Below are 120,363 nucleotides of genomic sequence, written 5' to 3'. Positions count from 1 at the left end.
CTTGTAATGAAACATGCTGGTCGGTATTCTCTTCGTCCGCATGGTTACTTGTTGCTTTCTGTTCCATTTGCCCGAACTGAACTTGGTAAAAGAGCTTTTGTCCATTTAGCACCCTCGGCCTGGAACAAACTGCAGAAGGAATGGAAAATGACTGAATTCATTTCATTAAGTGATTTTAAATCTAAACTACGAATCCTTGAGGCCAAGTCCATAACATGCAACTGTTTCAATTAGATTGATTGTCATTTTAACTGACTTTTTATTTTATTTGAATTTTATTGAATTTTATTTTTATTTTATTTGTATTCTTTCACTTATTGTTGCATGTGTGTTGTTGCTGCCTGTGTTTGAGTAATTTCTGTAACTGTGAGACATCTGCTGCTGCCTATCTTGGCCAGGTCTCCCTTGAAAAAGAGGTTTTTAATCTCAATGGGATCTTCCTGGTTAAATAAAGGTTAATAAATAAATAAATAAATTTTGAAACTGTTTTGGTTTTGTTTGGGTTTTTTTGGGGGGGGGGGGAGCATGTAGACCACAAAGGCCGGGTCCTCAGGAGGATGCAGCCTACGAATTTGGAAAAGCGGCGCTGCAGAGGAGCTAAACCACTTCTTTGAGGTGAAGGGACCAGAGGTATGGCACACACAAAACACCAGCCCCTCTCGCTCAGTTTTTGCATTTGCGCTCGCTCGCAATGTGTCGCTCGCGCTCTCAACATTTCTGCCCGTGCGTGCTCAACTCTTTCTCTACACCGTTATATTTGTGCCACAAAACCAGCCAATCACAGACTTGGAGGAAAAAAAATCTGATTGGCTGTTTTGGTCTCCAATCAGCTCGAAATGACGAAATGCAATATCCCAGAATGCATTTGGTCCAAAATTCAAAGGAGGCAGTGGTGGAGGAGCACAGAGTGGCAGAGTTTGAAATATTACTCTTTCTGGGTCACAAAATAAACTTTTAAGATATTTTCATGCGAGAATGTTTCTGTGTGAACTTCAAATATCTGCTCGATTTATCAAGACATCACATAAGTGCTCTGACGTTTTCGGAGATGCCTGTTACCCACCAGCTGACCGCATAGCTGGACTGGCCATTGGGCATACCAGACATTTGCCCGGTGGGCCGATGATGATTTTTCATTTTTATGTTTGTTTGTTTTTGTAACGGTATAAACAATGAAAGGTGGTGGATTAGCCAATTGGTCATGATCAACTCTGGGCTGGACCAATTACAACACATCCATATTGAAGGGAAAAGGAACGCGATAAGTCCCGTACTTTAGCTAGAATGAAAAAAGACACAAAGCTGGAGTTATTCTGTCTTTGATGCACAGCTGCCTCTTCTCTCATCCTCTCACCCTCTCTCTCCTGTTGCTACTTCAATCATGAAACTGATCAATGATCAGCTGATCGTCTCTCTTGTTTGTTTATCTCCCACTTTGCGCCAGAAACAGGAAACCAGCAGATGTTGCGCTAAACAACAACAGCAGCACGTTCAAGCTTGATCAGCTGTTGTTATAATTTATTTAATATTACTTTCTAGTATCAGCTGATGTTTGCTGGAGCCACAGCTGTAAAAGCTGCTGGTCATGATATCGGTTTGGAAACACGAAGGTGATACAAATCATACATATATACCAACAAGACACAGTGTGCATCACTGTCACAGCAGCGTTTGTTTTAGTTCAAAGGCTTTATGGTTTTTCCTGTAATACCTGGTGGTGTAGTCGGTGATTTTTTTGTCACTTCAGCCTTATATATTATGTTTAACCCGAGTGACCACCCGGTCAGCTGGTGGGTAACAGGCATCTCCGAAAACGTCAGAGCAGTTATGCAAATATGTGATGTCTTGATGAATCAAGCAGATATTTGAAGTTTACACAGCACCATTCTCGCATGAAAATATCTTAAAAGTTTATTTTGTGACCCAGAAAGAGTAATATTTCAAACTCTGCCACTCTGTGTTCCTCCGCCACTGCCTCGTTTGAGTTTTGGACGAAATGGATTCTGGGATATTGCATTTTGTCATTTCGAGCTGATTGGAGACCAGAGCAGCCAATCAGAATTTTTTTCCTCCAAGTCTGTGATTGGCTGGTTTTGTGGCACGAATATAACGGTGTAGAGCATAGGTGTCAAACTCTGGCCCACGGGGCAAATTTGGCCCGCAGCCTAATTACATTTGGCCCGCGAAGACATACCAAATTACTTTTAGAGCTGGCCTACTGGTATTATACAGCTAATATATATATTGTTTAGTATCAAGCTTTGCTTGTTCCATATTCAGTTTTTCAGCAAAACTTGTTTGAGTCCATAAGAAAAGATTCATTCTTATATCTGGAGGAAGTTTTTTTTCAATAAATATTAATGTTAGCCCGCGACCTTGTTCCAGTTTTGAATTTTGGCCCACCGTGTATTTGAGTTTGACACGCACGGGCAGAAATGTTGAGAGCGCAAGCAACACATTGCGAGCGAGCGCAAATGCAAAAACTGAGCGAGAGGGGCTGCTGTTGTGTGTGTGGATAATAGCAAACACTGAAATACATTTTTTGCACGCAGGAATGAATTTTGTTCACTCAAATTCAGCTTTTCTTCGCTCAAAATAAATTTCTCCTCAAAATGCAACACTTGCACCTGCAAACTTTTTTTACGTGCGCTCAATTTTTTTTTACGTGCACTCAGAATAGTGGCACAAAAATAACGCCATACAGAGGCAGCAGCAGCTAAAACATTGGACAGCAGCAGCAACCCAAGCCTCATGGTGCAGGAGTATGAGGTGATGAGGTGAGATGCACACTGAGGACAGTGAACCCCAGAAAGGCCACCAGTCCAGATTGGGTGACCAGAAGGGCCCTAAAAGAATGTGCAGACCAGTTGGCTGGGGTCTTCACTAAGATCTTCAATTCTTCACTGTCCCAGTCCTGCATCCCGCCGTGCCTAAAGTTGGCCACAATTGTCCCACTGCCAAAGCGCACCAACATTAGCGGCCTCAACAACTACCCACCAGTTGCTCTAACACCTGTTATAATGAACAGTGTGGGCAAGTAAGTAATTATAGTTACTAGTTACTTCTTCAAAAAAGTAACTGAGTTAGTAACTGAGTTACAAGATTCTAAAAGTAATTAATTACTTGAAAAGTAACTATTGCATTACTTTAAAAAAAATGTTTAACCCTCTGGGGTCCATGGTATAACGGGCCATTTTTAACTACTTTTGATTTTCAGGGCTCAATCCTTGGCCCTCTTCTTTTTTCATTATACCTGCTCCCTTTGGGGTCTATTTTTAGAAAACACAAAATATCCTTTCACTGCTACGCAGACGACTGCCAAATTTATTTGCTTTTAGCACCAAATGGCCCAGGCTCCATCCAAATCCTTTTGAACTGCCTTGATATCAAAGCTTGGATGGCTCTGAACTTTTTGAGTTTCAATGAGAGTAAAACGGAGGTGATTGTATTTAGACCTAATAATATTTCATGTAGCCTGCTCGTAAATTGTGGTTGGCTAGGGTCTTATATCAAGCAGCATGTGACAAACTTGGGAGTCATTATGGACTCAGATTTTACTTGGACAAACATATTAGTTCGGTGTTGCAAAAAAGCTTTTTCCAGCTGGGGCAAATAGCTAAGCTGAAGACAGTTTTGTCAAGAGGTGACATGGAGAAGGTAATAATAATAATAATAATAATGGATTGGATTTATATAGCGCTATGCCTTTATTTCAACACGGCTTGACTATTGTAATGCACTGTTTTTTGGAGTCAGACAACGATCTCTTGCTCGTCTTCAGCTCATTCAAAATGCTGCTGCCCGCCTCTTAACTGGTACCCACAGCTATGAACATGTAACACCTATCCTGTCTTCTCTTCATTGGCTTCCTGTTCATCACAGAATCAATTTCAAAGTCCTAACACTGGTTTATAAATGCCTTAATGGTCTTGCTCCCCCATAACTTTCCGAGTTACTTCAGCCTTATATTCCTTCATGGACCCTCAGATCAGCTGACCAGCTGCTGTTGGTTGTCCCAAAATCAAGGCTTAAACGTAGAGGAGAACGAGCCTTTTCAGTTATGGCCCCAAAACTTTGGAATACGCTGCCTTTAGATATTAGACAGGCATCTTCGTTTCCTGTTTTTAAAATGCTCTTGAAAACACACCTTTTTTCGATAGTGTTCAGACTGGCTTGAGTTTATGTGGTTTTTATGTGTTTTATTATGTTTTATGTGAGCGTCAGTGGTTGTATCTTGTGTTTTATCCTGTGATTCTGTTCAGCACTTTGGGCAAACGTTTTGTTTTTAAATGTGCTATATAAATAAACTGGATTTGGATTTTCCCTCCACATTTCACCTTTAAAAACTATTTACTTTTCCTTGTTTAGTATCATCCTTTTCAGCACAACCTCACACGTCTGAATTTACAGTTATGTTTTCATTTTTTACATACTGTATTAGCACAATTGATCTAAAATCAGACAAAAACATAAAATCCGAGTAGAAAATTTTATATTTTTTACTGTAACAACCACAAACATGTTTAATGAATCATATTTCATAACTTTAAATGCAAATATAAATTGTCAATTTTAAAATCATATGCACAAGTTTTGCAAACATAGTTATTTGCAGCCATTTACCTTTTACCCTTTTTATAACCTTTTCAGACTATTTACAGAACAATCAGCTGTTCTTCATTCAGTAAGATGCCACACAAATTATTTGTGCCACTCCAATAATTTCTGTCCACTATAAAGGAGAACATCACAGCCTGATACCTGCAGGTCTGACAGCAGCAGGTGTATCACTCCTGTTTCTACCTGGAGACAGCAGTCGCTTCATTGTTCTGACACACAACACAAAACTATCCACAACACTACACACTAACTACACAAGACAACACATTAACTACACAAGACAACACATTAACTACACTCTCCAAACATGCTAAAAGTCACAAATCTCTCACATCTCAAAACTCGCTCTCGCTCTCTCTTTTTCTGCTCTCTCTCTCGCTGTCACTCCTAAATCTTCCGCCTCTTCCTAAACAACCAAATGTCATGTCGCCATATCATTTTTTGATTGGTCGACATGGTGCATTTTTCCACCAACACCAACATGTTTTTTGTTTGGTCATAAGCAGAGTGCTTGCTAGCGCTGTCCTTAGACAGTAAACGTGATGAAACTATTCAGGAACAAACGCCGTGTATATATTGTTTATCATGACTCTGGTTTTACGTGGCCTGTCAACACAATTTAAAAACTGTTATATATCACCTTGTTGCTTTGTCATCTTGAAGTGGTCATGTAATTGGCTTACCCCGACCACTTTATTCTTCTTCAATCAAACAGCAGCACTCATGCGATTGTTTTGCTCACTAGCTCCAGGTGTTGTGCCAGAAAGTGGTCGTCGGGCAGAAAGTGATTGCTGTCCGCGGGAGTGCCCGCAAATGCTTAAAGCTGTAGCGCCTCGATTACTTACAGCTACTTCTGTGTAACTAATATAATGTGCAGTAAGCTGAACACAGCTTCAACCGTCTGTTGAAAAATAGTAACGGACCGTATTTTGTTGTTAGTAATGGTAACGGCGTTGTAACGATAGGAACAGTAATTACTCATATTACTCGTTACCAGTGTTGGTCAAGTTACTTGAAAAAAGTAATCAGTAACTAATTACTGATTACTTCCCCAAAAAAGTAATCCCGTTACTTTACTGATTACTTATTTTCAAAAGTAATTAATTACTTAGTTACTTTTTAAAAACACGATTTACAACCTGAATAGTTGATAAAGCGATAGATCTTTCAGCCCAATTCTACTTTTTCTACATAATCCATCATACAAAATGTAATCAAATGGAAAAGTCTCTTTTTAAAACTTGTTTTATTAGTTTTAATCTTTTAACTTTATGCATCAAGCAAAAATGTAATTATATGCAACATTCTCTGACTGGAAGAAATTAGTTTAACATTTAAACCTATTTTCTGCACATTCCAGCACATAAAATAAAATATTTTGTGTGTTTACACTCACTCTTTCAAATAGATGCAAGTAAAACACTGCAGAAAATAAATAAAGTCAAAGACTAGCGGAGGTAGGGTAGGCAGAGGTTTGTCCTGGTGCAGGTGTGCCGCAGCGGTCAGTGGAAGAATCCACGAGTTTCTCTGTGAATTTCCCATCACGTCATAGCTACTCGGTGCTTGTTGGAGGTTTAGGGGTTTTTTTGCTGTAAAAAGAAGTTTTCTTCCCACGCACAGCGGACACTAATGTTTTTGTCACTTTTTATGGAATTAAACTCAAAGTAAGGTCAGTACTTCCACGCTTTAAACGCTGCACGCTCATACTCTCTTCCGCACTCGATAATGATCCATTGTTGATCTGCACACAGCTGTTGTCACTCGCTTACGTCACTGTCATGAGACATTCTCGCAAAAAAATCACGGTTTTAGTAACACAGTAACGCAGTGTTCCTACGGGAAAGTAACGGTAATCTAATTACCGTTTTTGCAATAGTAATCCCTTACTTTACTCGTTACTTGAAAAAAGTAATCGGATTACAGTAACGCGTTACAAGTATCTCTGCTTGTTACTGAAAAAAGTAGCACCGTTAGTAACGTTGTTACTTGTAACGCCGTTATTCCCACCACAGATAATGAAGTGCTTCGAGAAACTGGTCCGACGTCACATCATGTCCTGCCTGCCACCCACACTCGACCCGCTCCAGTTCGCATACAGAGCTAACAGATCAACTGAAGACGCCATTGTTGCAATGCACCACATCACCATCTCTCACCTGGAACATCAGAGGCGATTCACCAGGCTGCTCTTTGTTGACTTTCGCTCTGCTTTTAATACGATACTCCCCAACAGACTAATAGTTAAACTGCTGGATATCGGACTTCCTTCTACTACCTGCTGCTGGATCAGAGACTTCCTGTCAGACCGTGTATAGAGGGTTAGAGTGGGGCCTCATCTTTCCTCAGCCCTCAGCCTTAACACCAGCTCTCCACAAGGCTGTGTACTAACACCCCTACTGTACACTCTGTACACACATGACTGTGTTAGTTCCCACCCAGTCAATGCAGACATGATATAGAGCTGAGGTCCAGAGCATGTCGGATTTGTGTGCAGACAACAACCTGGACTTCAATACCACCAAGACAAAAGAGCTCGTAGTCAACTTCAGAAGGAGGAAATCTGAGCTGCAGCATCAACAGGGAGTGCATGGAAAGGGTGTCCAGTTTCAAGTTCCTGGGTGTGCATATAGAAACAGACCTCCAATGGAGCTCAAACACCTCGGCGGTTTTAAAGAAGCCCCAACAGCATCTTCATTTTCTGAGAATCCTCAGAAAAATGGAGCTGAAGAAGGTGCTGCTGATCGTCTTTTACCGCTGCTCCATTGAAAGTGTGCTGACAAACTGCATCTGTGTGCTGTTCTCCAGCTGCACCACAGCATTTCAGAGGGTTATTAATATGGTCCAAAAAATCATTGGACATCCTCTTCCCTCCGTTAAGGACCTGTACAGCACTCGCTGTCTCCAGAGGGCACGCAGCAATAGTAATGTGCAATAAACATACTCATTCTTTTATTTATTACGTCATTCATTTGCTCATACCATTCATGCACTTAAAAAAATCCACTTTAATTTAAGTTACTGTGCTGTTTTGTTGTGCTATTGTACTAGGTATGACTGTGCAATGACAATAAAGAGTTGTCTTTATTTGCTGTTTTATCAGTTTGCTAGTTGTTGAATAGTTTTGTGAGCTTTGACCTGAGATTCTGGCGTTTCTGGCAAAATACATTGATATTTAAAAATCAATTCAGAATTTATTGAATCAAAATCACTTTATTCAAGCTAAAATCGTTTTGAGTCAGAAAAATCGATTATTGAAACCCACCGCTATTTATAATTTAGTCTGGTAACCACCGGTTTCGCTAACTAACCAGACCCCACTAACTGTGGACTGTGGGAGAGAACCCACGCACAAAAAGGCCCCGCCCTCATTGTGGAGTTGAACCACTACTGGCCGTGATGTCAAAATATCCATTTTTCCCTTTGAAAGACTAAAGGTTAAATATCAGCTGTACTTCCTCCGGCCAGTCAAGAGGGGGCGGTAGGCTTTCATGACGTCACTATCCTCAGGTTAATGTGTTTGTTAATTGCTGGCTGTCATGGTAACAGTGTGGCGGCCTGTGCCGGGAGGCAGTTGCAGACAAACGTTTGGCTCTGTGTGAAGTGATCTATCCGCTTCTGATCGATCACATGACTGTTGTGGAGCTGCTTCCGATCGGTCTGATCTGTCATCGATCGCTTTTTCTTTGTGTCCGATGGAGGTTCGTTTCTTGTCTACGCCAATGTACTCCGGTCTCCGCGCGCAGTGGGCGGGGATTGACCTCCGGGGTTCCACGTCACACCGCGATGGTTGTCCACCCTGCGCCCGCGCGGGCGGGTCTATTTTATCCGCGCAAGTCATCAGTCACGTGACGCCCTCGGCTGTCCTAGTGGCTGATGAGGGTCACGTGAGCTGTGGACACGTTGTCATAGAGACTGACTCCCCCCTCACTATCGTCAACCCGCCCCGGTAGAGAAAAGAAGCGCTCCCTGACAACTGGCGGGGGGCTGGGCTCACAGACCTGAGTGGATTGTGATTGGTCGAGCGTCCCAGCAGCGGGCTGAGCTGTGATTAGTTAGAAGTACAGAGCTTCGCTGTCAGTCAGAGAGAAGCCCCGCCCCCTCCGCTCAGACCGCGGACGCTCCGGGACGAGAACCGCACTTCTTTGATCAGAGACCGGAGCAATCAGCTGGATCAATCGGAGATCGGCAGGTGATCGACCATCGGCTGATCAGGGATCGGTTGATCAGGGGAATGTCCCGGCTGCTGGAGAGTAGGAGGCAGGACAGGATGAAGGAAATTAACCTGAAGGTGAGTTCACCGGAAAAAAGAAAGAAATGCTCTCCGGGCGCGTGCACACCGCTCCTCGCGGATGGATCGGGGCAGACGGCTGCGCGCGTCCGATCAGGAGTTATTGATGAGTGATCGTTGAGGGAGCGGCGGGAGGCGGCTGTTCCGCTTTGTTTCCGCTTAGACTGTTCCGTTACTATAGAGTATCGATCACAGCATCGATACCTGCTGATCAGACACTGATCGGCTACTGATCGGTCGTACACGCTGATCACCGATCGATCGATGATCAGCGTGTACAGGAGGCTGTGTTTGAACACGTGAGGAAAGTTTGAGGAGAAACGGAAACGGGACTTTTTTTTCCGTTCAGACTGAAAACTGCTCAGAGCGCGCGCGCGTGTGTGTTCAGCGTCCGTGTGCGTTCGTGGCGCGTGTGCGTTCGGCCTGTGTGCGTGTGTTCACACTGAGTTTTGGTGTGTATTAGTTTGTGTGTCCGTTAGCTGCAGCGTGGCCGCTTTGTCCTGCAGGAGGAAACGAGAAGGGGGAGGGGAGGCTGTGTGTGTGTGTGTGTGTGTGTGTGTGTGTGTGTGTGTGTGTGTCAGACAGGAAGCAGGGAGGAGGAGTGAATATTTGACTGTGAATATTTGACCTCTGACCTCTGAGCCGTAAATAAAGACGGAAACTGAGACAGGTGACACACTAATAAAGTTTAGTAGAAGATAAACCCTTTAAATGCTTAAAAAAACACACACACACACCGTCTCTCTCTCTCACACACACTCCGTAAAACTTTATTTGAAGTCCTTCATTGATCTGCCATCAGTGAAACTGATCAGTTTTAGTTCATTGATCAACGCTGATCGATACCCTCTGTCTGCACCAAGTATTGCTACAGACCGACCAATCAGCTGCTTCAGATGATGATGAGAACATGATGGGAGGTGTGAGGCCCAGAGCAAATGTCACGTTGATCAGTGAGCTGACATTACCTGAGCTCAGGTGAGGAGGCTTCACTCAGTCAGAATAACCTCACATGAACACCAGATCATGTGATTACCGCCCCGTCACATGATCTCTCTCTAACGCTACACAATGAGGGCAGAGCTGCACTTTGACCTATGCTCAGGCAGATGCTTCACTCTGATGTCAGAGAAGGAAGCGAATGTTTCCCTCGTGCCAGCACGCGACCACGTTTCCATGATGACCTGACGGTGCGCTGCTATGAATTATGGGATCGCATAATCTCCCAAAGGGCGCCGCAGTGTCCCCTGGCATGGAGGAAGCTGTAAAACTCCTTTCAGCTCTGACTGAGGAACACTGATCTCACCATTAGCTGTGCGGTCATGTGACTGCGCTGCAGTGCATTGTGGGATGGAAGTAGAGCCGGTGTGTACTTTGCTGAAGAAGGAGTCCTGTTTCTATGGTTACCCACATGTTAAAAATTGACATTTTCAAACTGTGAGTGTATTTCAGCAGCCAACCACAGGAGGAAGAAGCCACAATCAATAACCTTTGACCCTGATCAGGTGACTGTGCGTGTGCAGAAACAGGTTATTAAAAACGAGTTTAATCAGAAACGCAGTTTGAACAGTTAATGAGAAATAAAGTCAACACTGCAGCTGTCACACACACACAGACACACACATACACACTGTCTCTCTCACACACACACTCTCACACACACACACACACACACACACTCTCTCTCTCGCACTGCATGCTGGGAGTTTGATGGTGGTGAGTTTGGTGTGTCTGAGTGAGAGTGTGAGGTGTGACCCTTATTAGCTGAGGTGATCAAGCAGAAGACACTAGATATAGCCTTTCTCCAAGAAACACATACTGACGGTACAAATGAAATAGACTGGGGTCTGTGGTGGGGAGGGCAGCAGCTTCGTAGCCATGGGACAAATTTTAGTGCAGGAGTTGCTATTTTATTTTCTCCTTCTCTTAATGCAAATATTACTTTCAGCATGGAGATGGTAAAGGGGAGAGTCCTTATGGTGAAAGCTGAAATAGGTTTTATTTTTACTTTTGTTGTTGTCTATGCACCAACCTTAGGGTCAAGGGGACTGTGTTGTGTTGGGTGGGGACTGTAATTGTTGTCTTGACTTTACTTTGGATAGGACAGGGGCAGAGCCGCATCTTTATCAGATGTCCTACGGAAAATTAACTTGGTTGAGGCATGGAGGATGAAGCATCCTTCCCCAGGCAGTATACCTGGGTGAAAGTCAATGATGGCAGAGTTAGTACAGCCAGATTACACGAGTTTTATTTGTCTGTTTCACTTACTGCTCGAATTGTTAACTGTCAGTGTTTTCATGTTGTTTTTTCAGATCATCACTAATTTCTTTTTTTTTTTTGTTGCCTGTCCCATTTGGATCTTTAGCCATCAGAATTGTTGTCTGAAGGCCAAGAAAGATGCCAAGCGGCTTTACTTTACCAATTGGATCATCATGGCCTTGCCATATTGGTCCATTTGATTGACCTTTATTATAATTATGTATTTATTTGATTTGATTTTCGGTTGTTACAGATGGGACAGACATGACTGGGGGATAGGACAGGGAGAAAGAATGAAAGAACGAGAGGGAGAGAAAGAAAGAAAAAAACAGAGGGGAGAAGAGACGGTGAGAAGGGGGGGAAGAAAAAAAAGAAAAACAAACAAAACACCTGGATCACCTGTATGGAGAAAAAAAACAGAAGAGAAAGCAAACAACAAAGAGCAACATAATAAAAAAACAGCACCATCACAATAAACTAGCTAGCAGTAGATAACAGTAGATGCTAAATATTACATGTTATTGTGCAGTACGTAAGATCAGCAGCGCACAATGTGCTTTGAGGTAGTTTGTGTAGTGTGAACACCCGTGTGCATACCTGTGTGGATCAGTACGTTTGTATTCCAAAGGTTTCTCCATGTAACGATCTGCTAGGGAGTGTGGGGAGCCATAGCCCTGTCCACCAGGACATGAAGCAGGTATGGAAGAGATCCAGGCCCCAGACATCCAGAGGCCCCAGAATACGAGGACCCGAGGAGGACCACCAGGGGGGCAACCGTGTCACCCTCCTGGGAAGAGCTGAGGAGAGCCCCAAAGGAGAGGTCACCCAGCAGCCACGGAGCAGAGACCAGAGGGGGTAGCCGATAAGTGCCCACGGGCTCTGCCGGCAGCCAGCTGTGCCAGAGAGGACCAGGCCTCAGGCTGTACCCCACCCCCCGGAAGGGGCCCAGCCGGGCCACAGGCGCCAGGCCCCGCCAATCAGCCACCAGGAGTGAGCCGGTACATGCATGAGCGCCCAGACCCAGACACCAAGAACCACCAACACACCAACATCTGAAGGCATCAGCGACTGGCAGGGAGTGTGGTGAGCGGAGATAGGCCTCCATACCTCGGAGAGCTTGAGATGTTCCCAGAGAGGTGAAGTCTAAGACCCAAGCTGACATATAGACACAGATGAACAGGCACACGCAGACATAAAACGTGCATTCCCACCCCCATATACAGAAAAAACAAATACTCGGCACTGCCCAAACATACTCTATATCCCAGGTCCGGGTACCCCTGTCCCCAGAGGGGCAAACCGTAGAGAGTTAGAGAGCCCTGCAGTTGGGCCGATGCACCAGAGGTCCCCATGCACCCACCCGCCCACCGACTCGGCAACACAACAACCAGGACAAAGGCCTGGCCAGAGCCCCGGCCCGGGGGCGGAGCACCCCCAGACCCCTAAGCCTCCACGCCCATCCCGGATCCACTCAGGGGCAGCCAGGCTACCAGGCCAGTAACCAACTTCCGCCAGCATAGACCCTCCCCCATCTCCGCTGTACGTAGCCACAAGGAAAACACCATCTAAGAGCCACCAGAGCCCCTAACCAGGTCATGGCCACAACCCCTGCGTTAGGCCTTCCAGGGAAAACGTCCCTAGGGAATCCCTAAACGCCCTAAGACCGTCCCTACCCCCATATCAACCACAATAGCAAAGGTAGGACTAAACCATAACCCCCACCCCCCCACCCCCCCCACCCCCCCCACTAGGTGATGAAGCCTATCAGAGGGATTGATCAAATGTGATGGCAGAGGCTGTATCAAGACTAATGTGCTCTATTAGATGGTTTTTATATTGGTTAGAATTAAGATTATTTTTATTTTCCAGTTAGTGAGGACCATAGGGCCGTAAAAACAATGTGGGCTGTGTTTATTTCTGTAACGACCTCATCCAAGTTGCCTAGCAAGCACACTAAAGGGGAGGCTGGAATGTTACATTTCAGACACTTTGATAAGTCTTCACATATCTCGCGCCAAAACTTCTGAACTGGTGGACAGAACCAAAGAGTGTGGACATAATTGTCCGGTGTATTTGCTTGACAGTGTGAGCAGTTATTGGAAGACGTATAGCTCATCTTGAACATCCTATGACCAGTATAGTGCACTCTGTGTAATATTTTGTATTGTATTAATTGCCAACTGGGATTTCTGATCCATTGAAAGGTTTTTAAGCAAATCTGAGACCAAAGGTTTTGGTCTAAGCTGATTGATAAATCCACTTCCCATTTTGCAATAGGAAGGGATATTGATTCATCTATTTTAGAAAGTGTTCTGTATATTTTACAGAATAATTTGGGGGATTTTAGATTAAAAAATTGTACCACACTTGGTGGTGTTTGTAATTCAGCTTCACTGGGATTAAATTTCTTTTTTACTATGGACTTAATTTGTTGATATTCCAAAAATCTTTTCTTGTTAATGCCATATTGTATAACTAGTCTGTCAAACGAAATAAAGTCTGTTCCTTCCAATGTATGTTCCAAGTATTTAATTCCTTTACCACTCCAATCTGGCAAGTTGATCATATCATTGTTTTGTAATACCGGTATGTCCGGATTGTTCCAGATAGGTGTACGTTTACATGGGATTAATGAAGACTCTGTCATTTTTAGAAACTCCCACCATGCTGTTAGAGAAGAGCTAATATTGATGCTTTTAAAGCATTCATGTCGTTTGTTGTTTGAGCTGATAAATGGTAGGTCTGAAATTTCTAGGTTATTACATAGTGCCTGTTCTACATCTATCCAAGGTTCATCTAAGAAGGTGTGTTTCAACCATCTAGAGATGAACTTGAAGCCTGTTGGCTAAAAAGTAGTGATTGAAGTTAGGCAGATCTAGTCCTCCTTTATCCTTGGTCCTTTGTAATGTTTTTAAGGTGATACGTGGGGGTTTATCTTTCCAAAGGAATTTAGAAATATACAAGTCCCTAGGGAATCTCTAAACGCCCTAAGACCGTCCCTACCCCCATATCAACCACAATAGCAAAGGTAGGACTAAACCATAACCCCCCCCACTAGGTGATGAAGCCTATCAGAGGGATTGATCAAATGTGATGGCAGAGGCTGTATCAAGACTTGTGATGGTTTGTTCGGGTAGACATTTCCATCTAGTCAGATCGCCTTCTACTGTCTTTAAAAGTGGGATGTGGTTTCATGTAGTTAGATCTGCAAGCTTGGGAGAAACATTAATACCTAAATATTTAATATTTCCAGATTGCAGTCGGGTAGATGAAGAATTATGGAAGGAGCAATTAATCGGAAGAACTGTAGATTTTTACCAGTTAATTGAATAATCTTGGACTTTTGAGAAAGAGTTTATCAATGCAGTCACCCCAGAGATATTGGTTTGTGAGTTTTGGCGAAAAAGTAACACATCATCTGCATAAAGGCTGATTTTATGTTCTACATCCATACATTTTAGGCCCTTAATTGTTGTAGCCTATCTAATTGCTGCTGCTAGTGATTCAATAAAAATTGGAAACAGTGAAGGGGAGAGTGGGCATCCCTGCCTGGTGCCCCTCAGGAGACAGAAGCTGGAGGATGTTTGGTCATTTGTTTATGAAAGAATTTCCGAAACCAAATTTGTGTAAAGTTGCAAATAAAAATTTCCAGTTAACTCTGTCAAACGCCTTTTCTGCATCAAGAGAGAATATTATGGTTTCAATATTTTTACTACATGAGTAGTCTATTAAATTAAGTAGTCTACGTGTATTTGTTGATGAGTGCCTACCTTTTATGAAACCAGTTTCGTCAGGATGAATTAAAAGGGGGGTTATTTTCTCTAATCTCTTTGAGAGAGCTTTGCAGATTATTTTAAGGTCTACATTTATAAGGGATATTGGACGATAGCTTGAAGGAAATACAGGGTTTTCACCTGGTTTTAGTAAGAGACTAATATTTGCAGAGTTCATATTTGGTGGAAGTCTGCCATTTTCTTTGATTTCCTGCAACATCCTGTGAAAAATTGGTGCCAGAATTGTCCAGAATTCTTTGTAGAATTCTGCTGGAAAGCCGTCTGGACCTGGAGTCTTATTAGTGGGCATACTTACCAGCGCTTACTGGAGTTCACCTGGCGTCAGTGGCGAATCCAGTGCCACTGCTTGGGTATCTAATAATTTTGGGAGAGTTACATTATCGAGAAATTGATCAATTTCGTTTTTAAATGGGTTCATTTGTGGTGTATATAAAGTTTCATATGTCTATCGATTGACTCCAGGATGTCCACAATGTCTTTGCCGGCAGGTGATGTTGTGCCGGGGGAGTCTGCCGGGCGACATCTTTTAGATGGCGGCGTCTCAACTTTGGCCAGGGAAGATGCACTCTGGGCCTTCTTCATTACTAGGTCATGGAAGCACCGGTTGATGAAATCTTGGAGCGCGTCTAAACTCTCCTCGTTGTCCTCCAGGGTGTTGGAGATAGTTGGACAAATGTGGTTAGTTAAATGACAAGTGATTAGTGTATTTGGAATACTTGAAGTTTAAAAGCATTTTTTAATTTCTATGCTACCCTTTGCTTTTTCCCGCCAAATCTCCAGCGTCTGACGTCCCCTACAGCATAATTCGCTTACCCGTCTCCCTTCCGTCCCTTACCGTCTCCCTTCTGTCACTTAGTTTTAATGGAGCTGTTTCTATCTACCACCAGTAAATCCAAACCTTTTTGGCGGTTCAATGTAAAATTATTGCATGGTCAGATTTTCTGTGAAAATTTTAGGTGTTTTGGGATTACTGGAGATCAAGGAAGGATGATTTTAATTCCTTCGTTCAATGGTGGGAGGTAGGAAATTTGTGTGTTTTGTCAGCAAAATGGTTTTAATTTGATAGTCAATATCATGACAACTGTGCAGGAGCTAGAAAAAGAGATAACACATATGGAGAATGTCTCATCAGGCTCCAGGACATGGACGCTCCAACTACATTTTCCTTTAATTTGGGGAAATCTGTGGTTCACAGAAAGCAAATGGTGTGTCTTCATCTTTCGGATGGAAAGGTGACCACAGATCTGGCTGAGATGAGAAGGCATGCAGTGGCCTTTTACACGGACTTGTTTAGTGCGGATAGCTGTGATGTGGACTCTGCTTCGGACCTTCTGCAGGGGCTTCCTCAGCTGAGTCCAGGGGATCAGGATGTTTTAAACAGGGATATAACCTTGGATGAGCTGTTTGTGGCGGTGTCTCAGATGGCTTCAGGCAAAGCTCCAGGAATAGATGGTTTACCATCAGAGTTTCTTGAGCACTTCTGGAGTCTTCTGGGTCGGGACAGCTCTATAGCATTGCTATTGAGCCTTTTCTCTGTAGACTGAGGAGCAAGTTGAGGGGCTTCTCTTTGCCAGATCTCGCTCAGAGCCCTGCTGTTGTTGTGTCAGCATGTGCTGATGATGTTAATGTTTTTATTAAGGATCAAAGGGATGTGGAGGAATTAAAGGAATGTCTGGTTTTGTATGAAAACGCTTCTTCAGCCAGGGTTAATTGGGGTAAGAGTGAGGCCTGTTTGGTGGGGCATTTGGCGAGTATTCCCAAACTTCCTGGGAACCTTCACTGGGGTCAAAGGGGCATTGAAACTCTTGGGGTTTACTTGGGGAGTGATGACTTTGTGAAGCAGAACTGGGAGGGAGTGCGGGAACAGGTGGAGGCTGAGTTGTCTAAATGGAACCGGTTACTCCCCTACCTGTCCTACAGGGGTAGAGTTGTAATAGCTAATAATCTAGTTGCCTTGTCTTTATGGCACAGGTTACTTGTTTTAGTGTCACCACCCGGTCTTCTGGAAGAGGTGCAGCGGCTTCTGGTGAAGTTTGTCTGGTCGGGTCAGCATTGGCTTCGTGCGGTGGGCCTGTATCTTCCTGTGGCGGAGGGGGGACAAGGCCTAATAGATGTTTTGTCCAGAACTCCAACCTTTAGACAACAGACGGCACAGAGGCTGCTGTATGGCTGTGGTCACAGCTGGATGACTTCTGCTCAATTGTTGCTTAGGAGAGCGGGCCGGCTTGGATTGGACCAACAACTCTTTCTTCTGAAATTGGATTAAGTGGACCTGTCTGGGCTTGTACCATTTTACAGCTCGGTGGTTAATGCCTGGCGGGCACTGAAGGTTGCACGTACTCCTAACCCCAGACCTGGGATGTGGCTTTTTAAGGAGCCACTGTTTTTTAATGACTTCCTGGCACTATGTTCTTGTTTGTGGAGGCTGGCATTATCAAACTCTGTCATCTTACAAGGATGTCAATGGGTGCACTTGGTGGTGCCACAGGCATTAAGTCCTCCAGAATCCTGGGGAGAATTATGGAGGAAATTTGGCAATCTCTGTCGCCATCACTGAGAGACTTTGCTGGAGACTGGGTCCTCGCTGATCAATGGGCTGATGACAGCGAATATGTTTTTCCTTCATTGATGGTCAGTCCTTCCTTTGAGGAGCAGCCTGAGGGGAGTGGCATGCTTCTCTCCCTGGGAACACCAGTGCGGATAGTTTCAGCTCTTGTGTGAAGAAGCAGCTTTATTTATGCTGTGTTAAGGTGCTGAATTTCCGCTCTCTGGTTGGAATCAGGGAGTCAAAATGAACTGAGTTTTTTAGCATTTTTGTGTTACTTTTTGGTGTTGTTTGTTTTTTCTTTTTAATGTGGTGTAAATAAAGTTGTGTGAAAAGTCTCTCACACTCTCTCTCGCTCTCTCACACACACACACACACAGTCTCTCTCTCTCTCACACACACACACACACACACACACACACACACTGTCTCTCTCTCTCTCACACACACACACACACACACACACACACACACACACACACTGTCTCTCACTCACACACACACACACACTGTCTCTCTCTCTCTCACACACACACACACACACACAGTCTCTCTCTCACACACACACACACACACACACAGTCTCTCTCTCACACACACACACACACACACACACACACACACACACACACAGTCTCTCTCTCACACACACACACACACACACACACACACACACACACACACACACAGTCTCTCTCTCACACACACACACACACACACACACACACACAGTCTCTCTCACACACACACACACACACACACACACACACACACGTACACACACAGTCTCTCTCTCTCTCACACACACACACAGTTTCTGTAATTCTCTAATTTTTCACTGAGCGTGCTCAGAGTGGTGCTTTTTACTTCTAAGGTAGTTAGAGTAGTGAAACTGGATCCATTTAAACACGAAAGCTTCTCACAGCCTGATGATGAAAATCGTTTCAACTTGTTGCAGATCAAAGTGGAAAGAACAGCTGATCTTGGTGTTTGTTCTGTGTTGCCAGCAGATTAGAATCAAGTAGAACCAAATGTAGACATTTTCTAAATCACCAGATTAATTCATGCAGATTCACATGACTAGAGCAGTTTGTGCTTCACACAGTGGTTTTAAAACGTATTCCCCCTGCAAAGAATCTACTGTAATAAAATAATCAGTGAAAACCCTTCTAGCTAATTTTAAACCAAAACTTTGGTAACCTGCTGCTTTCGTTTTTATTCTGTCAGCTGCAGACTCGTTGAAGGGTTTCAGAGCAAAGACGTTAGTGTAGTGTAGGAGTTCTCTTGTAGGATCAATTAATGTGCTTAGAACAACACTGCTGTAAAAGTGTTTGTCAAGAAATAAAGTTGCATAAAAAAAATCTTTATTTGGTATTTATTACTGATGCTCATCAGGGAAACACAAACACAGACCTAAGGAGCTTGGAAAGAAAAGCATCTGGACTTCTTTGAGTTGCTTGAAGATGTTTCACCTCTCATCCGAGAAGCTTCTTCAGTTCTAAGGTCAAATGGTGGAGAGTCCCAGATTTAAACCCAGTGGGAGTTTACTCCCAAAGAGGGACAAAAGGACCCCCTGATGATCCTCTACCTAATCACGTGAGCCAAGGTGTGAAAGCGGGTGTGGGTCACAATCAGCCAAGGTTTCGGGTGAGCTCATTGTGAAACCTGGCCCCACCCTATCATGTGATTTCCTGAGGTCAGATGGCCCAGGATGTGAATGTGTAAATCTCCCCACCATTTGACCTTAGAACTGAAGAAGCTTCTCGGATGAGAGGTGAAACATCTTCAAGCAACTCAAAGAAGTCCAGACGCTTTCTTTCCAAGCTCTATGGAGCTTGGAAAGAAAGCTCTAAGGAGCTTTCCGGATGACTGAGAACCTTCACAAACACAGACCGTTCACACGTCGAAGTCTGAGGGATCTTCTAGCAATTGTGATCCTATTTTCTGGAGATGTGATTGGTCAGTAGGTGGTTATTTCATATCTGACGATGTCTAGTTACCATGTCGATTTACCCCAGAAAGAAGTGATTGACCTTGGTGTCCAAAACCCAATTTTCAAGCTACATTCACAAAACCTCTGACTCTTCTTGCAAAAACGTTCACCCCAAAACAATTCAAACTGTGCTCAAACCTGAACTATGCCATCAAATCATGCCTCAAGTCAATCTAAATTAAATACTACTGAGTAGTCACTAAACACTACATAGGAAAAAGGAAAACACAATGCTCAGGACATGAAGCATTAAGTCAGGCCAGCACAGACTGCGTTTCACCAGCGTGTTATCAGCTCTGCGGCTGGTATGCGGTGAGGTCACATGGGTCAGACTCCAGTGAAGCATTACCTGTTTCTCTTCTGTCCTCACTGAGTCTGCTGTCTCTCCCGTCTCTCCTCTAACCTCAGCTTACTTGCCCGCCGTCACATGACACCCCCCCCCCACTCCACAGCACAGAGCTCGCTTTCTTCGTCTTCATCACTGAGCTCTTTATTTATTGATCAGCTGATCAGTGACTGTCACCAGTTTCTCTGTAACTATGATGCTTTTCTTGTCAATGCTGAGACGGTTTTCACATCACAGCTGCTGCAGTTTGTTTACCTTAAAACTTTAACTTTACAGACAGTTTAAAACAGGAGCTCTGTCATTGGCTGGCTGCTAGTCACATGATTTCTTTCCTTTAATTTATATCTGACCAGAAGAAGTTCAGAGTCAGAAACAGGAAGTAGTTATTATTTTCAGGCATGAGCTCAAATAGAAACACTGATCACATGCAGAGAAAACTCAAGCAGGAAGAACTAACCGTGTTTCTATAATCATCACCATCATTAGTTAAATCTGTGATTATTTCCACTGACAGTGTTGCTGTTTGTGACGGACACGAAGTGGGGCAGTGGAAGGATGGATATCTTGATGCTGTGCAAACGTCTCGTTCTTTATGCTTTGCTCATAAGCAGCCAGACTCGAGCAGGAGTTCTCCAGTAAAGTTATTTTGGACACTGGCTGCTTTTTCAGTCTGGTCCATGTACCTGACCACTGTGTTTGTTTAGCCTCGTAGCTCTGACCTTTGAATCATTCAAACATAAAAAGGATAATAAATCAACGATGAACCAATGTTGTATCCACACATAAGACACCTCAGTGTCTTTAGGCTCTTTCTTACCAGTGTCCTGCTCACATTTCTTTACTGAACCTATGAAAAATGTTAAAGATAACACAGTTGGAAATAAAAAATTTTTTTAGTATTTTTGCACCAAAACAGTGAATTCCAAAGAGCTGGTATCTGAAAACTCAGCATATTTCAGCAGTGTGACCCTAGTAGCTGAACAGTATCACGTCCGTAACAGGAGTAAAAAAACCCAATAAAGACACGAGAGAGGACCTGGGAGATGATCCAGACCTCCAACTGATCGTCTGCTGCTCACGCATTACCACCCATGTGTGGCCCAGATCTGGTTTGCCAGGGGTGGCCCACACATGGGCCAGCACAAGGCCAGTTGCAAACACACAGTTTCAGCCGTGGCCCCAGATGTCAGCCTAATGTGTACCTTAATCAAGCCATGTAATAACAACATGTGCATAATAGTGCAAAAGTAACATGACAAAACTCTGTTCAGACAGTGAATCGACTGATCTTATATAACACTTTTCACTATTCCGGATTACTGAAAGTGCTCTATACAGCATGCCACATTCACCCACTTTCTCTAAACTGAGTGCTTCCTAACTACATTCATACACATTCACACTCTTGACATGCAGACTGGAGAAGCCAGGGATCGAACCACTAACCTTCCAATCAGCAGGCTGCTCTACCTCCTGAGCTACAGCCACTCAGTGGTAAACATGAGTAAACCCTCACTATGTTTTGGATAAAGAGCACGGTTTGACACAAACCTGTGAAACCTGTATTTGAAACGTTGGCTACCATAATAGTATAGTATTGCAACATGGCATTTGGGTCTTCTAACTAAAATAGGAAAATAGGAACATAAACAGTGCCATCATTGCCAGACCTGGCCCACATCTGGTTTACATACACTCTGCCATGACACCGGTCAGTCAGAAGTGCCAGCTTGATGCTGGATCCAAGGAAGACCTGCTTTCTATGAGCCTGGGCCACATAAACCAAACCACAATCGAGCCAGATATGGCATGACATAACATAGACAGTGCCATCTACGCCAGCCCTGGCCCACATCTGGATGACTTCATTCCAGAAGTCAGTCAGCAGTGCCGGCTTGATCCCAGATCCAGGCCAGACCTGGGGCCTGTTCGTCGTACCTCGCTAAGTAAGTTAGCTGGATTAGATTGTTGACGATTTCGCGTGATCCTGGATCGTTCGGTTCCCCGAAGCTCATCCGGGACTTGCTGTCATAGCAACAGAGCCGTAAGCGTAAACCTGCTGGGGAGCAGGTTTACTTTATGTAAACAGGATTAGATCGCGGCCACGCAGGTATGTCCGCTTCATTTATACGAAAGCAACAGCGATATTCCACCACTGTTTCACCATAAATAAATAACATCAATAAAGATAATGCAGCACTTGATCCTTTTATTGATTTCACACAGATACATACAGGTCATTTCCTAAAAAAGGGAAATGAACTATTAACATTCTATTACATGTATGTGATTATTACAGATGTAATTCATATTTCAGAGTAGTAATTGTAAATTACTTCGTGTAATCAAGATGAGAGACCACGGCTATAAAAGCGAAGGTGGATTTGGGAAGTCTGTCGCAGCCATGTCCTGTCCGTTTACGCGAGCCACCCATTGTGGAAGGTGCAAGATTGATAAGGAGAGTCCTCAGAATTCAGCGTATATTGCGGGACAGACAGGATCCTTTAGCTCAGCGCGACAGTGTGCTCATAGAGAGATATCGATATTCCCGTGAGGGTATTATTTACTTAACCAACTTGTTGACGAGGGGGTGCAGGACCACCACCTGTCTTTTTTTCCTCTGCCCTTTTCTTGGTTGCTGTTATGAACAAACTAACAGAGTATTACAGGCCAGTATTACCTTGCCAAGAGACGAAAAGCAATCTAAGAGATAAATATTACCATTCTGTAGAATACTCCTGTATTCCACTTTTACTTGTTCCCATGTTCTTGTGGGTCCTGTTGTGGCTCTAATGTGAAAGGGGATATAATATAACATATTATAATATAATATAATGCCATATGATATTGGACAATGTAGTGTCATATGATAGATCTACCCTACCGCCTACTGGTGTTGGCCAGAGGGGCCGATGGCGCAATATGGCAGCCTGGCTACAACCGTAGCTGCCTCCACCAGTGTGTGAATGTGGGAGTGAATGAATAGTGGTATCGTAAAGCGCTTTGGGTGCCTTGGAAAGTGCTATATAAACCCAATCCATTATTATTATTATTATTAAATTACCTACGAGTTTGATTTGTCAGCAACTTTCTGCCAGCCCTCTCTCCTTGCTTTTGCAGCCTTTGCAGTGTTCTCTTGCGTTTTAATTAAACTCTGAAACTCCTGAAATCCCTCAATCATGAGTTCTTGCTCTGCTGCCGGAAAATACCGAGCACGCCCCTTCGACATTTTCGCCGACCAATCAGCGGGTTGCCGATCAATGTTTCTACTATCGATGCGTAGCCCCTTTTACGACACCCAGTGATGTCACATTACTGCGTCCAGCTGTACTAATCGTCAACAGCAGGTGTGTTCGGGGAACCGGATTAGCGAGCTCACGGTTAGCGCGATGTTTCATCCCAAAATCAAATCAAATCACTTTTATTGTCACATCACATGTGCAGGTACACTGGTACAGTACATGCGAGTGAAATTCTTGTGTGCGAGCTTCACAAGCAACAGAGGTGTGTAAAAATACAATAACATAAAACAAACAAAATATAAGAATGGCTAAATCTGAGACTAATAAATATATGTACAATATATAATAGTGTATGCATTACTGGATGTGTATACTAAATATGTTTTTCTACGTGTGTGTGTGTGTGTGTGTGTGTGTGTGTGTGTGTGTATAGACATTTTACAAATTAAATAGAGTAAACAATAAATAAAATATATAAAAATATACAGAGTTGAGACATGTGCAAAACAGTGGTATTACTGTACAGTATGGAGTGCATAATGTTGAAGTTCCAGTAGTGAAGCTGAGGTCTCTATGACGTGTTCAGCAGTCTGATGGCCTGGTGGAAGAAGCTGTCTCTCAGTCTGCTGGTACGGGACCGGATGCTGCAGAACCTCCTTCCTGATGGAAGCAGTCTGAACAGTTTATGGCTGGGGTGACTGGAGTCCTTGATGATCCTCCCCGCTTTCCTCAGGCACCGCTTCCTGTAGATGTCTTGGAGGGAGGGAAGCTCACCTCCAATTATCCGTTCAGAGCACCGCACGACTCTCTGGAGAGCTTTGCAGTTGTAGGCGGTGCTGTTGCCATACCAGGTGGTGATGCATCCAGTGAGGATGCTCTCAATGGCACAGTGATAGAAGGTCCTGAGGATGCGGGGGCTCATGCCGAATCTTTTCAGTCTCCTGAGAAAGACGAGGCGCTGTTGCGCCTTCTTCACTGTTTTGTTTATGTGTACTGACCACGTAAGATCCTCAGCCAGATGTACACCAAGGAACCGGAAGCTGCTCACTCTCTCCACAGCAGCGCCGTTGATGGTGATGGGGGTGTGTACTTCTCTGCACCTCCGGAAGTCCACTATCAACTCCTTTGTCTTTGCGACGTTGAGGGTGAGATGGTTGTCTTGACACCAGTGGGTCAGGGCGCTGACCTCCTCCCTGTAAGCCGTCTCATCACCGTTGGTGATAAGACCCACCACTGTAGTGTCGTCCGCAAACTTCACAATGATGTTGGAGTTGCTAGTGGCCGTGCAGTCATGGGTGTAGAGTGAGTACAGGAGAGGGCTCAGTACACACCCCTGTGGAGCACCAGTGTTCAGTGTGATGGGGGATGAGGTGATGCTGCCCAGTCTGACCACTTGGCGTCTGTCAGACAGGAAGCTAAGGATCCAGCTGCAGAGGGAGCTGCTCAGTCCTAGATCCTGCAGTTTCCTGTCCAGCTTCGAGGGAACGATGGTATTGAATGCTGAGCTGTAATCTACAAACAGCATTCTCACATACGTGTCTCTCTTCTCCAGGTGTGACAGGGCAGTGTGTAGTGTCAGGGCTATGGCATCATCAGTGGACCTGTTGTGGCGGTATGCAAACTGTAGAGGGTCCAGTGAGTCGGGTAGTGCAGAGCAGATGAAGTCCCTGACCAGCTTCTCGAAGCATTTTCTCACGATGGGGGTCAGGGCTACAGGTCGCCAGTCGTTCAATGAGGAGATGCTGGAGGATTTGGGTGCAGGGACGATGGTGGCCACTTTGAAGCAGGCTGGGACTACAGACGGAGAGAGGGAAAGGTTGAAGATGTGTGTGAACACTCCAGCCAGCTGATCCGCGCATGACTTGAGGACGCGGCCGGGAATCCCGTCCGGACCAGTAGCTTTGCGTGCGTTCACCTTCCTGGTGAACTTCCGCACATCCTCCTCAGACACAGTGTGCGCGCTGACCAGGGGCGGATCTAGAAGGGTGGCATGGGGTGGCAAGTGCCACCCTAAAATGATCCCTTGCCACCCCAAGTGCCACCCTAGTTTTGCATATGACAGTGTTGTTTATTAAAATAAGATAGCATTAACAGTTTGAGCGTAGTTACAGTCAGCAGTGAATATAAATGCTAAAACTGAATATGTTGCATAGTGTTCCCCCCCTCCACCAACAAATGGTTCAGCCCAAAGCAGGACCGGCTTTTTTCTTGTTTTCAGTAGCAAGCGATGCTCATGATTGTGCCAGAGCACATTTTGAACAACACCATGGGAATTTCGCTTTTCACACAGGTGGGTGGATGTTACACTCTGGAAATGGAAGGAAGGTGAGTGTTATTAACCCTCTGAGGTCCACGGACACGCTGCACCTCCAGATCACATGACTGATGTGAGCACACATCTGTGAGTGACACAGCAACAAGCTGCAGCCACGCTGAGTAAACACTGTCACTAAGTAGAAAACCAGTGGAGTGATACACCTGCTGTTGTCAGGCCTGCAGGTTTGTCCCTGTGCTTTCTGTCTTTTGGTGGACAAACTTGTTTTTTACTGACACACATCATTTGTGGGGCATCTTATTGCAACACCTGATTGTTCTCTCATTTTAGTTTTAGTAATATTTTTAAATGGTTGTACAAAATGAAAAAAAAATGGCAGGTGTATGGGGTGCATTTTTAGATAAATGGTTGTTTATGTTTACAAAATGTACATTTTATATTTGCATTTCAAGTTATAAAAATGTACTCAACATGTCTGTGTTTTTTTACAGTAAAAAAATTCTACTAGGATTTTAAGTTCTTTGTGTGATTTCAGATCAGTAACACTAATTCAGCATGTCGGTGAAAAAACAACTAAATTCAGTTGAGCTGAAAAGAAATCAAACAAGGCAATGGGGAAAAAACCAAAATGAAACAATTTCAGGGTGAAATACAAACATAAACTCAAAAGGAGTCAAAAATGGCCGGTTGTATTGTAGACCTCAGAGGGTTAATCCAACAAAACATGAAAAATTCGGTTTACATTTTTGTTCATGACGGTGCAGATTTCTGACATTTTGTGTAATTTAAGCTGTAACAATGTGACTGTTTTTAACAAAAACAGTGAAACTTAAGTTAGACTTGTGTTTGTAAATGAAGCGCCCCATGTTGTGTAGCTTTCTGGATTTTATATTTATTGGGCTACATATTTATTTATTCTACAGGCTATACAGTACATAAGATCAAAACTCATATGTAACTAGTGTGTAATTATGTGGGCTACAGACAATAATTAAGTTATAGACTATATTTATATGAAAAACTTGCATACTTACTGCATTTGAATCATTTAACCATATGTAACCACCTGCATGAGTGTTTGAAAAAAAAAAGGCTTTGATTTTGCCACCCCATTTGATTTCTTTGCCACCTTAAGAAAATTTCTCTAGATCCGCCCCTGGCGCTGACGTCATCCGCGGTGCGCACACTGTCCGGTCTCGTGGTGTTCGCTGTGTCAAATCTAGCGTAGAATACGTTTAGATCCTCACACAGAGAGGCCGTGGTCTGCGGTGTGCTGGTTTCCCTCTAAAGTCTGTGATCGTGTTTAGTCCCTGCCACATACTCCGAGGGTTGTCAAACTGTTGCTCCACCCTGTCCCTGTACTCACGTTTGGCTGCTTTGATCGTCTTCCGGAGTTGGTAATGTGCGTGTTTGTAGTCCGATGTGTTCGCGGAGGCATAGGCAGTGCTCCGTGCCGCGCGAACATCTCCGTTAATCCAGGGTTTTTGATTTGGGAAGGATTTAACTGTTCTGGATGAGACGACATCTTCCACGCATTTCCTGATAAATCCACAGACTGAGTCTGTGTTCTCGTCGATGTCTTTAGCAGCCACGTGAAACATTTCCCAGTCCGCGTGATCAAAACAGTCCCGCAGCGCAGACTCCGATTGGTCCGACTAACTGTGCACCGCCCTTATGGTTGGAGCTTCCTGTTTCAGCTTCTGCCTGTAGACGGGCAGGAGCAGGATGGAGCGGTGATCTGATTGGCCGAATGGGGCGTGGGGGAGGGCTTTGTACGCATCCCGGGAAAGAGGTGCAGCAGTGGTGAAGTAGCCGGTCTCCACGAGTGTTGAAGTGGATGTGTTGGTGGCGTTTTGGTGAAACTTTCTTCAGGTTTCCTTTGTTAAAGTCCCCGTCTGTGATAAACGCCGCCTCTGGGTGTGCGGTTTCCTCGCTGCTGATCACGCTGTACAGTTCCCTGAGTGCTCGGTCAGTGTCGGCTTGTGGGGGAATGTAAACAGCCGTAATAATCACTGCTGTAAATTCCCTCGGTAGCCAGAATGGCCGGCACTTAATCATCAGGTACTCCAGGTCCGGTGAGCAGAAGGATTTGACCGGGTGCACGTTCGCATAATCACACCAGCTGTTGTTGATCATGAAACACACACCACCGCCTCTGCTTTTCCCAGTAAGATCCTGTGACCTGTCCGCGCGGTGCACAGAGAACCCCGGTAGTTGTATTGCGGAGTCCGGTACCTTGTCCGATAGCCAGGTTTCTGTGAGGCAGATCACGCAGCAGTCCTGCATCTCTCGCTGGAATGAGATCCGTGCCCGAAGCTCGCACAGCTTGTTCTCCAGAGACTGCACATTAGCCAGTAATAAACTGGGTAACGGTGGTCTGTTAGTGCGCCGTCTCAGTCGAACCAGAACGCCAGGTCTTCTCCCTCTGCGTCGGCGTTTGCGGCCTTCAGGGACAGAGAACAAAGGCGTCTCAGGTGAGATGAATGGGGGGTCTGCAAACGGAGCGTCCGTGTTGCAAAACTTGAACTCCGGAAAGTGATGAGAAAGTCCGTCTTTTATGTCCAGTAAGGTTTGTCGGTCGTACACAAGGAGACACGTGCTAGTCGTGAAAAAATAAAGGAAAAGTAAAATTAAACACAAAAAACAGCTGTTGCTTGGGGGAGCTCGCGACGAGGCTGCAGCAAAACACCCTGCAGCTGTTTCACATTTTCTTGCAAAAGCTCGAGAGGTGGTTGTGTTTTGTGACGTGTCGGGTTTCAACCTGCAGCATCCAATAATCTAGACTCAATAATGATGTTCAGCTGCAGCTGTGTGAAGAGGAAAAGCAGAAGTGTTTCGTTGTTGGTGGATTTCACACCCATGTGTACTTCTGTGTTTGTGATGACATCATCCCCCCACCCCCCACGGTCCTCACACACTTCCCCTTCCTGCCCCTCCCAGGGCAGAAAGCAGAAAGCAGAAGTTCAGCTTTTGGGAACATGAAACATGTTTCTGATGAATCGTCACTTTTAGTGTTTTCAGTTTAAACTCTGCTCCCTCTGCTGTTACCGATGGATCGACTGATCAGGTCTGAGTCTGTGACTTTGGAGCAGTTTAGTGAAGATGTCTCTGAAACTTGACGGTGGTTTCGGTTACAGATGTGACTCATTTAAGCCTCACGCTGCCTTCACGTCTGTATTGATAGCTGATTAATCACTCTGGCTGACAACCGCGTGTGATTCCCACGCGTGGTGGGCCTCCAAGTATTTGATTGACTCATTTCAGAGTGGAGCCACTGATACTCAGCCCTGCACTCTGATTGGCTGGTGAAACAGTCTGTCTGCAGCCAATCAGAAGTCGTGGGTTTGAATCCGCTGGCTGTTCTCAGCAGGTGCTCCGGTCCCCTCATACAGCTCTGTCTCATCTGTTTCTCAGAATAAGGAGAAGGAGCGCCTGAAAGAGAGGGAGAAGGAAGCGAGAGAGAGGGAGGTGCGCTCCAGTAATGGCCACCTGTTTACCTCACTGACAGTGTCCTCCACCACCCTCTGCTCCTCCTGCAACAGGAGCATCACGGCCAAAGAGGCGCTCAGCTGCCCAGGTAAGCACACCTAGGGATGGGTATTGATAATATTTTCACGATTCGATTCCATTTTCGATTCTGTTTATCGATTCTTTTTAAAAAGGAGAACACTAAGGTCGATTAGCTCAGAACTTTGTTTTATATCTTCTCTTTGAACAAGATAGAAATTTAGGAGTAACATGGCCTTACAAACCCAGCAGTGAGATCTTAAGAGATCCAGCCTGCGGCTCTTCAATGGGGTGTCACAGGGTCCCCAGGAAAAAAACTGTAAATGTAAAATAATAAAATAAATATTCTTCTGTAGCAATAACAAAGTATAACATAAATTATTCTGCAGCAATTACACAAGAATATCCAGTAATGTCCCTGCCTACAATTAAACACATTCACTTACTGAAAATCATCTGCTGTGGCAAACGGGTGCAAGCCTTTGACCACAAACTGAGTCTCTGCTCGGTGACATTCGTCTATCCTGCCTGAAAGGAGACGCTACCGGTAGACTGCAGCGAGAACTGCCAGCATCTGAGCCAGACTCTGTCTGTCTCATCATGGTCACTAAATGCACAGTAATGGCAGGTTTGTAATAAGGCAGATCGCGCTAACATAATATGTTAGTTGATTATTTACCTGCCGCATTAACGGGAGAGGACGTGCAAACGTTACCGCTGCTGCTGGGCTGAGATTCACGAGTCCGGAGCGGAATTAAAAACACGACGTTCATTTAAGGTCATCGCGTGTTTTGTGAGCAAATGCTTTTGCATATTTGTAGTGTTTCCTCCCTTAAATGAAATCTCTACTTTGCAAGTATTGCAAGTTGCCCTGTTGTCATCCGTTCTCGTAAAGTGTAACCAAACTTTTGAGCGTTTGAGCCGCCGTGTTTCCTGCCAGGTAAATGATGCTCCGCAACGTGGTGACGTCATTCGGGGCGACTGGAATCGATAAGGGAATCGTTTGCAAAAATGGTAAACGATTCCAAGGAACTGAAACAGTGGGAACCGGTTCTCAACAAGAACCGGGTTTTGATACCCATCCCTAAGCACAACTGTACAGAGGGAGGGTTTACAGTTCATTTACACACAGGAAACTTTATTTATACAGTCGATTTACAGATTGATCAAACTTGTGTGTGTGTGTGTGGGGGGGGGCTTGTCTGCTGTGTGTATGACAGACGGTGTGTTAATCCTCCTCACAATGAACAGATGTACCTCCGGATTAACACACACAGAGTCAGCTGAGATCAGTGTAACACAGTAAAATCTCCTTGTTGAACACAACAGATTGGTCATGTGACCACATGTAGACCTCAGGAGCGGGTGAAAGAAGACTCACCCCTCTTCCCGCCCCATCCCCCCAAGCCCCTCACCCAGTGTGTATGTGTGTGTGTGTCAGCCTACACACCTTGTTGTCCTGCACTCTGATTGGCTGCTGCAGATGCACCCTGAGAAGTGGGTCAAGGGGACTATGTCTACGTGTGTGTGTGTGTGTGTGTGTGTGTGTGTGTACACAGACTTCAAGTCAAGTGGCTTTATTGTCATTCCAACCATGTACAGTGGTACAGTACACAGTGAAAGGAGAAAGCGTTCCTCCAAGACCACAGTGCTACAAATGACAGCCAATCAACACGAGACAACATAAAGTGAAATATGTCAAAACTGCAAAAAAACAAAACAACGACAGCGCAACACCAGACAGAACAGAACGATACAGACAGACAAATCTTTGGGTAGAGCAGGGGTGTCCAACTCCAGGCCTCGAGGGCCGATGTCCTGCAGATTTGGCTAAATTACCTCCTCAACACGTTTTAAAGTTCTCCAGAGGACTGGTAATGAACTGATCGTTTGATTCAGGTGTGTTGACCCAGGGGGAGATCTAAAACCTGCAGGACACTGGCCCTCGAGGCCTGGAGTTGGACACCCCTGGTGTAGAGCAACTCGAAGACTGAAGAAAGTTTATAAAAAGAAACTTACACACCCAGAACACAGAGTATTTTTAACTGTGTGTGTGTTGTGGTTTACTGGCGACATCTTCTGTGGAAAAAGTGAGGTCAGCACAGTGAACAAATGTGTGTCTTTAGCATGTAAGTGGTCTCTTTCTTGCCTGGTTTCTGCAGGTTCCAGTACCACTGTGGTAGTTGGGTTTCTCTCTCTCGCTTCTCTTTTTTATTTATACAGCATCAAATCACAACAACAGTTGCCTGAGGTGCTTTATATTGTAAGGTAAACCCTACTATAATACAGAGAAAACCCAACAATCATATGACCCCCTGTAAGCAAGCGCTTGGGTGACAGTGGGAAGGAAAAAATTCCTTTTAACAGGAAAAAACCTCCAGCAGAACCAGGCTCAGGGAGGGGCGGGGCATCTGAATCTTAAAAAAGTTGTAGAGTTTCTGTTGGACTTCACAGAGTCCGGCAGCACAACAGATTCTGTTCTGTAAACTTCAGACTGTAAGAAGCTCGTTTACAGACTGTTTCCTGCTGGATTAATTGAAGGCTTTGCAGGGAGTTCCTGATAATAGTGCTGATAATAATAATCCAGCCTAGAAGTAATAAATGCATGAACTAGTTTTTCAGCGTCTGTTCATTGTTTCAAATTTCAGAGATATACATTTTCATTGTATACCAAAGAAAATGTATGCTGTGTCTTCTAATGATGCTGCCTAAGGGAAGCATGTATAGTGTAAACAGAATTGGTCCTAGCACTGAACCCTGTGGAACTCCATAATTAACCTCAGTGTGTGAAGAGGACTCTCCATTTACATGCACAAACTGGAGTCTATTAGATAGATATGATACAAACCACTGCAGCACAGTACCTGTAATACCTACAGCATGTTCTAATCGCTCTAATAGGATATTATGGTCGACAGTATCGAACGCTGCACTGAGGTCTAGCAGGACAAGCACAGAGATGAGTCCACTGTCAGAGGCCATAAGAAGATCATTTGTAACCTTCACTAAAGCTGTTTCTGTGCTGTGATGAGCTCTGAAACCTGACTGAAACTCTTCAAATAAACCTCTGCAGATGATCTGTTAGCTGTTTGACAACTACTCTTTCAAGGATGTTTGATATAAAGGAAGGTTGGAGATTGGCCTATAATTAGCTAAGACAGCTGGGTCACCCCATTTACACCCGTGTCTCTCTTTACCTGTGTGTCTCATAGCATGTAATGTCACCATCCACAATCGCTGCAGAGACAGTCTGGCGAGCTGTGCTAAGATGAAGCAGAAGGTAAGAGCAGTCTCTCTCTCTTCTTACCTGTCTGTCTGCACACACCTGTCCCAGTCCTGGTAGGCTACAGTCACACTGGGGAAAACAATGGTTCGCTCTTGGTTTACATCTTACATCAGAAAGCTTTGCTATCAGGGTCTCTCTAAAAAAAAGGTTACATTAACTTCAATTCAATTCAATGTTATTTACACAGCGCCAAACCACAATAGTCACCTCAAGGTGCTTTATATTGTAACGTAGACCCCACAATAATACATACAGAGAAAAGCCCAACAATCATATGACCCCCTATGAGCAGCACTTTGGCGACAGTGGGAAGGAAAAACTCCCTTTTAACAGGAAGAAATCTCTGGCAGAACCAGGCTCAGGGAGGGGCGGGGCCATCTGCTGCGACCGGTTTGGGTGAGAGAAGGAAGACAGGATAAAGACATGCTGTGGGAGAGAGACAGAGATCAACACATACATGTTAATCTCTGCGGCTTTGCAGCGGATGGTGCAGCCGCTGTGATAGGTGTCACACCACTGAGTGAAAAAAATCAGCCCTAACCTGACCGTCATTCAGTGCACCGTTCACAGTTAGAACAATGATGTGGTAAAACATATTACTTTCACATATTTATTAACTCTGAAAATCTGAAAGTCTACTGTTGAATTCAGTGAATGGAGCAAGATGCCTCCGTTCTTGCACAGAGGAAAGATGTGTGGGGAAAAAAGGGAATTGATGCACTGCAGTAAAAATAAATGGCATCAAAGCATACTTTTTTCTTTGGGACATCCTGTAGTGGAATATTTACTAATTCTTTCTTTAAGCTGACAGCATTTTGTGCTGTTGCATATAATGAAGTTGTGTGACAGCTGGTGAAAAATAGCACAGATGAGGCATTCACCTGCACTGAGGATAGTAAAAGAAAGAAAATGAATGATGCTCTGTGTGCACACTACTGAGAAATGTTGTGTAATTTTTATTGTGCACTGATCTTTGTGTAGAAGTTTGACTAAAACACTGAACTGATCGCTGGAAAAAGGAAAACAGGATATTTCCATGTGTGCGTCCTGTCTCAGGATTCTCCTTGCTCAGTTCAAGTCGTCTCTTTGAGTAAGCTTGCAATATTATTGTGGAGCAGGAATATGTGGGGCTCGACTCTGAGCGCGCCAGGAGTGAGTAAAGATCAACAGAGCCAAAGGCTCAGGGCTCCGCCCCCTCATTCTAACTGTTAAGCAGCTAATCAAGTTAGCTTGGAGAAGCTGAGGGAGCTCAAAGTAGTTTCTCACAGGAAGAAAGCAAGAATGAGTCAGCAGGGGTTGGTCGGCCGTGTTAGAACGAGGGGGTGGAGCCCTGAGCACGGCTCGCCAGGTCTGTCATGGACAGACATGGTGTCATTGGAGATTCTGTAGTTGGTCACACCAAGGCGATTCCCATAGTGAAACACAGAGCGAAGTTATAAAAAGAACTGCCACAAACGTCGGTGACTCGGGTTTTTGGAGCAGCTGTGTTGCTCATGAACGCAGGCTTTCTCTCTCTTTTTGGTCGCTCCAAGGTTGACCTGTGTTTCTCTCTGACAGCAACAGAAGCTGGCGTTAGCGAGAAATAGTTCAGCTCTGCAGAACGTCGCCATGAGAAGCAAAAGTGAGTCCTGTCACCTAAAAACATCTCCTTTTCCTCTTCTTTTGCTGTTGTTTGTCACAATGATGACTTTTTCTTCTTCTCTGCTTCAGCGCCTATGATGAAGGAGCGACCGAGCTCAGCCATCTATCCTTCTGACAGCCTTCGTCAGTCGCTGCTCGGCTCCAGACGCGTTCGATCTGGCCTCTCGCTCGCCAAAAGTGTCTCCACAAATAACATCGCAGGGTGAGGCTGAGCACGGAGCTAATTGGCTGCTGGCTGTTGTGGTTGAGCAGGAGCATCAGAAACAGGAAAAGCAAATGTACAGACTAAATTGATTATGGGTGTTCCTAATAAACTGACCACTTTGTGTGGAAAGACTGGAAATCGGAAACATTCAGCTGAGCTAAAATATAAACCTCCAGGTCACAGACGAGGCTCCGGTTTGCTCGGCTCCGACATCGCCATCTTGTGGTTCTTGTGGTTGCAGGAAGCAGCTGCTGGGAGGGTTAGAGATATGGCCGCAGAGCGAAAGAAGTAAAATTCATTATATGCAAGAATAAATTCACGCAGAGTTCATTAAGAATAAAACATAAAAAAATTAATCCAGATGCTGACATCATCAAACCGCCACCCATCACAAAGTGAGGTCTTGATGCGTGCTCAGTCATCCAGGTGAGTAAATCCCATAAAGTCGATTCTGTTCATCTGGATGTTTTCAGTGGGAGAAACGTTTCGTCACTCATCCAGGTGACTTCTTCAGTCTCAGCTGACTGCAGGTTTCCAGCCTCATAAACAGGACATTTGCTCAGTGACTGAAACCAGCCCACAGAAACGTTTCTCCCGCTGAAAACGTCCAGATGAACAGAATCAATTTGTGGGGAAGGTGAAGCAAGCTTTTAAATCGCATCCAGTGAAACTAGTTCAGTGTTCTGTGGGGCAAAAGTAAAACACTGAAGCTCTCTATCTTTAAACTAATGTACTCTACTGTACTCGATTACTGTAATCGAGTATTGCAGCTTCAGTGACTTGAAAAAGTTTTCGATATGACGAGCTTCAACACACTCAGACATTCAGACATTTATTAATTGCCATGGCAGTCAACAGCTGACATGCTCACCTGCTTCTCTGCATCTTCACACCATCAGAGCATCATAAGTCACCTTTCTGTCTGTCCTCAGTGTGACCGAGGACTCTGCAGGTCTCAAGAGGATCCTGTCTCAGTCCACAGAGTCTCTGAACTTCAGGAGCAGGACTCTGTCCATGGAGTCTCTTACTGATGACGGTCTGTTAGTCACTTTTATTGATTACTATCAGATCTTAATTCTGTGAGCAGGTGGCGCTGTAACCTGATGGGATTCATTCTTTCTGTGTGCAGCTGAGTGGAGCCCTCTGCTGGACGAGCTGCAGAAGGAGGGCAGCTGCGTGCAGGTCGACAGCTGGAGCCTCGCTGTGGAGCCCAACTTCCTGCAAACACTTCACAAAGACCTGATCAAGCAGCAGGACGTCATCTACGGTACAGCAACAGTCACCAAACACACACACACAACATGTGGACTCGTTACACCTGCGGGAGATTTAAACTTGGAGCTCATACAGCTTCCAGATGTGTGGGAATTTTTGCCCATTTGTTCAGGAGAGCTTTTGTCAGGTCTGGCACTTGGCGTCTCTGTTTTAGTTCCTCCCAAAGGTGTTTGACGTGTCAGTGCTCTGTGTGGGCGGGGTCGGGTTTTCCTACAGTCCCAACGAAGTAGCCAATTCTAAAACCTTAACTAAAGCGTGGTCTACAGCTGTGCGTGTGCTCGCCACAGCTGGAGAAGAAACGTGACCGAGCTCTCTCTTTGCCTCAGAGCTGATCCAGACCGAGTTTCACCACGTCCGCACGTTGAGGATCATGGAGGGCGTGTACCGGCGGGGGATGCTGGAGGAGGTGATGCTGGAGGCGGGGGTGGTCCACACCATCTTCCCGTGTCTGGACCAACTGCTGGAGCTTCACTCCCACTTCCTGTCAGAGCTGTTGAACAGGAGGAAGGCGGGTCTGGTGGAGGGCAGCTCCACCAACTTCACGGTGCGCAAGCTGGGAGACCTGCTGGTCCGACAGGTACGACGACTCCACCTCTTGCACCCGCACCTTGCTGCTAACAGGGCTTCTAAGGCTACGTTCCCACTGCAGGCGAAAGCGCATCAAATCCACCATATCCGATCATGGTATGGCAGTTTGAACAGCACAAATCCGACATTTTCAAATGCGACCTTTTGTATGTGGTACTGAATCCGATACATATCTGATGTTTTAGAAAGTGACTGCTGTTTGATGGTCATGTCGCATTAAATTAGTCTTTTACGTCACTGACAAAAGACAGATCCCAATTATCAGCGCTGGAGAAGACAAACGACTCCGTGTCCATATATACATCTGCACGGAGGTAGCAGCCACTGCTCCAAACAAGGCCATTGTTAAAGCACGGGCTCTCTGTTTTCTCAGTGTCCTTCTTTCTCTAATTAATTTGTCAAAATTCTGTCAGTTACAACTGTGCAGAAATTGGTAGACTGCTGCAACAACACCTACCGTGAACAGAGCGCATTGTGTGTGACGTCTTCTTTTGCACATGCAGGCCGCTTTGAGACGTTCACACTAGAGCACGTTTGCTGTCACATTTTATTTGTAGTGTGAACAAAAAACAGACAAAAAAATGGATGGATTTATTTAATAAAACCCGAGGCTTGTTTGCCCGGAACTGAACGTCACGTTTGTCAACATAAACCAACCACTTGGCACTGATTTTAAAATGGCATTCACCAGACGGTCGCTACAAAGACACGCCAAAGACCTGAGTTTATCCACCGAACCTACACGTGTGTGTGTGTGTGTGTGTGCAGTTCTCAGGGCAGACTGCTGATGACTGGAAGAAAGTTTATTCAGAGTTCTGCAGTCGACATCCGAAAGCTGTGAAACTCTACAAGGAAGTTTTGGCTCGCGACCGGAGACTGCAGCAGTTCATCAGGGTGAGGCGCTCACCTGTGGCTTCAGGCTGATCCTGGAACCGTCATGGTCATTGTGTTTTGATTTACGCTGCTGCAAGCTGGTTCGGCCCGGGGCCGGCTGGTGTTTCTGATGCTGACTTCCTGTCTCCATCCTTTCCCACAATGCTCAGCGTGTGACTCGCGGTCCTCTGCTGCGGCGTCACGGCGTCCAGGAGTGCATCCTGTTGGTGACGCAGCGGATCACAAAGTACCCCGTCCTCATCCAGCGAATCCTGGACAACACTAAAGGTAATCTGTGACTTTTGACCTTTAGGATTCTCTGATGACCTTTGACTTATGACTGTGATGAATCCATAACCTCCTGCAGGCTGCGAAGAGGAGGCACAGGCTCTGAGCCGCGCACTGGGCCTCCTGAAGGAGCTGATCAGCTCTGTGGACAAAGAGGTCCTGGAGCTTGACCGGAGCAGGAGGCTGCAGGAGATCCATGCCCGCCTGGACCCGCGTGCCCAGGCAGAGGTCCGGGGAGGAGGTGTGTTCAGAGGTGGAGAGCTGCTGAGGAGGAGGCTCCTGCACGAGGGGACACTCCTCTGCAAGGTCCAGGGTACCAGGATGAAAGGTAGTGGGCTTTATCACCTGCTGTGGTGCAACATGCGTGTGGGCAGAGCTTGCAAGTCACGACTGTGTTTGTCTCCAGATGTGCAGGTGCTGCTGATGTCAGACATCTTGGTTTTCCTCCAGGAGAAAGACCAGAAGTTCACCTTTGTTGTGTCACTGGTGAGTCATGCCTGATAACATTCGAAAGCCCCCTGACCTTCTTCAGCTCTGTTCAAGGTTTCCTGTTTGCTCACCTGTCTGCTCACCTGCGTTTCAGGACAAGTCTCCAGTGGTCTCATTGACTAATCTGATTGTCAGAGACATAGCCAATCAGGAGAGAGGGATGTACCTGATCAGTGACTCCACCCCCCCGGAGATGTATGAGCTGCACGTCTCATCGAAAGAAGACAGGAAGACTTGGATGAGCCGCATCCAGCAGGCCGCCACCAGGTGAGCAAGACACACGTGTGTGTCCTGAGGAAACGAAGTGCTCTGGCTGTGCGTCATTTCCTACCCCGATGACGACAGTTATCACAATACAGAGCGCCTGTAAATTCAGTGAATATAATACAGTCATATTCCTGCAGTCGAGTGTCTCGACCAGTGCACGGCATCGTGTATTTGTGGGAGTTTTGATGTCCGGTTTTCTCTTTAGTATATGACGTGCTGCAGGAATCAGAATCACAACTATCAAATGAAATGATGTATTTAAGAGCAACAGGCTGAACCAGTTAAATAATACAAACATAAGAAATCGCTCTAATACTCACAAACGGCTCAATTATAAATATCCATAATATTACAGAGGCCAAATATATATAATTGATATTTAACCTGTGAAACTGGTATTTGTATTTGTTACCTTCTGCGCCTCTACTTAGTTTTGGTGACCTTAGTTACTGTGGTAACTACTGCAAACTGTAGTTACTGTAGTTACTGTGTACTTTAGTTACTGATGAATTCTTTTCTGCAGCTGTCCGTGCAGAGACGACTTTCCTCTCATTGAGACAGAAGACAAAGCGTTGCTGCGCAGACTCAGAGCTGACATCCAGCAGAAGGACAGGGAGGTGCTGGAGCTCTTACAGGAGCGTGTCACTCTGTTTTCTGATCTGGTGGAGGCGTCTGGAAGAGGAAAGGCAGAAGAAGAAGGAGACATGGAGGTCAGGATCTCCTCCTCCTGCAGGAACCTTTTTAGAGCTGACACTCCTCAGGCACCTCAGGCCGAGCCACTCCTCCTCGCTGCCATCGGTGAAGGTGAGGAGGTGCTAATGCTTCTTAGGTCCAGAACGATGGACTAAGACTTTAACAGATCATGTGACCTTTGGTGGAGATTAGGGTGTAACGCGGTAAAGGACCAGGGCGCCTAACTGCAGCTTCATAGATAATGAGCTAATCAGGCTACGGAGCCTGAGTGTGTGAATAAAACACAGGAAACAGAAATAGAGCCCAAAAGTATACAGAAAATAAATATATGCATATATATCACGAACAGAAATAATGGTAATAACACAAAACAGCTTATTAGGTCCCAAAAGGAGGTGGGACGAGGTTTAGTCCAGTGTGAGATCAGTTTTGTTCCATTGACCTGTGATAGGACAGCACGGTGGCACGGTGGTCAGCACTGTTGCTGCACAGCAAGAAGGTCCTGAGTTCAATTCCCCCATCAGGCCGGTTCCTTCTGTGTTGAGTTTGCATGTTCTCCCCGTGTTTGCGTGGGTTCCCTCCGGGTACTCCGGCTTCCGTCCAAACGTGCAGTTAGTGGGGATAGGTCAATTGGTTAATCTAAATTGCCCATAGGCATCAATGATGTTGAGTTGCATTTTTCCTCATCCTGAAAAATGCCACAACCATGACCCCTACTAAATCTATTTCTAAACTATACAAAGCTCTCTCTAGTGCCAGCAAGGATAACACTTTATACACTAAGGATAAATGGGAAAGGGAATCAGGAATTGGTATTTCTGTGGGGGAGTGGGAAAATGTTTGGTACTGCCAGTGGTCCACGTCCAGTTCTATGAGCTGGAAGGAGCATGGCTGGAAGAATATTATTAGGTGCTTCAAGACTCCATATCAGGAGAGATACAAAGGGGCTCGACTGTTGCTAACCATTTTCATGTTTTTTGGGACTGTCCCAAGTTAAAAAACTGTTGGATAGGTGTTCAGGTCTCCTTAAGTGCAGTCTTTAACGTTCAAATACCTTTAGATTTCAAGGTTTTATACATGAGTTTGGTCCCCTTTCTGGAACGTAGGAGTGAGATTAAGTTGGTGCAATTACTCTTGGTGGCGAGTAAAAAAACAATTACTAGAAGATGGTTCAGCCCAGCCCAGCCTACCCTGGATGACTGGTTTGGGATCATTTTAGAGATATTTAGGATGGAAAAACTTACATATCTGTTAAGAAAGCAAAAAGCCAAATTCTACCACATTTGGAGCAATTGGATCCAATTCATCACCCCCACGAGGGCTGACTTCACTTGATCTCACTATTACTTGGTTGGTTTTTGTTTTATTTATTTATTTATTTATTACATTTACTTCTATTACTATTGCTTGTTTATTTACTTATTTGTTCACCATGATTGCAGCATGGGCACCCCCCCAGTTTGTGTTTATAGTTCCATGTAATGTGTTCTATATATCTCCTTCGGGAGAGCATGCGAGCAACTCTCCTAGTAATAGCTAGTTAACCTCCACCGGTTAATATGCACCCGCTGATCACTTCATCATTTGCTCTCCTGGACTTAATCTAAAACCTGGAAGGACTTTGTTCCCATGTTATTCATATACTGCTGTGCAGACGGTTTTTCTTCTCCAATCCAAATCCAAATATAATTAAAAAATAAATTGCCCATAGGTCTGAATGTGGGAGTGAATGTGAGAGCAAATGGTTGTCTGTCCCTGTGTGTCGGCCCTGCGACAGACTGGCGACCTGTCCAGGGTCTACCCCGCCTCTCGCCCTAAAACAGCTGGGATAGGCTCCAGTGCCCCCCTCGACCCTGTAAAGGATAAACGGAAGCGAATGGATGGATGGATGACCTGTGTGTATCAACAGTTCAATTTAGTCCATAGGAGCAGGGGACATGCAGCTGATTGACCCGGAACTTATACAGGGTTCATTCCCGCCACAATAAAGGGATTTGCGGAAGTGGGGTCAGATGTTGCCGTGGTTACATGGATGTAGCTCACCTGGTTCGATGTTTAAAATTGATATTTATGGGATGAAGCCATCACACCTCAGGTCTTTGTGCCACACATAAACATCTGGGAACAAAGAAGAACTGAGCATTAAAGGAAACGTTCTCCGAGACAGCCTCCACCCCGAGCAGCTTCCAGCGCTAACAGAGACTCGGTCCAGGCTGCCGGTTGCTCACCATCAGGCTCACCATATTTTCTGTTTCAGTCGACAGACTGACGGAGCTGCTGTCAGATGCCAGCATCCAGAAATCTTCCATAACCAACGGCAACCAGGAGATCAGCGGTGAGTCACCTGTCGCCTGTTTGTGCTCCGCCCCTTCGTGTCGTGATGCAGAAATCATCTTTCTGTTGCTGTTTGATAACCTGTCTCTTTCCCTCAGATGGTGACTCTGGTTCTCTGAACGGCTCTTTTGACTTGAACGACAAGTCCTCAAAGGTAACGCTCACCTTTCACCTTCTGCTCAGGTGTGTGTCTTAAAGAAGTGAAACTTTCAACCCTTCATATTTCTTCTGACAGCTAAAATGTTTGAATGCTCAGAGGTTCCATGGAAGTTATTTACAGTCTTTAACCAATCAGTGAGCAATTGGTCATATGATCCCAATGTCACAGCAGGGTTTTGGTGGATTTTGTTTCCATGGAAACTGGAGCAGAAATGAAGATACAGGTGACAGTAAAAAACAAGTAAATGTTGAAGAATGTTTTTCTGAGGGGCTCGTTTACGTCTCACTGCACAGACGAGCGGGTGGAGCTACTTCTTCACTTACATGGTCGACGTTCCGCAACATTTCCCTTATTTATAACATCATCGTATGCAGCTGGTACAACAGAGGCTCCACCTGATTGGTCCGCAAGTTTCAGGTGGTTCGTGAAGCTGAACCTGCATCTGCACAATGCAAACCTTCAGTTGTGTTTAAATGTTTGTCTGCTGAACCACAGTTCTTCAAATAAATCCTCTTTATATAAACTGTATGTTTTCATATGTCTGAGTGAACCTTCAGAATAAGAGAAGGTCTGTGGCAGCTTGTCTCCACGTCTCTCAGTTTCAGCTCTTTTCTCTTTCAGGATGGAAATGGTAACCAGCTGCAGGAGCGAACCCTGAACGAGGTAACACCTACTTCCTCTTTTCTGAGTAACCTCTTGATACCAAGAAGTCAAAGACCTAAGCCCCTTCTCCATCAGTACCTACTCGGATCGCCTTGCCACAGTTCGCCGGTTTTCGGGGTTGGCACCACATACTGCAATAGTACCTGCTCGGCCCGGGTTCCAAGGGACCCGGGCAGGTACTAAAATGTGATGTCAGTTTGCGTGACACCGATTGGCTGGTCAGTGGCGTCATTCAAAGAGTCACGAAAGCAACTCGTTCACAAAAATCAAAACAGACATTTTTGAAACCCGACAACGAGGAAAAAGGCTGCAAAAACCGACACAAGGTGCACGAGTCTGACGAAAAGCCACAGACCCAGCAGCAGCTATACTGCTGGCTCCACGTCCACCTTTGTTGTAGTCGTCGCATATTAATCACGGGACACTCGGACATGTCGGTATGATGACGAACACGCACATTAGGTGTAACTGGACTGTAATAAAAGCAAGTCGATCTGAGTAGGTGCCAAAAGGGCTTAGATTCGCTTTGAAGATCGACATGTTTCTGTCTGTGTTGGGATGCAGCTCATGCACCGTTTCATACATTTTGATGTACAAAGTTTCTGCCTGTGCAGTTCTAACATCTTCAGCTGTCCTCTCTGCAGGACGTCCATCAGCGCTTGATCGGTCTGAGCACACAGCTTCACGCCCTGCAGGTCTGAAACTTATTTCTAGTATTGTTTGTTTATACATCCTGCAATTAACCCAAATAAATGTATAAATAGTGATTCATTTATTCAGTATTTATGTTATCAATGTTGCAGGCTGCTGTGATTCGTCAGGACTCAATGCTAGCGCTCTTGGTCAGTGCAGGCTCCACCCCCTCCACCACCCCTGGCTCTGCCCCTGGCCCCCGCCTCAGCCGGTCACTGTCACGTGACACAGGGTTGGAAGCCAGCGGGGAGGCGGTGCTGCTGCGGCGGCAGGTGGAGCTGCTACAGGAAGAAGTGACACGCCTCCGTCTGCGAGAGGAGGACCAAAACTGGGAGGGAGTGGAGCCAGGCACCAGAAGGAGGAGCAAAAATGGAGAGAAGAGTGATGTTATGAAAGGAGAACAGGTGAGTTGGGTTCACTTGTTCACCTACTGGGCAGGGATAGCTCAGTAGGTAGAGTGGTGGCCCCATGATCGGAAGGTCGGGGGTTCAACTCCCCGGGCGCTGCATTGGTGGCTGCCCACTGCTTCACTGGGTGAATGGGTTAAATGCAGAGGAACTATTTCCCTATGGGGACTAACACGCACACATTACATTACTAAAGCGCGATGAGTCGACAAAACTGAAATAAATCCGAGTTGTCTGTTGGCAGGTTAACAAGAGACGTAGCAGTCGGGAACTGGAGCTTCGCCCCCTCGCCCCACTAGCCACCGAGGATCCAGTCGACCAATTAGATGGCGTCCAAGAAGGAAATGAAGAGGAAGAGGAGGAAGTGATGAAGATCTCTCCTCGCTCTGACAGCCCCAGAGGTTAGTACCACTGATCAACAATCAATATGGAAAGCCCATGGCATTATGATGGTCTCCATGGTAACCTATTACCTCTGACCCCTCAGACCTGCAGGACATCCCAGAGGAGAGCGAGAGTTAACGCCCCACCTACAGCTCAGGGACCTCTGCTGTTGTCACTGCGATGCCACAGACACACATCGGACTCTTATTGTTAAAGGCCCTGGATATAATGCCATTGCCTGTTTTACAGTTTTTAGACCAAATCAGACTTTTGTTCTTGGAACATTTTCTAAAACTTGGAGCCAAAAGGGTAAGGGCGAGGTTAAATTGGCAACTTATTTTCCGCTTCAAACAAACTGGGTCATGTGATTAGATCACTGGTTTGATCTGTGCCCTTGATGTTTTTTGTTTCTTTGTTTCTTTGTTGTTTGTAAATGGGACCAGAGCATGCGTATCTGGAGCTGGACCTGGATCTGGATCTGGTCTGATCCAGATATTTTTCACAGTTTGTTTTAAGCAGACAGATTTTTATTTATTCTTTGAATCTGAGACACACCACACTACATTACCCAGAATGCCTTTGGACCAGCAGCCATCTCATATTTAAAGTTTTGATTTTAATGGTGTCTGATTTACAGAAACCATTACCAGTATGTAAGCATTGAAAGGACTGGGATTATGGGGAGGGATTGGAGGTTGGTGTGGTCAGATGTGGGTTTTGGGGGTCGGGACTCACGTAGTGCTGGATTGTAGGTCAGGTGTGTTTTTAAGGAGCACAGAGCTCCTTCTATTAGCATGTTAGCATGGCTGTGTCTCTTATACTTGTGTAGGACATTGGTTGAATTGACCAATCAGCTTGTTTCTTTTGATGCATGGAGGTGATGATGTCAGCTCCTCGTGTCGTCCGGTGATGATGATGATGGAACAGTGTTTGACATAGAAAATTGTTCATTTACAAAAAAGAACAACAGACGCCGGTGATGATGTAATCATGCGATCATATTGGGGTGGACTACAGCAAGTTTAACAAGTCTGCGATCAGTCAAAGAGGCCATGCCCCTAATAATGCAACTCTAATCAGTTCAGACAGGAGAGTGTTATCTATAGAGACCAGTTTGTGAATCAGGCTGTAAGCATGTTTATTTTAACATGTAAGGGTTTTGGGACTGACTCGCTGCTGCCTCTGCTGGACAGTAGAGGAACTGTAGTTTGGCGCTGATAAAGCAGAAAGCGTTACCGAAGAATGCGGGTATCCTCTGTCCTGATCATGTGTGATTGATCATCTCTGATCAGGTGTTTTATGGACAGTAGTCCCACCCCCTGTGAGTTCACATGATGTTCTATAGGTTTTGGAAACACAAAAAAATGAATTTGTAACATCAGGACCTGAATGTGATTTTGAAGTTTTTGAATAACTGATTGTGTTCAGGTTTAACGCTGGGAAGTTTCTACAGTGTGATTCATCACTGTTTTGTTATGTTTTTTTTATCTGAAGCTTTGGGATCCAAAACATTTCTGTTTATGCAAAAAAGCTCGCCAGGATGCACGCCTCACATCCAGATGTGCCGCTGTAACATTTCTTTTGAGTGTATTTTAACTGTAGTAACAATGGACTGAAGTAATTGTATTGATCTCTGATGAGTGTAGGTGATTCCTGCTGTACTCTTTATAAATCTAATCAGCTGCTCTTCGAGTATTTGTCTTTACTTTTAGCTTCAGATGAAACATGACTTTCAGATTTTGATTACTGATGCAGAAATGAATGAATTGATAAACTAAGCACACAGTGACACAAACTTCATTTGGAAAATTTATTTCCTGAAACTAAAAATAAACAAAGATGGCTGACATTCAATTCAATTCAGTTTTATTTATATAGTGTCAAATTACAACAACAGTCGCCTCAAGTGTCACGGGTGCAGGAGAAAGAGGACCCCAAAATGCGGCGCTCTGGCCAAAAAGTGTGCGTTTCCAAAGGTAGTGCCAAAAAACAGTGAAAGGTGCTAATCCAAAGGTGCTCCTCCTTAATCCCCAAGTGCAGCTTCGTCCGTGCAATTCCGTGTCTGAATGGTGCTTCCTGATTCTCCTCTCCGTGCCAATCTCCTGGGAGAGGTTGAAACCAAACACACAATCAGCGGGCTTCAAAACCAACAATCCACTTTCACCTAAAGTAACTAACGCTACCGGCTTGGAGTAAGCATTTGACGTTGACTGTCATCGTGCATCTTCCTTAAAGATGGAGGCTTAGTCCATCGTGGGCGATCGTGGCTCAAAGAGTTGGCAGTTCGTCTTGTAACCGGAAGGTTGCCGGTTCGAGCCCCGGCTCGGACAGTCTCGGTCGTTGTGTCCTTGGGCAAGACACTTCACCTACCGCCTACTGGTGATGGCCAGAGGGGCTGATGGCGCGATATGGCAGCCTCGCTTCTGTCAGTCTGCCCCAGGGCAGCTGTGGCTACAACTGTAGCTTGCCTAAGAAAGCTCTCCGCAAAGCCAGAACATCTTACTATTCATCACTGATTGAAGAAAAGAAGAACAACCCCAGGTTTCTCTTCAGCTCTGTAGCCAGGCTGACAAACAGTCAGAGCTCTGTTGAGCCAACCATCCCTTTAACGTTAACTAGTAATGACTTCATGAACTTCTTCACAAATAACATTTTTATCATTAGAGAAAAAATTACCAATAATCATCCCACAGATGTAATATTATCTACAGCTACTCTTAGTACCATTGATGTTAAGTTAGACTCTTTTCCTCCAATTGATCTTTCTGAGTTAACTTCAATAATTACTTCCTCCAAACCATCAACGTGTCTTTTAGACCCCATTCCTACAAAACTGCTCAAATAAGTCCTGCCATTAATTAATGCTTCAATCTTAAATATGATCAACCTATCTCTAATGATCGGCTATGTACCACAGGCCTTCAAGCTAGCTGTATTTAAACCTTTACTCAAAAAGCATCTCTAGACCCAGCAGTCTCAGCTAATTATAGGCCAATGGTAAATGGCCTGTATTTATATAGCGCTTTTCTAGTCCCTAAGAACCCCAAAGCGCTTTACATATCCAGTCATCCACCCATTCACACACACACTGGTGATGGCAGCTACATTGTAGCCACAGCCACCCTGGGGCGCACTGACAGAGGCGAGGCTGCCAGACACTGGCGCCACCGGGCCCTCTGACCACCACCAGTAGGCGGTAGGTGACATGTCTTGCCCAAGGACACAACGACCGAGACTGTCCAAGCCGGGGCTCGAACTGGCAACCTTCCGATTACAAGACGAACTGCCAACTCTTGAGCCACGATCTCCAACCTTCCTTTCATATCAAACATCCTTGAAAGAGTAGTTGTCAAACAGCTAACTGATCATCTGCAGAGGAATGGCTTATTTGAAGCAATTAGAACATGCTGTAGGTATTACAGGTACTGTGCTGCAGTGGTTTGTATCATATCTATCTAATAGACTCCAGTTTGTGCATGTAAATGGAGAGTCCTCTTCACACACTGAGGTTAATTATGGAGTTCCACAGGGTTCAGTGCTAGGACCAATTCTGTTTACATTATACATGCTTCCCTTAGGCAGCATCATTAGAAGACATAGCATACATTTACACTGCTATGCAGATGACACCCAGCTCTATCTGTCCATGAAGCCAGATAACACACACCAATGAGTTAAACTGCAGGAATGTCTTAAAGACATAAAGACCTGGATGGCCGCTAACTTTCTGCTTCTTATTCAGATCAAACTGAGGTTATTGTACTCGGCCCTGAAAAGCCTAGAAATATGGTATCTAACCAGATTCTTACTCTGGATGGCATTACCTTGGCCTCCAGTAACTCTGTGAGGAACCTTGGAGTCATTTTTGACCAGGACATGTCCTTCAATGCACATATTAAACAAATATGTAAGACTGCTTTCTTCCATTTGTGCAACATCTCTAAAGTTAGAAATATCCTGTCTCAGAGTGACGCTGAAAAACTAGTTCATGCATTTATTACTTCCAGGCTGGACGACTGTAATTCATTATTATCAGGAAGTCCAAAAAACTCCCTGAAAAGCCTTCAGCAGATCCAAAATGCTGCAGCAAGAGTCCTGACAGGGACTAGAAAGAGAGAGCAGATTTCTCCTGTTTTGGCTTCCTGTTAAATCCAGAATTCAAAATCCTGCTCCTCACATACAAGGTCTTAAATAATCAGGCCCCATCTTATCTTAATGACCTTGTAGTACCATATCACCCTATTAGAGCACTTCGCTCTCGCTCTGCAGGCCTACTTGTTGTTCCTAGAGTATTTAAAAGTAGAATGGGAGGCAGAGCCTTCAGTTTTCAGGCCCCTTTTCTGTGGAACCAGCTTCCAGTTTGGATTCAGGAGACAGACACTATCTCTACTTTAAGATTAGGCTTCAAACTTTCCTTTTTGCTAAAGCATATAGTTAGGACTGGACCAGGTGACCCTGAATCCTCCCTTAGTTATGCTGCAATAGACGTAGGCTGCTGGGGGATTCCCATGATGCACTGAGTTTTTCCTTTCCAGTCACCTTTCTCACTCACTATGTGTTAACAGACCTCTCTGCATTGAATCATATCTGTTATTAACCTCTGTCTCTCTTCCACAGCATGTCTTTATCCTGTCTTCCTTTTCTCACCCCAACCAATCACAGCAGATGGCCCCGCCCCTCCCTGAGCCTGGTTTTGCTGGAGGTTTCTTCCTGTTAAAAGGGAGTTGTTTTTTTCGCCGCCATGTGCGTATGTAAACAAAGGCACTGCGCATGCGCGTTTTACTCATATTCTATCGCCATATTTCATTTTCTTATCGTTGCCCAACATTACACCGGTATCACCGTGAACGGTATGATATGGCCCAGCACTGTCACCAAGTAGAAAACCAGCGGAGTGATACACCTCCTGTTGTCAGGCCTGCAGGTTTATCCCTGTGCTGTTCTCCTGTCTTGTGGTGGACAAACAATTTCTTTTTACTGTCACACATAATTTGTGGGGCATCTTATTGCGACACCTGATTTTAGTTTGAGTAATATTTTTAAATGGTTGTACAAAATAAAAATAAAAAAACGGCAGGTGTATTGGTTGCATTTTTTAGATAAATAGTTGTATATGTTTACAAAATGTGTGCATAAGTTTTCAAAATGTACAATTTATATTTACATTTCAAGTTATAAGAATAATTTACTCAACATGTCTGTTTTTTTGTTTACAGTAAAAAAGATACTACTAGGATTTGAAGTTTGTGTGATTTCAGATCAGTTGTGTTAACACAGTATGTCAATGAAAAAACAACTAAATTCAGACACGTGAGGTCAAGCTGAAAAGAATGATACCAAACAAAGAGGGGAAAAAATAAAATGGCACAATTTGAAGGTGAAATACAAACGTAAAATCAAAAGAAGTCAAAAATGACCGGTTATATTTTGGGCCTCAGAGGGTTAATCCAACAAATCATGAAAAATTAGGTTTAGATTTTTGTGCATGACAGTGCAGATTTCTGACATTTTGTGTAATTTAAGCTGTAACGATTTTACCTTTTTTTCTAACAATAAACAGTGAAACTTAAGTTAGACTTGTGTTGGTAAATGAACCGCCCCATGTGGTGTAGCTTTCTGGATCGTATACTTACAGCGTTACATCTTTATTTATTATCCAGGCTATACAGTACATAACATCACATGTTTTATGTCACTAAAGTGTTTAATTATGGGGGCTACAGAAAATAATTAAGTTATGGACTATATTTCTATGAAAAACGTGTATACTTACTGCATTTGAATCATTTTAACCATATGTAACCACCTGCATGTGTGTTTGAAAAAAAGGGCTTTGATTTTGCCACCCTCATGCCACCCTAAGAAAATTTCTCTAGATCCGCCCTTGGTCCAGTGGGTCAAATCGAATCCTTTGCGGACCAATTCTGGCCCTCAGCATTGTCTGTTTGGCACACTGCCCTATGATAATACAGAGAAAACCCAATAATCAAATGGCAACCTTTGATCAAGCCCTTGGCAACAGTGGGAAGGAAAAACTCCCTTTTAACAGGAAGAAAATTGTATAATCCGAACAGGGAGCTGGTTCCATAGAAGAGCGGCTTGATCAATGTCCCAGGACCACAGATCGCTGCTGTTACAGCACGAAAGTGGGGGTCTTCCTGCTGGCCAGCACACAGTCTGCTTTAACATCACGCTGGAGCTACCTGTGCACACCTGTCAGAGTCACTCCTCTCTGATCTTCTACACTTTCTTCCCACCTCGAGGTGGCTGCTGCTGTTAATTTAATTGATTTAGTTAGAGCCAAATTGCAATAACACATCAGAAGAACAAGCTGGAGAAGATTTCTGGTTTGGTTTGTTAAAAAAAAAATTGTCATTATGCTTTCTAAGGTTTAATATTCAATCACAATGAGAGGGGATTAACAGCTAAGGAGTTTCAAAAACAACTTATTCAGGGAAAAAAAAACCCAAAAACAAAACAGAACACAGCCAGAGATTGAAGAGTCCATTCAGTTTCAGGAAAGTCACTAAAACCGGTAAAACTGAAGCAAATCTGTCCAGAGGGGCCGATGGCGCGATATGGCAGCCTCGCTTCTGTCAGTCTGCTCCAGGGCAGCTGTGGCTACAAGTGTAGCTGCCTCCACCAGTGTATGAATGGGAGAGTGAATGAATAGTGGCATTGTAAAGCGCTTTGGGTGCCTTGAAAAGCGCTATATAAATCCAATCCATTATTAAATCTGCAGTTTGTCTGAGAGGAATTAAAAGTAAAAAGTACGTTTTAATTCATTTAAAACAGTCATATTTGCACAAAGAATTAATACACTTTCTTTAGTTTTGATAGAGAGCGTTAATGTCAGCTGTCCGGGAGGTATTCACAGAGCTCAGGAGTCTGATTTTAAACTTTGATACTCGGCAGCTTCTTCTTTCGGACTTTTACTTTGAAGAGGACATCGTGCAACATCACTTCCCGTGGAGCGAATTTAACCCGGAAGAGGGCGGAGTCTCCTGAGTTGGGAGTTGGCTGGAACCGGAATCCAGACTCAGCGCGACCAGAACCCTAGACCAGAAATCGAGACCACCACCCAAACAGGGAGCACGAGGACCGACACGACACTCGAGTCCGCGGAGGCTGAGACGGAGCGCGATTCACAGTTCGTCAAACTTCACGGAGAGTGAGGCATTAGCCGCCAACAGCTAACAGTTAGCTGACCGGGAAGTGAGTGCAGCGGAAGAAGGGCGCGAGCTACAGGTGTGACTGTTTCCAAGGATTCGGACAGGTAAGTGGGGGACACACGGGTAAAGCCGAGCACACTTGAGCTGAGCTAACGAACTAGCCGCTAACAGGGCGGTGTCCGCAGCTAGCTTCCGGCGCTAACGTGCTAACACGGAACAAACAGTGGCGCACACAAGAGGAAGTCAGGTGTGAAAAACGTGCTTCCGATAAAGTCGGTAATAATCGATGAGGTATGGATAAACGACCTGAGCACGTGAGAGGTGCGCGGGCACAGGGAGGGACTAAAGTTTGAGTTTTATTCAGACCAACTTTATTTAAAAAAGCCAATCATAGGGGGAGAGAACTAGAACCGCCCCCTGAACGTGTCTCTTCAGGTCAAAGCTTCAACTCTGACCTACACTTCCGATTTGATCAATTTAAGCAGTGGTCAAAAATACGGGTGATGACCCTGTACATTAATCACACTTGGAGGATGGGTCATTGCTCAGGCCCAGCAGTGTGTGGAAATCAGATTATTAAGAATAATCAGAGTACTCTAAGAATCTCTGAGCTGAGCTCAAGTGTAGCAGTCGTTCTTACAGCCTTCAGCTTGGCGGTGTTGGGAATCAAGAGGCTGATGCAGCACAAGAAAGAGCCACTGGTGCTCAGGTGGAACAGCGGCTACCCATCTCAGCGGATTTGTGTCAGCTGACTGCGAGGAAAATTCCCCGAGATCAACTCGTTGCTGATACCCAATCCAAATATCGGGTCCTCCCAGGGGACGCTGTTCTGTGGAGATGATCTAAAGCAGAGATTGCTCTGCCCTCTTCGTTCATCTCAGGAGCGCGAAACCCATGTTTCTCTATGGGCTGCAGGATGCCACTGGGATCTGACAGCAGAAATAACCACGCCGCCTTCTGTCTGAGCTAAGCTGTTATACTAGGGCTGTTCGATATATCGATATATATCGGATGACAATATAAAAACGTCTATCGTTTCATTTTACGCAATCGTTTGTTTTGTGGTGTTGCGAGCCCCAGCTCGGACAGTCTCGGTCGTTGTGTCCTTGGGCAAGACACTTCACCTACCGCCTACTGGTGGTGGTCAGAGGGCCCGGTGGCGCGATATGGCAGCCTCGCCTCTGTCAGTCTGTCCCAGGGCAGCTGTGGCTGCAACTGTAGCTGCCTCCACCAGTGTATGAATGTGAGAGTGAATGAATAGTGGTATTGTAAAGTGCTTTGAATCCCGAAAAAGCGCTATATAAATGCAATCCATTATTATTAGTATTATTATTATTATTGTTGTTGTTGTTGTTATCGGGACGATAGATGTCTTATATCGGGATATGAGAGTTTGGTCATATCACACAGCCCTATGTTATGCTATGTCCCATCCATGTTACCATTGGCTGTCAGAACTTGACAGTCATGTCGCTTCAGAGTTGACGCGTTCCAGGAAAAGCAGGTTTTGGTTCTTCATGAGTTCGAGCCATTCACGTATCACCAGCAACACAGCATATCACTAATCTTTCTTACACATTCGAGAACCGCCTGATCACTGCTTTCCGTACGGCTTGGTCACTCAAAAATACACACGTTGGTTTAATGCAACTCAGTTTTATTTATATAGCGCCAAATCACAAGAACAGTTGCCCCAAGGTGCCATATATGGTAAAGGCCCTTCAATAATGCGAGGAAAACAGAGAAAGCCCAAACAATTATATGAGCAAGGGCTTTGGTGATGGTGGGAAGGAAAAACTCCCTTTTAACAGGAAGAAACCTGTGGCAGAATCAGGCTCAAGTATGCTCTCTCTTTCTAGTCCCTGTCAGGACTCTTGCTGCAGCATTTTGGATTAGCTGAAGGCTTTTCAGGGAGTTTTTAGGACTTCCTGATAATAATGAATTACAGTCGTCCAGCCTGGAAGTAATAAATGCATGAACTAGTTTTTCAGCGTCACTCTGAGACAGGATATTTCTAACTTTAGAGATGTTGCACAAATGGAAGAAAGCAGTCTTACATATTTGTTTAATATGTGCGTTGAAGGACATGTCCTGGTCAAAAATGACTCCAAGGTTCCTCACAGCGTTACTGGAGGCCAAGGTAATGCCATCCAGAGTAAGAATCTGGTTAGATACCATATTTCTAGGCTTTTCAGGGCCGAGTACAATAACCTCAGTTTGATCTGAATTAAGAAGCAGAAAGTTAGCAGCCATCCAGGTCTTTATGTCTTTAAGTCATTCCTGCAGTGTAACTCAATGGTGTGTGTTATCTGGCTTCATGCACAGATAGAGCTGGGTGTCATCTGCATAGCAGTGTAAATGTATGCTATGTCTTCTAATGATGCTGCCTAAGGGAAGCATGTATAATGTAAACAGAATTGGTCCTAGCACTGAACCCTGTGGAACTCCATAATTAACCTCAGTGTGTGAAGAGGACTCTCCATTTACATGCACAAACTGGAGTCTATTAGATAGATATGATACAAACCACTGTAATACCTACAGCATGTTCTAATCGCTCTAATAGGATATTATGGTCGACAGTATCGAACGCTGCACTGAGGTCTAGCAGGACCTCTGTGAGATGAGTCAATAAGAAGATAATTTGTAACTAGGGGTGGGCGGTAGAAACGATATAAATTTGGCCAACAGTAGAGATTTTGACTATACCGCTCTACTGCGATAGCGCATGTTGATGGTGTCATCATCAAGCTTGGTGGGTTCTTTTACATTTGAGAGAAGCTAATTGAGTCTAATAACAGATTAAATGCCATGTTGAGGCTGTCATTTTTAGCATCTACATGGATGTTAAAATCCCCCACAATAATTATTTTATCTGAGCTCAGAACTAAATCAGATAAAAAGTCTGAGAAATCAGACAGAAACTCTGTGTAAGGCCCAGGTGGACGATAGATGATAACAAGTAAGACTGGTCTCTAGGGCTGCCATGATTAGTCGACTAGTCACGATTACGTCGACTATCGACGCGTCGACTATTAAATCAGTCGTCGACGATTTTGATAGTCGACTAATCGTGACTAGTCACGATTACGTCGACTATCAAAATCGTCGACGACTGATTTAATAGTCGACGCGTCGTTTGAAGCTTTGTAAGATCACAAAAGACGCAGGAATAAGTAGCAGGATTTAAGAGTGTAATAACGGACTGAAACAGGAGATGGCAGCACTGCATGTACAAGGATGCCAGCTGCCGTTAAACCCCGAAGAAGAAGAAGCTGTGTCCCAGAATTCATAGCGCAGCCCAGCTCAGTTTCCAACAATGGCGGCAGCTAGTTAGTTTTAATGTTACTCTTATTATTCTTTCTGGGTCACAAAATAAACGTTTAACATATTTTCAGGCGAGAATGTAGCTGTGTAAACCTCAAATATCTGCTCAGTTTATCAGGACACCGCATATTTTCAAAAGCGCTCCGACGTTTTCGGAGACGTCTGTTACCCATTAGCTCGATAGCGAGCCGGGGGCTAGGCTCACTAGAGCCGTGAGAACACCGGACTCCCGGCTAATCGTTTTCAAACCCACCGCCGTCTTTCGCTACTCAGGTTAAACATGATATATGAGTCACTTAGATAACTTAAAAATGTTATTGTTTGGCTTTTTTCAGTATTTTATTTGTTCCTGAGTAAATCGGTTTGGCTGAGATTAAAGTTATAGTTTTTACACAGCTGAATAAACGTCAAGCAGACAGCTGATTATCAGAAGTGTGAGATGCTGCAGAATATGTTATTTTATATTTTAGATAGCAAGGAGTTTATTAAACTCCACTGAAACAATCTGCAAACTTCATTAAAATTTAATAAACTATCATCTTGTCTTTATTTTTAGTTAGCACCTTAAACACTTAAAGCTGTAAGCTAATGATAGTTCTATAAGAGCAGATGCTGCTGGTGCAATAAGCTGTACGTTTTACGCCCAATGGATGATGATCTGAGTCCACTCTGAACCCCCCTGATGACATGCAGCTCTATTTGTCACTGAGCCTCAGCAGCTGGATACTCTAACCCGGGTTAGTGACTGGCGCTGCGACATTTGTTTTAAAGGCCACTAACACAGAGCTCTTCCTGAAATGGCTCAGGTTTGGCTTCTTTCTTTCCAGCTGTTGAGCTCAGTGTTTGAATTCTTGCCTCAATGTTTGATTTTTCTCTGAGCTTCGACTGACGTGTAAATTCTGCCTTATTCTTGTTTTTCTTTTCAGGATCATTTCTAAACGGAGACATTTGGTCTGCGTTTGTGTTTACGTTATTGTAAAGTCGTGTTTACTGGCGTGGACAAGTCCGGACCGCTAACAGGTTGTAGAAGTGAGCTCCCCTTGCCCCTTTTTTTTGGATTCATGTATTTACACACAGAGCTCTGAAAAGCTCCACGTTGTGTATCACACCGCGGCTCGCTGTGTTCGCTCCCCGGCTCAGTGATAGAGGGCCTCCCTCTGACCACAGCTGTAATTATTTCACTCTTACAAAACGTCGTTTGAACGGACTTCTTGCTGATAGTTTATTTCAGAATAGGTATGTGCGGCGCTCTGTTTTACTGTGAAAAGTGTGTAATAAACTTTTTCTGTGCAGTAGAAGAAGAAAAGATGAGTGGCGGCATGAACAGCATCGAGGCAGTGAAGAAAAAGATCAAAGTCCTGCAGGAGCAGGCCGAGGAGGCCGATGAGCGGGCAGAGCGACTGCAGAGGGAGGTGGAGAAGGAGAAGAGGACCCGGGAGGAGGTACGGCACACGCACCCGAACGATGTCCTTAAGTCACAGGCGATGACATCACGTATTTCACAGCTGTTTCCTGTCAGATGGCACGAGGCTGCGCTCCCACAGTCCTGTACTGCTGTGCATTTGTCATTGTGGGTTTAACCCTTTAAAACCGGTCGGAGTGGGCACGCTCCGTTTTGCGTAACTATTTTTAAATCTCTGTAGAACTGGAACCACGTAAGCTAGCGCAAAAAATTATTATTATTATGCCATCAGCTTGCCCTAGGTCACGGTTTCCTTCCACATAACGCTTTGAAAAAACTGCATAAAAAGCGCTTGCAGCAACAAAAACATAATGTTCCAGAAACACGCTTTCAGCTGTTCAAAACACTTCCTACGTTGGAATAGACGTCAGCGCGAACAATCGCATGTCCGCCATTACCTGGCCGAGACTGGAAGTGATGTCATTTTCGTGGAAAATGTCGGTTTTTTTAGCTTCAGGGCCTTATAAGCCTATACTGGTGTTTTTAAAAGTCATATTTAGTGTTATGCTTTTCTGAATAGTTTCTGGGATGCTTACAACTCAAACTGCACTGCTGGAAATAGTTTGTTTTGATGCACATGCTGAATCTTTTGCAAATTTGCATTATAATATTTATTTTTGTTTTTCCTGCAGTATATAAAAATTATAAAAATTTCTCTAACTAGAAATATATGTAAAAAAATCAAAAACAATTTTCAATTTTCTTGTTCATTGCACTTTTTTGCAATTTATGTAGTTACTATGGACTTAATGCATACATGTTATTAAAATCTGGGCTATAACTGTTGTATTGATGTATAGCAACTTGAAATGTTCCCAAAAATGGCTCCACAGCCTGTAAAAATATAAAGATAAGCTCTGGCGGACTTGGTTCTGTGGTAAGGCTTATGTGGCACTGCATTTACCTGCCGTCAAACAGGAAGTGATGCCATTACTCGCAATCAGACTTCAGTCACAAAACAGGAAGTGTGCCTGATGCGGCTGGCTCTGATTGGTGTACAGCCTGAAGTTTAGAGCGAACTCGGCGTGTTTGAAGCAGGGCGAGATCAGGCGAGCTGTGTAGTTCCAGCAGGGCTGCAGCAGAGGGCGCTCACCTTTTCTAAGTTTGTGGGCTCGCTGACACAGTCGCCTGAGTTTTTGTGAATATTTGGTCCAGCCACTTGGTTGGCTCAGCATGGTGCTGTTTTTACTCTGATTGGCTGTTTAAGCTGTCCGTGACAACATGCTGATCGTGTTTGATGATGCTGGAGGAGAATGCGTTAACCCAGCGGCCAGCGTGAACAGGAAGTGATGAAGCTCGATGAACACGTTCCTGTTGCTTCTTTAAACACAGATATATTTCACCTCTGTAATATTCTGGATGTTTATAACTGAGCTCTTATGTTTGTAAACATTTACAAATATCCTGTTTTTGTTTTTTTGTGATTAATATTTTATTGTGCTTTGAGAACACTACAGTCCACTGCAGAGACAGATTACATCACATAAAAAAAAAAGCATCAGCATAGCAGCAGAACAGTAGAGAATACAAAACCAAAATGAGGGGGACAAACAAAGCAAGAGATAAACAAACAAAAACAGCCAGCCTTTGACTATGTGGGTCTTACTGCATGCCACACCCTGACATCCCTGAGGGTGCTTCGTCAGAATGTCAATGTCAGTCCCACTCCAAGTTCTAGTCTGTTCGTTTTATTCTGGACAGATATGGATCCCACTTCAGATGGAAACTCTCCACTTTATTCAGAAGCCTGTATGACAGTTGTCCAAGTGCAGCAAGTCTCCCTAGTTGAATATGCCATACAGAGACAGGTGGGGTGGAAGGGGCCTTCCACTGGGAAATAATGAGTTTACGCCCCAGCATCAATGCAGTCTGTACCCACAGCAGCCTTAGGCGGAGCATATTTAAGGAGTGATGGGTCCCCCAAAACAAATAGTCTTGGTGAAAAAGGAATATCCCATCGTATGGTTGATTTGATAAAGTCATGTATCTCAGTCCAAAAGATTTGGGTTTTAGGACAGCTCCAAAATCATATGGGTCAATGTGCCTACCCCAGTCTGACATCTGCATGAGGTTCGCCCTATACAGTCTGTGTGGCGACCAGTAAATTCGGTGTAGTAATTTAAATTGGATTAGTGTCCTTCTAAGTTCCCTGGACACCTTTTTACTATTCTGCAAAATTGCAGTCCATTCCTGATCTGTAAAAGCCACACCAAGGTCAGATTCCCAAGCTAACTGGAGGGCGGGTAGCCCTTTACTCGTGCCCTTAACAAGCATTGAGTAATATTTAGAGACTTCACGACCTCCCCCAAAGATTTTTTTGATGTAGCTGAGATATTCAATAGTTGGAGGTGGTGTTTAGGGGGAACCAAAAGTTTTGAGCAATAAGTGCCGGAGCTGCAAGTACCTCCAAAACTGACTCTGTGGCAACCAAAACTGCTTTAAGGTCGTTGAAGGACTTGAGAATACTCCCCTGATACAGGTCTCCGAGAACAAGTATCCCAGTCTGGACCCACAGTCTCCAGAAAAACGGAAACTTATTAATGCAGAGTTTGGGATTGAGCCATATGAAAGCCTCAGTATGAAGGTGGGAGTTAAAATTTAATAGCAAGGCCACCTTCTTCCAGACCGTCTGCAGGAAAGAAAGAATGGGGTGGGTTTGTATATCTGGTGGGAGCTTGGTGGTTAAAATGTGCATCGGAGGGAGTGGTGAGCACAAAGTACTCTCCAGACTAAACCATGGGGGGGCTCGTTCTGGAGGGAGGGCCAGTGAACCATGTGTATCAGACTGAAAGCATAATGGTAAAACAGTAAATCTGGGACCCCCAGGTCTCCCGACTCCACTGGCTGCTGTAGCTTTTTAAGCTTTATTCTAGGGCGTCTGTTGTTCCGTATGAATTGGTTGCACAATCTGTCAAATTGATGAAAATATTTTGATGGGATTTTTAGCGGGAGTGTTTGTAGTAGGTAATTAAATTTTGGAGCACAATTCATTTTGATGATGTTAACTTTACCCCAAAGGGTGAGGAACAAAGGGGACCATCTACTTATGTCGGTTCTGAACTTGTCCAATAGAGTTTCAAAACTAGCCTGAACTATGTTGTATAACAAACGGGGGAATGTAATGCCCAAGTATTTGTTACCGGTCTGAGGCCAGCTGAAATCCCCCGGCTGGAACAGGGTTTTGGGGCAGAAGGCTGTCAGAGGGAGCGCTTCAGACTTTGACCAATTTAGTCTATATCCTGATATATTAGAGAACCGGTTAATAATTCTTAAGAGAGCAGGTAGAGAGCGTTCTGGCTGCGATATTAGGACCAGGCCGTCATCAGCATAGAGCATCAACTTGTGATTATTATTGTGGACCTGGATACCTGGAGAATCAGGGTCTCTACGTATTGTTGCTGCCAGAGGCTCTAAAGCTAGAGCAAAAAGCAAAGGACTCAGTGGGCAGTCCTGTCTTGTACCTCCGTGGAGGTCGAAGGACTGTGATACAATACGGTTCGTTAGTATTGATGCTCTTGGATTGTTGTAGAGAAGTTTGACCCACCTTATGAATTTTGGGCCAAAGCCAAATGCTTCCATTACACAAAATAGAAGTATTTTAGTATTTTTAGTATTTTAGTATTTATTTATTTATTGTCATTGTCAAGAACAATGAAATTGCGTTTGGGGCTTCCATACAACCCAAAAAAAAGAAGAAAATAATAAATACCCCTTAAAACCCAAGTGTACATATTTAACCCAGTGTGACTCCAATGCAATAAGACAATCCTTAGCAATAATGTTCGTAGAAATTCAGACAAAGACCTGAGAAACATGACAAAATACAACAATGCAACCCATTCAATATTATTGTACTGTGAGATATGATATCAGATATGATAGTTATCTATTTAAGAAAGAGGGGGGGGCAGGAGGGGGAAGAGAATAAAGATATGATGCACCAATGCAGACCAGTTCATTGCTATTAAGAAGTTGGATATGGTTATTGTCCGTGAGAGGGGGGCAGAGGAAAACGCCACTCCACCCTGTCGAATGCTTTCTCTGCATCCAGGGAGAGGGCTATAGCTGGAGAAAAGTCCCCCGTAGAGGATTTATCCTGGGTTGCCCACATAATATCAATTAGGCGTCTAATATTATCGGCAGAGCTGTGGTCCGAATAAAACCAACTTGGTCGGGGTGTATTAAGTAAGTCATGACCTCATCTAATCTGGTTGCTAGTACCTTAGCTAAAATTTTGCAATTGCAATTGATCAAGCTTATTGGTCTGTAACTCTTACAGTCAAGCGGGTCTTTGTTTTTCTTTAGGACAAGCGAAATAAGTGCCTCTGACAGTGTTGGTGGCAGGCTGCCCTTATCCAGGGCCTCCTCAAACATTTGCAGGAGTAAAGGGAAGAGCTCATCTGCAAAGTTCCTGTAAAACTCGGCTGTAAACCCATCCAACCCAGGGTCCTTGTCAATTGGAAGGTTTTTGATTACCCTTAAGATCTCTTCCTTTGAAATTGGGGCGTCCAGGGAGTCCACCTGTGTCCTAGAGAGAGTTGGGAGGTTGAGGGGGGAGAGAAAACTGTTAATTTCCTGAGAGTTTGCTTGTATTTCTGAGTAAGGCAAGGCAAGGCAAATTTATTTGTATAGCACAATTCAACAACAAGGTGATTCAAAGTGCTTTACAGAGACATTAGAAACAAAAACAAATAAAAAGCATGATTTAAAATTGATTAAAACAAGCAAACAAACAAACTAAACACACACATTTCACACCTGTTCGCGCGATCTGAACCCTTATCGTAAGGGGAGCTACCAGTCCTTCTGTGGACGAGCTACTTTCTATTTTAAATTCCCTGAATTTAAAATACTCTCTAGACCCAGTTGGGGAGCTAGAGTAGAGGAGTAGAGTTGCATATAGAAATCTCTAAAGGCTTCATTCACTTCAGAGGGTTTTGACACCATAGTGCCATCCTGTGCTCTAACTGCTGCTATGATAGTCTGAGCTTCTTTTTGTTTAATATATCTTGCAAGTAGTTTGCCAGGTTTATCTCCATCCATTTCTGCCCGAAATAGAGAAAACTCCATTTTCTGAGTCAAAATTGAGTTAAACTCATATTTAAGTCTAGTTAGGTGGGTCAGATTTGCCGAGCTCATGTCTGCCTTAAAAGCGGCTTCAGCTATGGCAATCTTCCTCTCCAGGTCTATCTGCTTGGTCAGAGCAGTTCTCTTCTTATATGAGGCATGCTGGATGATGAACCCTCTAATAAAGGCTTTCAAAGCTTCCCATGCTACACCTGCACTGGGAGCTGTAGAGAAGTTAATTTCTATATAAGAATTGATCTGCTCTCTTAAGGAGTGGAAAAAGTTGGGATCATGTAAAAGGCTTGAGTTTAGCCTCCATCTGGGAGACTTGGGGGGGCTACCAAATGAGCTCAGAGGCGTGGTCAGAAACGCGTATTCTACCAATAGAGCAGGACATTGCTGAGGGCATGATAGAATTTGACACAAGAAAATAATCTATTCTTGACAGAGTGTTGTGGGGGCAGAATAAAAGGTGTAATCTCTTGTGGATGGGTTGAATACTCTCCATACGTCCACCAAACCCAAGGTCCTACACATTTTTTATAGCGACCGACGCTGATCTAGAGTGTCGCTGTGAGGGAGTGCTTCGATCCAGTATATCATCCATGACCAAGTCCCCTGCTATCAGGATTGGGTAGTCGCCCATATCACAAATTTTGCATTCCAAGTTTCCAAAAACGGTGGGGTCGTTGATGTTTGGTGCATAGATATTGCTTAAAATCATCCTATGGCCTTGAATCTCAGCCAAGAGTATCAATGTCCGCCCATCTTCATCCTTAACCATCCGGGAGCATTTAAACTGTAACTGCTTATGAATTAAAATTGCGACACCCCTACTCTGACTGCTGCCACACGAAAAGAATACCTGACCAACCCAATCACGGCAAAGTTTATCTGACTCTTGGGGAGACAAGTGAAGAAAGACAATGTCAACTTTTTTTGATTTGATAAATGTCATGATTTCTTTTTTTTATTGAGTGGTTAAGGCCCTTTACATTCCAGGTCATTAAAGTAAGGGCCCTTTGTGGCTTATTCGCCATCATGCAATACGTGTCGGACATATAACCGTGGGGTAACTTATTATTAGAACCAGGAGTTCAGTACTGAGTGGACAATATTTGGAAGGCTGGCTGTAAGAAAAATTGGGGGGGGGGGTTGGAAGTAAATAAAAATACCAACTGATAAACATTTAAACAGATACGTCTGGGGCAACCAAGAACACTAGTCACCCTCAGGTGGGCTATGAGCCCCAGAAAGCAAAACATAAACTTTATGGTCCGTGACTCTAACCAGTCGAACAGTCATAAACAGGACCCGTCGCCAGCAGCATATTAAATCAATGTAATATGAGGAAAACAGTCATTCCGGGACTTAGCTAGCTGAACAAACTGAAAAGGGCTTCATAACAACTGAAAAACTTACAGGAATTTAATAGTCTTAGTGAGCTTCGTATCCTCAGAAGCAGCACAACTGAATAACTCAAATAAAACTGCGAAGCCCTATAATATTGAAACTAAACAGTTAGGAGGTGCAAAGTATATCGTGTATAGCATGTTAATTAAAGCTAGGGCAAGAAAAAAAAAAAGGAAAAGAAAAAGGGTAGTGTTTAAATCCAAGCCCTGACTGTAAATATCTCCCTTAAAGTAAAGACAGAATGTAGTCCTGGGCTTTTTTTTTTTTTTTTGTGTCGGTAAACTCACGTCTGCCCTTTTTCAGCACCAGCACCGCTGGGAACAGTAGGGAGAACTTTATCTTCCTTTGGTGCAGCAGCCGTATACAGGGATTAAATGCCGCTCGTTTGTCCGTGACAAGTGCACTCACTCCAAGAACCGTATAATTATAAATATGAGCGTGGTGAAAGTTGGGCAGCATGCTAACGTCTTTTGTCCACTCTGTGTGCTCGTAAGGGTCTAACCCTTTCACTCCTTTGATTTTTTTTTTTTCCTCATATCTTTTCTTTGCCTTTTTGTCGAGTCTGTCTTTGTACGGACCGGCATTGTTCTCCTTCGTTTCGTACATACCTTTTTTGGGCGGCAAAGAAAAACCAAGAAGGTATTGGAACCGGAGAATGAACGTTTTGCGGTGCTGCAAATGCTTGCATGTGATGCGGTACTTGGATTGTTTTGCCACGAGTTCCCAGCATGCAATGTGCGAAAGTCGCGTGGTCTGTCAATCTCTATTCAAGCTGCCATCTTGACCGCCTACGTCACCGGACTCCACAAATATCCTGTTATTTATCTTACTGTTGTTGTGCTGCAGCGACATCATTTCCTCCGATTATCAAAGTGTTGTGAAAATGCCTATGATTGATAGGTGCGTTGACTCACGCACATCTGGAGGTGGCTCACATGTGGTTCCTCCCTCACAGTGTGCACAGCCTCATTTCTACCTGTTACAGTAAATATCCAGTACCCTTCCTGTCAGCGGAGTGTGTACTCTGAGTACTGCAGTACAGTGTGTGTGTGTGTGTGTGTATCAGGGCGTGACGCGCTGATAAACGGCAGCATGAAGCTGCTGATAACACACACTTGGCTGTGTGACCTGATGCGTACAGGAAACCTGACCCGTTTCACTTCCTGTTACCTCCAGATTAAAGGTGCTGGATTAAAAAGGCCGCAGTCTGCTTGTGCGTTCTGCTGCTGAAACTCGACTTTAAGCAGAATTAAAGTCGAGTTTCATAATTTAAGAGTAAATAGACAAACTACAGTTAAGCTTTGTTTTTGTTTGTGAATCATGAAATCAGAAACATTATTTATAAAACAGATGATTCCTGTGTCATTTCCTGTTTGTGCTCCTGAACCAGAGCAAGCTTGTTATTACTACAATAACAATGTTTCATAACTAGTAAAAACACATTTTTAGCTTTAAGTATTTCATGTGCAGCTGTCACTGTGTGTGCGCGCACCTGTGTGTGTGAAAAGGAATTTTATTGTGAAAGGAAGGAACAGGATGGGGAATGACCGGATGTTTGCGCCCCTGGGGGGTTAGAGGTCGATGTGTCAGCTGACCTGTGTCTGTCTCCCCGCAGGCGGAGGCCGAGGTCACGTCTCTCGGTCGACGTCTGCAGCTCAGCGAGGAGAACCTGGACCGCACTCAGGAGAGACTCGCCGCCGCGCTGCACAAGCTGGACGAGGTTGAGAAGGTAGCCGACGAGAGCGAGAGGTCAGAGGGCGCTTGTATTCCACAAATACTGCAAAGTACTACAGCTTGTAATAATACACAGTAATACTGTGGCAGTACTATGAGAAGCACTGCAGGATTTGTAGGATTTGTTTGTAGCTGTTTTACACAGCAGCAGTGCTGAGAAGGTCAAAGGTTAAATGTGATCACATAACTTTGTCCACAATCAGGGGGATGAAGGTGATTGAGAACAGAGCTCTGAAGGACGAGGAGAAGATGGAGCTGCTGGAGGTGCAGCTGAGGGAGGCCAAAACCATCGCTGAGGAGGCAGACCGCAAGTATGAGGAGGTACTGCACACGCTGCTACTGGCATTACCACATAGTTAGAGCAGGGTGATATGACCCAAAATATTTATCACGATATACATCTGAAAATCTGCGATAACGATATAATTGACACGAGACAAAATACTTTACAACTCCACAACTTGATTAGTGCAAAAAAAACATCAAAGTATTTTCACTTAAACAAGCAGCTGTTTTATCTGCATTAAAGTTATATAAACATGTAACAGTGCAAATGCAAACTCCTCGCTGACAGTTTAACTAAAAGGCATTTCCAGTGGAAACTGGCCGACATATCCTCAGCATAACCATGTATAACATCCACAACACTTAAAAAGAGGTCATACACACACAATACCCTGCCGTTGTCTTTACGCTGTCTAGACTCTGACTCCTTTAAAAAGCAGCTGAAGACATTTTTATACAAACGGGCTTTTAATTAATTTTAACTTGTATGTCTGATCTTATTGTAAAGCACTTTGTGATTTTTATCTGTGAAATGTGCTATATAAATAAATTTTACTTAATATTACCGTATTAACTAAAAGTATGTTGAAGCACAGTACGTATCGCTCCGCGAGGCTCCGCCTACAACAGCCGTAAAGCTCCGACAATCCATCAAGCGGTGCGGCTTTGTAGCTTAGCAAAGTCGTACTGAAACATCTGACAGATTTTCGAGCGCCGTGCACATAAAATCGTTTCGAGGTCAGTAAACACAACCAGAGTTCATACATAAGGCACACGGGATTATAAGGGGCTCTGTCAACTTTCAGAAAAATCAAAGGGTTGATTTTAAGTGCGCCGTATTTTCCAAACAACGCGGTAATAACGACGGCCCGCTAGCATGCTCTACCAAAAATAGTGCTTTGTTGTGTATCTGACGGACGAAAGCTAAACCAGTTCCACACCAGTGAAGCTGCAGCGTTTTACAAACCAGTTCAGGTTCATTGTTTCATTCAACGATCCGCTTTCACTCTTCTCCTTCTGCGTCGCCGCCATGTGCGTATGTAAACAAAGGCACAGCGCATGCACGTTTTACCCATATTCTATCGCCATATTATACATCTATCGGTATTACCGTGAACGGTATGATATGACCCAGCCCTAGTAGTACATAGTGGTGTCGTACACAGGAATGCAGTGTGCTGTTTGATTGACAGGTGGCTCGTAAACTGGTGATGGTGGAAGGAGAGCTGGAGCGAGCTGAAGAACGAGCGGAGCAGGCCGAGAGGTTCTGCGCACACACACACACACACACACACACACACACACTTTCAGAGCCACTTTATTAGGAACACCTCGGGGACCACACAGGTGAGTTTCGAGCGGGTAGGTGTTCCTAATGAAGTGGACATACCTGCCTCTGTAACAGCATGAAGCTGCTTTGACACACCTGGTAACTTTGACATCACATTGATGTGATGCCACACTGCTTCTGTAACAGCTCCGCCTCTTTCTCCCTGTCTGTTTCTACGGCAACTGTCTGCATGCCCTGCTACCTGCCTCCACCTGTCTCACAGTAAGGTTCGGAGGTTGGAGGAGCAGCTGAGGAGCTTCGATCATTCGCTGAAGAGTCTGCAGGCGTCCGAGGATAAGGTACTGAGGGTCACGTGACCTGGACCTGCTGACCGAGTGAAGCTCCTCCTCCTGACCTCCCACTGCCTCCATGATCTCTGACCTTTATCTGCTGCTTCAGCTCCTCCTCCTCACCCTCCTCCTCTTGTTGCTCTGCATGAATCTACCTGCAGGCTCAATGACACCTGACAGTGCGCGCGCACACACCTGATGACACACACACAAACTCATAGGGTGCTCAGGTGGTGTCGGGTTGATTAAAATCCTTCTAGAAGCAGTTCTCGTCACTCGGCAGCCATCTTGATAACAGGATGTCAAGCAGCAGGTGAGGTAGAAATGTAAATCAATGGCTTTGTTGGCATCCTCATGACTTGAAAACAAAGGGGCGGAGCCTACAGATCACATTTATGGTGTTCCACCTTGCACCTGTCTGCCTGGCGACAGAATACATCATCAGTTCCGTACCTGGCAATCTCTCAGAGCAGCACCTGTGCAGGTGTGCTGCTCCGTCTAAGTCTTGAGGCGGGAACATTAAAGATGGGGACCGTATGAACAGTTGGGTCAGGCTCATAACATTTCCAGGTTCTGCTGAGTGCATCCTGCTTTAGTCGGAAGGTACCGTAGTTGATACCTGACACCACCTGAGCCTTCCTGCCCACATGCCTGTCTGACACACTGTGTCCTCTGATGTGACCTTTGACCTGCAGCAAGACCCGGGTGTTGGAGGAGGAGCTGAAAACTGTGTTCACAAGTGCAAAGTCTCTGGAGGCCCAAGCCGACAAGGTAGGAGGAGGGGGTGGGGCTTCATGGCACAGGTAATTCTGCCGGGGAACGGAGCCGGTGCAGTCTCTGGAACCAGAAACGGTTCAGCCTCACACCTGTGTGCTCACCTGTGTGTACCTGCTCTCTGATTGGCTGCTGTCTCTGTGTGTCAGTACTCTCAGAAGGAGGACAGGTATGAGGAGGAGATCAAGAGTCTGCGCAACAGACTGAAGGAGGTGAGTGTCATGTTCACCTGTGACGTCACGACCTGTTGGAGAAACTCGATTTGTTTCTTCTTTTCACAATAAAAGCTGTCAGCTGCATGGAGGGAAGCATCTGAATAAAGTCAGCCAATCGTCGGTTTAAGGCTAAGTGTGTAATGTATTTTCAATTTTATAATTAAGGTCTGAGACTTTGTCTGAGGTCACGAATATTAACTCATTCACTGCCATTGACGTCTATAGCCGTCAATTGCAGTGAATGAGTCAATGGGTCTAACCCATTCACTGCCAATGGCTGGCAGTGAATGAGTTAAACAAGATTAATGTGACCATAAAGTGTGATGTTTTATTTTGAAAAAAACTAAACAAAAAATATCTTGAAAGGGTTTAAGAAAGTATAAAACCAGGACGTACGAGCGTTTTCAGTTTGACTATTTATCCTGCACAAAACAACAAACCAGAGCGACCAATCAGGGTTCTGCAACAGACCAGCTTTTCACATTCTCCCCCGTGTGTATTTCCCTTTTGTCATCCGACTTCCTGTGTTTCAGGCTGAGACCAGAGCTGAGTTTGCCGAGCGCTCGGTGGCCAAACTGGAGAAAACCATCGACGGTCTGGAAGGTGAGGCCCACGATCAATATTCATCACAGACAACAAGTGTTATTTGTCACATACACAGTACAACATGTGTCCGAGCTGCGGACAGCCTGCAGACTTAGCTGCGCCATTCCAGGTTTTAGCATGGTTTTCTAGCAGGACCCTTACTGAATACAGGGCGAACTTGCAACTCCCGCTCCAAAGGCATATAGTCTTACCACTACACTATCAGCTGCCAGCTGAGGTCACAAAGTAAAACTGTAAGACCTCAGAGACCAGCCTGTGATTGATGTGATTGGTCATTGACTGGTTGGCCCCTCCTCTCTGTGTTGCAGATGCTTTGACTTCTGCCAAGAACGCAAACCTGGAGCTCCAGGCGACCCTGAACCAGACCATGGAGGAGCTCAACTCCTGCTGAACCTCTGGCTCCGCCTTACCTGACGTGGATGTCAGGAAACTCTGTGGCCAAAATATTCCTCTTCCCTTTCTTCCTCTGGCTCAACCCCTTTTGTCACTGGCCCCTCCCCTTTTCTCTGCTTGCTGGAGGTCAAAAACTAGATCCTCTGATCCTGCTATGAGAGGAGTGTGGGAGATATTTCCTCTCCAATCTGGCTCCTCCCCTCACCTTTGGCCCCTCCCCCTCTTTTCTCACATTCCTACTTTGAACTTTTTCTGCACAGTTTGCTTTGCCTCCACCCCAGTCATGTTTTTGTAATAATGAGTGACTAACAGCCCCGCCCCTCGTTAACTAATGACTAATGGCGTGTTTGTCTTAACGGTTTGTTGTTCCTGCTTTAGTTCACTTTGCCACAATAAATATTGATGACTGATTGATGAAAGCCAATCTTCTGTTAGCCAATTAATTGTTTTTGTCTTCTGGGGTGTGGCTTACTGGAGTGACCAATAACGGAGGCATTCAACTGCCAAATATGGTGAACAAAGGGGCCAATCACAAGCCAGACACGCCTCCTGTTTTCTTTGACCTTAGGACAGAATCAAAGTTAAGAAAAGTGATTACCTGGAGGCAGGTGCTGTCATCACTGATGATGTCACAGTTCATTGTAATAAATCGTGAAAGTGAAACAGGATTTTATAAAATAAAAGTACCGTATGTAGAACCAAACAGAGTCTGGGGGTTATTGATCGATCGACTCATTTTCCTCTGAAACGGTGAGGCAGCTGTGAAGTTGTACTGCAGTACAAATACACGTCCGCAGGAGAGTTTAAAAACTGACACCAGGTCAGTTTTAGGCTCAGTCTTAAAACCTGGTCACGTTCTAGTGACTGAAAGTGCAAACTTGGGTAAACTTTCAGGCTTGTGGAACAGGCGTGTGCTGAGAGCCGGTGAAATGGCTCCTTTTACTACACCAGCGTTGTCTTCCAGCTGCAGAGCCACGTTCATTCAACATCTGCTGGACTAAAGTAGGAACTGCAGAGTTTGGAACGAAGCCTCGGCTGTCATCTTTCTCATTGAAATCATTGATTTAACCTGCTCAGACCAGCAGAGGGTGCTCGTACACCAGCAACAGCTGAGGGGGACTACAAACTTCTAAACACAACAACACAGGGCCTGAACAGGTGTTAAATAAAACTTTATTGATCAGCTGAACAATAGTTTTGTAGTTCATTCTGCTGAAAGCATGCCGTCCTCCCTTCTTTAAAAACATGCCAGACCACCTGCAGCAGCTGCTCTGAAACACCTGAGCTGCAGGTTAGGTCAACGTGTTAGTTCTGTGGGCGGGACCACCTGATCAGTCACTGATGATCAGCTTTGATTTACTGATGATGTTGAAGCTGCTTCCTCAGTGAGCTGCAAGATTGGACGCAGCTGCTCGTCCAACGAGGGGGCGTCGGCTTCATTAATTACAATCCAATCAAATTCAACTCCGTTGTCCAGACCGCACTCCGACTCTGCATCGTCGACACCTGAGAGACCGAGATGGGCAGACAGGTGAGACGGAAAAAGGTGAGAGAAACAAACGGTTAGTAGGAGGATTCAATCTCACCTGCAGTGAAGCTCCACCCCCTCTGTGACCTGGTCTTCTCGGAACTTTGAACTCTGACACTTTGAGTCTGTTGAGGAAACTCTGCCTGGAACCACTGCAGGTCTGAGAGCCGCCGCGCGTCGCTCACCAACTGACCAATCACAGAGCACAGCTCAGCTGTCTGAAGGATGACATCACAGCAACATGATCCACGCTCACCTACCCACACTGGTTGGCAGGCTCCTCTGCTCGCCAGGCGACAGAAGAAGCCGGGGTCCTGGCGGCGGCGAGATTCTCCCCAGTGAATCATGTCAGCTCGATACTGCTCCTTATAAGGTCCAGGACCCATCAACTGGTCCAGGTCCAGACCGTGTTCCTGCAGAACCAGAAGCAGCCTTCTTGGTATAGTGTCTGGCTGTGGTTTATCAGCTTCAGGTACAGTAGCAAACTGGCAGGTATGATGAGGTGTGACCCCCGAATGGGCTGGTTCACCTGGACACCTCACACATGTCTGAGTATGAATATAAACTGCTGCTGGAGGATGTGGTCCATGAGGTGGTTCCCAGGAACCTTCTGGAGATCAAACCTGCTGCCCTACTCGCACATCCTCCATCGTCATCAGCCTGAGCAAACCTGAAGGAGCTCCGAGACCTGGACGGTCACCCACCTTAATCCAGGAGAACCAGTTGGCCAGGGATCTAAACTCATGACCTCCAGGTAAAGTGCAGAGATTTGTGTGAAGGTGCATCTGGAGCAGGTGAGACTCACCTGAGCATACTGCTCCTTTAGGGGTCCAGACAGGCGCAGGATGCAGCAGACGTCAGGGCCCAACCTGCACGGTCAGCGCAGTGAGGTAAACATGGACAGGTGTTCAAGTGTTCCAGGTGTTTGTGTTTTAAACAACAAACACTCGGAAACACAAATAACAAATATTTACAAATACAAGGTTAACATTAAGAAAGGCGGATTTAAAAACTGGATCGTGATATAATGATGATGATGATGATGGTGGTGGCGGTGGGTTATCTTATACAAAAAGTGCAGTTTGTTCTTCTCTGGTTTCTGTTTTAGCTGTAGTGGAGCTGAAACTGGGTCCGAAATCTGCTGTGAAAATTCAAATGTCTCTTGTTGCTGAATTTTCCATAAATTACGAAATATTCCAGGTGTGTTTACCTCTGCTGGATCAGCTCCGTCACGTAATCTTTTCCGGACTTCCTCTTCCCGCTGAAGACCAGAACCAGGCTGGGCTCGGAGACCCGGTCCTCCATTGCTGATCAATCCTCTCATTCAGCTCCGCGCGCATCGATCAGCTTCTGTTTATCAGTTCAGATTTCCGGTCGGACCATGACGGACCGGAGCCGTAACTGGCCCAGTAGACGGGAAGGAACAAAACCAAAGTCCTCCGCGAGCGCAGGTCATCAGTCACCGAAGCTTCATCAGATCAATTATCAATACCAAACCGACTGGCCATCGATCTGCGACGCGTCAAGCTGTTTGTGGACAAAACGGAGCTCGGTTTGTGTAACGCAATAGCGATATTACGGTAACACATGATCGTCGTCAGATGTGGACTGAACCACTGTGCAGGGAGGAGGGGGCGTCGTCACTGCTAACGTAAAGAAAGAAAGAGCGAGGCTAAAAAAACAAACTTTGAAAATTGAAATTTAAAAAACAGATTAGAGGTGATTTTAGCTTAAAACTAGAAACTTTATTATTTTAAAACAAAACAAAACCAGGCGATCAATAATAGTCGTCGTCGTCATCAAGAACCAAATCTAATACAACCTTTAACTCAGAAATGGACAAATTCTTATCCAGGTCAGTCCCGAGTGATTCCCGAGCATTAACCGGACTGGGAGCTTTTCCGTTTTGACGTTCCTGCCGCTCCTGCTTTACTTAGTACGACCCGTTATGACGCCTTCGTGAGCCGACGAAGATGGCGGCGCGTGTCGTGGGGAGAACAGGGAGGCTCGTGGCAGTCGTAAGGAGCTCCGCTGTGCGCGTGAGGGAAACTTTAATTATGCAGCATTTTGTTGATGCCCTCACTCGGGCGTCTGTGACGTCAGAAAGCGGACTGTTTGAGCGATGATAGAGTAAATACGTTTTTTAGGGTGTTGACCTCTCACCCAGCTATCGCATGTCCACCTGAGGCGTGTGCCTCAGCGCACAGGCAGCTGAGTGGTTGATTAGAAGTTCCCATGAATTCAGCCAGATGTGAGCAGTACACTGTATATGTCAGGATATTAGATTATAAGGCAATGCGTATTTTATAGGGCTGAACGATTATGGAAAATAATCTAATTGCGATTTTTTGCCCCAATATTGCGATTGCGATGCGATATGCGATTATTTTTTAAGGTATTTGTCTTCTGTATTATTAAACAAAGACAAGCAATACATCATATAGTATGGCCAATACTATATTACATTAATTTTAAACTGTTCTTTCCTGGAAGACAGACCTCTGTTATGATGACATGAGGTGATGCATGAATTGATGACTGACATTTTTATTTAACTTCTTCAATCACAACAGTATATTTGAACATACACAATAGTTTATTTTTAGCTTACAAACATCTGAGCATAAAGTGCTGACAAGGAACCCTGGTGTAAACATTAAAATGAAAGTCAGTGCAATGTGCAGATTGCAGAAATATACATTAAAAAAAATCAGTGGCTTTACCACACTCAGTTTTTCGACATCTGTGAACTACCGGTACTAGACAGTCATTAAATTAAAAAATAATATTAAATAAATAAAACTAATAAATAAAAAATGCACACATCTTACTGATCTCTGCAGTCAGTAACATTACACATAAAGTGCAAACATAATAGCAATTGTATAAACACACACACAAACACGCCTTTAAATTAAAACTGGCTGAACATCTTGATTATCTGCAGTAAGTAACAGCAACACAGCACAAACTAAAGTGCACAATGAGTATGGCTCAGCTAGCCATAATCATCCTAGCTCACAGGTTTTTTGCTAGGAAGACCAGCATATCTACTTTTGCTGGCTTTAAGGATGAGCGAGTGCAGGTCACTATATTCCCTCCAGTGCTGAACAGACGCTCTGAGGGGGCACTTGTGGCTGGCACACACAGATATTTGCGGGCCATCTTGCACAGTCGTGGAAAGTGAATGTTGTGCACCTTCCACCAGGCTAAGGGATCATCCTCTCCGTCAATGACAGGGGTCAACAGGTAACTATTCAACTCTGCCTCCACGACATCTTCAAGTGGCAGAGGCAAAGCTGAAGAGGCCGCACTGGTCCTCAGACGGTCGGGTAGGCCGGATGTAAACGGCCGTGAAATTGGACGGTCTAGCCTTCTGATTAGCGTCACCGCTGTCTCGGTGGAGTTTAATAAACTCGGCCGTCTGCTTCTTGCTATCTAAAATATAACCAGACACTGGCGTAAATTCTCGACTGTCTCATACTTCTGTTTAATCAGTTTTCTGTTTGACGTTTAGTCAGCTGTGTGAAAACCAAGGAGGAACCCACCCGGGGGATTAATAAAGTTTTATTTTATCTAATCTAATAACTTTAATCTCAGCCAAACCGATTTACTCACGAACAAACAAAACACTGAAAAAAGCCCAACAATAACATTTTTAGGTTGTCTAAGTGACTTATATATTACGTTTAACCCGAGCAGCGAAACTCCGCGGTGATCTGAACATGATGTGCCGGGAGTTGTGCCGTTCTCGGCCGCATCAGTAACCCTCGAGCTCCCGGCTAGCTGTCGAGCTGGTGGGTAACAGACGCCTCCGAAAACGTCGAAGCACTTTTGCAAATATGCGATATCTTGATAAACCGAGCAGATATTTGATGTTTACACAACTAGTTTCTCGCCTGAAAATATGTTAAAAGTTTATTTTGTGACCCAGAAAGATTAATAAGAGTAATTTTAAAACTTAGTAGCGGCCGCCATTGCTGGAAACTGGAGCTTGGCTGGGCCGCGCTATGAATTCTGGGATATGGTGGGCCACGAAGGACACACCCGACCCATCCTTCAAATTCGGGGAAAAGGAGGACGCATTTGTCGGCTACATTCGGAGGAGTCTATGAATTTGGACAGCCTTCGGCGCGTCGCTGTGACGTAATCGGTCTACAAATGCGGCCTCAGGAGGATGCAGCCCATGAATTTGGACATGTCCAGAGTATAATCGCAGCCTTTGCGGTTAGAAAATTGCACTTGATCATGTCGCGATATTATCGCAAATGCGATATATCGTTCAGCCCTAGTATTTTATATTTCTCACTAATTTCCCCCTATCTCAGTTACTGTGCTGAAGTGCGGGGGAATACATATGCGAGTAATATAAAACCTGTATACTTGTTACAGAAGAAAGTGGTACGAATGGTTCATAATGTTAAATATAGAGAACATACAAATAATCTGTTTATAAAATCGAATTTGTTGAAATTATAAGATTTAGTGAAATTACAAACATTATTAATCATGTTCAAGGCAAAAAATAATACATTACCTCTGAAGTTACAAAGTTTATTTGTATTGTGTTCAGGAAGTGGGGATTGTAGAAGGAAATTTTATTTGAGGCATCAGTTTGCTAGGACCTCACAAAGGCAAATGTGTCTGACGGTTAGCGGTATAAGAACATGGAATTCTCTTCATGATAATCTTAAGAGTTGTACAAATATACACCGTTTTAAAATGTGTTACACGCTTAAAACGATAACTGGGCTAAATGTGGAAGGAACAGTTCTTCTGTGCCATCAAGTAGAATCAGAATCAGAGAGACTTTATTTATCCCCAAGGGGGCAATTAACATACAACAGAGCAGCATGACGTTGAAGATAAGGACAGGGCATAAACAGGTAATAAGAGTGAGATAATAAATACACAGAATATACAGTATATACACAGTTTTAAAATTTTACAGTTTTAAAATTAAAGTGACTGAAAGGTCAGTAAATAACTGTAAGTGACTATAAGTGAATGAATTGTCGGTAGTATAAGAAGAGTTTATGTTTCTGGTGTGGGGAATGGTCTTATCAGCTGGAGTTAGTCCTGCAGGAAATGCAGCGGAGGCGCCGCCCGGAGGGGAGCCACTGAAATGCAGGGTGAAGAATGTGAGAGGGGTCATTGATGATTTTGGCTGCCTGTCTAAGGACCTGTTGGCTGAAAACCGGTGCAAGAGTAGTATTTTTGTAGTATTTTATATTAGTAGAATTGTATATTGTTGATTATATTCATTTGTTGTTTTGTTTTGCATTGTTAAATATAGATAAATGTTAGAGTGCGCCCACTTGTAAGATTGATTGGAGTTCAGATAGGGGGCAGGTGCTTATAACAATTTATTCCTCTTCCTGCTCCTTTTCACCTATGGGTGCGGTGCTATATTAATATGAATGAGGACTTGTGTGAAGGAAATCAAATACTGCTGAACCATGTGTGAAACAAATAAAATTTAAAAAAAAAAAAAAAATGAAATGAAAATGCATTAGTTGTGCCGCTTCTTAATGATGGTATCTTAGCTAACAACCCCAACTACCAGGTTCAACTTGTAATTGGCTAAAAATAACTTAACCTACCGGTGAGAGGGACGTTGCTAGCTGGCAGTTGTTGGTTTTTTTTTGTTTTTTTTTGTTTGTTTTTTTTGTGTGTCCCGTTTGGATCTTTAGCCATCAGAATTGTTGTCTTAAGGCCAAGAAAGATGCCAAGCGGATTTATTTTACCAAGTGGATCATCATGGCCTTGCCATATTGGTCCATTTGATTGACCTTTATTATAATTATGAATTTATTTTATTTTTGGTTGCTACAAACGGGACAGACATGACTGGGGGATAGGACAGGGAGAAAGAATGAAAGAAAGAGAGGGAGAGAAAGAAAACCAAAGGGGAGAAGAGACGGTGAGAAGGGGGGGAAGAAAGAAAAAAAATGCCTGGATCACCTGTATGGAGGAAAAAAAACAAGAGAAAGCAAACAACAAAGAGCAACATAATAAAAAAACAGCACCATCACAATAAACTAGCTAGCAGTAGATATCAGTAGATACTAAACATTAAACGATATTGTGCAGCACGCAAGATAAACAGCGCACAATGTGCTTTGAGGCAGCAGCCAAGAAAGCTGTAGTCCGCGTCTGTGAACACCCGGGTGTACACCTGTGTGGATCAGCATGCTTGTATTCCAAAGGTTTCTCCATGTAACGATCTGCTAGGAAGTGTGGGGAGCCATAGCCCCGTCCCCCAGGGCATGAAGCAGGTATGGAGGAGCTCCAGGCCCCAGACATCCAGAGGCCCCAGAGTACGAGGACCCGAGGAGGACCACCAAAGGGGGGGAACCGTGCCACCCTCCTGGGAAGAGCTGAGTATAGCCCCAAAGGAGAGGTCACCCAGCAGCTACGGAGCAGAGGCCAGAGGGGGTTGCAGTGGCGTGCCCGCGGGCTCTGCCGGCAGCCAGCTGTGCCAGAGAGGACCAGGCCTCAGGCTGTACCCCACCCCCCGGAAGGGGCCCAGCCGGGCCACAGGCGCCAGGCCCCGCCAATCGGCCACCAGGAGTGAGCCGGTACATACATGAGCCCCCAGCCCCAGACACCAAGAACCACCAACACACCAACGTCTAAGGGCATCAGCAACTGGCAGGGAGTGTGGTGAGCGGAGATAGGCCTCCATACCTCGGAGAGCTTGAGATGTTCCCAGAGAGGTGAAGTCTAAGACCCAAGCTGACATATAGACACAGACGAACAGGCACACGCAGACATAAAACGTGCATTCCCACCCCCATATACACAACCAAATACTCGGCACTCACCCAACGTGTAGACAGACACAAATAGACACTGCACAAACAGTCGCACTCCCCAAACATACTCTATATCCCAGGTCCAGGTACCCCCGCCCCCAGAGGGGCAAGCCGCACCTAGACCCAGGAGATGTAACCCTTCTCTCTGGGGTGGAGGCAAGCGGACCACCTCCTTATCTGCAGTAGTAGGGAGGCCCCGCATCCCAGACCCCAATCTGACGGCCAGCACCTCCCCCCTGCTCCCCAGCCCTGACGGCTGATAGAACCGGGGTGAGTGAAGAAGCTTCTGATAGGTTAGTAGAGTCCATGTGAGTAAATTGGTGGCACACCTGTGGATGCATATAAGGCAAAACACAGAGCCTGCAGGGCTCGCAAAATCGCTAGCCCGATGACTGAATGTAGTGTAAAGCGCTTTGGGGTCCTTAGGGACTGAGGAAAGCGCTATACAAATGCAGGCCATTTAGTCAAATGGTTGTTTGCCAAAACTCATCAGAACATGTATCCAGTACTTAGTGTTTCCTTTTTAGATGCCATTTGTTTCTTTTCGAATTCATATTTATTAAGTTTTGCAGGCTTGTTTGCTCAACAAGGCTAAATAATTATATAAACGTTTCTGAATCTAAATAGTGGACTTTGGTATAATTAAACAATAAGTGTAGTGCAGGTCTATGATGATTTTTAGTGCTACTATTGTCTAGTTTTGATTCTGGTTCTGTTTTGGTTAAGTCCTAAGTAGTCCTGATTTTGAACTGTTGTAGTCCTGTTTTAATTCCAGATCAGTTCTGGGTCTGGTTGAATTGGGGTTTAGTCCTCGTGTCTTGATACAGCCCTGACTGTGTTCTCAATCAATCAGTATCAAAATACTTTATTGATCCCTGGGGGAAATTATTTTTCGTTACAGTGCTCCATTATAAACAAACATTAACAAAGACAGACAACACACTAACTAAGAATAGCACAATATATACAGGCATATATATACATAAAAGTCACTTATTAATAAATAGCTGAAAAAGAACATGTGCAAGAAGGGTGTAGCTGTTGCAGTAACCAGTGTGTTAGGTGGATGCGTTGTACAGGGAGCCACAGGCAGGAAAGATTTCCTGTGTCGTTCAGTGGTGCTTTTCGGTAATCTCAGTCTCTCACTGAACGAGCTCCTGTGACTGACCAGCATGTCATGGAGTGGGTGGGAGGTGTTATCCAACATTGTCTTTATCTTGGACAGCATCCGCCTCTCTGACACCACCTTGAGGGAGTCCAGCTCCATCCCCACAACATTACTGGCCTTACGGATCAGTTTATCCAGTCTGTTGGCATCTGCTGCCCTCAGCCTGCTCCCCCAGCATGCAACAGCATAGAGGATCGCACTGGCCACAACAGACTCATAGAAAATCCTCAGCATTTTCTGGCAGATGTTGAAGGACCTCAGTCGCCTCAAAAAATAGAGACGACTCTGGCCCTTCCTGTAAAGTGCTGTGGTGTTTTTAGCCCAGTCCAGTTTATTGTCAATGTGTACTCCAAGGTATTTATAGTCCTCCACAATGTCAACACTGAACCCCTGGATTGAAACAGGGGTCAAGTGTTTCCTGGTCTTCCTGAAGTCCACGATCAGTTCCTTGGTCTTTGCCACGTTGAGCTGCAGATGATTCTGCTCACACCACGTGACAAAGGAGTCGACCACAGCCCGGTACTCTGTCTCATCATCCCTGCTGATGCATCCAACCACCAGGAGGAAGCTGGAGTTTCCACTCCAGCTTCCTCCTGTAATTGTCCTTAGCCTTTCTGATCTTGTCCTTTAGTAACACCTGGACCTTCCTCACCTCCTCTTTGTTGCCCCCTCTGAAAGCCCTCTTCTTGTTGTTGAGGAGGGCTTTGATGTCCTTAGTCACCCACGGCTTGTTATTTGGGTAACAATGAACAGTCTGAGCTGGAACAATGGAGTCGGTGCAGAAAGTTATGTAGTCTGTGATACACTCAGTAAGCCCATTGATGTCCTCGGCGTGAGGCTCACAGAGTGTTTCCCAGTCGGTCACCTCGAAACAGCCCTGTAGTTCTGCTAAGGCCTCCTCTGACCACCTCCTAACAGTCCTGGTGGTCACAGGTTCCCGCCTCAAAATTGGCACATAGCGGGGGGTGAGGTGAATCAGGTTATGATCTGACCTACCAAGTGGGGGGAGGGAGGAGGAGCTGTATGCATCCTTGACGTTAGCATACAGTAGGTCTAAAATTTTCTCTCCCCTGGTGGGACAGTCCACATATTGTTTGAATGTTGGTGTATTGTCCAGTGATACATGGTTGAAGTCACCCGAGATCACAATAAAGGCACTCGGGTGCTGAGTCTGTAACCGAGCTATGGCAGAGTGGATAGTGTCACATGCAGCTGTGGGGTTAGCAGAGGGAGGAACATAAACAGCCACCAAGATGACGTGAGAGAATTCCCTGGGTAAATAATACGGCCTGAGTCCAACAGCACACAGTTCAGTGTCCGGGCAACAAATCCTTTCTTTGATTGTTATGTTGGCAGGGTTACACCACCGGTTGTTAACTACAGCAAGCCCACCTCCTTTCCGCTTACCGCTAGCGATGCTGTCGCTGTCCGCCCGAACAGTGTGGAAGCCTTCCACGGAAGCATTCTCATCGGGAATGTCCTGGTGCATCCATGATTCGGTGAAACACATCAGGCTACACTCTCGGTATTCCCTCTGACTCCGTACCAGTGCTGAGAGCTCGTCGATTTTATTCGATAACGATTGCACATTTCCCATCACGATAGACGGCAGACACGGTTTATACCTCCTCCTCGCTTCGAGCCTCTGCTGTCTCACCGTCTCTTTCTTCTCTTCTGTCCTTGACCTCTGCATCCCCGATGTGTTTTCCTCCAAATTTCAGCTGGTACTTCTGCGGGCCTGGCCAGCGAGCCGGCCGGCATCAGGGCGATCAGCTGATCTCTGGAGTAAACAGTCCGTGAGTGTAGGAGATGTGCCGCGGTCCCGTTCCATGATAAAAGTAACAGTTCCACGGCCACCAGAAGAACAAAAACTCTCTCAATCCACATGATTGAGTAAAAGATAATAAACGGATGAAAATACAAGTCAGAAAAAAAGAATACGTAAGAAAACAGAGCTAAACTAAGAGAAAAAGCAGGAGCGACTGTAACAGGCTGCACGCTGGTTGGCGCATGCGCACTAAAAGACTGTCTTGCTGCTTAATTAAAAAACTAGTTTAAGGTGCCCTTCATATGTGATATATATTTTTTTCCTATATGAAGTCATTCTTTTTAGAACAAAACACAGCCTAATAAATCTTTCAGTCATTTCTAACCCCCCCCCCCCCCCCACTCTCAAAAATCGAGAGTGTTCCTTATGTATGAATTCTGATTGTGCTTACTGACCTCGAACCGATTTTGGCTGCAGAAATCTGTTAAAAATGTTTTAGTGTAACTTTGGTAAGCAGCACTGCTTGATGGATCGTCAGAGCATTACGGCTGCCGTAGGGAGGAGCTTCGCGGAGTAATCTGCGTCCAAAACTCCGTCGCCTTCAGGTCCCAAAGTCAAAGACACTGAGAGTTAAAAACGGTCTAAATTCTTTCATCTTTAATTAAATCATCAGCGTTGCTGCTTTACCAGGTGTAACAATTAAGTTTTACATCCAGGCATCCATGAAAACAGAATTCATTAAATTTCACAGAGTTAGAAGTTAACAGGAAGTTAGCTCGCTAGCTTCCACCTAAACATTTCATACCATGTTCTGACTGAGATTTTTGAAACTAATTCAAACGTACAGCTCTGCTGCCACTTCTAACATAAAGACAGAAAACTAAACAGCAGTGGCGTTTGCAGGGTTACTGAAGTTGGACTACCTGGTATATAATGTTGTGCTACGTGATTGCTAGCGACACAGCTATGTTAGCATAACATTAGCACAGTGAAGCTGGAGGATGAAGCCAACTTTTTTCCCACTCGATAAAAGTTAACGTGAGGGATTCTGGTGGTCAGGGACAAATGCAGTCGCATAGCAGGATGCTATACACGGGCCAAACTTCAGTCAGGAGAACAACTGAGATTATTCATCCACAATACGAGGTTAGTTATTAATATACTGCAACAACATGGGAACAGAGCAGCTGCGAGAGAATTCAACATTAATGAATCGATGTTACGGAAGTGGAGGAAGCGCAGTTTTTGGCTTTCCCCATATTTCAAAAGTGCTTCATCTCTTTGCTATGACTGTCGCCCGCCATAATTTCCAGATGATAATGGTTGCAGCCGTTGCGATGCTTTCGACCAAAACAGGCGCAGCTTGATGACATCATCAACATGCGCTATCACGATAGAGCGATATAGTCAAAATCTCTATCGTTGGCCAAATTTATATCGTTTCTATCGTATATTGTTTATATCGCACTATACAACCATCATCAGCTAAAATTCATATGAATCTCTGCTACACTTGATGTAACTGTGTTCTTTACTTTAAACCATCGCAGTGCAGCAAACTAACCTGTTTATCCTGCTCTAACCTGCAGAGGATTTTAAATAACAGTTAGTCCGCCTCAGATTGATTTACAGCAGGTTTCACAATATGAAACAGCCGCACAACTACTGTAACCTGCACATTTTCACTTTATTCTCCAAACGATTATTAACAGGTTTTTCTTAACGTGGCCCTGATACTCCGTAGAGCAATGAGACTGATCAGTTTCATCAGAGTAAATAAGCATGCGATTGGTGGTGGTTAGATGAACTTCCTGTCAGGAGATTAATGAGATCAATAAGCCCCGACTCAGTTACACACTTATTTACTAGAAGGACTCACCTGTCAGGTACATTTTGAGAGTTCAAATTGGAAGAGTCTATCAATAAAGAGGCTAACTGATGCTCAATGTAATCAATCACTACTTTTACCGGATTGATGAAGTGATTAATCGTATGTGTTTGCAGCTCCAGTCGAGGCTCCACGGGTCAACAGGTCTCCGCTCCGGGTCGCAGGCCAACTTTTTTCCGCCCCTTGAAGACGCCATGCTGCCCTCGGGAAGCTTCAATAACCGTATGGCCTTAATCACAGGAGGAGGGACAGGGCTGGGGCGCGCCATGACTGCCACCCTGTCGCAGCTGGGAGCGCAGTGCATCATTGCCAGCAGGTTAGAGGTCACATGACCATAATCTGTTTTAAATCTGATCGTCAGCGCAGGAACTGTCGATTTCATCACGATGTTTGCAGAGATCCTGCAGAACCAGCTGGTGAAGGTGAAGAGAGGCCCATTAAAACCGCACCGTTAACTTTAACCTCTCCTCTCTCATTATTAAGAATCGTCACACTGAGGTTTACCTCAGTTATTTTTGATAGCAGGGAAAACCTGTTTTCATACATTAGACCAGAACTCTAGAGAGCCTCTGAGTTCTCCTCTTCAGTAACCTGACTTTATAGATGAGTCGGTGCCTTTTTCATCAGAGCAACATTCGGATCTTCCTCCATCTCCTCTTTAAACCAAGCAGCCACCAGAACTCAAAACCAGCCGCGAGCACTGTCTGAACCCTGATTCCATCTTGGTTTGTGCTTCAGGAAGCTGGACGTCCTGCAGCGGACAGCTGAGGAGATCAGCAGCCAAACTGGAAACAAGGTCAGAACCAGAATCTGGATCCAGTACAGACTCTGTGTAATCTGTCCTGGTCCAAACGAGTTGTCTCTTTGTCCTCAGGTGCATGCGGTGCAGTGTGATGTCAGCGATCCTCAGGCCGTCTCTCAATGTGTTGATCAGATTGAGGCTCTGACTGGACTTCCTGATGTAAGCACACACACACCAAACACTCACCTCTTTCTGGATCTCTGAGGCCCCTCATTGGCTGACCCGTACCCCAAACCTTCCATCCTGATTGGTGCAGGTAATAATCAACAATGCTGCAGGAAACTTTGTCTGTCCGTCAGAACGTCTGTCGCCAAACGCCTGGAAGACCATCACCGACATCGTCCTGAACGGGACAGCGTTTGTCACCTTGGAGCTCGGAAAGAGGCTGATCCAGAACCAGAAAGGTAGAGAAACCTTTTGCTGTCCAGCTGTTGATTGGCTCTTTAGGCATAGAGTGCCACCTTTTTTGGCATTCGAGACTTCTCTCCGAGAATCTGTTCAGATGTCTTTCACTGTCTCGCTCTGATCATGTGTATCAGGTATGTTGCGGTCTGGTTTTTATTGTTGTTTGTTTAGGAGCATCCTTCCTTGCCATCACCACCATATATGCTGAGTCTGGTTCTGGTTTTGTGGTCCCGAGTGCTTCAGCAAAGGCCGGAGTTGAGGCGCTCTACAAGTAGGTTAAATTCCATTTTGATTTCGGAGGTCACTCTGTAAGGTTAGATGACCTTGAACGTCTCACAGCATCACCTGTGGTTAGCATTATTAGTGTTGTGGCTGTGTCTCAGGTCTCTGGCAGCAGAATGGGGGCGCTATGGCCACAGATTCAACATCATCCAGCCTGGACCAATCAGAACAAAGGTGCCACCCACGTGACTGTAGCGGCTGGTGTTTGTTATCTTCAGTTTGTTGTTGTTGTTTAGGTTTTTTGGCTTGTTTGGGGGGTTTCAGGGGGCCTTCAGCCGTTTGGACCCAACTGGAGCCTTCGAGAAGATGATCGACCGCATCCCAACGGGCCGACTCGGCACACCAGCTGAGATCGCAAACCTGGCGGCTTATGTGAGCAGCAACTATGCCTCCTGGATGTCTGGAGCTGTGAGTTTAAAATGACCTGGGGTCAAAGGTCAAACAGTTGTAGGGTTGGATGGTTCATGAGGTGTATTTGCGAGGCGCCACTAATTGGTCAGATTGAACTTCCTGCTGAATGTAACAGGAACTGCATGTTTGTTTTCAGGTGATTCGGTTTGATGGAGGAGAGTATGTGTCACTCGCAGGAGAGTTTAATGAACTGCGCAGTGTGAGTGTCGCATTGTGTCCCTCTGCCAATTTCACACCTGAATATTCAGTGGCTCCACCTATTTACTGTATTAACATTTGTTCAACTCTTTGTGTCTCAGGTGACTCCCGATCAGTGGAAGCTACTGGAGGCGATGATCAGAAAGACCAAAGGATCCTGAAAGCACAGTGACACTCATCATAAGACCACCACAGTCATTCAAATCACTCTCTGCAGTGACGATGTAATTATAAACCTGACAGGAGTTCAGATAAGTGAATGAATGATCAATCAGCTGATCTTCAATAGCCAACCTGTTAGCTTACAGCTGGGGTGAGGCTGTCACATGACTGTTTGCACATACTCAGTGTAAATGCTTTGGACAGTTTGATAATAAAAAAGGTCATCTTCTGAGGTCTGAGTTTCTTTTTTGTTTTTGCGTTTTTACTTTTAACAGTTTTTATTCATGATCAGGAAAAGCAAAAACACATAACAAAGCAGACAAGAGAAAAAACCCCAAAGGAAATCACATGCATTAAAGTCATATACCTGTGCAAATACGCATATCGGGGAAAAACAGAAAAGAAAAGAAAACAGAAAGAAGAGAGAAACAAACAAGAAAGAAACAAAAAAAGACTTCCTATTTACCTGAGGACATCTTAAAAGCAGCCACCCCCCCTCAACAGTTGGGACAGATCATTTGGCAAATAAATAAGCAAAGGGGACCAAACATTGAGAAACAGATCCTCATGTCCTCCTAAAACAGCAGCAGTTCTTTCATGAGGAACAACTTTAAATAATTCCCTGTGCCACAAAGAGGGAGGTTTATCCTTAACCCAGTTAATGAGAATACATTTCCTAGCTTTAGCACCAATAGTTTATCACATAGTTTGCGCTGCAAGTGATTTAATGTTAATTCTTTTGAGGGTAGGCTGAGGAGAAAATATCCGGGGTCCCTTTGGAGCCGATTCTTAAAGATATTACTTAGTTCTTGAGATATGGAGCTCCAAAATCTTTTGATTAATTTGCATTCCCAAAAGTAATAAAAAAAGTGCCAGTTTCTTTTTGACATGTACTACAGAAGGGGGAAATATGAGGTGTGATCTTATGCAAGACATTAGCTATAGCTATGAGCTATGTATAGGCAGTGTAGGATTTTGTATTGGGTTTCTCGCAAACGGTTGCAAGTAAAAGTGGATCTACCTATGTTAATACCGATGTTAAAGACTGTGGAATTTTGGAATTTTTAACAAAATTACAAACCTTGAGAAACCCCAAAAAATGGTCTCAAGGAATATTAAAATTTGACTACAGTTGCTCAAAGTTCATCAGTGTGTTGTTTTGAAACAAGTCGCCAATTACCCTTAATTAATTCATTTTTGTGCTGCTCATCGAACATATACTGCGAGACATTCCTGGAACAAATTCTTTGTTTCTCAGTAAAGGAGTCAAGAATGAAGTGCAGTCTTCTCTACCCAATCTTTTACGCATTTCCCTCCAAACCCTTATTGTATTATAAATAATTGGGTTATTATTAATCTCCGTTTGTAATTTTTTTTTGTCACAGACAACTAAGAGGTTCAAGTGCTAATGCAAAGAGGAGTGGGGACGGGGGACAACCTTGCCTCGTGCCGCTCTGCAGTGGAAATGCTGATTGTACACCATTAGTTATGACACAAGCTTTTGGAAGTTTGTAAATAGTTTTAATCCATCCAATAAAACCCTCGCCTAAGCCAAATCTTTTTAATACATTAAATAAGTATGTCCACTCGATTCTGTCAAATGCCTTTTCGGCATCTAAGGATATAACATATTATAATTTGTCTGATTCGAGTATTGTATAATATTTAATTGTCGTCTAATTGTAGATGAGAAACTATTTTGGATAAAGCCTGTTTGATCAGGGTTTATAAGAAGTGGGAGAATGCCCTCAAGCCTCCTTACTAATAGCTTGGATAGTAATTTAGCATCGACATTGATGAGGCTGATCAGCCTGTATGATGAGGTTTAATTTACACTGATGTCACATGTTAGGGGTTTTCTCCTCACACTAGAGTTTTCCTGATGGAGTGTTCATAGAGTTTAGAAGAACACGCTTCAATTTCACAGCACGTCCTGATGCTTCACACAAACCAACAGAAGCACTGAAAGAGACCAAGAGTCATGGGTCTCTTCATTATCCCCAAGAGGCAATCAGCAGGGACCACAAAGACCAGGACAGACCAGAACACCACTGTAAACCAGGAAAGTTGGGGAATGGCTACAATCACAGCATTGTAAGACGGTGATAGACATACCCTTAGGCCCCTCCTCGATTCAGAGATGGTCTTTCCCTTTTCACGCAAATGGCCTCCTTGACTCTGCCCTCAAACCAGCGTTCCTCCCTGTCCAGGATGTTACATCCTCATCCTTGAAAGAGTGTCCACTGGCCTGTAGGTGTAAACAGACTGCAGAGTCCTGGCCTGACGAGGTGGCTCTTCTGTGCTGTAGCCAGAGGTTGTTTGGTTCCCCCGATGTATAAATCCTGCCAATCCTCCTGCACTTAACAGTGTACACTATGTTACTTTGTTTGTGTCGGGGGACCCGATCCTTGGGGTGGACCAATTTTTAGCGCAGCGTTTTAGGGTTTAAAAGCCACAGAGACCTGGTGTTTAGAAAAAATGCGTCTCAGCTGCTCCGATACTCCTGACACGTACGGGATCCCTACAGGTTTTCACTTAGTCAGCGGTTGTGTCATGGTCTGGGTGGGTACCAGTGTTTCTCCCTCCGAGCTGGCATCTCCACCCCTGGGAGGAGCCGCTGTGTTCTGCTTATTGCTCGCACCTGTGGGTAATTAAGCCGGGGACTCATAAGGCCAGCGCACACGACCTCTCTTCGCCAGATTCTCAGCTAACCCTAGTTAGCGCAGGCCACCGCTGTGATTTTGTACACAACTTGCAAACTACCTTATCTCATTCTGTATCTCTCTTTCACAGCCACGCACCAAGTTGCCAGACACGAATCTCCACTCAAGAACACCCATCCTGACATCATCTATAATTGACTGAGACAGGACTCTCTTCCAGACACTAAACCAAGGCACAATGTACATTTCAATTCCTTTAACTTTAAATATGTTTATATTGTCTATCCTGTAAAATAGTCAGATGTCTATTCATATTAATGTACAGAATTCACCTGCTTGCTGCTACTACTGCACATTAACCCAGTGTATATACTATATATATATATATATATATATATATATATATATATATATATATATATATATATGTTCTTCCTCTACACCCCTCCCCCCCCCCCAATTTTTGCACATGTCGAGGAGCGTGTCAGGCTACATTTCACTGTATGTTATACTTGTATAACTATGCATGTGACAAATGAAGAACCTTGAACCTTGAACCATCCAGACGCTGGACGTCCTGACAGTCTCATGGGTTTCTCGCCCTATGCACCTGCCTACCTCCATGCCTCAACGCCAGGGATTTTGGATTTCAGACCACTCACCCGGACCACTCACCCCTCCACGCCACTACTGACCATCCGCGGCAAGTAAGCAGTGCGACACAAAGATAAGATAAGATAAGATAAGATAACTCTTTATTGTCATTGCACAGTCATACATAGTACAGTAGTACAATGAAATTGGAAAAACTGTCCTACGTCGGCACTACATATAACACAACACGACACGATATGACACATCACAACGTAACAAACAACACAACACAGTATATTAACTTAGTATAAAAAAGAAGAATAAGAATAAGGATAGATTGCTTACTTAGCTCAGGCTGCATAAACCCCTTAGGTTTAGGTGTTGCATCTAGTACTTGTTAAACTCACATTTCAGTTTCCTGATTGTGTACACTTGTTGAGAAAACAAACGTTGTCACTGAAACTTTCTACGTGCTGTTCTGCGCCCAGCATTTGCATCCTTTCTCTTTCGAGGCGGCCTTGGCCATGACAGTTTGTCCTTCTCTCCTGGATCGGCTGGAGCTTTCTTTAGGAGCCTTCCCAGCTTTGACAAAAGTCCAGCTGGGATAACCACATTTACTCCGGGCCTTCTTGATGTTCTTCTGCCTCCCTGGCCGCTGTGTCTGTGGGGATGGTGTCCGCTCTGTGTTGTAGCGTCCTGATGACGCCCAGTTTATGCTACAGTGGATGATGAGAGTCAAACCTTAAATACTGATCTGTATATGTAGGTTTACGGTACACGTCAGCTTTTAGATGTCCCCCATTACTGATGGAAATCTCAGTCTAAGAAGGCTAACCTGCCACTTTTCATATCCTCCCTGGTGAATTGGATGTGTCGGTCCACCAAGTTAATATGATCCGTGAATTGTGGTACGTCCTGAGTCAGTAATCAATAGTCCTTCATCAATTGGTCTGGGAAGGTTCTCAGTCATCCAGGTCCTCGTAGTCTAAGGAGCTTGGAAAGAAAAGCGTCTGGACTTCTTTGAGTTGCTTGAAGACGTTTCACCTCTCATCCGAGAAGCTTCTTCAGTTCTAGGATCAAATGGTGGAGAGTCCCAGATTTAAACCCGGTGGGAGTTTCCCCCCAAAGAGGGACGAAGGACCCCCTGATGATCCTCTAATCACATGACCCAAGGTGTGAAACTGGGTGTGGGTCCCAATCAGCCAGAGTTTCGGGTGAGTTCATTGTGAAACCTGGCCCACCCTATCATGTGATTTCCTGAGGACAGATGGCCCAGGATGTGAGTGGGCGTTAAGGCGTCTGGGGAGGATCTCAAAACTGGATTATAGATGGCAGAGAGTTGGTGTCGTAAACCCCGCCTCTGTTCAAAGATGGTCGCTCACAGTGGACATAAATGGCTTCTGTGATGGCCAGTGGGTTGGCCTTGTGTTTTGCTTTTTCTGTTACCTGTTTCTTGCAGGTAGGTGAAGCTGACCAATTATAGATGCAGCAGACCTGAGAAGGCCAGTCCCAGTGTATATAAAGACACCTAGACTGAACCAGCGGAGTCTCTCGCTTGCTCTGGCTCTGGCTCGCTCTGTCTGGCATCCATCTTGTTCATTTGGAAGTTTCAGTTATGGCTGTTATGTCCTTTAAATTGTGTTTAAGTTGCTTTACCTTATTTTCATTAAATATGTCTTACAGTCTTTAAAAACCTGTGTGTGGTCTCCCTCTTGATTGTCACTTCCTATGAGCTGGGTTGTGACACTTCTTTCACTCCTCTTTCAAACCATCTGTCCTCTCTGTCCAAAATGTGAACATTGGCATCCTCGAGAGAGTGACCTTTGACCTTTAGATGCAGATGGACTGCTGCTTGTGAAGTGGCTGTTTGGTCTCTCTGATGTAGAGGTCTGGGCATTCCTCGCTGCACTGTACAGCAAACACCACATTGTTAAGTCTGTGTTTTGGAGTTTTGTCTTTCGGGTGAACCAGTTTCTGTCTGAGCGTGTTGCTGGGTCTGAAATACACTGGGATGTTGTGCTTGGAGAAAACTCTCCTGAGTTTCTCTGATACACCGGCTACATAGGGGATGACAATGTTGTTGCGTCTAGGGATGGGTATTGATAAGATTTTCACGATTCGATTCCATTTTCGATTCTGTTTATCGATTCTTTTTAAAAAGGAGAACACTAAGGTCGATTAGCTCAGAACTTTGTTTTATATCTTCTCTTTGAACAAGATAGAAATTTAGGAGTAACATGGCCTTACAAACCCAGCAGTGAGATCTTAAGAGATCCAGCCTGCGGCTCTTCAATGGGGTGTCACAGGGTCCCCAGGAAAAAACATTGTAAATGTAAAATAATAAAATAAATATTCTTCTGTAGCAATAACAAAGTGTAACATAAATTATTCTGTAGCAATTACACAAGAATATCCAGTAATGTCCCTGCCTACAATTAAACACATTCACTTACTGAAAATCATCTGCTGTGGCAAACGGGTGCAAACCTTTGACCACAAACTGAGTCTCTGCTCGGTGACGTTCGTCTATCCTGCCTGAAAGGAGACGCTACCGGCAGACTGCAGCGAGAACTGCCAGCATCTGAGCCAGACTCTGTCTGTCTCATCATGGTCACTAAATGCACAGTAATGGCAGGTTTGTAATAAGGCAGATCACGCTAACATAATATGTTAGTTGATTATTTACCTGCCGCATTAACAGGAGAGGACGTGCAAACGTTACCGCTGCTGCTGGGTTGAGATTCACGAGTCCGGAGCGGAATTAAAAACACGACATTCATTTAAGGTCATCACGTGTTTTTTGCATATTTGTAGTGTTTCCTCCCGTAAATGAAATCTCTACTTTGCAAGTATTGCAAGTTGCCCTGTTGTCATCCGTTCTCGTAAAGTGTAACCGAGCGTTTGAGCTGCCGTGTTTCCTGCCAGGTAAATGACGCTCTGCAACGTGGTGACGTCATTCGGGGCGACTGGAATCGATAAGGGAATCGTTTGCAAAAATGGCAAACGATTCCAAGGAACTGAAACAGTGGGAACCGGTTCTCAACAAGAACCGGTTTTCCATACCCATCCCTAGTTGCGTCTGTCCTTCTTATCCTCCCTCGCTGGTGTCTGGTCTTCTTTTCTGTGCCTCTTTGCTGACTTTAAGAACGCCCAATTAGGATAGCCGCAGGTTTTAAGTGCTTCCTTTACATGTGTGTGTTCCTTCTTTTCCCCTTCAGGCTTAGAGGGAACATGTTCTGCCCGGTGGTGTAGGGTCCTGATTACTCCAAGTTTGTGTTCCAGAGGGTGATGGGAGTCAAAGAGGAGGTACTGGTCCGTGTGTGTGGGCTTCCGGTAAACTTCGATGTTGCCGTTCTCTTCAATGTGCACAGGGGGTCCGCCACTGACAGGGGAAGTGGTGGTAGGGGGGAGATAGGCCTCCTCTGCACCCTGGTGACATACCCCTACTCCAAGGCCCTGCATGTGTGGGTGGTTGTGGTGAAGCGGGAAGAGGGAGGCAGCTGGAGATGGGGAGGGAAGGAAGGGAGGGGCAAGTGACCCCTCCCTGGGGCCAGCTCCCCCGCTGACCCCAGTAGGTACCCCCATACTCCGCGACCCGCCAGGGAAAGGGGGCCCAGGCCCATCCAGACCGGGCCCAGTGCAGCAGCGCCGCCCGGCCCCACAGAGCCCGGGACAGTCCACCCAACCCCACCACAGAGAAAACTGCACCCACCCCACCATCCACTCATCTTCCAGACTACATAAGACAATAAACACCCAGGCTGAGATCTTCCTCCACCTCTCCTGTATCTCCCCCTCCTGCAGAGGGAGCTCCTGAGGAGAGGAAAGCTCCTGCAAGATGTGACAATCTCCCCCACCAGTTGAAGAGCCCCCCCAGGTGGCTCGACGCACCGGCGGCACCCTGCTCCAGGGCTGGGCCCCCATGCACCCACCCGCCCACAACCCCGGCAACACACCAACCAGGACCCAAGCCCCCGAGGCCCTGTCCGGGTCCCAGCCCAGAGACGGAGCGCCCCCAGAACCTCACGCCCATCCCGGACCCACCCAGGGGCAGCCAGGCTACCAGGTCAGTAACCCACGTCCGTCAGCACAGACCCTCCCCTAGCCCCGCTGCACGCAGCCGCGAGGAAACAGTCACCGGAGAGCCAACAGAGCCCCTAACCGGACATGACCGCTACCCCGGAACACACACATGTAAAGGAAGCACTCAAAACGTGCGGCCATCCTAAATGGGCGTTCTTAAAGTCAGCAAAGAGGCACAGAAAAGAAGACCAGACACCAGCGAGGGAGGATAAGAAGGACAGACGCAACAACATTGTCATCCCCTATGTAGCCGGCGTATCAGAGAAACTCAGGAGAGTTTTCTCCAAGCATGACATCCCGGTGCATTTCAGACCCAGCAACACGCTCAGAGAGAAACTGGTTCACCTGAAAGACAAAACTCCAAAACACAGACTTAACTCATTCACTGCCAGCCATTGGCAGTGAATGAGTTAAACCCATTGACTCATTCACTGCAATTGACGGCTATAGACGTCAATGGCAGTGAATGAGTTAACAATGTGGTGTATGCTGTACAGTGCAGCGAGGAATGCTCAGACCTCTACATTGGAAAGACCAAACAGCCACTTCACAAGCGCATGGCACAACACAGAAGAGCCACCTCCACAGGACAAGACTCAGCGGTCCATCTGCATCTAAAGGTCAAAGGTCACTCTTTGAGGATGCCAATGTTCACATTTTGGACAGAGAGGACAGATGGTTTGAAAGAGGAGTGAAAGAAGCATCTATGTCCACTGTGAGCGACCATCTTTGAACAGAGGCGGGGTTTACGACACCAACTCTCTGCCATCTATAATCCAGTTTTGAGATCCTCCCCAGACACCTTAACGCCCACTCACATCCTGGGCCATCTGACCTCAGGAAATCACATGATAGAGTGGGCCAGGTTTCACAATGAACACACCCGAAACTCTGGCTGATTGTGACCCACACCCAGTTTTACACCTTGGCTCAGATGATTAGAGGATCATCAGGGGTCCTTTTGTCCCTCTGTGGGGGGAAACTCCCACTAGGTTTATATCTGGGACTCTCCACCATTTGACCTTAGAACTGAAGAAGCTTCTCGGATGAGAGGTGAAACGTCTTCAAGCAACTCAAAGAAGTCCAGACGCTTTTCTTTCCAAGCTCCTTAGGCCTTCATCAATTGGCTTTGTTCAATGGTCATAACAATTCGCATATTAATGATCAAGGAACTGAGCTCCCACGCCATTGTTCATTCAGTGGTGCTGGTTTCAGTCATTGTGCAAATGTCCTGTTTATATGGTTGGGGAAACCTGCAGTCAGCTGAGACTGAAGAAGTCACCTGGATGAGTGACAAAACATTTCTCCCACTGAAAACGTCCAGATGAACAGAATCAACCTTTTGGGATTTCCTTACCTGGATGATTGAGCATGCATCAAGACACTGCACAGATTCATTTTCTAACATGCCTTTATTTGATTATTCATTCCCCAAATGCCATATATTTACTCGAGGACTTAAACTGAGCAGCACCTGTCATTATAAACAGGTGAAGCTTGGCTGATGCCGTGATGTCAGTGGAGATGGGAAAATTCTCACAGTGATCATGGATTTGGATACCTCTGTCGTAACCAAGATGCTGTGATGGACCTGGAGGAAACATTTGACACCCTGCAACAGAACTGGTCTGTGACAAACCTGCAATGTTCAGCTGCTCACACCGGAGCAGACACCTGTCCCACAGGCTGATGCGAGTTTGAACATTTGCCCAAAATGCACTTTGTAAAGTTTCCTTCAGCAAATGATCAGAAACAGATCAAACATCAGGTACCCGTCTCTGCTCCTCTGTGTCACTGAGATTCTATGCTAAGACACTTCAGGGTCGTGGAGGGGTGGAGCCTATTCCAGCTGTCATAGGCTGAAAGGTGGAGTACAACTGGACAGGTGGCCAATCTGACACAACGAGATAAACCAACATTCATGGCAATGGCAGGTTTATTATCACCAGTTAACCGGATGAGGAACCTGGAGAACCCTCAAAGAGACAGGAGAACACCCCTGTTTCAGCATCCCTGTGAGGATGAGGATGATGAAGGTTTCTGAATTTGGTGAGGTGAGGAGGTTCCAGCATGTTCAGCAAAAACACATCAGCTGATTCGTTAAAATGCTAGCATTAAACACACGCCGTGTGTGTGTGTGTGTGTGTGTGTGTGTGTGTGTCACCGTGGGAACACTTCTGCAGGAATTCAGGACATCAGTTACCATAGAAACTGTTTCCATAATAGCACCACTGTGTGCGTGTGCGTGTGTGTGCGCGCGCGAGCGCTGCAGTATTTTATTTTTATCTTCAGGTAATAAAAAAATAAAAAATGATGATAATAATGAAGATGATGATGAGATGAAGAGTCTCTGACCTGCTTTCTTACAGTTACAAACATCCCATAATAATCGCTGGTCTGCGCTGAAATGTTTTTTTTAGCAGCAAAACTCTCCCTCGTGCGAACAGGAAGTGTACGGTTGCCATGGAAACGCCGTGGCCATTTAACAGGTGATTTCTATTAAAATGAAGCAGCGGAACTAAAGACAGAGCTTCAGTCTGATCAGGTTATTGATCAGGGAGAAATGTTTAAAATGTCCGGTTGTGCCGTTAACCATCGGTGGGGGTGGGGGGGTGAATCCGTTGTAAGCCGCTGAGACTGAGGAGGAAGAGGAGGAGGAAGACGCGCAGGAGGAGGAGGAGCGCTCCGTCAGTCCGTCGGTAAACAGCAGCGGTCGGTGACGGACTCAAACGGTCGGTGAGTCGATAAAGAGGCTTCTTTATGCCGGGGTAAGAACACCAAACACACCTTCATCAGTTCCATCATTGCAGCTCTGCTCCATCTTCATCATCGTTATCGCCACCAGCATCGCCGCTCCCGGGACCGGTACCACGCGCGTGCATGTGTGGGTCCGTTTGATCGCTGTGATGCCTCGAGATGTTTGAGGATGATGATGATGAAGCTATAGAAACATCGTTTATCTTCATCTTGGTGCACGCGCGTTGCGATGGGACACGCGCGTGCACGTGTCTCATGCGTGTGTAAATATAGATCCGCGTGCGTCACAGCAGCGCAGTGACGTAGAAACCGAGAGATCCGCATTCCTCCACAGCTCACCTTCATCATCATCATCATCGTTGTCGTCATGAGTCGGAGGTTCCACCTGTGTGCCAGGTGACCGTGGGGACACGTGACGTAATCAGTAATCTATCTAATCTATCAGTGATCAGGGATCGATCTCTAATAGTGTCCTGTAGTACTACATGGTATGCTGCAGTAGAAACACTACCTCACACACAGAGACACACACACACACACATACTTGTTTTCATATGTTAGTGAGGACATAATGACGTAATACTTTCCCTAGCTGCCTGTAACCCTGACACGAAAACCCCGTTTTGAACCTCAGAAATGTCTTCAAACGTTGTCTCCATAAGTGACTGATGGTTCCCACAAGTATAGTAGCATGCCAATTTTTGGTCCCCATAAGGATATGTAAACATTGTAAAAATGCACACACACAGACACACACAAATAACAGCCCGTTTTTGTGTTTTATTTCCTTCAGACTCAGCTTGTCATCTCAATATTTTTTGCCTTATTGCTTCATGAAACAGTTACATGTAACTGCTGCACACACGTTGGTCTATCCGACCTTCATCAGGTCGCAGGCATATATGCAGTACACATACTGTCACTTGGTGTTCGTTCTCTCTGCAGTAGAGTATCACTTCCTGTTCCTGTTCCAACACAGTGGTGTTTTTCCGTAGTATATCTGTGTAGCAATTTAATACAAAACTTATAGTAACTTCTTATTTCGTAGTGTAATCTTCATGTGCGTCCTCTGAAACACACTCTTGGTGTATTTACTCATTAATTTATATTCAGTGTTGGGAAGGTTACTTTTAAAATGTATTCCACTACAGAGTACAAAATGTATTTTGTAACTTATTCCGTTACGTTACTCAATGACAGTAGTGTATTCTGAATACTTTGGATTACTTAATATATTATCATGCTTTTTACAACTACATGAATGTCCTATTGCTGTGTGATTTATTACTATTACTGAAGGTTACCCTCCACACCAACCAGATGTTTAAATCTTAATATAAATGAGTAACAGTAGGTGGACATTAGGTAAGGCTGCACTTTTTGCAGCGATCTCGTGCAGAAAACTATTCGGCGCGTATATAAAACAGGTCCGCGGCTCCGAACCGTAGTAAAGGGACCTCTGACTAATACGTCGGGTTCATGTCGGGCTCGTAGCTGAAAACTAGCTTTACTTTTGTCTGGGTCAACTTTGCTAGCGAGATATACAGAGGGTGCATAGCTGAACATATGAAACAGGAAAAGACCGCTGTGTAATCCCTTTATTTCAACAAAGTAACTGTATTCTGAATACCACCTTTTTAAACGGTAACTGTAATGGAATACAATTACCGTATTTCCCGGACTACAAAGCGCACCTGAATATTAGCCGCACAAGCTAAAATCAGGGGAAAATCCTGTTTTGTACATACATTAGCCGCACCTGACCAAAAGCCGCAGGTATTTCAATGTTGACTTATCATATATAAGAGAATATGCACAAAGCGAATTGTCAGGAAAGAGATGGCTGTTTGGAGACACACCCCTTTTATTAATATTTTGAAAAACAAGTTATGGGTACATATTTGCACATGTAGTACATAACAATAACCTACAGCACACCAGAAAAATAGATCCGGCCTACCTTTTAGGCTCAGGTGCAGTGACACGGCTTTAACAAGAAGAAAAGTCAGTCATTCACCACCATCTTTCTCTTCTTCCTGCGCACTAAAAACACCAAAGTCCTCTCCTCCAGTGTCGGAAACGAACAGGCTCAGGATGGCTTCGTCATCCACTCTCAGCTTCTCTCCTTCGTTGTCACTTTCAAAACAAAAGAAATCCTCGTTGTCAGAGTCGAACACCCTCAGAAGGGCCGTGGCGGTGTCCTCCTCTCCATCATGCAGCAGTCCAGCCCTTCGAAATCCGTTGGTGATCGTGGATGTTTTCACACTTTTCCACGCTGTCAGAATCCACCGGTGGAGTTGAGCATAACTTGCTTTTCGCAAGTTTATCGCCGCTGGTCATCCACGACTCCCGCTGAACGCGTAGCGCTACTTTGAAGTTTGTTTTTCGCGCTACTTGTATGGCACTATGTTGCCTGGCGGATGGACATGTGACCAACATACCACTCTTGAACCCCGATCCTTCCGCCAGGCAACGTAGTGCCGTACAACAGCGGAACAAACAAAACAAATCGTCTTACGATATCACAAAAATCATGGACAATCCATAGAAAAGCCGCACCTGACTAAAAGCCGCAGGGTTCAAAGCTCGTGCAAAAAGTAGCGGCTTATAGCCCGACAATTACGGTACTCATATTTGTATTTTAAATGCGGAACAGTGTTACATGTATTCCATTACTCCCCAACACTGTTTATATTCACTTACGGTTGCTTTAGGGTTTCACTAGCTTAGCTTAGCTCGTAGCCAACTCGTTAGCAGCATGGCCTCTTCACCTGTCCCTCCTGCACTTTCCTGCTCATTGTGTCAGATGTTTAGTTACTCCTTGGCCTCCTTTAGCAGTAATGATACTTGTAATAAATGTAGCCTATTTACAGCTCTGGAGGCCAGGATTACTGAAATGGAGACTCGGCTTAGAACCCTTGAAAAATCTGTAGCTAGCAAGGCCCCTGTAGCCGGTGCAGCCGAAGATAGCGTAGGCCCCACTAGCTGTCCCCTGGGAGACTGCCCCGGGCAGCCGGGGAAACAGGACGGCTGAGTGACGGTGAGGAGTAAGCATAGTCTTAAATAAATAAATAATTTTTTATTTATATAGCACCTTTCGAGAAAGAATCACAAAGTGCTGCACATAAGATTACAAGTCATAAAAAGAGAAAATAAAACAGGCAAAAAATTAACCAAAAGTAGTTTTAAAAAGGTGAGTTTTGAGTTGTTTTTTAAAAACAGCTGCTGAGTCCACAGTTCTTAATGTTGGGGGAGAGAGTTCCACAGTCTCGGGGCCACAGCGGCAAAAGCTCTGTCACCCTTAGTCCTCCTCTTAGTGTTTTTAAAGCAAGTAAGCCCTGATCAGATGACCTCAAAGACCTGCTAGGGACATAGGGCTGTAGCAGATCAAAGATGTAGGCTGGTGCCAGTCCGTGCACAGCTCTGTAGGTCAAGACCAGGATCTTAAAATTGACTCTAAATTTAACAGGAAGCCAGTGTAACTGAGATAACAACGGTGTCACATGTGAGTACTTGGAGGATTTTGTCAAAAGCCTAGCTGCAGTGTTTTGCACAACCTGCAGACGATCCAGAGAACCTTTGCTTAGACACATAAACAGTGGATTACAATAATCCAAGCGTGACGAAATAAATGCATGTATAGCAATCTCCAGTTCAGAGCGAGATAAAACCGGGCTTAGCTTAGCCACATTTCTTAAACGATAAAAACAAGACCGAACCAGAGATTTCACATGCCCATCCAATGTGAGACTCGAGTCAAATTCCTGATAGAGGATTTAACACAGAGTGAGAGAGGACCGAGGGCTTTCACTATCTGCGATAGAAACCTATCAGGGGCGCATACGAGGACTTCGGTTTTCACCTCGTTGAGTTGGAGAAAATTTGCAGCCATCCAACGTTTGATCGAATCTAAGCAATCATTCAGATGCTAAAGCTTAGATAAATCCTCGGGCATAAAAGAAACGTACAACTGAATGTCATCAGCGTAACAGTGATAAGAAATGTCCTCAAAAGAGCCCATTATATTCTGGAGGGGGAGAAGATGTATTAAAAACAATAAAGCCCCCAAAACTGACCCCTGAGGGACACCATAAGTAAGGGAGGTAGAGGATGACCTAAAATCGGAGACTACCACAGAAAAGGATCGGTGATGGAGATAAGAGGAGAACCACTCTAATGCAGTTCCAGATACACCAACCCAATTTTTCAGCCTTTCAATGAGGATGTGATGGTCAACTGTGTCGAAAGCCGATGTGAGGTCCAACACGAGTAGAACAGAGCATTTTCCTGCATCATTATTCATCAAGATATCGCTTGAGACCCTAAGAAGAGCTGTCTCCGTGGAGTGAAATCGACGAAAACCGGACTGAAACTTATCGTAAATTCCATGTTTATCTAGAGCTGCCATAAGTTGCTTAGCCACAACCTTTTCTAGAAGCTTAGCGATTAACGGTAACTTAGAGATAGGTCTGTAGCTGCTCCAAAGAGAGGGGTCTAGCTGAGGTTTTTTTTTAAAGTGGGAGAATTGCAGCGTTTTTTAAAATAAACCGGAACTATACCAGACGCCAGTGAAGAGTTGATTAAAGTGAGCACACATGGGCCAATAAACTGGAAGACATTTTGAAAAATGATGCAGGTACAATGTCAAGTGAACAGGAGGATGCTTTCACTGAATTCACTAATTTTACCAGCTCAGATAGTGAAACAGGAGAGAAAGTATCCAAGATAATGGGCCGAGATGGGGTAGAGATTGAGATAACAGGTGCTGAGCTCTTAAACAGAAGCCCCAGGTACACCACCAACCTGTTCATGTGTCTAACCGTTTTTCCCCACTCGGCGACACACCCGCCGGTGGTCAAACTCTGGTAATTGGTGATTCTGTTCTCAGACATGTGAAGCTAGAGACACCAGCAACCATAGTCAATTGTCTTCCAGGGGCCAGAGCAGGCGACATTGAAGGAAATTTAAAACTGCTGGCTAAGGGTAAACATAGTAGTTAAACTGTTACTTGAAAAACCATCTCTAGGCCCAGCAGTTTTAGCTAATTATAGGCCAATCTCCAACTTTCCTTTCATATCAAACATTCTTGAAAGAGTAGTTGCTAACAGATCATCTGCAGAGGAATGGTTTATTTGAAGAGTTTCAGTCAGGTTTCAGAGCTCATCACAGCACAGACACAGCTTTACTGCAGGTACTGTGCTGCAGTGGTTTGTATCATATCTATCTAATAGACTCCAGTTTGTGCATGTAAATGGAGAGTCCTCTTCACACACTGAGGTTAATTATGGAGTTCCACAGGGTTCAGTGCTAGGACCAATTCTGTTTACATTATACATGCTTCCCTTAGGCAGTATCATTAGAAGACATAGCATACATTTACACTGCTATGCAGATGACACCCAGCTCTATCTGTCCATGAAGCCAGATAACACACACCAATGAGTTAAACTGCAGGAATGTCTTAAAGACATAAAGACCTGGATGGCCGCTAACTTTCTGCTTCTTAATTCAGATCAAACTGAGGTTATTGTACTCGGCCCTGAAAAGCTTAGAAATATGGTATCTAATAATAATAATAATAATACATTTTATTTGAAAACGCCTTTCAAAACACTCAAGGTCACTGTACATAGTAGAATAAAAGCAAGCAGTTTACAGAATCATAAAAGCATAAGACATAAACTAATAAAAGAGCAGAGTGGAGAGGTTATGTGGGTAAACTCTGCATTCACCAATGAGCTGAATCGGTTCTACGCCCGTTTCGAGGTTAGCCAGGCGGCTAATGCTATCTACCGCCTGACTACCGAGGACCGTGATGTCATCAGCGAGAGACCGGTGACCAGCATCGCGGAGCATGACGTCCGAGCGGCACTGAGGAGAGTGAACACAAGGAAAGCGGCGGGGCCAGACGGCATCACCGGCCGTCTGCTGCGCTGCTGTGCTGACCAGCTAGCAGGTGTGTTCACTTACATCTTCAACGAGTCCCTGGCGAAGTCTGTGGTCCCCACATGCTTCAAAAGATCCACCATCATCCCTGTGCCCAAGAACAGCAAACCCTCATCCCTGAACGATTACCGGCCAGTTGCACTGACCTCGGTAGTAATGAAGGTGTTTGAGAGGCTGCTGAAGAACATCATCTCCTCCTCCATCCCAGACACCACAGATCCGCTGCAGTTTGCCTACAGATCCAACAGATCCACAGAGGATGCCATCGCCCACGTCCTACACACTACTCTCAGCCACGTGGACAAGAAACAGGGTAACTATGTGCGAATGCTGTTTGTTGATTACAGTTCAGCGTTTAACACAATAGTGCCCTGCAGACTGTTCACAAAGCTGAGGGATCTGGGACTTAACAGCCGTCTGTGTGCATGGGTGTTGGACTTCCTCACTGGCAGAACTCAGGTGGTGAGGGTGGGCAGGTGCTTCTCCAACAGCATCACCATCAACACAGGAGGACCTCAGGGATGTGTCCTCTCGCCACTGCTCTACTCCCTCTACACTTCAGACTGTGTGGCCACCCATGGCTCCAACACCATTGTGAAGTTTGCTGACGACACAGTGGTGTTGGGTGCCATCTCCAACAACGATGAGGCGGCCTACATGGATGAAGTGAAGAATCTGGCATCGTGGTGCCAGGACAACCACCTCCAGCTGAACGTCAGCAAGACCAAGGAGCTGGTGGTGGACTTCAGAAGGGGTCAGCACAGAGACTACAAGCCCATTATCATCAATGGAGCTCCAGTGGAGAGGGTGCAGTCCTTCAAGTATCTTGGTGTCCACATCTCCTCAGACCTGACATGGGCTGCCCACATTCAGGTCCAGACCAAAAAGGCTAGGCAGCGCCTGTACCACCTACGACAACTGAGGAAGTTCAGGGTCTCTCCAAAGATCCTCAGGATTTTCTATACAGGCGCTGTGGAGAGCATCCTCACACAGAACATGACATCGTGGTTTGGGAACAGCTGTGTGAAGGACCAAAAAGCCCTCCAGAGAGTGATCCGTACAGCAGAACGCTGCTGCAGGATTGCTCTCCCCCCGCTTCAGGACACCTACACCAGGAGATGCCGGACTAGAGCAGCGCAGATACTGAAGGACCCGTCCCATCCTGGCAACAAACTGTTCCAACTTCTGCAATCTGGTAGAAGGTTCCGCATCTTCCGGGCAAGGACAGAGAGACTCAAGAGGAGCTTCTATCCCCAAGCCATCCGTGCCCTAAACACACACACCCGCCCTCTCACATCATCTATAATTGACTGAGTCAGGACTCTTCCAGACACTAAACCAAGGCACAATGTACATTTCAATTCCTTTAATTTTAAATATGTTTATATTGTCTATCCTGTAAAATAGTCAGATATCTATTCATATTAATGTACAGAATTCACCTGCTTGCTGCTACTACTGCACATTCACCCAGTGTATATACTATATGTGTGTGTGTGTGTGTGTGTGTGTGTGTGTGTATATATATATATATATCTATGTATGTATGTATGTATGTATGTATGTGTGTATATATATGTATGTATGTATGTATGTATGTATGTATGTATGTGTGTGTGTATATATATATATATATATATATATATATATATATATATATATATTGTCAGCCACCTCCTGTACATGGATGACATCAAGCTGTATGCCAAGAGTGAACGAGACATCGATTCACTGATCCACACTACCAGGCTATACAGCAATGACATTGGAATGTCGTTCGGACTGGAGAAGTGTAGTCGGATGGTAACAAAGAGAGGGAAGGTAGTCAGAACTGAGGGGATTGAACTACCAGAAGGCAACATTGCAGACATAGAGGACAGTTACAAGTACCTGGGGATCCCGCAGGCAAATGGGAACCATGAAGAGGCCGCTAGAAAGGCTGCAACCACCAAGTACCTGCAGAGGGTCAGGCAAGTCCTGAGGAGTCAGCTGAATGGTAAGAACAAGATCCAGGCCATCAACACATACGCTCTGCCCGTGATCAGGTACCCTGCTGGGGTAATAAGCTGGCCAAAGGAGGAGATAGAAGCCACTGACATAAAGACAAGAAAGCTCCTGACCATGCATGGAGGGTTTCACCCCAAGTCCAGCACCCTGAGGCTGTACGCTAAGCGGAAGGAAGGGGGCCGGGGACTGGTGAGTGTCAGCACCACAGTCCAGGATGAGACAAGGAACATCCAAGAATACATTGGGAAGATGGCCCCAACTGACCGAGTGCTCAGTGAATACCTCAGGCAGCAGAAACCCAATAAAGAGGAGGGAGACGAGGAACCATCATGGAAGGACAGGCCCCTGCACGGTATGTACCACCGGCAGATAGAGGAGGTGGCTGATATCCAGAAATCCTACCAGTGGCTGGACAAAGCTGGACTGAAAGACAGCACAGAGGCACTAATCATGGCAGCACAAGAACAAGCTCTGAGTACAAGATCCATAGAGGCTGGGGTCTATCACACCAGGCAAGACCCCAGGTGCAGGCTGTGTAAAGATGCCCCAGAGACAATCCAGCACATAACAGCAGGGTGCAAGATGCTAGCAGGCAAGGCATACATGGAACGCCATAACCAAGTGGCCGGCATAGTGTACAGGAACATCTGTGCCGAGTATAACCTAGAAGTCCCGAGGTCAAAATGGGAGATGCCCCCAAGGGTGGTGGAGAATGACCGAGCTAAGATCCTGTGGGACTTCCAGATACAGACGGACAAAATGGTGGTGGCTAACCAACCGGACATAGTGGTGGTAGACAAACAGAAGAAGACGGCCGTAGTGATCGATGTAGCGGTTCCCAATGACAGCAATATCAGGAAGAAGGAACACGAGAAGCTGGAGAAATACCAAGGGCTCAGAGAAGAGCTCGAGAGGATGTGGAGGGTGAAGGTAACGGTGGTCCCCGTGGTAATCGGAGCACTAGGTGCGGTGACTCCCAAGCTAGGCGAGTGGCTCCAGCAGATCCCGGGAACAACATCGGAGATCTCTGTCCAGAAGAGCGCAGTCCTGGGAACAGCTAAGATACTGCGCAGGACCCTCAAGCTCCCAGGCCTCTGGTAGAGGACCCGAGCTTGAAGGATAAACCGCCCGCAGGGGCGTGCTGGGTGTTTTATATATATATATATATATATATATATATATATATATATATATATTCTTCCTCTACACCCCCCCCCCCCCCCCCCCCCCCCACACACACACACATAATTTTTGCACATGTCGAGGAGCGTGTCAGGCTACATTTCACTGTGTGTTATACTTGTATAACTATGCATGTGACAAATAATAATAAAGAACCTTGAAGAACCACACACACACACACACACACACACACACACACACACACACACTCACTCACTCACTCACTCACTCACTCACTCACTCACTCACTTCTGGCTGTGAGAGCAGATAGACTCAGCGGAACTCTGGACCTGTTCGTTCAGACTGAAGCACATCATTAAACCTCCACACCTGGCAACAAGTGTCAGCTGACGCTCAATGAGCTAACAGAGATCTCCCGCCATCATTGACCAGCTGCATTACTCCTTTCTTAAACGCCAGTTCAGCTCACTGAGCCACTGATCCAGCCCTAACTATCTGCTTTAGCAAAAAGGAAAGTTTGAAGCCTAATCTTGAAAGTAGAGATAGTGTCTGTCTCCTGAATCCAAACTGGAAGCTGGTTCCACAGAAGAGGGGCCTGAAAACTGAAGGCTCTGCCTCCCATTCTACTTTTAAATACTGTAGGAACAACAAGTAGGCCTGCAGAGCGAGAGCGAAGTGCTCTGATAGGGTGATATGGTACTACAAGGTCATTAAGATAAGATGGGGCCTGATTCAGATCTACCTCCCTCTGAGGTTAGACTGTAAGGACTCTCTGCAGCTGTTATTCTCCTGACTGTCTGACATTAAGACTTGGATGGCTCTTAACTTTCTACATCTAAATAAAAGTAAAAATGAAGTCATTGTGTTTGGGCTTCCTAAAGACCCCAACCTTTCCTTTGATTTTATGGGACCCCTAACTTCCGAATGTACTTCCTCCATTAAGAGCCTTGGTGTTACTTTTGACAGTGCTTTTAAATTTGATAAACAAATCAGCTCCGTAGTCAAGGGATCTTTTTATCATCTACGGATTTTAGCTAAAGTGAAGTCCTACCGGTGCAGGAACGATCTAGAAAGGGTGGTCCATGCTTTTATCACTTCACGGCTGGACTACTGTAACTCCCTTTATGCTGGTTTAGATCGTTCCTGTCTGCATCGCCTCCAACTGGTGCAGAACGCTGCTGCTCGCATGCTGACCGGTTCCAAAAAGAGAGACCACATCACTCCGGTCCTCTGCTCTCTCCACTGGCTCCCAGTTGCTTTTAGGATTGATTTTAAAATTTTACTGTTTGTTTTTAAGGTTCTTAACGGTACTGCACCTCCTTACCTGGCAGAGCTTCTTAGCATTTACCGCCCCAGGAGATCTCTGAGGTCAGCAGACCTGATGCTTTTAGATGTTCCCAGGTACAGATTAAAGACTAGGGGAGAGAGGCCTTTTGCTGTGGCTGCACCCAGACTGTGGAACAGTTTACCTCCTCACATCAGATTCTCCACAAGCCTTGGAACTTTTAAAACTGCTCTTAAAACTCACCTCTTCTCATTGGCTTTTAGCAAGGTTTAACTTATTGTTTTAACTTATTGTTTTATCAGTGAGGTGTTTTTATGTACTTGTGTTTTATTGTATTTTATATTTGTATTTTATTGTACAGCACTTTGGTCAGCCTCGGTTGTTTTTAAATGTGCTTTATAAATAAACTTGACTTGACTTGACTGATTATTTAAGACCTTGTATGTGAGGAGCAGGATTTTGAATTCTGGATTTAACAGGAAGCCAATGAAGGGAAGCCAATACAGGAGAAATCTCTCTTTCTAGTCCCTGTCAGGACTCTTGCTGCAGCATTTTGGATCAGCTGAAGGCTTTTCAGGGAGTTTTTTGGACTTCCTGATAATAATGAATTACAGTCGTCCAGCCTGGACGTAATAAATGCATGAACTAGTTTTTTCAGCGTCACTCTGAGACAGGATATTTCTAACTTTAGAGATGTTGCACAAATGGAAGAAAGCAGTCTTACATAGTTGTTTAATATGTGCGTTGAAGGACATGTCCTGGTCAAACATGACTCCAAGGTTCCTCACAGTGTTACTGGAGGCCAAGGTAATGCCATCCAGAGTAAGAATCTGGTTAGATACCATATTTCTAAGCTTTTCAGGGCCGAGTACAATAACCTCAGTTTGATCTGAATTAAGAAGCAGAAAGTTAGCGACCATCCAGGTCTTTATGTCTTTAAGACATTCCTGCAGTTTAACTCATTGGTGTGTGTTATCTGGCTTCATGGACAGATAGAGCTGGGTGTCATCTGCATAGCAGTGTAAATGTATGCTATGTCTTCTAATGATGCTGCCTAAGGGAAGCATGTATAATGTAAACAGAATTGGTCCTAGCACTGAACCCTGTGGAACTCCATAATTGACCTCAGTGTGTGAAGAGGACTCTCCATTTACATGCACAAACTGGAGTCTATTCAATTCAATTACATTTTATTTATATAGCACCAAATGACAACAAAAGTCACCTCAAGGTGCTTCATAGATACAGAGAAAAACCCAACAGTCATATGACCCCCTATGAGCAAGCACTTTGGCGACAGTGGGAAGGAAAAACTCCCTTTTAACCGGCAGAAACAGGCTCAGGGAGGGGTGGGGCCATCTGCTGTGATTGGTTGGGGTGAGAGAAGGAAGACAGGATAAAGACATGCTGTGGAAGAGAGACAGAGGTTAATAACAGATATGATTCAATGCAGAGAGGTCTGTGAACACATAGTGAGTGAGAAAGGTGACTGGAAAGGAAAAACTCAATGCATCATGGGAATCCCCGGCAGCCTACGTCTATTGCAGCATAACTAAGGGAGGATTCAGGGTCACCTGGTCCAGCCCTAACTATATGCTTTAGCAAAAAGGAAAGTTTGAAGCCTAATCTTAAAAGTAGAGATAGTGTCTGTCTCCTGAATCCAAACTGGAAGCTGGTTCCACAGAAGAGGGGCCTGAAAACTGAAGGCTCTGCCTCCCATTCTACTTTTAAATACTCTAGGAACAACAAGTAGGCCTGCAGAGCGAGAGCGAAGTGCTCTAATAGGGTGATATGGTACTACAAGGTCATTAAGATAAGATGGGGCCTGATTATTTAAGACCTTGTATGTCTATTAGATAGATATTGTGATCAGGAGATACAAACCACTGCAGTGCAGTACCTGTAATACCTACAGCATGTTCTAATCGCTCTAATAGGATATTATGGTCGACAGTATCGAACGCTGCACTGAGGTCTAGCAGGACAAGCACAGAGATGAGTCCACTGTCAGAGGCCATAAGAAGATCATTTGTAACCTTCACTACAGGGAGTGCAGAATTATTAGGCAAGTTGTATTTTTGAGGAATAATGTTATTATTGAACAACAACCATGTTCTCAATGAACCCAAAAAACTCATTAATATCAAAGCTGAATGTTTGTGGAAGTAGTTTTTAGTTTGTTTTTAGTTTTAGCTATTTTAGGGGGATATCTGTGTGTGCAGGTGACTATTACTGTGCATAATTATTAGGCAACTTAACAAAAAACAAATATATACCCATTTCAATGATTTATTTTTACCAGTGAAACCAATATAACATCTCCACATTCACAAATATACATTTCTGACATTCAAAAACCAAACAAAAACAAATCAGCGACCAATATAGCCACCTTTCTTTGCAAGGACACTCAAAAGCCTGCCATCCATGGATTCTGTCAGTGTTTTGATCTGTTCACCATCAACATTGCGTGCAGCAGCAACCACAGCCTCCCAGACACTGTTCAGAGAGGTGTACTGTTTTCCCTCCTTGTAAATCTCACATTTGATGATGGACCACAGGTTCTCAATGGGGTTCAGATCAGGTGAACAAGGTGGCCATGTCATTAGTTTTTCTTCTTTTATACCCTTTCTTGCCAGCCACGCTGTGGAGTACTTGGACGCGTGTGATGGAGCATTGTCCTGCATGAAAATCATGTTTTTCTTGAAGGATGCAGACTTCTTCCTGTACCACTGCTTGAAGAAGGTGTCTTCCAGAAACTGGCAGTAGGACTGGGAGTTGAGCTTGACTCCATCCTCAACCCGAAAAGGCCCCACAAGCTCATCTTTGATGATACCAGCCCAAACCAGTACTCCACCTCCACCTTGCTGGCGTCTGAGTCGGACTGGAGCTCTCTGCCCTTTACCAATCCAGCCACGGGCCCATCCATCTGGCCCATCAAGACTCACTCTCATTTCATCAGTCCATAAAACCTTAGAAAAACCAGTCTTGAGATATTTCTTGGCCCAGTCTTGACGTTTCAGCTTGTGTGTCTTGTTCAGTGGTGGTCGTCTTTCAGCCTTTCTTACCTTGACCATGTCTCTGAGTATTGCACACCTTGTGCTTTTGGGCACTCCAGTGATGTTGCAGCTCTGAAATATGGCCAAACTGGTGGCAAGTGGCATCCTGGCAGCTGCACGCTTGACTTTTCTCAGTTCATGGGCAGTTATTTTGCGCCTTGGTTTTTCCACACGCTTCTTGCGACCCTGTTGACTATTTTGAATGAAACGCTTGATTGTTCGATGATCACGCTTCAGAAGCTTTGCAGTTTTGAGACTGCTGCATCCCTCTGCAAGATATCTCACTATTTTTGACTTTTCTGAGCCTGTCAAGTCCTTCTTTTGACCCATTTTGCCAAAGGAAAGGACGTTGCCTAATAATTATGCACACCTGATATAGGGTGTTGATGTCATTAGACCACACCCCTTCTCATTACAGAGATGCACATCACCTAATATGCTTAATTGGTAGTAGGCTTTCGAGCCTATACAGCTTGGAATAAGACAACATGCATGAAAAGGATGATGTGGACAAAATACTAATTTGCCTAATAATTCTGCACTCCCTGTAAAGCTGTTTCTGTGCTGTGATGAGCTCTGAAACCTACTACTGCCAGCTTCAAGGCAGAGATAGGTTGAACATATTTAAGATTGAAGTATTGATTAATGGTAGGAATTCTTTGAGCAGTCTTGTAGGAAAGAAGGGTCTATAAGTCACATTGATGATTTGGAGAATACAATAAGATAGTCTTTTATTGTCATTGTACATGTACAACAGAATTGATGAGAATAGGATGAGGAAGTTATTACTGACGTCAACTCAGAAAGAGTTTCAATAAATATCAGTGGTTAAAAACTCCATAGAATTTAAATAGTATCTTTGGTTCCATCATGTTAGCATGTTTTTTTTATTCAGGTGGACTCACCTCAATGTACTTTTTCTGCAGGTCATGTAACTTATCAAGGAGGATGGAGATTCAGCATTAAGCCAGCATCCTGTGGGCAGGAGGTCTGAGGAGAGGCAAGGGATCATGGGCGATGGAGGACCCCTGCAGACTGAGGGGAATGCCCTCCTCAAAGCTGTCTTCCAGGGGAAGTTGAGGCTGACCCGCCTGCTGCTCGAGGGTGGCGCTTACATCAATGAGGGCAATGAGCGTGGCGAGACGCCCATCTCTGCTGCCTGCTTAGCAAGCTACGATGACCCACAGACCCGGCAGAGGATGGTGAGGTATCTGTTGGAGAAAGGAGCTGACCCGAACATCCCCGATAAGAGTGGCCGGACAGCGCTGATGCATGCCTGTGCAGAGCAGGCAGGAAAGGAGGTGGTGTCACTGCTGCTGGAGAACGGAGCCGATCCCAGCCTCAAAGACTACTCTGGTTCCTCTGCTCTTGTCCACGCCATCAACAAAGGGGACCGTGACACCCTGCAGGTTCTGCTGGACTCCTGCAAGGCCAAGGGCAAGGAGGTGATCATCATCACCACCGACACATCTCCGTCAGGCACCAAGAAGACCAAACAGTACCTCAACTCCCCACCATCCCCAGGCATTGTGGACAAACTGTCTCCTGCCTGTATGTCACCCTCTGAGGTGGAGATTGGCACCTCCTCCCCTGCAGGAGACAAAGATGAGGAAGGGATCTTCAGCTTCAAACTCACCTCAGCATTACCTTTACCTTCAGCTCGACCTCCAGGTGAGAAGAGGCCACCTCCCCGTAAACTGCTTAAGCGTCTGAACTCAGAACCGTGGGGCCTGGTGGCACCTTCAGTTCTCAGTGGGGTTCCCCAGGACCGGGTGGATGGAGGTCTGGAGGAGGAGGAGGGCAACAGCAACCTGAACAAGACGATCACAGAGATGAACGGACTGACTGTCACAGAGCCGGTGAGGCCACTATTGTCACGGCGTCACAGCATTGAGACGCACGACCCCACATCCCCTAAACTCATTGACCGATCCTGCTCTGAGGACTGCGCAGGGCTGTCTGGTCCATCGTGGGCTGACAAAGTGCAGCAGCACCAGATCCTCTACCGCAGGAACACAGCTCCAGAATCCCAGGAGAACGCTGCTGGACCTGGGACAGTTGTGGCCCGAGCCCTAGCTCACCCCAAGCTCACACGGATGGAGCACTATGAGTCAGATACCCACCTTTGTCCAGAGTCCATTCCTGGATCACCGGACTCTGGGAGGATTTCGGTAGAACGGAGGAGGTACAACGCTTCCCCCTTGTCCCTGGTCACCAGTTCTTCCAGGGAGTCTCTGGAAAACATCCCCAACTCAGTTTCTCCCATCACTATGCGACGGCGTGGCCCAGGGCTCCTGGAGCGCCGGGGCTCTGGGACCCTGCTGCTGGACCACATCTCCCACACCAGGCCCGGCTTCTTGCCTCCGCTTAACATCAACCCGCAGAGACCCATCCCTGACATCCGGGCCAATGGGAAACCCACCTCCCCCATCAACTCCGGACACAAGATCCTGGTTCCAGTAGCCCCAGCCTCACCCAAACGGGGCCCAGACTTCAAGATGAAGAAGAAGCTGATGAGGAGACACTCAATGCAGACAGAGCAGATGAAGCAGCTTTCGACCTTCCAGGAGATTCTGGCGGAAAAAGTCATTGAGTCCAACGGGGATTGATGAATGAAGACAAGGGAGCAAAGCAAAGGGTAGCTGCAGAGACTTATCAGGGGTTGATTTACTGTGAAGCATCTCCATTAGATCATCACAGATGAACTCAAATTAATACCATGGTGTGGTCTTTAAGGAGAGCTGCACCAACAAGGACTCAATTCACCTGAGAAGAGTTTAGGTTTAATACAGGTTTTGTCTGTTCCTGGTGTGAAACTGTGAGGTCAGTATGAGTTTAATCCAACCAACATTAAAGATCATTGCAACATGCAGTTAGACTCTATCACCTTACCGATTACCTTTCATATATAACATCACATCTTCAGGAATCAGATTATTCTGAGAATATGATGACGTGTGCATGTCTGTGCAGGTTCATGCAGGTGATAGCAGTATTAAGTTGATTAGACTTCTTTTTTAGGTTATTGAAAAAGCGTTTCTGATGAGACTCAAGTATATAGAGAGTTCCTAGACGTGTACGTCCACACGCAGAGACGTGTTCATAGACGTGTACGTCCACACGCAGACGTGTACGTCCACACGCAGAGACGTGTTCGTCCACACGCAGAGACGTGTTCGTCCACACGCAGAGACGTGTTCATGGACGTGTACGTCCACACGCAGATCATGTGCAAGATCATGGGCTCTGAAAATAACAAGTAGAAAATATCAAATTGTACTGCTTTCAAAATTCGAATAAAATAAATATTAAATCCAAGAAACTAAATAACGATCAACATGTGAGACCTTATTTTCTTACGAAGCTGTTTACAAACCTGTATTAAATTAAGTAATGGTGCTTTATGTGGCTGTTCAGTGACATTGCGTGACGCTTGTCAGCAGTGTCTTCACAGGTAGTCCTAATTTGTTTTAACATATTAGTACGAAAGCTGCATTTTAAATCAAACTACGTATTCTTGATCACAAATACTGTTCTGGCATCTTTAAGAAACCAAAGTGCTTGAAAATCACTTTAAATACAGTGAGTTATGAGGATATACTTACCTTGTTTGTGCAGAGGCCCGGCTCCCCCTGATCAGCATGGCCACTGTGCTGACATACAAGGGGGAGTTCTTAAAACATCTAAAATTTAAATTAAACTCAGAAGGAAGATTATTTACACCATCTGCATGCCTTCAGTTCCTAATAAACCATATGACATATGTAACTGACACAGCGATCACCTGCTTTTCATACGGTGCATGTGCATTACAACTTGTAGGTTACAGTGGGTCCTCAAAAGCATAAAATGTTAATGTTGAGTATTTTGAACTAGAAAACGTTGATATTTATTCTTTATGAGTCAAACATCATGCAGAAGTACTTGAAATTTTCCATGCAAAGTAAATGCTGGTATCACCGCAGTCAGCCACGCATTTGACTAAAGTCCTGGAGCAGTCGGTGGGTTGGTTCTGGCCTAGTGGGCCATAATTTGATATACAGTGTTTAATGTCTTCCAGTGACAGTCACGATTACTTCTTTATAGTGTGGCAAACAGATGAACAGCTTCCTGTTGCATCGTTTTGCCACAGACAAACTGCAGTACCTCTGGATGACCAGTAGGAGATCCACAATATTGGTGTAAAATTCTTACATCCAAGGAAAGCTCGATGAAGAACTCCAACCCAAGATCAGTTTAATGAATAAAAGAAAGGATAACTGAAATTACCCAATACTAGAGCTCTTTAACATATTTGCTCATACACGTGGTAATTCGTTTCACCGTTGTAGCTCCCTCAGAGATTTCCAGCAGGTTGAAGTTGAAACTTGTGGGTGAAGCTCTCCTTACCTTCATTTAATTGTCTGAATGTTTAGCCACAGAAAGCTCCTCAGATTCCTCCGAATTTCTCATCCTCTCCTCCACTCAGACCTGAACTGGCCTAAAGAGAAATAATCAGACTCCTTTGATGTTTACAGATGCACAATTTGCACTGAGGTCATTTCCATTTTCCTCCTGCTACCAGATGAAGACACAAACGTCCTGCTGCAAACTAACTTGTTTTCATTCATAAAGCTGACATATTTATTTATACGCTCCTGTTTGATTGATAACGTGTAAAACTACCTACTGCGCTGTATGTACTGTAATGATCTATAGTCAATATAATAGTTGGTATATCTGTGGAAACCCATCTTTATTTTACCCGTTTCCTGTGTCTGTACTTTCAGAGATGATATTTTGATTGAACTTGTGTTGAGAAACATTGGTTTATTGTTTATGATACTCCAAAGAAACCAGTTCACACTGTAAGTACTGAAAAACAAATCTGTAATGTTATACACTACACCTGTTTCAGCACGAGGGGACCCTGTTAAAGGAGCAGCTTGGGCAGAAAAAGTCAGTTCACTCATTTTATTCTGAGATGTTAGCAGGTTTTAAATCAGAAGCACCTTTATTAATAAACAGGTGGAAAAATCGTTGGAAACTGGGGCGTGTCCTCATCTCACAGCTGAACCTATGACCCCCTCAGTTCACTTTTATTTATATATAATCCTGTGAAAAAACCAAGCCCACTGTTACTAGTTCTATAGGCATCAACATGGTGTTACCCGAGGGAGGCACCCATTGCAGTAGGAATGAGCCGTAGGTATGCAGTCAGTCCACAAGGCTAATCCTAATACAAAAACAACTGTTCTAAACAGGTAACAGGAGCACACAAGACAATTGTAGGTGGGAGACAGACAAGTGCTGAGGGGAATATATTAAAAACGAACACATTAAACGGCAATCCACACTTGACGATGTGTCATAGAAACTCTTCAATGCCCGTCACCACGGTAAGATAATATAACCTTTATTAGTCCCACGCGTGGACAGTGCAAAGTTACATAGAAAAATTAGAAAAAAATAAAGACTGGAATAAAATATCAATAAGATACTGTACACAACTGTACACAATAGAATAGAATAAAATACTATATACACAATTGAATAAAATAGCATTTGTATTCTATTTTATTCTATGTACATGTAAAAGCGGCGAGAAAAAGGATCAGCTTCCACGTGGCGCCTTCGCTGTCTGCGGTGCTAAAACACAATCCGTACATTAATGGGTGCTGATACGATGAGATAATTAACAAATAGACCAAATAAACAGCCACAACCATCAGAACAGTTCTCAGCTCTTCACTGTCAAATTAAATCAGCCTCAGAACACATGGTAGCAGACACAGACATCCAAGGACGTCGGCCCAGCAGCCATTGGCTATCTGTAAATTAAAACGGGACATTACTTACACTGAGCAGGTTACCTCAGAAGGAATATCCCTCCCACTTTGCCTCATGTCTGTTTTTCAGTTAACTGCCCCCGGCAAGTTTCCACACAGTTTCTTGCTACTGGGGTACAAATAACTTTAAACCTCTGCCAAAACTCAAGCAGAACGTTATCTGGGGACTACCTCACTAACAGAAGGCCACACCAAGCTGTTGTAGAAAAGCTAAAAAGGCCAAATAGCGCTGCTTAGACCCAGTATTCACACAACTCCAGGTTCACACAAGAGATCAACAAATTACCTGCACCTGTGCTTATAAAAGAGAAAAACCCAGCTCTGCCTGCCAGGGCAGTTTCCAGACTCAGGTCTCGCCTGTCGCAAGGGTAAGAAGCAGCCACCTATATAAAAGTAGAAATGTTGTCAGCATTCAAGAATGTGTTATCAGTGCTCAGGATGAAAGACATCAGCAATATTCTTGGTGCTGTCCATCAATCTGGGAGGAGCGATGAGATCATTTCCACACAATGTGAAAGTCCGTCATTCTACAGTGAGAAGGATTGTTCATAGGCGGATGTTGGTGTGGCTGCAGTCAATTTGTGCAAATATCAAAGCGCTCCATCTCACACTCTACAGGCCTCAGTTAGCATCTTAAACACTGAAGTTAATGACAGCACAAATAGAAATAGACCAAAGAAGTATGGCTGCTTTAAAAGAGAAGAGGAGAAAACATGACTTAGGTTTGTAAAGCCGCAGCAGACTTCAGCAACAGACGAGAGTAAAGTGCACAGCAGCAAACGGCTCGCTGTGAGCGCCGTGCAGGAGTGATGACGATCCGAGTGGACCGTGAACTCCCCGTACATCCGAGTATTCCAGAGTCAGAGTGAGGCCGTGTGTCCCGCAGCTGAAGCTCGGACCAATCGGCAGGACGCTGAAGCGAGCGCAGACGGAGCTGCTGCAGCGGTCCAGAGTGCAGAGCTCAGAGAGCTGTGCATAAACGAATGGAGCAAACTTCAGCAACGCTGTGAAGAAGAGTGGAGCCAAACTCCTCAGTTAAGTATCTGAGGCTGTGACCACGGGACTGTAACAACATGATTGTTGGGCTTCATTTCTGTATCTAACGGTAGTTTTAAGATGAACTAGTAAATAACAATTAGCTAATGTCACGCATGAGACGAGTGTCATTACACTTTGGTAATGTAAATATAATATGGCTAATATATCTATTATTATATTAATTAAGATTTATTACAGCAGTGAGCTTGAACTCTGTGTCAAATACTGAGCTTCAGTAAAGATTCAAGTTGCAGTTATTTATATTTCCTATCACCATAAATCTTCAAAGACAAGCATCTGTTACATGGTATATACAGATGTATTATATATAAGAGACAAATATTGTTCATTTAATTTGTTGGCATTATTTAATTTGGCTCATTGCTTACATATATGTGTAAAAAGCAAATGTAGGAGCTGTGATAACTGTGTCTGATAGAATGAAGAGTAGACTGATATATGAAATATTCCTTTATTGGGTGAGAAAATCAGACCATGTCATAACTGCTGTAAGTCACACAGAATAGATATCAGAGCCTTAAACAGGCTGACGTCTGCTAAATGGGTCAAACTGGGCAGAAAGTCTACAAACACATAACATCCTTATAGAATATGATGTAACACTATAGATCAACTTAGCTCAGAATATATAAAGCATATAAACAGCTACAGCAATATGATGCAACAAACACAGCAGCTACTGATCCAAAATACTCAAAGCTTCATAGAACTGAAACCAACATTTATTTTAGTTCCATTCTGCTGCTGATACAGACTTTAGGTTTCTGAACATTAAACTTGTTGCTGCCTTTCATAGTGTGTAACCTGAAGGCCCTGAGTACTCTGAGTACTTTCTCCCACACTGGAAACACTGGGATGATCACATTATTTGAACATTACCTAATAAGACTGATTCAGCACAGACAGTTATGTTAAACTTTCCTAGCAGTCCTTCACAAACAGGGAACAGTCTGTCTATTCTCTCCATCTGTCAGCTGCTGCTGGCTCTTCCTCCTCCTCTTCCTCACACACTGCTGAGTTTGTCCTGGTGGATCATCAGGGGTGCAAAGCCTCACAGATGATGTGCAGCAGTGGGTCCCTCAGTCTGTCCTCACTCTGGACACTTGCAGTTGTCACACATGGAAATCAAATGTGTGATAAGCTGCAGGATTCAGACACAAGTGTAACTTATAAACACATGTTCATACTTTTATTCCACAATCAGAGAGAAAGAAACAGAGAGAGAGTGCAGGACAGACAGACAGGTGACAGTCTCAGGTGTACACACTGCTACACAACAGCACAGAGAAGCAGGATTTAGTGTTTGTGTTATTACGAAACAAGAGGAGTTCCAGATGGTGCAGTGGACACATGTGTGACTGCTGTGATTAAAGCATCTTTCTTTCAGCTTAACGAGTGAACCGTCAGCTCGTTCAAACACACGTTAAAGTCCGTTTGGCTCGACACCACCGAACAGAGGCAGCAATATAACACAGCTAACATTAACAGTGCAGTGAATCCTGCTTGTGCCGTGATATTCAGGACTGCAAACCGAGCAGCATCACTGACTTTCAGCTTGTTGTGTTTGTGGATATATGACTGACTTTAATTATCCATGAAATCATCAGAGTCTCTGTGAGATTAAGCTCAGCTATTGAACGGCGTATATTTAAAGGCTTTAAAACCAAGTTAGTACAAACGTCACTAATGTCACATAACTGTGCCGACATGTGGCCAACAGTCATGTTTTAATGTTCTTCGTTATTAAACATTCGCACATAAATAAATAACATTCAGTACTTACATTTAAGTTCGAGCTGCATCACTGTGTGGTTTGGAGCCTGCAATGCGTCCTGTCATAGAACCCTCCAACGCATAGTGAGGGCTGCAGAGAGGATCATTGGTGTCTCTCTCCCCTCCCTCCAGGACATTTACAGCACCCGTCTCACTAAAAAAGCCCTTTGCATAGCGGCTGATCCCACGCACCCAATGCAAAGCTTCTTCAAGCTGCTGCCGTCGGGGAGGAGACTGCGGAGTCTCCAGGCCAGGACCAGCAGGCTGAAGGACAGCTTCATCCATCAGGCTGTCAGGAAGCTTAACTCCCTCCCGATTCTGCCCCCTCTCTCCTCCACGGTCTCACTGAACTCTGTCACACACACACACACACACACACTCTCTGACTCACTCACTGGCCTGCACCAGTTACCAGTCACTTTGTGGAGCATTGGACTGCCATTACCTCATAAGACTTTGTTGTTACACTTTCTCTTACCGTACACTACTAAATCTCCATTTGCACTATTTGCCTATTTGCACTACTCTGCCTGGTTTACACTCAATGTCACTTACCCATTATATTGTATATTGTATAGCTTTCTTGTTATATGTAAAATTGTATTTATTTAAATTTTTACTTTTTAATTATTTTACTTGCATTTTTAATCACTTTTATATTTAATTATATTTAAATGTTCATTTGCTATTTATCTAGGGATTGAGAGTAACGCAATTTCTATTCTCTGTATGTCCTGTACATGTGGCAGAATCGACAAATAAAGTTGACTTTGACTTTGACTTTGACTTTTAAAAGTTCACTTTTCAGCTGCTCCGCTTCACCCATCTGCGATTTTTTCACAAAAAACTATCCACACCCACCGCCGCGCTATGAATTGTGGGATAGGTTGGGCCACGAAGGCTACACCGGACTCAGCCTTCAAATCTGGGGAAATTAAGGATGCATTTGGAGGACTCTTTGAGGACAGCCTTCGTTGCGTCGTTGTGACGTAATCAGTCTACAAATGTGCACTACAAAGCATGCGGTCGCTGGATTGGGACACAGCCATCGTCTCACATTGCAGAGTCACGGTGTTAAATCACAGGTTCTCTTCTGGTGTTTATCTCCTGTTAGGGTTAGGTCTCCTTTTGCATTTAGCGTTTTGGCCAATCAATAAGAGTTCTCTAAAGCTTTGTGTCGTAAATTGAACATTTATCAGGCTTCGGGGATTTTAGAGTTTTGCACTTTGATTCTGGGCTGAAGGTGGTTGATTAGTTTGGTACATTTTAACATTTTATGACTGCAATTTAAAAGAAATCTGCAGATTATTTAAAATTAGATTTATTTAAATATATTTAAAATAGATTATTGATCACTGGGCCTTGATACAGGCTATACGGTAATACGTTTACTTTCATAACCAGTTTCCCAGATGTGGATTAAAGCTAGTGCTAATTGAAAAGCCATTTTAACCTGTAGCTTCACGTAAAAAACATTTTTGGTCCAAGACTGGACTTAATACATGTCTGAGTCTTAATGTTTAACTTTCAACAAGTCTGCTCTGATTGGTCCAGCACTAAGCAGGGTCAGATTCAAGAAGTAATGTCGCAATAAAAAAGGCTGAACTTTTACTCCCAGAGATGAGCTGTAAAAATCAATTTTAATCACCAAGTTTTGATTTTGTGAAAATAGTGTCTTTAGGATGGGCTGCCAAAGAAGCATGAATTGAATGAGTGAAGTCCTTTACAACACGTTACAGCGGTGGTTCTCCAATGTTTTACATCATTCCCCACATGGCAGGAAGAAATATTTTCACGCCCCATCTAAAGAAAATTAAAGCCATAAACTCAGTCACAATGAATCCTTCAGTCATTTTTGTTTTAAACAACTTTCATTTCAGATAACTATTTGTAACGTTTGTCCCTCGACTGCTTCAATCGTCTGAAGCACTTCTTCTAAAAAGCAACAAGTTGAACAGGATGTGAACCAAACATGGAAATAAGTCCAGAAACTTTTGAACGGAGATGAAAAATATATAATTTAGTGAGAGTTTAATACTTTTCACTCTTAGTGGCTGCAGTCAGCCTGTTTTTGACTGCAGAGCGGTGGTGTGGCGTGGTCTGTGATGCAGCTGCGGGGGAGGCGGCTGCACCTGAGCAAAATCCCCAATCATGCCTTGCCGGCTTAAAACAGAAAGAACTGGGTCCTATGTTGTTGTTGTTGTTGATGTGTGTAGGCTGTAGCTGAAACACTGCAGTTGCATGTGTAAGTCGCCAGCCGCAATAAAAAAGTGTACTGAAAAGTGCGAACACGTGGGCGAGTCTGTCGTGCCCCAATCCAGGGTTTCAGCACCGCTGTAAACAATGAACGACAGATTCACCCATGTATTCGCACTTTTCAGTACACTTCTTTATTGCAGCTGCCGACTTACACACGCTGCTGCAGCTTTGCAGTGGATGTACATGTTATTAACTTCTGCAAATTTCTTTGTTCCGCTGTAAACGTGATTGCGATGTTTAACATCAGCTCCGCTTGAGAACCACTGTGTTACAGGGACAACACCAGAGAGAACATGGGCTCTTTGAGTTATCAGGCAGGAAGCTTTATAAAACATTGATGAATCTTTAGGTTGGTTAACCTTAATGGGGTTTAGACTAGGGATGGGTATCGTTTAGGTTTTATCCGATACCAGTACCAAACCGGTACTTTTGAAGCGGTGCCGGTGCTTAAACGGTGCTCGAACCGGTGATTAAATAATCAAGAACATAAACACTCTCATGTTTAGCTGTTTTCTTGTAAAAAGATAACAATGTTAGCCTTTTCTGCAGCTATGGGGCATATATGGTATCACTCTTGGCTGGAAGCAGTGCTTAAACAATGGAAAAAAACACAAACTTTGTCCAAAAACCTCTCATGTTCAGCTGTTTTTTTGTAAAAAGATAACAATGTTAGCCTTTTCTGCAGCTATGGGGCATATATGGTATCACTCTTGGCTGGAAGCAGTGCTTAAACAATGGAAAAAACACAAACTTTGTCCTAAACCTCTCATGTTTAGCTGTTTTCCACTTTTTCTTTGGTCATTTTAGCCTTTTTGGCCAGGGTGAAGGGAGTATCTGCCATCAAACAAGAAGACAGCCGCATGTAGCTATGATGATGTTTGCTAGTTCACCTTACATGCATGCGGGGGTTTAAGTGTTAATAACGTGGTTAGCCTACTCAACGTAAATTACACACCAACAACATGAAGCTACTCACACAGAGAAGAACGGCTGCTGCCATCATCATCCTCATCATTTCTGCTACACTGGCAGGGCTAGGGGCCAGGACTCTCCTCTTCGGGTTTTTGGGGGATGTTGCTAACTCCGGGTCCGATAACAGGCACCACACTCGCAGTAGATGCGCTCGGTGTGAGGTCTCGCAGCAAGCTATCAAATACGGCGCATTTCTCGGCTTTTAACAAAATGCTATAGGTCGCCAGGTGTTTCATCAGATTCGAGGTGTTACCTCCTTTGACAGTATCACAGTATCACAGTAAATTGTATGACATTTCAGGGAAAAAAGCACCGAAGTAAAGCACCGAAATGTGCGCTGCTTTTCGGTCTGGTTACTACCGTTTATGTCAGAACCGTGCCATAATGGCACCGGATACCGGTGCCATTATGGCATCTGTCATCAGTCCTTGAATGCAACACAAGGAACATAACTTGACAGTCTGGGCAGCACAGTGCATAACCATGAGAGCAATTGTTCCTTGGAGATATACAGGGATATAAATATGTAAAAAATCTCAAAACATATAAATATTTGAGGACAAAAATTTTGCATTTTTCTAGTTCTTGAAGTGTGCTTTGACTCTTTGGCTGCCAAAATATACACAAGAAAAGAAGAAGAAGAGATGATCGCCGAGACTCAGTCATTAGAATGAGAAGCAAAAACCAATTCCACCTGTGGGTGGATTCCCTTCATCGTCCAGGGGGGAAGTTAGAAAAGGTTTCATTTTATCACAGCAAAGTATTTTTCCCTTAACCTACAAACGCGATACAGGGCTGGTCTCAGGTGAGACATTGACTTTATTATGAATCTATAATCTCTACTCATCTAGCCTCACATGATGAGTAAAAAGTTGTTATTTAGGCACTGATGGGTGTTTTATTGTTGTCTTGGCAATAATAAAATGAGAGCTGATTGGCAAAGTCCTCCAAATTACTCTTTAATATACACGATTTTCCACTGACTTCCTCAGTCTGTTCAGGTGTGTTTGAGATAAAATGATAAAAATCCAGTCAATAATTAACTCAGTACTTAGCACAGCAGCTTGACTCTCGTGGGCTCAGACATGCAGCAATCTCCATCAGCAGGGGCGGCATCAGGCACCGTGGTCGTGGTTTTACCGCGGTACTACATCACCAGAAAGCAACTGCCGGCACTGGGGGTGAGACACCTTTACATCCTGATGGGGTCAGATTGAATCCAGACAGAGATGATTAAACCACTGATCTTTAACCTGTGGATGCTGAAGGCATGTGATTCACAACCACGCTGCTGCTCTGCTGTCGATCTCTCAGCTGACTTTAATGACAGAGGACGTCTGTCCTCAGAGGCTTTTGGATCGCCTCGGAAAATAATCTCTGTTGGAAATTAAAGTTCAGAAAGATAATGTCCAGAAGACAAGCTAAATGTGAATACAGACTCGTGTTACCGGTTAGTTCAAACTTCCTCTCAGCACAAAGTGTAAGGATGTGGTTCAGTAGATGTGGAGATAACATCTTTGGCATCAGGACAACTTCATCAGGGACAATTTAAACAGGACTAGAAGTTGGAGGTCAGCTGATTGTTAATGACTTGGCGGGAACATCTGACTTTCAAGCATAAATGTTTCAAATGTTAAAGTGTTTCTTTCATCATCTCTTTGGCATCACTTGTTCTTACAAAGGCTGAATGAGCCAAAGGCTCTGAATGTTTCCTCTGAGACTTTATGTCTTCCTGCAGGTGATTCAGATCATGGTTGCTCTGACTGTCATGGTCTTTGGGGTCCTGAGGGCAACATGGTCCAAAGGTGTGGTCTCTGATTGCATGGTGTACATCTGGAGACCAGTGATGGTGAGTCAGCTGACACTTCTTCCCCTTCATATCGTTTCCCTAATTAATCACTGCTCTCTCTTTTAGTTCATCATAGCTGGGTGTATGACGATCTATGATGGGACTTCACAGAGACCTAAGGTCAGTAACTCATCTCTGTGACGTGACCTTAGCTGTACTTCAGCTGATCCTTGGCTAAAGTGGCCATAAAAGAAGGCTTCCTCAAAGATCAGAGTGGTGTCTGCAGGTTCCTTTGAATGTGTGCTATGCATATGTTTTCGTGTATTAAACACATTACTTGCTAATTGTCTGTGAGAGCCAATGAGAGAGTTGCCTCATAGAACTGATGAATATTTTCAGGTGTTCCAGGTGTACTAATAGCAAGGTGTGGTTTTCTATGCACAGTAAGAGTGCTGTGGTTCTAAATGTTGCTGCTGGTGTGACTTAACTTGTCACAGCGACGGTCTTCTTCCTGGATGCATCTCAAGCATTTA

At 44.7% G+C, this 120,363-nt stretch overlaps 5 protein-coding genes across 8 annotated transcripts; 4 read left to right on the top strand and 1 right to left on the bottom strand.

The window, feature by feature from the left end:
- The first annotated feature begins 8,174 nt into the window (after positions 1 to 8,174).
- On the top strand, positions 8,175 to 44,801 carry arhgef2b (rho/rac guanine nucleotide exchange factor (GEF) 2b). Its single transcript, XM_086312748.1, has 21 exons — positions 8,175 to 8,908; positions 28,777 to 28,939; positions 32,082 to 32,149; positions 33,713 to 33,776; positions 33,866 to 33,998; positions 34,934 to 35,037; positions 35,131 to 35,268; positions 35,603 to 35,853; positions 36,633 to 36,758; positions 36,908 to 37,025; positions 37,105 to 37,353; positions 37,432 to 37,511; positions 37,609 to 37,781; positions 38,305 to 38,585; positions 40,732 to 40,809; positions 40,907 to 40,962; positions 41,590 to 41,631; positions 42,276 to 42,326; positions 42,435 to 42,728; positions 42,976 to 43,132; positions 43,219 to 44,801. The coding sequence occupies exons 1-21, from the start codon at positions 8,852 to 8,854 to the stop codon at positions 43,251 to 43,253; spliced, it is 2,718 nt and encodes a 905-aa protein (XP_086168874.1). The 5' UTR covers positions 8,175 to 8,851; the 3' UTR covers positions 43,254 to 44,801.
- Positions 44,802 to 50,091: 5,290 nt separating this feature from the next.
- On the top strand, positions 50,092 to 67,886 carry LOC147319888 (uncharacterized). 3 transcript variants are annotated; one of them, XM_086312746.1, is made up of 9 exons: positions 50,092 to 50,391; positions 54,908 to 55,056; positions 63,172 to 63,305; positions 63,494 to 63,611; positions 64,769 to 64,839; positions 65,129 to 65,204; positions 66,119 to 66,181; positions 66,718 to 66,787; positions 67,099 to 67,886. In XM_086312746.1, the coding sequence occupies exons 2-9, from the start codon at positions 54,922 to 54,924 to the stop codon at positions 67,179 to 67,181; spliced, it is 750 nt and encodes a 249-aa protein (XP_086168872.1). In that variant the 5' UTR covers positions 50,092 to 50,391; positions 54,908 to 54,921; the 3' UTR covers positions 67,182 to 67,886. The 3 variants fall into 3 exon arrangements, with proteins under 3 accessions (XP_086168872.1, XP_086168871.1, XP_086168870.1); XM_086312745.1 differs by lacking the exon at positions 65,129 to 65,204 and adding an exon at positions 65,891 to 65,966 and having other exon boundaries at positions 50,093 to 50,391; positions 54,911 to 55,056; XM_086312744.1 differs by lacking the exon at positions 65,129 to 65,204 and adding an exon at positions 65,891 to 65,966 and having other exon boundaries at positions 50,093 to 50,391.
- A 451-nt stretch (positions 67,887 to 68,337) lies between these two features.
- On the bottom strand, positions 68,338 to 70,594 carry pmvk (phosphomevalonate kinase). Its single transcript, XM_086312747.1, has 5 exons — positions 69,922 to 70,594; positions 69,517 to 69,580; positions 68,972 to 69,124; positions 68,770 to 68,899; positions 68,338 to 68,689 (listed from the first exon to the last, which is right to left on the bottom strand). The coding sequence occupies exons 1-5, from the start codon at positions 70,014 to 70,016 to the stop codon at positions 68,529 to 68,531; spliced, it is 603 nt and encodes a 200-aa protein (XP_086168873.1). The 5' UTR covers positions 70,017 to 70,594; the 3' UTR covers positions 68,338 to 68,528.
- A 14-nt stretch (positions 70,595 to 70,608) lies between these two features.
- decr1 (2,4-dienoyl CoA reductase 1, mitochondrial) lies at positions 70,609 to 82,842 on the top strand. The gene is made up of 10 exons (XM_086312743.1): positions 70,609 to 70,750; positions 80,470 to 80,669; positions 81,092 to 81,149; positions 81,228 to 81,314; positions 81,412 to 81,559; positions 81,732 to 81,831; positions 81,944 to 82,016; positions 82,107 to 82,250; positions 82,390 to 82,452; positions 82,553 to 82,842. The coding sequence occupies exons 1-10, from the start codon at positions 70,685 to 70,687 to the stop codon at positions 82,610 to 82,612; spliced, it is 999 nt and encodes a 332-aa protein (XP_086168869.1). The 5' UTR covers positions 70,609 to 70,684; the 3' UTR covers positions 82,613 to 82,842.
- A 9,581-nt stretch (positions 82,843 to 92,423) lies between these two features.
- ankrd34a (ankyrin repeat domain 34A) lies at positions 92,424 to 115,606 on the top strand. Of its 2 annotated transcripts, none has more exons than XM_086312742.1 (2): positions 92,424 to 92,689; positions 107,077 to 115,606. In XM_086312742.1, exon 2 carries the CDS (start codon positions 107,161 to 107,163, stop codon positions 108,757 to 108,759), a length of 1,599 nt encoding a protein of 532 aa, XP_086168868.1. In that variant the 5' UTR covers positions 92,424 to 92,689; positions 107,077 to 107,160; the 3' UTR covers positions 108,760 to 115,606. The 2 variants fall into 2 exon arrangements, with proteins under 2 accessions (XP_086168868.1, XP_086168866.1); XM_086312740.1 differs by having other exon boundaries at positions 92,424 to 92,721.
- The last annotated feature ends 4,757 nt before the right edge of the window (positions 115,607 to 120,363 follow it).

This window comes from Aulonocara sp. 'chitande type north' Nkhata Bay, linkage group LG11, assembly GCF_057382095.1.
Source record: "Aulonocara sp. 'chitande type north' Nkhata Bay isolate Kocher_YH1m ecotype deep benthic linkage group LG11, A_spYH_male_GT1.1, whole genome shotgun sequence".
NCBI lineage: Eukaryota > Metazoa > Chordata > Actinopteri > Cichliformes > Cichlidae > Aulonocara > Aulonocara sp. 'chitande type north' Nkhata Bay.
The sequence above is the reverse complement of the archived record's forward strand: the minus strand, read 5'-3'. Positions and strand labels throughout refer to the sequence as shown.

What these genes read in the sequence shown, in the direction of transcription:
- arhgef2b (XM_086312748.1), top strand. Translation starts at nt 8,852, where the DNA reads ATGTCCCGGCTGCTGGAGAGTAGGAGGCAGGACAGGATGAAGGAAATT. An exon ending in GTGCTAAGATGAAGCAGAAG is followed by an intron (nt 32,150 to 33,712) that starts GTAAGAGCAGTC and finishes TCTCTCTGACAG; the next exon opens with CAACAGAAGCTGGCGTTAGC. An exon ending in CACAGCTTCACGCCCTGCAG is followed by an intron (nt 42,327 to 42,434) that starts GTCTGAAACTTA and finishes TCAATGTTGCAG; the next exon opens with GCTGCTGTGATTCGTCAGGA.
- LOC147319888 (XM_086312746.1), top strand. Translation starts at nt 54,922, where the DNA reads ATGAGTGGCGGCATGAACAGCATCGAGGCAGTGAAGAAAAAGATCAAA. An exon ending in GTAGCCGACGAGAGCGAGAG is followed by an intron (nt 63,306 to 63,493) that starts GTCAGAGGGCGC and finishes GTCCACAATCAG; the next exon opens with GGGGATGAAGGTGATTGAGA. An exon ending in CGAGCGGAGCAGGCCGAGAG is followed by an intron (nt 64,840 to 65,128) that starts GTTCTGCGCACA and finishes CCTGTCTCACAG; the next exon opens with TAAGGTTCGGAGGTTGGAGG.
- pmvk (XM_086312747.1), bottom strand. Translation starts at nt 70,016, where the DNA reads ATGGAGGACCGGGTCTCCGAGCCCAGCCTGGTTCTGGTCTTCAGCGGG. An exon ending in ACGGAGCTGATCCAGCAGAG is followed by an intron (nt 69,581 to 69,921) that starts GTAAACACACCT and finishes CTGACCGTGCAG; the next exon opens with GTTGGGCCCTGACGTCTGCT. An exon ending in GGGGTGGAGCTTCACTGCAG is followed by an intron (nt 68,690 to 68,769) that starts GTGAGATTGAAT and finishes TCGGTCTCTCAG; the next exon opens with GTGTCGACGATGCAGAGTCG.
- decr1 (XM_086312743.1), top strand. Translation starts at nt 70,685, where the DNA reads ATGGCGGCGCGTGTCGTGGGGAGAACAGGGAGGCTCGTGGCAGTCGTA. An exon ending in TAAGGAGCTCCGCTGTGCGC is followed by an intron (nt 70,751 to 80,469) that starts GTGAGGGAAACT and finishes ATGTGTTTGCAG; the next exon opens with CTCCAGTCGAGGCTCCACGG. An exon ending in CTGGACCAATCAGAACAAAG is followed by an intron (nt 82,017 to 82,106) that starts GTGCCACCCACG and finishes GGGGGGTTTCAG; the next exon opens with GGGGCCTTCAGCCGTTTGGA.
- ankrd34a (XM_086312742.1), top strand. Translation starts at nt 107,161, where the DNA reads ATGGGCGATGGAGGACCCCTGCAGACTGAGGGGAATGCCCTCCTCAAA.